Genomic DNA, 133,647 nt, shown 5'->3' with positions numbered 1-133,647 from the left:
CAAGAGGCACACAAGTCTACCATAGGACAGAAAATGACTGTGCTAGTGTCCCACACAGTGTCCACAGTATTGGAAGTAACAGGTGGCCACTGGCTTTCACCACAGAGGTTTCTGAAATACCAGGCCATCATGGTAGAGCAAGATGATGTAGAGATAGTGGTGACTAATATTGTCAACCCAGCTTCTTTTCTCAGTGGAATCAAGGAGAAGCAGTACACGATGATTACCTGGAGACCATTGAAGCTACCTACTCCAGCTGCCCAGACTTAAAGGACACTCCTTTAGATGATGCAGAGACCTGGTTCACTGACGGGAGCAGCTACATTGCCAGTTGAAAGCGACATTGCAAAGTACGCAGTGACTACCTGCAGAGAGGTAATACAGTCTGGACCCTTACCAACAGGTACCTCTGCACAGAATGCTGAGATAAATGCATTGACCCATGCCTTAGAAACAGCAAAAGGCATTCAGAGTTGTGCATGCACATGGAGCCATCTGGAAGGAGAGGGGACTGCTGACCTCACAGGGAAAGAAGAGACAATCCGGCTGCTGGATGCAGTTCAGCTACCTGAAAACGCATATTAAGGCACACCAGAGAGTGAGCTTAAAATTGGAGGAAAGGAATGAGCTGGCGAATGGAGAGGCAAAGAAAGCAGCAAAGGGTGAGGTACAGATTTTCCTCGAAGGTAAGCCATAATACAATAATACTAATCAAAAGAGACATACAACTACAAGGGGTGGGCTACCATTGAAAGAGAGCTAGTAATCCCTTCCCATTTTCATGGTTACTAGTGAAGGAAGGGCACTAGAAAACACACTAGGGCCTAACTACTTAAAAGCTTTTTATAGTGTGGCTCCTTTCTCGAAATGACCAAGGCTGCGAGTGATACAGAGTGCATTGAAATGAAGTGTTGACTTTGAAGTTTTAATTTCCTCAAGCTTTCTAAAACGCACATCTGATTGAAAGAATCGTTGTATCGTTGTCAGGAATTTATATGCCACTATCACTCAGGTGAGCTGATAATGTGATCCTTGCCTCCAGACTAACCCCAAAATACCCCCCCGGGCCAAAACTCAGTCAGACTGAGAGAAGCCATGAGCCTATACAGCAGTGGCAAATCAACTTTTCAGAACTCCCAAGGAAAGGGGGGTATCAGTATTTACTGGTATTGATAGATACATTTTCAGGGGGGCCAGATACATTCCCCACCTGAACTGTCAAAGCTCAAGAGGTGACCAGAGTATTATTACAAGAAATACTACCACGCTTCAGAGTTCCAGCCACAATATCCTTAGAGAATCATATTTCATTTCCAGAGCAGTGCAACAGAACAGTAGCCACCTGGGCATAGATTAGGAACTTCGCACTCCATACCGCCCCAATCAAACAGCCAGGTAGAGAATATGAATAATTTGATTAAGCAGCAGATTGTAAGACTGGGGCAAGAAGTTAATCTACCCTAGCCCCAAGCTCTTCCACTAGCATTATTGCAAATTCGAACTAAACCTTGAGCTAACGGAATGCTGAATCCTTTTGAAATGCCTTATAGAAGACCATATGGAATACAAAGGGAATGTCCACCCACATTAGGGTGATAACAGTGGCCACCTACATGGTGGCTTTAAGCAAACAGCTCAGAGAAATTGAGAAACATGTGGCTGGAACTCAGAGCAGGGAGTTAGATAGCCTGGGGATGATGTATATATTAAGTCTCTTACAGAAAAGTCTTTGGAACCACAGTGGGAGACACCACTGCAAGTACTTACCACCTTCACTGCAATCAAAATCAAGGAGCAGAATGCCTGGATCCATCACTCTCGAGTGAACAAAGCCCTAGAAGTGCTATACCCAGGGAGGTGGTAGAGTCACCATCCCTCGAAGAGTTTAAAAAAAGACTGGATGTGGCACTTGGTGCCATGATCTAGTTGAGGTGTTAGAACATGGGTTGGACTCGATGATCTTAAAGGTCTCTTCCAACCTAGAATTTCTGTGATTCTGTGAAGTCCCTTGGAGAGTGACACCAGAAGACAATGAACTGAGACTGAAACTTACTCGGGCAAAATGAGTATATTGCCGTCGGGGGTGGTTCATACTTTAGTTTACAGAATTGTTTTGCATGTAATAATAACTGAAGTTTCAGAACTAAAGAGTACCTCTATCCAAAGCAATGCTGAATGGCCTTGGTCCCAGGCTTTCAATCAGTATACTGGATCCATGGGAGAACCTTCTGAGATACAAGATTTAATCGTATCTACTGTTGTAATCCACGAGAATCAGGTATGTGAGGAGCAGGAATGGCAGGAACGGGAACTGTGGACACTTCAAGGAAGCAGAGGGGAAGAAATCAAAGTAGAGTGCCAGGTCATCAATAGGGTGCCAGGTCATCAATAGGACGGCTTATGAGAGACCAGATCTAATTAGTATCTCAACCTCCCCTGGTGTATATGAACACCAGGAAGTCTGTGATAGCCTAAGTGATTCAGACTGTTGGTGTAATTTCACCTTGATACAGCCTGTAGAAGTGACCTGCCTTTGAGCTCGAGTTGCTATCAGACTTTCATTTAAATTCAAAGTAGACACTGCAGTTTTTACAACAGCAGGGCCTTATACAACTGTCGTGGTTTGACCGGAAATGGGACATCTGGGATATGTTGTTTTTGCTGTAGTCACCAATGGGTGGTCGGATTTTAAGATAAGCACCTGGTTTGACCAGTGGGGTATTGTATCTGCCTTTGAGACTACAAACCCAAGGAGTTAAAAGCAGGGCTCTTGTCCTTCAGAGCCCTCTTGGGATTTCCGGCGTGAAGGAGTTGGGTCTCTCTCCCCCGGCCCAGTTGCTGGCTGGGCTGGGGGAGGGGAAAGCCACGTGGCCCATCTACGGTAGGCCCGGATTCGGTGGAAGGGAGGGGGAGCATCGAGTGACCTGTTTATCCCCATCCCCCCCCCCCTTTTTGGAGACGAAGAGAATGCAGCCTGTGCTGTTACCTTGAAACTTGATATCATGTGCGGCAGCACGGCTGAGAGGAGAAGGGGGGGGCAGCGAGCAGCCCAGTCACCTGGGAGAGCTTTTAATCCTTGCAGATAATGAGAACTTCACGGAACATTACCTTTCCTAGGAAAGGATAAGAGTGGAAGATGAAGGAAGAAATAGGCCAGTAAGGGGGTCTGGCAGAGAGAAAGAGAGATGTTGAAGGAATGGAGGAAGATGGAGTGGCAATTTTGCTGGACTCTTTTGTGTAGCCATGGACTGTTTCCTGGTGATACAGAGGCTGCATTGCAGGGGGAAGCGGAGGCTCGGAGCCAGGAGAGTTTGGTGTTTAGACCCCTCGGCCCCAGGGGGTATAGAAGAAATGGGGGGGGACAAAGGTCCCAGAGGTGAAACTGTGCTCTGCTTGGAACGAGACGAGGCATCCTTAAAAAGGTCCACCCTGAAAGCAGGCCTCTGCCCCATCCCATGCCTGGTGGTGAGAGCACCTTGGCATGGAAAGGAGATGTCACAAGATAGCAGAACCCCAGGCGGCACTAATTGTGGCAAGAAGTCCGTGGTACAAGGAAGGACTCCGTCTACTCTTCATGAGCTGAAGATTTGATTTTCTAAAGGGTGGTGCCAGACCGAGTGTGGATAATTTTGGGAAATGAATTGTACTGGGATCTGGAGGAGGAGGGGGAAGTGTTTCTGTGTAGTTTTCATTTTCCTTGTGTTTTTTTTTCCTTTTTCTTTTGTAGTTTAGTCTTCTGTAGTTTAGTTAATAAAGTTTTTTTTTCCTTTTTCCTTAAGCAGGAGCCTGCTTTGCTTATTTCCTGGTCACATCTCACAGCAGACCTCAGGGAGTAGGTATACTCATGGGGACTCTGGCTTTGCCAGGCCCAAACCATAACAACAACCCATACTAGTTCAGACTCTACCCAAATTTGAACTTAAAGTGTATGAAATAGGCCCCTACGTAGCAAAGAATGTGGGTGAACAACAACTATTATTCAATCCAGAATGGTCTCTCAAACGCGTGGAGTTGATAATGCAAATTAACATCTCAAAAATCCAACCAGCCTGCTCCTCCTTCCTAAAAACATCCTTTGAGGGCTGGACAACGTGGTTACAAAGAAAAGCATATCTCAGGAGCAGAATAAGAAAGGATCTAACTGGCATATTAGAGACAGGATTGGGAGTTTTAAATGGAATTGATTCAGAAATACTGATGAATAAACTGGCCATTGCAGCAGGTAGCCTAACAAAATTGAAGCAGCCTTTACAGTCATCTCTATTGGCATTAGGAACTAGCCAGTGGCAGATTTCAAAAGTACTGCCAAAGTAAAGAAGCATGAAAAGGCCAGGGACCAAAACCACAAGTTAATAGTAGAAGCACTTAGTACAGTTCAAGATAATGTGTCTTTAGCTTTTAGTTGTATACAAGCACAGTTATGGATGAAAGCAACAGCAGCTCTGATCATATAGGAAAGGGGTGAAAGTAATTTTCCAGCTGAAATTCAGAGAATTGTTTGGGATAATGCAATTGATTTTGAAAGGAAGTTTCAATCCTGGTGGACTATGGTGAATTTCACCTATGATCCTGCTTCTAATGTGGCCACTGCCTTTGTGCTTACCATACGTAATGCCACTGTTTACGTTATCCATCCCATCCTTGCCCTAGGATTAAACCATGAAAAAGCAATACTCTGTCCTTCAGAACATAGAGTGTGGGCACGAAAGATGAATGAAAGGTGGCAAACAGTAAACTTAGAATCCTGCATTAGTAGAGAACATATGGGATTCATTTGTGAAAGCAATACTATTAATGCCCAGGATGTGTGTTTAGACACTGAACAGAGTATTTGCCACTTTGAAATTCATCCAGTCACTGACCAGAAAACTGTGCTCGTATATACTGGAAAAGGGTGTGTATGCCTGAGAACTGCCTGTGCTGCTGTAAAAATTGATAGCGATGATGTTATTCCGACTAGTAGAAATCATTCTAATTTCTGTATTTGTAATTTTGTTAAGATTATTGGGTGTGATTTTTCGTACTCGGCACCAGTGACATCCCACCAGCTGATTAAAACCAATTACACAATGTATTACAGACTATCACCTACCCCTGTTGGGATGAACCTTACATTAGTAAAACAATTAATTAAGCACCAAGACCTACTAAAGATCTTGAAGAAAAACTCAAGGAAGCAGAGAGAACTGTCCAGTGTGATACAAAAAGAAATAACTAGAATTCTGAAAAGAATAGAACAAAATGCAGATCATCACTGGAGGGATGTGATCTTTGGGTGGTCACCAACTGCAAATGGAATCTTTAGTAAGTTGTGTCATCCCATTGTAGTTTTGTTAATATTAGTTGGGATAAGCTTAGGATTATTTATTATATTGCTAATTTGGAATTGGAGAATACTACAACAAATAGCTGTATTAACCTCTTTATCAAACGTACATGGTAAAGCACTAAGAGACTTATTGTTGTAAGGGTATGCATTAAGTAAAAGAATTTACTTATTTCCTAGGAAAGGGGGGAATGAGACAGAGTAAAAATCCATTTTGAATAAGGTGAAGTGTCTAGGAGAGGTAAAAAGTCTGTAAGGCCAAAGCTGAAGGGAAAATCTGCAGGGCAGAGATAGTGAGGAGACAGAGAAAAAAACCGGAAAGGGCCACAAGGCCGATCTGCCCTGATCTAGGAATTCTTTTGATAAAGAGGAACTGGCGATAAATGTCACGTAGAATGAATATGTATGAACCTATCGTGAAACTGTATGCATATGTATTTGGAAGGGGACATAAAAGGAGATCTGAAGTCCTCAGAGGTACGCATGCCTTTTTTGAGTAGAGCAATCTCCGCATGCGTCCAGCGCTGTAATAAACATACCAAGCTTTACAACTTTTACAAAGTTGTGAGGTTTCTTCTTTTCTCCGCAAAACAATATAGCCAAGATTCCTACAGGCAGTCAGACATGGGTCAAAAGCAGTATTACCTCGGAATCAGGATTTCTGTAGTTGAAATTACAGGCAATTCCTTTCCTCTTAATTTTCTTAATTCCTTGTTTTAACCTTAAAGAAACGAATCCTCCCCCATTCTGGGCTCTTACTTAGTTTCCAGCATTCGCTTAGTCCCTTCACTGGCCATTCCCCTTGCGGGGAGATGAAAACGCGGCTTATCAGGACCCCACCATCACCTTGCAGATCAGGGACTTTCCCATCTGCGTCTCACACACACACTCACGCATTTTTCGGGATATACTCACTTGTCTAAGTTTTTCGTGCACAGATTTAGGAGTTGCCGCTGTTTCTAAGGGAGTTTTCCTTCCCTTTCTCTTTTTGTCCCTTTTTATCCTACCGACCCAGGGTTAAACCTGCGGTCTCTCATAGCAGCAGGGAAAGCCCAGGAGAACCACTGTCATTAAGCAGGGCGCCTCCCGCCCGGTACCCTCCTAGCCACTGAGACTAGAGGTCCCGATCTTGGTTGGACATCCAAATTTGTGAAAAACAGAGTTAACTCTTTAGAATTTTTGAAAGTTTAATAAAGGATAAAAGGGCAAACAATTAATCCAGCGCTGGGGTGCTTTTGGCGAACGGCCAAAGAGCACACTGGTTGTTTAAAATCATATTGTCTATATACAGTTCCATTGCTGGGGTTACATGCATATTCATTAGCTTATACACTATTCTAACATTCCTTTAAGCTTTTGATGTTCTAGGAACTCTTTTGTTTGTTTTCAACCTCTGACTTGCCTGCATAACATTTTGTAGATTAGGTCCATATATTTTATTTCTTCCTGAAGTTCCACCCTGTTGTTTCACACTCCCTGATAACAAGTAGATAATAAATCCTCTCTAGGGCTCTGGTTTCTCTCACCATTATCTTATCTCTTGCAGAGGCCGGTCTGTGGATGTGAGAAACAGCATAATTGTTTTACACCATTCTTTGAGTTTGTTATATAAAAGCATTTTTAACATTACATAGTCTCGATTTTAACATTTTGCTAAAGTCTAGAATATAGTATTATCACACTACTATTTATATAAACAATATGGTGCATACATAAACTAACAGATTATACTATACACAAAAGCAGTTAAAATGTAAGTATAAATTGTACTATATCAAAAATACTTGTGATTAATAAACACCATGCAAAAGCTAGTACATGAATGCGAAAGCCAATATTGTCATTTTTCACATAACGGCTGCCCTCTCCCTTGGTTTCTCACCTGTCTTCTTTGCCTGCGCGCCTGAAATGGCATCTGCTCCCCCGGTGGCTCTTCCCCACTTTCTGTGCTTGCTGGGTGTTCCAGCAGGTCGGTGCTCATGGCATCTTTACTGTCATCCCTGCATCCTGCTCGGCTTTCAACCATGCCAGTTTGAGACTAGATTCCAGGGCTCTATAATGTTCATAGCATCCATGGCGGCATCTAAAGCCTGTTTTACAAGCCTCTGGGGTTTTATAATGTCCATAGCCGCTTCTAGAGTCTGTTGCTTATACTTTATCTCCTGTTGAAGTAAAAAGGTTCATACCTTAACTGCTGGGTTTTTCTCGGCTGAAATCCATCTTGCCATGCTTCCAGTGGGGTTTTTCTTCTATTTACAAGGGGTATTTACAAAGGAACCCAGATTTGGGCGGCTTTCCACTGCAAACAGCTCTCCATGCTGCACTGTTGCAGCTTTTTGCTGCTGGTTTGGCGGCTCTCCACACTCGCTTTGATTTTTTTCAGTGCTTTGCTGGTTTGCCGCTCTTTACGCACACTTTGTCTTTCTCCCCCCGTTCTACTCACAGAATGGCTGCTGTCTTCACGTCGGGAATCACCAGATATTACACTGGGGGGTTGTTGGTTGGAGACAGAGACGACACGGACTCACTGAGGGTCCTCAACAAACAGCCCAGAGGTTATTATGTCTGCCTTTCTTATAGGGGGTTTGAATTTCCCAGGTTCAGATAGCCGATTGGTTGAGATTTCTCACCGCCCAGATCTCTGGCCAGTGGTGTATCTGCATCTAGGCTTGAACAGGGTTGGCTGAGGTCTCTGAATCCAGCCTATCCCCGCCTTATCTGGGGACCTGGTTTTGTTTCTAGTTTGGTCGAGTTTAAGGGGGCAGCTTCAGACTAGCTGCCCTGGGACTGCACACCATCCTGGTGGAGCAAGCAGGAACTTCATTACTGTGCAATGCTACTGGTTTAAAAATTAGCTACCTTCTGCAGAGGCAGGCATTTTACAGAATAGCCCTCTAGTGGTGGCTTTTTAGGAAGAGGGGAACCAAAAATCACCTAATAGGAATAGATATAACTTAACTACATCACAGAGGTACATAGTATTTACAAAACAAAATCAAAAATATAGAATTTGTAAGAAAATATGACCTGGGGTGAGGTGGGAATTTATGTGCTTGATGGATTTGTTTTTGTTAGTTTGCCTTTTTTATAAAAAAAACCCAAAACTTTTTGTAAGTGAACCATTAATTCACATATAACAATGTGCTACATATTGACTTACACATGTGATGCATTAGCTAGTAAGGCTTCCATCCTTAACTAATAATTTTCAAAGGCATGTTTCTTTGCTAACTGTACACAATCCTTTGCATATTCTGTAACTGCTATATAATAGAGCTATGCCATTTCAGGATAACAAAACTCAGGAAATCCAACTAATCTCAGCGGAAATGTGATACACTGCCAGAATTCTAATTTCTCCCAAAGGAGAAACTTAGCTTTTCAAAGATATTATTTTAATTTTTATGCCCATTTCAAATCAAAGAAGCTGCCTGAATGTAGTGGCCAAGTGTGAGGACGACGGGTGGTTTCTGTGACAGGTTGCCAGAAGCTTCCTCCATGTCCAACAGAGGCAATCCTTGGTAGCTCCGAAGACAGATGTGACGCTGGCCGAGGCTGGGCCAATTAGAAATGGCAGTAACGCTTCTGTGATAACATATTTAAAAAGAAGAAAAAAACCAAAACATTGTGGTGCAGTTCTAATTGTGGCTAGAGAAGAGTGGGGTGAGAATATGTGAAAGGAACAACTGCAGGCACCAAGGTCAGTGAACAAGGACAGGGAGGAGGTGCTCCAGGCACCAGAGCTGAGACTCTGCAGCCTGTGGTGAAGACCATGGTGAAGCAGGCTGTTCCCCTGCAGCCCATGGAGATCCATGGGGATGCCTAGATCTACCTGCAGCCTGTGGAGGATACCCACACTGGAACAGGTGGATGCCTGGGAAGAGGCTGTGACCTTGCAGGAGGCCTGTGGAGAGAGGACCCCATGCCTGAGCAGCCTGTTCTTGAAGGACTGCACCTCGTGGAAAAGTGACCGACATTGCAGCAGTATGGGGAGGATCGCTGCCCATGGAATGGACTCACATTGCAGCGGTTCACAGAGATCTGTTGCTTATGAGATGGACTTATGTTGGACAAATTAATGAACTGTCTCCCATTGGAAGGACCCCACGCTGGAGCAGGGGAAGGACTCTTCTCCCTGAGCAGTGGGAAAAACAATGTGTGATGGACTGACCATAACCCCCATTCCCTATCTCTCTGCACCATTGTGGTAGGAGGTAGAACTGGAAGGAGAGAGAGGTGGGGGGAAGGTGTTTTTAAGGTTTTCTTTTACTTCTCATTATCCTTCTCTGATTTTGTAAGCAATAGATTCAATATCTCTAATTTGAGGCTATTTTCCCCATGATGGCATTTGATGAGTGATCTCTCCTAGTCCTTATGTCAACCCATGAACCCTTCATTATATTTTCTCTCCCCTGTCCAGCTGTGGAGGGGAAGCATCCAGCCAGCATCAGATCAACTGAAAGCATGTAAAAGCAAACTTCCCTCTAAAATATTTAATTTTATTAGTGAAATGGTAGCAAGGACAAGTATGCAAAGAATTTCTTTGCTCTGTGCTACTTACACATCATAAATAAGACAGTTGTTGTAAGACAGTCCTTCACAGTCTTTCTATAAGCATACAAATTTGTCATTCTTTGATCAAAATAAGCTGCTTACCAATCAACAGCATGTGGCTTAAACATCACAAAAATGAGTATCTATACTTTACATGGTAAAGCATTTTCTATAGTCTTAAATGTACACAGTCTCAAGAACATGAAGTCCTATTAAAAAAGTGATTACCATCTTACAATCAAACTGGGTTATTTTACATTCCCTGTAATATGCTTTTCTTTTTCATTTTTGTGATAAGAATTACTTATGCAAAGGAAAATGAAAACAAACTGAAAGCAAATAGTCAATATGTTATTATTTTGCTTTAATTGAAGGAAATAACTTCCCATGAAGTAAGGCAAGTAATTTGATTGTATAAAGTTGTTGTAAAAATAATCTACTTGATTTTAGGTATAAATTTTAAAGGTATGACTCTTAAGAAATCTCACAATGATGAAACTGATTAAATTAATTCAGAGGGTACAAGCCATGTTACAGAATCATAGAATGCACTAGGTTGGAAAAGACCTTTGAGATCATCAAGTCTAACCTATGACCTAACCCAACAGCTCCTCATCAACAAAACCATGGCAGTGAGTGCCATGTCCTGTCTTTTTTTAAACATGTCCAGGGATAGTGACTCCACCACCTCCCCGGGCAGATGACTCCAGTGTGCAATCACTCTTTCAGTGAAGAATTTTTTTCTAATGTCTAACTTAAACTTCCCTTGGCACAGCTTAAGACTGTGTCCTCTTGTTCTGTCACTGGTTGCCTGGGAGAAGAGACTGACTTCCACCTGACTACAGCCACCTTTCAGGTACTTGTAGAGTGTGATAAGGTCTCCCCTGAGCCTCCTTTTTTGACAGGCTAAACAACCCCAGCTCCCTTAGCCGTTCTTCATAGGGCTTGTGTTCCAAGCCCTTCACCAGCCTCATTGCCCTCCTCTGGATGTGTTCAAGAGTCTCAGCATCCTTCCTAAGCTGAGGGGCCCAGAACTGGACACAATACTCAAAGTACTCAAGTACTCAGTGTGTTAGTTGACAAAAATATTTGGTTTGTCATTCTCTTCTTACATGCTTTTTCTTTCAAGAATTAAAAAAAGAATCTCTACTGTATAACTCCTGTGTAAGTTAGAACATTTTCCAAAATTATTTATCCCCTCAGCTTTGCATATGATTTCTTGTTGATCACTCAACAGGTATCAGAGATGACGATGGAGAGGTAACAATTAAGGCCATCCAAATGTGCATTAAATGTCTAAAGGACTGTCTTTGATGCAGGTGATCAGAAATGGCTTTGTATTCAGCTACTGCTTTTGTACAGCGGTGGTACCCAAAATGCATCTTTGCTTTCACCTATAAATCTCTTCTAGTAATTAAAAAAAAAAATGGAGTTTTAGTACTTTAACAAGTGAATCAAAAAGTCCTTCTGAGAAATTACTTGCTTTCTTGTCTACAGTATTGTGGTGGCAAATAGCAATAGAAATAATGTAAGATTTAGATGAAAATAAGTAATAGCACAAACATTTCTTGAAAATACCACATTATTTTTTAAGAAGGCACTAAAGCTTCTGAGTGTGATCCCATAGTTTTTTAAACAAGTAAGAAAAAAAATATTTCATAATGGCACCAGTACTATTTGCAGCTGAACAGACACACTGCCGTACAACTCAAAACAAAGCTGTAAGTTATCATAATATCATATAAATGTGCTTACATCTGGAAGGACAAAAATAAACAAAAAACCAAAACAACCCCAAAATAACCCAGTAAGCTAACTTATTATCTATAACATAGCCATGTTCCTTTTTGGAACAGAAATTATCATGCATTGTTCAAGTACTTTAAAAGAAGTAATTATTTTAAGCATAACAGTAAGAAATTGTTTTAAATAAAATCCAAGAATCGCAAGAAGTAAGCAAATGAAAAACAAACTAGTCAGTGGGCATTTAACATAAGAACCATAAAACTGTGTTTATGTTTAAAAATAATTTTCATTTATAACAGAAGAAAATGTGTACATTTATGCACCATTTAGAAGCACATCAAACAGTACACATTGAAGGTTTTGTAGATTTTTAACCTGAAAAGCAAGTCAATACAAAATTCATGAACAATCAGAACTTTAAACAATCTTCGATGCATATATTCAGCTTTTTTTTGATAGTACAGGTTTACATCTTTCAGTTTCTACTTATTTGTAACAGAAAATGGCAAAACTTAATATACATCATTTTACAAGTAAGTACAGCCATCATGGAGACCCATGGATTTTCAGACGTGAATAGTTCTGATGTCATCTGCCTTTTCAGGGTATAACTACTGGTCTGTGCTCTCTTGCTTTACAGCAAGAAATAGACAAAACTGTCACTAGAATTGGAAGAGCTACTAGTACTATCACCATGTTCAGGTTGATTATGTTGATATTTTCTTCCTTGTTCTGGGAAATAAAAAGTTTCAGCTTTCATCCCTTAGTTGAGTCAGTGGTCCATTTTTTGCTTTAAACCTCTTCCATTTTAATTGAATGGTTTTCGTCATTTGGTTGATAGTTCCCATTCTGTTGCAGTTGGATTTCACCAATCCTTTCTGTATCTCTATTGCCTACTTCCTTGTCAGTTTCTGAATTCTGATCCTCTTCAGTGTGATCTTTATCCTACCAAAGATAAAATTATTAAAAAAACCAAATTGTCTTAACATTACAAGATATGACTTCCAACCAATTACTGATATTTTTAATGCCTGAATTTTTACACACCTTGTTTCAGCAATTTTCAGAATAGAGGTATCAGGGGTTTTAAAAACTTTTAAATTAAGCATTCTTTTAAAGTCTTTTTTTGTTTGTGTAATTGGATGAAGTTAGGCATTCGTAATAACCTGTCACCCAATAAATCATTGCCATAAAGTGATCTGTCATTATGATCAATATTCGAGTAATACCGAACAAGCAGTATCATGGCACCGATGAGAAAAAGCTCCCGAAATCAAAACTTTAACATGTGTTAAAACAGAATTGCAATTTTTCTTTTATATTTTTTGTCAGGTTAATTTTAAGAGAGTTCTTGGGTAAGGCAATTACTTAAGCATGTGGACAGAGTCATCTAAATCAGCTCTTTTATAACAGTTGAATAATTCTGAGTACCACAGATTACTCTTTAGAAGCATGCTGGGTTTTAAATTATAAATTAAACATTTGAAGACATTTCTTTTCTTAATCACATCACCTTCTATTTTGCAAGGGGAAAATCCCATACTACTCTTTTCTTAAATCTTCAGTTTTATTCCTGCAGAGTCAAATATGCAGTCCAGGACCAAAGCAACCAGGGAGAGGCTGAACTGCAGAATTGAAGTTTATTAAAAATCCTTTCAGATCAAAAGCCTGTGCTGGTTTTGGCATTAATGGAGCTCATTTTCTTCATAGGAATTAAAAGATGGGGGAAGGAGGGGGGGGGGCATTCTGAGCAATGGTGTTTGTCTTCCCAAGTAACTGCTACACGTGATGGGGCCCTGATCTCCTGGAGATGGCTGAATACCTACCTGCCCATGAGAAGGAGTGAATGAATTCCTTGTTTTGCTTTGCTTGTGAGAACAGCATTTGCTTTTCCTATTAAACTGCCTTAATCTCAACCCACAAGTTGTCTCCCTTTTAGTCTTCTGATTTTCTCTCCCATCCCTTCAAGGAGGAGTGGGTGAGAGCAACTGTGTGGTGCTTAGTTGTTGGTCAGGGTTAAACCACAACAGGCAAACTAACCCTGAACCCTGCTGCTTAGTTATGCAATCTCCTTTATGCCTGCCCATACAGATAGGCAGCCAGTCAACTCCTAACATATGGCACAGAACAGAAAGAGAAAGAAATCAAAACAAAGTGTTTCAGTAACCTATTCACACAAGCTCAATCAAGTGGCAATACTTTGATAAAGAAAATGGGGGAAAAGAAGGGTGGGGAAAAGAAGGGTGAGAGAAAGAAAGATGAAGAAGGGAGGAAATTCCAATAATTGTTCCACTTGCAGGACTCCACTGTTTATCACCTGGTCACACAGCTTACCTTCAAAGTAGTGGTGCTTTTGTCAGATTTCTCCTTTCCCTCTTTTACTTTACTAATTTTTTTCTTGAAGTGTTCCCTTTCTTTTCTTTCATTATTTCTATCTCTTTCTATTTTTTTCTCCTTCTTGTTTCTGTTTAGGAAAATTTTTACTCAAATCAGAATTTGATCCCACAGCAACAAATGTACTACCAATGCATACTCTGTAGTGTGCAGTAAATTGTACAATAACTATGAATGTTGGTATTCTGGTTTGCTTTCTTTCAGAAAGGTTCAGTCACTTACAAACATAACAAAAATGCCTTCACAAAGACAAGGGAAAAGAGCTAAAGGATGCACATGTTCAGTATACATGATATTTGCAAAGAGCTAACAGATTAAAAACTCTCCAGTTGAAAGCATACCAAAGATCAAATCGATATAGGGCTTTTTGGCCTGTTTTAACTTAGAACTGAATCATACTGACCAATTGAAATTATCTGAGATAACTAATGAAAAGGCAGTAAATCAATGAAAATACTTCCCAAATTGTTTTCAATATATTTATCTGCATCCACTTTTGAGTGTTCTGCTTATTGAAAAATAGACCTTTTCCTTAGAAATGAAAATTACTAAAGAGCTTTTTCCAAACTAAAAAACCAAAAGCCAGAAGAAACACAAATTGAGTTAGCTTATTTCATAACTATGATCTCTATATCGCATTTCAGTTTTAAAAAAATACTACAACTTTTTCCTCCTTTACTGCTCATTAACTTTTATGTTTATAGCAAACTAACCTTCTCGGAGAAGGAGTTTGTGAAGACTTCTTTTTGGTCATTTTAGGAGACTTGGAGAGACTTCTACTCTTCCTTTTATGTCTTTCTCTGGAGGACCAAGAAATTCAAGATCACCAAAGAAGAAAAATAATAAACTCAGCAACTGAATAAAACCAGAAAGCTCTTAAAATGATCTGACAGAACTAAATAAATATTCCTGAATATAACATTATCTATGACCAATAGTATATGAACCATATAAACAACAACAACAAAAAAAATCATATGTTTCAGTTTGATGGGAAAGGAGAGAAAGGAAGTGAGAAGTAGGAAAAAAAAGTTGTGTCCTTCCTTTCAGATTTTAGTTTTATGCTTATCCTTACATGCTTGTACTTACATGTGATAACAATGGAAACACACTGTATTCACTAATCCTGTACTAAGTTTCTTCAGTCAGGAAAATAATACAATTGAATGAAAAGACAAATTAAGACAAAAGGCATAAACTTGAGCAATATAGACTTCAAAAATTAACATTGCAAGATTAAGATCACTAGAATTCCAGTTTAGTATGACTGATATTTAATTCTTGAATACATAAGCTAGCATTCATATTGGTTTAGTAGCAAGCAGTGCAAAATGAATCTCAAGCTGTTGTCAAAATCAAAATGAAAATGCTAATATCAATTGTTTTCCTAGCAGTCCATGCTCAGCAAACCTATGCATTATTCTATAACACACTGAAGAGCTCTTAGTATTTTACAAAACAGCTGTTTTATACAGATGTATGAAATTTGATGAAGTTGCTGTTATGGAGTCTGATCTCAAATAGAGCAGAACATTAAATAACTGGTTGCAAAAATACTGAGGCACATGTTAAAATAAAGTAAAAATTGATCAAGTAAAAGCTTCATTTAACATAAACATACTACCTATCTGTCAAAGATGACTCTTTCCTATCACCTCTTCATAGGGCAGGAAAAGCAGACAGGAAGAACCAACAAAGACAACAGGGAAGTTAAAAACTAATTGTCAGGGCATTTTAAGACACAAGACAAAAGTTACACTTATGCATACCAGCTTTTGCAATTCCCACTTGTGAGAGTCTGTCCGAATTTTCCCTCATCTGCCTCACGATCATCATTTGGGGACAACTGAAGAGAAGACCCCCCCCTGTGTTCTCTGTAGGAGAAAGTTACACACGCCACAGGCCCGAGACCTGAGAGCACAGTGCTAAGCTATTGTTCACAGGTGTTGTTTGCTGTATGCTACACTGAGCCCAAAGAAGGGGGCACCGTGCCCTTTTTGCAACAATAGCCTTGGAAGCTGTCCTGCCTCTCGGCCTGACTGGACTTCTCTTGAGTTCTGGGTGGTCCCCTGCAGAAGACCCCTCTCATTTGTTTGCAACCACCGTGACAGACAAACTTGAGATGTAAGAAGCTTCTCCATCAAGGACTGAGACATGAAACCCCTATGTGAAAAGGCCCCCTCCTCCTTCCAAGGACTGGGACTGAAACCCCTAACCCGGGGAAGATGTGTGGGGGGAGGCAAGCTGACCAAAGCGAGATGTTTGCCTGCAGGTTGTGACCACTGGAGCAAGAAAACAATGGCTCTCCTTTACTGCTGAGAACATGGACTATCTGTTACATCTATTCCTTATTGTATCTGTTCCCCCTCTCCTCACAATTTCCAATAGAGTTATCATAATAAAAACCTCTGAGTTAGCTAGAGATTTCGAGATCTCCCTGACGTAACAGGTGGATCCTCGACTGGACTGGACCAAAGGACTTCGTCTCTACGTTTGGTAGCTATATCTCCCTCTTTCTCTTTCTCTTTCTCTTTCTCTTTCTCTCTTTCTCTATCTTTTTCTCTCCCTTAATCTCTCTATCGCATTTTGCTGTGATCATTCAATAAAGGTGCATTTGTTTTGATTATCACTGCAAATCCCCTTGTACCGTGTCGGTTCTTTTTGCACCCTGAGATCAATCCACGAACCATCACGAACCCCATTCATACAGACGGATTGTGACACCACTGATTTTCTTTAATATTTAGGAAGGTCAAGAAAACAACAGCTATTAGATAAATTACAAAAGCATAAACTAAGATATACCTAGTATCACTATTTGGATTCATACTCTGACAGTATCATCTAGCTTGATCTCCTGATGCTGCACAGGACAAAAGTTCATAACTATTTTTTTCAGCAAGTTCTTAAGTTTGATTAAATTTTTGGTAAACAAAGATATAAAGTGGCCTCAAAATCATGGAAAGAACCTCCACAATCATTGATCAGCTGTTCGCTGGTTAACATGCACCTCATTTTGAACATCCTTACATTTATCACCACCTGTTTTCAAATGGGGACATTGGAAATTAATATATTGTTCTGACAGTGTTCCCACTTGGTCTACAATGAGTACATACCCTTTATTTTGTTTTCCTGCATACATTTCTGTGAGCAACCAAGTAAGCACCCTAGTAATTATGTTTCAACTAGAAACTGTTTATTCATTGAATCTAATTTTCAGTTTCTGCTTTTCATATTTCAAGTTGAAGAACTACAGCTGTGTATGACGCCATTCCTACCTCTATGCTACATTTGTCTGTAAAAAGATTTTTGTGTGCCTGTTTTTATTCACACTCTTAAGGAACACTAATACAGCAAAATTTAAGGAAAAATAGTTTGAAAAATTTGATACTGATTTTGTGACTCTAAATCATACACAGAACTAACATTCTTGTCTCAAAGGAAAAATTCCACAGGGAAATGGCAGGAGCCAACTTCCTGTTGATTTAAATAAAGTTCACTAGAAATCACTCCAAGATTTGCCTTAGACCAACATTAGGTCTAGCGGTGCTAGAATTTTTTGAATTCTGAGACAGACAGAAGCTCTGAGACTGAGACATTTCACAACACCTGTCTCCAACTAGTAGTACTTGGAAGAATGATGGTAGTGTGGAATAAGACCCCCTCTACTCCACTCTCGTGAGCGTTGAGTAATACATTCTGTGCAGGTACCTCAGTGTGCAGATGCAGTGCGAGCTGCAGATTAAACTCTGGGTGGTGGGAAATAGCATGAGCCCCAGGAAGAGGCTGTGAACTGGCACTGACCTTTTGCACAACAAAGGGCACAGGGACCTGTAGCACCAGCCATGTGATCGGACACTGAGACACAGCAGGAGCTGAGGACTCAGGAGGAAGACCCCAGAATATTGTGCAGATAGACTGGAAGGATATAAAAGCCCAGGGATTCAGTTGTTCAGGGTCCCTCCTTGAAGGCACCAGCTTGAGCTGTTTGTGTGTTACTGCACCATGAATAAATTAAGGAATCAGATGTCTGAGACTGCTATGGGAAACCTGGGGTTGAGCTGGTAACAAAATCATATGAGAGTGGGGTGTGTAAAAAACACAAAAAACTTGCTTATCAGCAACCTGGACAAAGGGATAGAATGTACCCTCAGTAAGTTTGCTGATAATACTAAACTAAGGGGAGTGGCTGATACACCTGAAGGCTGTGTTGCCATTCATCAGGACCTTGACAGGCTGGAGAGTTGGGCAGACAGAAACCTAATGAGGTTCAACAAGAGTAAGTGTAGGGTCCTGCACCTGGGGAGGAATAACCCCAAGGACCAGTATAGGCTGGAGCTGACCTACTAGAGAGCAGCTCTGTGGAGAAGGACCTGGAAGTCTTGGTGCATGACAAGTTGACCATGAGCCAGCAGTGTACCCTTGAGGCCAGGAGGGCCAATGATATGCTGGGGTGCATTGGGAAGAGTGTGATCAGCAGGTTGAGGGAGGTGATCCTCCCCCTCTATTTGGCCCTACTGAGGCCACATCTGGAGTTGTGTGTCCAGTTCTGGGCTCTTCAGTACAAGAAAGACAAAGAGTTACTGGAGACGGTTCAGTGGAGGGACACTAAGATGATGGGGGGGTCTGAAGCATCTCTCTTATGTGGAAACACTGTGGGAGATGGGCCTCTTTAGTCTAGAGAAGGCTCAGAGAGGGTATCATCACTACATATAAATATCTCAAAGGTAGGTGCCAAGAGAATGGTGCCAGAGTCTTTTCAGTGGTGCCCAGTGACAGAACCAGGAGCAATGGCCATAAACTAAAACACAAATAGTTCCATCTCAACATGAGGAAGAACTTCTTTATGTTGTGGGTGACAGAGTACTGGAACAGGTTGCCCAGGGTGGTTGTGGATTCTCCCTCTCAGGAGACATTCAAAACTCACCTGGACACATTTCTGTGTAACCTGCTCTAGGTAACACTGTGTTCCAGTGCAGTCTATATCAATTCACAGGAGTTTGTGGGGCTGTGTTTCCACCCCTGGGGCAGTTGGTTCCAGGTGTATTGGATTCCCCTCCAAGTGAAAGCAAACTGTGGCCTGCACTCTGCTGCCAAAGGGATTGAGAAAAATGAATTAGTGATATCAGTTGTGGCACCATCTGGCTGCTTTTGATTCCAGATCATATTGAAGTTCAAACATGTCTGGAACGGCAGCACTCAGAGGTGGTGTGACTTCATTGAGGCCACAATACTCCACTATCAGCCTCCATTCCACATTAAACTTTCACACTGGCCAGATGGGGCTGTTAATGGGTGAGTGGGTCCTGCTGATCACTCCTTGGCTCTGGGTGAGAGTTTAAGAGTCTCGGTTGGTGCAATATTGCCGTCGATGCACTGTCCTGGTAGCAATTGGTATTTGCTCATCTTCAACCTGCAGCAATCCCATGATGAAGAGATCTTCAGAGAGGTCAGGCAGGGTGGATAACTGTTTGATTTTTCTGTATTCACAGCTATACCAAAAGCCCATTTATACTCTTTGGATCCTTGAAGTACCTTCTCCTGAGGTAGTCAATGCCAAAGATACAAGGAGCCTCTGGGCCAGTCACAATGGTATGCTTTTCCCATTTGTCCCATTAAACTCACCTCAGCCTCTAATGCAGACAACTCCTGGCCTCTCCCTGTCACTCCAGAGATGCAGATGGATTCTACACTGTTCTGCCTTGATGGCATCAGTGTGCACTGTGCACCGGTATCTACTCAAGCTTTATACTTCTGGGGATCTGATGTGCCAGGCCATTAAATACACACAGTACAGTATACCCGGTCATCCCTTTCCTCCTCCTGGCTGAAGGCAGGGACCCTCTGTTCCTGGTCAGAGTATTCACTGTCTGACCTTTGGGATGCCAGATCAGAAGTGTCCTCACCAGGGTTAATGGAAGTGATTTCAGTTCTTTTATGTCTGGGAGATTGCTGATTGCTTTCTTGTGTCTCTGCAGTAATGACATGGAGTCAATTTGGATGACCCTTTCTTAACAGCTCTCTTCCCTCTCTGTTCACAGACATGGCCTTCCAGCTCAAAGGTGGGCTCACCATTCCACTTCCTCATGCTGTCTCTCTGGTCACACAGAAAGAACCAGAGTTCACCACATCGCTTGAGCTTGGGACTTCCCTCTGACCAGAGCAGGAGAGGACCAATCTCTTGAGCTGCCCCTACAAGCTGGGGTGATGGCTTGTAGGGATGAGGAAGTATCCAGTGTTTCTTCTACATTTCAGAGCCAGGAAGATGCCATCTCTACAGCTGGTGTATCCATTTGTGGATAATACAATGATACCAAGCTGCTGGAATATGATGCATGGGGGCTTTGAACCACCTTCCTCCACATGGACATTGTGCAAGGGACATCCTCTGGATCTTTAGGGACTCTGTCACTTTTTAGATCACTAGAGATGATTTCCAGCACTGCTACTTCTCTTAAGTACTGGATACCTTTGTCTGTAGTGGTCCACTTGTCTGGGGAGATCACAAGATCTTCCTTAAATGGATATCTTGCCCTCATGCTTGAGACAAGCCATTTCCAGAGTCTGCAAATTGCTCCTTCCTTTCCAGTTCCTCTTTCAGTTTTCTGATCCTTAGGAAGGCATCTCAGCTATTGGGCTTCATGACCTTCTAACTACTGACTGTTGGCCCCATTATCTCAGCACAAAAGCAGCCAGGCAGAAATCCGCTCACCTTGCTGGCAACTGTAATCTTTTTGCAAGTCTCAAAGTTCTGATGAGGCCAGGGACCAAGTTGTGGAGACCCTGGGGGGCATCCCCTGGGTTGGAGGGACACAAGACGCTTCCCTCAAAGCTGTTCAGCCCCACTGGCTCCTTTCCCTGTTCCTATGTCCCTGAGCCACTCTCTCCCTATTCCCTGATTGGCCCTCATCTTTGTGCTGCCTCGAGACCAGGTTCACCCCCTACCCCCTGGGGATTGAGTAACCTAGACCATATACACGTGTGGGCTTTGGGAACTCGGAACATCTCACTGCGCGGCTGAATTAAACATCTGTGAATATTATGCAAAGGCCTTTTTACTTCTTTACCCTGGACTTAACTAGCAGCAATTCAGGCTGCAATACCAAGTAACTTCAGTTTCCCATTTGATTTGCCTCACTCCTTTCAATTTATTTGTTGAAGGGCCTGCCTCTTGATCTAATCCCTCCTTTCCTACTGTTACTTCCTCTTCTTCTTCCTCCCTTACTAATTGGTAGTATGGGCCTGCAACTTGCCTTGTCCATTTTTTTGTTTTCACTACAGGGGCAATTACTGTAGTTGCTGTAGTTTGAGTCCCTGTCTCAGCCATAGTGTCCTCAAATGCAGTTTGGATTCCTGTGTCAACTATAGTCCTGTGAGAGTATTGAGCAGTGGTTCAGTTGGCACAGGCCAGGCTCTAGTACAGGGCAAGAAGCTGCTGGTTTTCATGGGGGTAAACAAGGCACCCTTCTATCAGTTGACAGGTCAGTTTACTAGGGTTGTTTACCTGTTTGGGTGTAAAGTCCCAGGCAATGGGAGGTGATAACTACCCTAGGAACCTGACCAAATTTTTCCACAGGGCAGATTTTCAATAGCTCTTCACATAAAGGTTGTTTTCTCTTATACCAGGATGATGACAGATTGTATGAATTCCATAGTGAACCAACAGTATCAGCTAATATTATTAAGAGTATTAAACAGCTTACATAAGGATGAGCAAAGACCATGAAAGTCTGCAGTACAAAATCATTCACATCCACCCTGGGCAGGGAGAAGAAGCTGTATTCACTCATCATTGTTTGTCTTAACATGTTCCCAAACTCAGCAAAACAGAGTGATAAGCAGCACAGCTGACAAACACCATGTCCTGCATAGGAGCTTACTACTTGAAAACTGCTATTTACCATTTACTATAGCATGCAATATGTATATGTATAACTGCCTTTATCTTATCCCACATTTGGGCGCTGAAAGGACTGTAGTGGTTTGACCTTGGCCGGGTGTCAGGTGTCCAGTAAGCTGCTCTATCACTCCCCAGTGGAACAGGGGAGAGAATAAGATGGAAAACAACTAGTAAGTTAAGATAAGGCAGTTTACTAAAGCAAAGGAAAAAAAACAAGCAAAAGTTTGTGCATGCATAGGCAAAGGGGAAAGTTAATCTCTGCTTCTCATCAGCGAGTGATGTTCAGACACTTCCTGGGAAGCAGGGCTTCAGCATGTGTAGTGGTTGCTCTGGAAGGCAAATGTAGAATAATGAATCCCCCCTGTTCCTCCTCTCTCCCTTAGCTTTTATATCTGAGCTGACATCATATGGTATGTAATATCCCTTTGGTTAATTTGGGTCAGCTGGCCTGGTTGTGTCCCCTCCCAGGATCTTGCCTGCTCCCAGCCTCTTGATGGGGGGAAGGAATGTTAGAGGGACAGTGCTTCTCAGCAGTAGCCAAAACACTGGTGTGTTATCAATACACTTCCAGCTACCAATGCTAAGCACATCACTGTGAGGGCTGCTAAGGAAAAAGGAACTCTATCTCAGTCAGATCCAATACAACCTGCTTTGGCAGAAGGGTTGGACTACATAATCTCCAGAGATCCCTTCTAACCCTAACAAGTCAGTGATTTTGTGTAGGGAGTCAAGCGGGGCATCCACAAGCATTTGTTATATTAGATATGGAGCCACTGGTCACAATGTTGCTTGGTCTGTTCATGTGGTTGTGGTACCTCAGCTGTGGAAAGACTGTCCAAGATAGCAGACAAATTTGAAAGACTCGAGACAGCTAGAGAGGAAATGTCCCATGCCCCACCAGTATGGACCAGAGTCTGCTATTGGGAGCAAGCACCTCCCTGCTTGAGAGAGAGGGTACACACCACAAGGTAACCTGTGGTTTTATCTGTGTGCCCATGGAGAGGACATGAGGAAATGGGATGGAAAACCCACCTCTGTCCTAGCAACACATGTACGTGAGTTGAGAGGAAGGACAACCACTGCAGGAAATTCTTTAAGGATAAATGTCACTCTAGTTTCCAGTGAGCAAGTCCTCAGACAGAATAGAAGGGATAATGTTACTTCTGATACTCTTGAAGGGACCTCCAAGTCATCTTTGCCATAAGTGAGCAATGAGTACTATGACCAGAACTAGAGGGGCCTTGCCTCCAGCAAGGTGGAGGAAAGGGACAATCGGATCTATTAGACTGTGAACATCCAATGGCCTGGCACATCAGACCCACAGGAGTATAAGGCGTTAGTTGACATTGGTGCACAGTGTACCCTGATGCCATCAAAATATTTAAGGGCAGAAATCTCTATTTCTAGGGTGACAGGGGGATCCCAACAGCTGACTGTACTGGAAGCTAAAGTGAGCTTGACACAGAGCAAATGGCAAAAATACCCCATTGTGACTGGTCCAGAGGCCCCATGCATCCCTCACACAGATTACCTGAGGAGAGAGTATTTCAAGGACCCAAAAGGGCATCACTATGATTTTGGGATAGATGCTGTGGAGACAGTGGAAATTAAACAGCTGAATACCTTGCCTAGTCTCTCATAGAACCCTTCTGCTATGGAACTGATGAGGGTTGAAGAACAACAGGTACTGATCCCTACCACAACAGTGCACTGTCAGCAATACCGCACTAACTGGGACTCCATGGCCCCTGTCTGTGAGATGATTTGTGAACTGGAGACCCAGGGAGTTGTCAGCAAGACTCACTCACCCTTTAATAGTCCTCTATGGCCAGTGCATAAGTCCAGTGGAGAGTGAAGACTGACACACTATTGTGGCCTGAACGAAGTCACACCACCGCTGAGTGATGCTGTGCCGGGCATACTGGAACTTGAGTCTAAACTGGAGTCCAAGGCAGCAAAGTGGTGCCACCATCAACATTACTAATGTGCTTCTCTCCATTATTCTGGCAGCAGAGTGCAGGCCACAGTTTGCATTTACCTGGAAGGGTGTCCAGTACACCGGAAATCAATTGCCCTAGGGGTGGAAACACAGCCCTTCCATTTGCCATGGACTGATACAGACTGCACTGGAAAAGGGTGAGGCTCCAGAACACTTGTAACACATTGATATCATCATGTGGGGCAACACAGCAGAAGAAGTTTTTGAGAAAGGGGAGAAGATATTCCAGATTCTGCTGAAGTCCAGTTTTGCCATAAAGTAGAGTAAGGCCAAGGGACCTGCTCAGGAAATTCAGTTTTAAGGAATAAATTGGTAAGATGGACATCATCAGACTACAATGGATGTGGTCAACAAAATAGCAGCTATGTTCCCACCAACCAGCAAGAAGGAAACACAAGCTTTCCTAGTCACTGTGGGTTTTTGGAGGATGCATATTTCAGAATATGGTCAGACTGTAAGTCCTCTCTACCTTCTGATAAGTTGGGTGCTGAACAACAAGAAGCTTTTGAACAAATTAAACAGAAGATTGTTCATGCAGTAGCCCTTGGGCCAGTCAGGACAGGACAAGATGTGAAAAATGTGCTCTACACTGCATCTGGGGAGATTGGTCTTTCCTGAAGCCTCTATCAAAAAGTACCCAAGAAGATTTAAGGATGACTCCTAGGGTTCTGGAGTCAAGGACACAAAGGATCCAAGGCCTGTTACACCTCAACTGAAAAAGTGATACTGGCAGCTTATAAAGGGATTGGAGCTGCTTCAGAAGTTACTGACACTGAAGCACAGCTCCTCCTGGCACCCTGACTGCCAGTGCTAGGCTGGATGCTCAAAGGGAAAGTCTCTGCAACACATCATGCCACTGATACTACCTGGAGTAAGTGGATTCCTTTGATCACACAATGAGCTTGAATAGGAAACCCCAATCACCCAGGGACCTTGGAAGTCATCATGAACTGGCACAAAAGTTAAAATTTCAGACTATCATCAGAAAAGGAGGAGAAGGTAAAATGTGCAGAGGTGGCACCACCATATAATCAGCTGCCAGAAAATGAAAAGCAATACACTCTCTTTAATGATGATTCCTGCCATATTGCAGGGATACATTGAAAATGGAAAGCTGCCATATGGAGTCCTATGCATCAAGTCGTGGAAGTTATTGAGGGACAAGGTGGATCAAGTCAGGTTGCAGACGAGAAAGATGTTCAGCTGGCTTTAGATATCACTGAATAAGAGAAATGGCCAGCATTCTACCTCTGCACTGACTTGTGGATGGTAGGAAATGTTCTGTGGGGGTGGCTGGATCAATGGAAAAAGACCAATTGTCAGCAGAGAGGTAAACCTGTCTGGGCTGCAGAATTGTGGTAAGACACTGCTGCCTGGATAGAGCAGTAAATGTACATCATATAGATGCACACGTATTCAAGAGTAAGGCTACAGAAGAACATTGCAACAATGGACAGGTGGATCAGGCTGCCAAGATTAAAGCATCTCAGGTGGATCTGGACTGGCAGCATAAGGGTGAATTATTTCTGGCTGGATGGGTCCATGACACCTCAGGTCATCAGGGAAGAGATGCAACATACAGATGAGCTTGTGACCGAGGGGTGGACTTAACCATGGACACTATCTCCCAGGTTATCCATAACTGTGAAACATGAGCTATGATCAAGCAGGCCAAGCAGGTAAAGCCCCTGGTGGACAATGGTCAAAATATAAATATGGGGAGGCCTGGCAGATTGATCACATCACACTCCCACAGACCCATCAAGGCAAGCACTACGTACTTACTATGGTGGAAACAGCCATTGGATGGCTGGAGATGTACTCTGTGCCTTATGCCACTGCCCGGAACACTATCTTGGACCTTGAAAAGCAAGTCCTGTGGTGACATAGCACCTCAGATAGAATTGACTCAGATGATGGGACTCATTTGAAAAATAGCCTCATAGACACCTTAGCCAGAGAGTATGGTATTGAGTGGGTGTATCATATTCCCTATCGTGCACCAACTACTGGGAAAATTGAATAGTACAATGGACTGTTAAAAACCACTTTGAAAGCAATGGGTGGTGGGACCTTCAAACAGTGGGATCTATATCTAGTGAAGGCCACCTGGTTAGTTAACACCCAAGGCTCTACCAATCAAGTTGGCCCTGCCCAATCAAAACCTCCACATACTGTAGAAGGGGTTAAAGTTCCTGTGGTGCGTATGAGGAATGTGTTAGAGAAGACAGTTTGGATTAGTCTTGCCTCAAGCAAAGGCAAACCCATCCATGGGATTGTTTTTGCTCAAGGATCTGGGTGTACCTTGTGGATAATGCACATGGATGGAGAAACACGATGTGTGCCTCAAGGGGATTTGATTTTTGGATGAGAACAGTCGGTAATATTGAATTGTATAATACTGGTTGCTGAATGACACTTCAACTGTATGCTATAACTACCATGGACAATGAGGATGGACTGCTCCAGATACACCAGTCGTGAGTTCCTGATACAACTCGCAATCGGCCAACAGCACACCAGCCTTCCTGCCCTAGAAGACATCTAGGATGGACAGAACTCACAGTCATGGACTAAATTAACTTAACAGACATCTTGGAGGGATGGCCATTGACTATGGAAATTATATTTGTGTTTGTGTATATTTTATATATATATATATATATATATATATTTTATATATATGTATGTATGTATATAGTTAGAAGGTGTAGAATTTGGGCATGAGTATATGGTATAGATTAAGGGGTGGATAATATCCTGATTCCAGCCAGGATAGGGTTAATTTCTACAGTAGTCAGGAGGGCTGGTTAGTTTATAACACCTCATTGCCAAGGGTGGGGGAAGGAGATCTCTTTTGGGAGTATCATGGTGGAGGTTCCCCTATTACTGGGTTCCATGGTGAGTAATGGGTATGATTCAGTGAATCGTGTCCTCCTTCTCGTACATTGTTATTACTACTGTTGCTGTTACTGTTAGTTTTCTTATCTCACTGATGTTTACAGTAAACTGCTCTTATCTTGATGCATGATCTTTGCCTTTTGTGCCTTCAGTTCTCCTCTCAGCTTGCTGCAGGAGGGAGGGGGAGGGGGGAGTGAGAAAGTGGCATGTGGTTTGGAGCCTTTCAGTGGAAACACTAAATTGGGAAATACCATTCCTAAACCATGACAGAGGGGACACAACTAGGACAGCAGACCTGAATTGACCAAAGGGATATTCCATAACATATGACATCAGCTCAGATATAAAAGCTAAGAAAATGGGGAAGAAGGGGGAACATTCCTTATTTACAATGTTTGCCTTTGTGGAAAGATGGCTGGGGATAAAATTAGAGGAAACTGAGAAGCTATATTCACATCCTGAAATAAGTTATAAACAGTATGGAAATTATAGGCTAAAATACAGTTGCCACTTCCTGGATAGAATGCGGTTGGCATGCTCAAGGCCTATTCTATGATAATTCCCCACACCCACAATCCGCAACCATAGCACCTGCTAAAGGGGATGGAATGGAGGGTGGAACCGAGTGGACACACTGCAGCTAGGCTCTGTTGAAATCCTTAGAGGGAGGGGAACTCAATGGTACTTTGCAGCTGATAAACCAAGTAGCACCTGTCAACCAGGGGAGATAGGAAAAGATGTCCTGCTGCTGAGCCATCAACTGTGTTGAAATTGCTCTCCTCATATGAACTTGCTTCATTATAGCCTAATTGTAATATGAATGCATAGCACCATCCCACAGTTACCCACCTCCAAGGTGTCACCACACCTCACTGGGCATGTGCTCTATATTTTTTTTACTGTATCTTTAAAAGCAAAGCAACAGAATTTTATACCAAGCAGTAACAAAGGTATGTATGACTAGAGTCACTCAAGCTCCACCTAAACATAAAGAAATAATATAAAAGTAAGTGGAGAATGGGAGAAAAGTTAGGGAAGACTCCATTGTAACTGTTGGGATCAGTCAACAGGTTGAACCTGTCATTTTCCGGATAGGGATGCCTATTGGGTAAGAACCATACTCTGCATGCTGAATACTTTTAATGGGGAGGAGAGCTTGTCTGTGTATTGCTTTGAATACATTTTTGCAGTCAGATACCATCACTGACAATCCTTGAACCTTAACCTGTCACAATTTTATATTAATAGTGTTATTCCATTAACTGTTAGTGTTAGTCCTTCACAGGCACTGACAGTGGGTAACATAAATAAAGGGGAAGACTTGCTGAGGGGTCTCCCTTATGCTGTTGGTGTGTTTTCCTAAGTCAGTTGAGTCACCCTCCAATCCAGTTGGACTGTTCAGTGAAGGGTCTCCCTAACAGGAGGCTGACAGACTGGTTGGGCACTGGGGTCTCAGCTTTCCTGGGGTGCTTACAGACAAATTAAATACTAAGCATCCTCACACCAAGGGTTGAGGAAATCTCCCTTTTTAACGTGCCAGCCTTCCAGAGCAACTGCTACACATGCCTTGCTTCCCAGGAAGTGGCTGAATGGGAAGTAGAGAATTAATTTTTTTTTCTCTTTGCTTGTGCACACACCAACTTTCACTTTTGCTTTAGTAAACTGCCTTGTCTCAACCTATCAGTTGTTCTCTGTCGCAGTCGAGGCGGTCACGACATAAAGCAGAGACCACAAGCAGTCTCGGTAACACTTGGCAACAGTTTATTAGTGAAAATGGCTGATCTTTTATACACTTTCCAGTTGTTTACCCTTCTTCTACCTTAGCTATTGGCCACAATAATTCAATACCATGCCATTGGTGAAAAGTTACTCTGACTCCACCTAACTTTCTAAAAATGCTTCATCCAGCTGCAGAATGCTCTTATCTTCCTTCTCTCGATCTCCTTGGTTACGGCCTTGGAGAAAGCTCCTTATCAGCTTCTTCTTCTTCTTACTTCTTGCTCCTTTAGCTAACAGGCCCGCTGCTAGCCCCTTCCACAGTTCTCCATCTTATTCTCTCTCCCTGTCCAGCTGAGAAAGAGGAGTGACAGAGCACCTTGGTGGGCACATGGCATCCAGCCAAGGTCAACCTACCACACCCATAATGGTAATTGGTGAGTGATCTCTCCCCTTTCTTATGTCAACTCTTGGTATTTTTCTCCCCCATCCAGTTGAGGAGAAGGAGCAATAGAGTTGCTTAGTGAGCACCTGGCATTCAACCTAGGTCAGTCCAGCACAATTAATTATCTAATTCAAGACTCCTGATACATACATGCAGAAATCGTTTTCAAAGTTAACAGAACTACCTCTACTCTGTGCAAGTAGTCAACTGTCCTGGGGTGACGTTATGATGCTTGTATCCCCATTCATATGTTCTGTGCCTTTAAGACCGGCTCTGAAGAGTGGAAGTTTTGTTTGGATTTCTCTTATCAGGGACACAGAGACCGGCAGTACATAGGGCTGTTTTCGCTTCTTGCTTTCAGCTTGCTGCTTTGCTTGCTCCCTTTTCTGCTCTCGCTTCTGTTCTGCTTTGGCTTCTGCTTATTAGCTAGTTTAGCTAAACAGTCCAAATTCCTTCCTGGACTGTTTCTCCTCTCCTGTTTCTGTGACCATCTCGAACCTGCTCCGGACTGGGACCCAGGAACACCGAGGGTTTGCACCGTTTGGCCTGCAGCAGCTGCCCCAGCGCCAGAGGGACTGAGAACAGAGCAACCACACCCGAAAGAGACTTTCTGATTATGTCATCTTTCTCAGAGTGGTGTCATCTGGTATTGTTCATTTTGTGTGCTGGGGCTACTGTGCCAGTCAAATGAACAGGTTCTTTCCACTTGTCTCTGAGGAATTCTTCCCGAACCAGTTGGGGGGAGGGGCCGTGTGAGTTTGCTCTCTGGAGGGGCCCTCCTTTGCAGATTCTTTAACAAATTTGCCCTAAACCAGGACATCAACCCATAAAATAATGTTAATGTGTTAAAATAGGAAGCTGTATATGTTTAAAGAAGCCACAATATTTTGCCCATAAACCTCCAGAGCAGCATGGACATTTCATATAACCCAAACAATGTTCAGAAACCATTACAGCATTTTCTGCATTATATGAACCATAAACTCCTGAATTTTGAGGGGTATGAAAATTTTGCTTTTGTCTAGGGAAGTGATTATTATATGTAGAACTTCTCCCAATTCATCCAGCATTTCATTCTCTCAAGGTAACATAAAATTTTCTATCTGAATTTGTCACATGATGTTATTGAACTCCATAATTGCTGAAGTATTTGGAAAGGTTCTGAACTTAAATTAGCTGCTATGCTTTTGAAAATGTAGTATATGGTCGAGTTAATTCATGCTGTTTATGTATAAAATATTGTAAAATCCAAGCCATGTCTTTTGGCCACCTTGGCTGGGAGCAGAGTCTTATTTTTATTCAATTAGCTCCGGGAAAACATTAAGATAATATCAAGCCTGTTAAGGTATGAATGGAACCTTCCTGGGCCATGATCACTGACTTCCTTGGAATGTCTGGGCCACTCAAGAGTGATCTGCTCATGGAAGATTGCATCTACTACCGGCACCACCCTTTACATGTGAATACCGACTCCTGGAGAGTGCTCTGACATCATCTAGACACCTGGAACTCAACTTTTGCCTACCTCTGCACATGTATAGCCCCAGCTCTGTGTGTGAAGGGACACAAAGGAACATTTGGTCATTTCTGCCCCAGGCAGCATAAACTGTATATAAGCTCACTGCAAGAAGCAGTCGGTGTGAACCAAGGGGGAGATTCTGACACTTTGGAGGTCAGATCCAGGTTCACCCAGTGCTGATCCCAGGCTCGACGCTGCCCTTGGCTGTGGTGGATTTTTTTCCCTGATCGAAACTATTTTGCTGAAAATCTAATAAATTATTGCTGAAGTTTCTTATAAATTTGGCTCTTGATTTGATCATTTATAACAAATATGCTTGAGTTAGTCCAGTTACAGAGTTTAAAATCAATCTCACAGTCTCCTTTTGCTAGATTGAATTTACCCAGACTTCCACCCAGTTTACCCTCCCTCACAGGCAAAAACAACAGATAGATTAACCTTGACTGCTTTCCTGTTTACTGTCAGCATGGTTAAGAAGTGTTAATTTGTACTTGTATCTGGACATTTAACCAACGAAACAAGGCATACTTATTTTTCAACTGAGATACATACATTCACTTTGTGAATGGCTAGTCAGCCAAATAACATGCTTGCTTCCTGCTCTTCAGCCATCCAGCCAAGAGAATTCATTGCATGCCATCCTTTAGGTGGCCAAGTGGCAAATACTACCATCCAACTGTTCATAAGCCCAACAAATTCCGTTACAGACCAACACTGTACAGTATGTAAGTAAGGAAGAAACTATGTACCAGAGACTCCAACTTTCATTAGGACAAAGATGGTGTTTCATGTCCCTCTATCATAAGTTTTGGATGGCTCCAGCACAGTGAAATGGCATAAGAACCATCTACTTACTGTCCTCAAGGACTATACTATACAGTAATGTGAAAGGCAAGTATCAGTTGCCCAAAAATAAACTATTTTCCAACAAGCATCATATAGAGCTCTTTGGAATGGATTTTATTTTATAGGGAAATCTAAGAATCAGAAAGAATACAAATTGAATTGGTAAGTGGCATGGTGATACTGATAAATAAAAATTAGGATGTGCATTTTACATCGTGCATCACTGTACTGACAAGTCCAAAAAAGCATTTAAAAATTCTAAACAAACCTGCTGGAGCTACGAGATCTTGAAGAGCTATAGCTTCTTGGGGGTGTTCTGGATCTCTTCTCTTTCTTTTTTTTATCACCTCTCTCTTTTTCTCTTTCTTGCTCCTTCTTCTCTTTCTTCTCATCTTTCTCCTTTTCTTTGTCCCCTTTTTCCCTTCTGTCCTTCTCGCCCTCCTTGTCCTTAATCTTCTCTCTATCCTTTTCCCCCTCTTTCATAACATCATATTTTTCCTTGTTCTGGTCTACCTCTTCTCTGTCTTTTTCCTTCTCCTTCTCCTTGTTCTTTTCCTTGTCCTTGTCCCTGTCTATATCCCTTTCCTTGACTCTAACTCTCTCTCGATCTTTATGCCGTTCTTTCTCCTGGTCCTTCTCCTTGTCCTTATCCCTGTGTCTCTCTTTATCTCGCTCTCTTTCCTTTTCTTTGTCCCAGGTTCTCTCCTTCTCTTTGTCTTGGTCTCTCTCCTTTTCTTTGGCCTTTTCTTTTTCCTTGACCTTTTCGTTGTCTCTTTTTTTGTCCCTGTGAAAAGCCAAACACAAATCCATTAATTAATATTTGAACTTTCCAATAAAATTACAACTAACTCTTTAGCATACATTAATTGTTCAAGACAAAATATATGTTTCTGTTTAAAAATAGTAATTATTCAAAATTTTCATTTGTCATCCCTGTTCACCATGTGGGAGAGGCTATATAGATAGGAAAAACTTGGAAACCAAATTGGGGAAGAGGGGGCAAAAATCAAATCAAACTATGATCGTCAAAGTGACATCACTACACTTTGAAAGAATGTCTTCTCACCTCACAGCTATGTTACCATACATACATAAATTGTCTACATTTTATCAGGAGTGAGACAAACTCTACAAATTGTAAACCCATTCTTTACTAAATAGGTGTACATGTAAAATGGACTGCAGATTAACCACACCCATGTGAATAATGACAACTGGCTGGACTGAAGTCTTTATTCTGCAGTGTTCTCTCACATAAATATCTTTTAACTGCTTGGAAATCCAATATCAGTCAATACACAGAAACAAAAAACTGTGATAAAATTTCACCACATTCCCTCAAAAGGTAAATGTAAGGTAAAAACTCAACCAAGACGATTCAACTATCTGTAATGCCATTATGAATTAGAAAATTATTGAAAAATCAGTAAGACCATAAACACAGAAGCAAGGTAACAGAACAAGTCAGCTTCTTTGTGATAGGGAGAATGACACATGTTCATAAAAACAGTGAGAAAAAAATCCACTGGATGTTCTAGTACACAAGCCAAATAAAAATTAATCATAAAATTATAGATTATGCTGAGTTAGAAGAGATCCTCAAGGATTATCAAAATCCAGCTCCTGGCCCTGCACACCACCATCCCCAAGAACCACACCATGTGCCTGAGAGCATTGTCCAAATGCTTCTCTAACTCTGACAGGCTTAGTGCTGTGACCACTTCCCTGGGGACTCTGTTCCAGTGCCCAACCACCCTCTGGATGAAGAACCTTTTCCTAATATCTAACCTAAACCTTCCCTGACAGCTTCATGATGTTCACTTGGGTCCTGTCACTGGCCACCTGTTGAAGTGAAGGGGAGACGACCATCCTTTAATGCATCAAACTCCTATTTATTGATTGATCAGTCACTTTAAATAACAGTGCTAATTGACTTCATGCATATTCCAAAATCCAGATCCATGATAGGCTAACAGAGAAAACTCTAACCACTCCTTTTGTTTTACAATACCTATAGTTGTTTATTAAAAACAAAACCAGTGTTCCCACTGTGATATGAAAGGTTCCCAAAACTTCCATATCTGTTCCCAGGGTGCCATCTTTTCCCAGAGAGGGTGTTTCGCTTGTTATGGGAAGACTGTCTGAGAACCTTATTGTTTATAAAGTGATGCCTGAGAGAGTCTAATTGTTTATAGAAATCAGCCTGGGAACTGCTTTTGGAACTGCTTCGCAACTACCTTTTACTGTTCTCTCAACTGTATGCCTTCATGGCCTTTTTCTTTAAGCCATGCTTGAACTAAACTCTCCACAGCCACCAGAGAAAAAAAGATCAGTGCCTGCCCCTCCGCTTTGTGATCAAACTGTAGATCATGATGAAGTCTTCCATCAGTCTCCTCCCAGCTAAACAAGCCAAGTGACCTCAGCTGCTCCTTGTATGGCTTCCCCTCTAGACCCTTCATCATCTTCATAGCCCTCCTTTGGATGTTCTCCAATAGGTTTATATCTTTTTTACATTATGGAGCCCAAAAGTGCACACAGTTAGATCACAGCTTTGGCTGGATGTCTCGGGGATGGTTCTTTTGGTTTTGTTTTTTGTTTTGCATCCCGGGGTGGTCACTGCTGCCCCCCCCCCAGCTCTGGGAGTATCTCGATGAGTGAGAGCCAGCCCAGGATTTCCTGTGAAAGTTGGGGGGTGAGGGGTGGTTGCTTCCTCTTCTCGTGGGGCGATTTGGTCTCCACTGCCACGTGGTGGGACCTCTCTGAGACATACAGTTGCTGTTTGGCTTTTGCCCGTTTGTTTTTTTTTTCTTTCCCCTTTCTCTTTGGCACTGTGACTTGAGCTTACTGCCTTGCTTCTCTGCTTCTTTGCTGTTTGGGAGCCCAGAGCCAGTGTGTGCCACACTGGGACCCTGGACCACCCTGTTCCCCTCCGGGGGCTGCCCCCCCCCCCCTCTGCACAGCCTGAACCAGGGGACCCAGGGGCCAGCCATGGCCAGTGAGCTACCACGGGGAGTGATCCCCCACCCAGCCCTGCTGCTCTCTGCCACTGCTTCGGGACTTCTTGCTACACTGTAACCTGACACCTGAACACCCTACAGTTTTGGGCACAGCCCTGGACTCTCTGCTACATTTTACTTGCTACCCGCAAGTGAGGCAGGCCCTGCCATCCCAGCCACTGCTCCGAGGTTCCTGCTACAGTCCATTTCACCATCTGCACGCCTGCCATCACCACATGAGAGATGCGTCTGAACTTGTGCCACAGCGCCCCCTGCAGCTGCGAAGGAATCCTCACACCTGCCCTAGCCATCTGGGAGCCAGCAGCATCCCTGCTGGCTGTGACCATAACTACACTAAAGGGGAAAGTGCTTGACAGCTGAGAGAAGGCTGTTACTGGGTTTCTGGTTTTGTTTGTTGTTGCTGCCATAGTTATTGTTGTTAGTTTGCCTTGTTATACATATTAATACTAGTAAAGAACTGTTATTCCTTTTCCCATATCTTTGCCTGAAAGCCTCTTAATTTCAAAGTTACAATAATTTGGAGGGAAGGGGGTCAACTTTTCCATTCCAAGGGAGGTTCCCACGTTCCTTGGCAGACACCTGTCTTTCAAACCAAGACACTGAAAGACTACATTTTGGTAAAGGATTATTTGGAAGCACGAGACCCCAAACCATCTTTCTAACAAAGGAGACACATGACTCCTAGACCTGCCTCTAGGATATTTATACACACAGCCCTCACCTTTTTTTTATTGGAACAAGTGTTTGGCTACTAAGAAATGGTAGGCTTCTTTCATGGTCTGTGACCTGAAGGCTTTGGTTCCCATTAGGTTTTGGCAAATACCTCTTTATGTGTCTCACATACGAAATGTAAGATCATTAAGATGAAACAGCACACAGTCCCAGCAATAGCAAAGGGTTTCACAATGACCTAAGAAGCACCTTCTAGTAATTTATCACAGAGATTCCATTGGATTAGGCCCTTTCAGTGAGCAGCTATCTCAAGAAGCTCCAAACCGCAACAGAGTCAAAAGGATCCATCAATGAAACCCAGCTATGTAGCCTACCTCCTAACTCTTCCCACTGAGGTCCACAGGTCTGCAGTTTTATTTCCCACAAAACTTTTTTCCTCAGAAAACAATTGGACAATTTAAGTATGAAGCTCCCTTTAAATGAGTCAGAGGAATTAAAGAGATGAAACAGAAAGAAAAGTACCAAGGCTTCTATTCATTAAGCTACTTTTACAGTCACTTTTGCTTTGTGAATATTCACTATTTTACCCCTCAGAAAGTTACATTATCATCCAAGGAGATAAAGGAACTATTTTGTTGGATTTTCACAGTTCAATAATTAGATAATCAGACTTAAAAATTAATGGGCTAGGCAAAATACAGGTGTATTGGATGCTGAAATGTAAATATGTTACATAATAGACATATACATTTATGCTTACAGTAGTGTATGGCCAATATGAAATAGCCAAAGGCAAAAAAAATAATCTCACATTGGAATGGGTCTGGTTGGGATGGACAGCAGAATGGCCCCACCGGCTTACTCAGAAAGCATTAACCTTAGGCCATGGGAAACATCTTGGTAAGGCGAGCAGCATGGAATGAGCATGGAATGATGGGAATACTTATGCAAAGTAAGCCATTCCATATAAGGCCATGTCCTGAACCCTACCCTCTGATTGGTTTGCTACAGTTTCCTTATTTAGTCAAGTTTTGTTCTCTACCCTGGTTAGATCCTGTCCCCTCAGCCTTGCCCCTCAGATAAAGTTCTGTTTGCCCCATTGTTAGGTCTTTGGATCTTGCCCCTTGTACTGTGCACAGCTTCTCCACATTTGTTATTTACGCGCATTATTAAAGGTTCTTATTTTCCAGGCAAATCCATTGCACTCGTCCGGTTATTTATTACCACACTCCCGGCTGACCTGGTCCCGGGGTCACACATGCCGGCATGACAATCTTGTGCACAAAAGCTTTATACATGTTCTCAGAATGCAGGATCAAGTTCAGCTTGAATCCAGAGTATAACTGCTGACAAGGCTGAAGAAGCATCATCCCCATTTTTGTAGCACAGGCTACACAGAACATACCTAATTCATTGGTTCAAGTCTGACAAGTTACCTACTTTCAATCAGCTTGATGTTGGTATAAATGCAGACTAGACTGGTATCAAAGTTTACATACCTCAGGGTTGTGGTTTAACCCCTGAAGGCACCATATGAACTACTATGAAAAAAATTAACTATATCACAGACAAAACCTGTACACTGAGCACAAAACAACCTTACTTTCTATTATTTTGTTCCACAAACAAAGCCTTGGGACAGGCTAAAGCATTTAGATTCCTTCCTTTGCCATCACCTAAAAGGTTTGTTAGAATTTTTTCAAAAACTTTGTACTATGTACTAAGATGAACAGTATAATTTCTGAGGAATGGAACTCACCAAGAATGAGAGCAACTTCTTGATTCCCACCTTTCCCTAGATCTAAACCGTGTTTTCAGGGGACTTCTGGATCTTCGTCTGTCCTTTTGTCTTGAGAGTGATCTGTTGCCAGATCTACTATATGAATAATGCCAGAAGAAAAATGATATTGAAACTTCATAAAAATTAGGTCAACCAAGAAGGATAAAAACCCCACATAAATCTTGCCTCACTACATAAAATTATAGTTACACCTCAGTAGTATACTGCCAATCAACATTTTTGGTTTTTACTTTAAGCTTCACCAGGTGCATATGCTCTCCTTTGAAACAAAGCGCCATTTAAGTAATACTCATGTACTCCTGGTAACATTGGATGACAGCAGAGACAACACCTATGTGCTGTGTGACCAGGTGGATGATCTGCTCTGCCTGGTGGCAGAGCTTAAAGAGGAAGTGGAGGCGCTGAAGAGTATCAGGGAGTGTGAGAGAGAAATAGATTGGTGGAGTCACACCCTTCAATCCCTGAAAAAAATGCAGTGGATGGAAGCTCAGCAAGAGTTGGAGAAGCCCTGACCCTCTCACCATTAGGCAGAAGGAGACCTAAAAAATGGAGGGGAATGGAAACAGGTCTCTGCTCAGGAGGTGGGAGAATCCCCTTGCAGCCTCCCTTGCATTCCCAGGTGCCCTTACAGAATAGGTATGAAGCTCTTGAACTCGAGGATCAGGCAGATGATAGTGAAGATCTATCTAAGGGGTTGACCAGAACAAGTCAGTCAACCAGACGGATCCCAACTACGGCTGTTAAGAAAGAAAGAAGGGTAATTGTCTAGGTCACTCCCTTCTGAAGGGAACCGAGGACCTGGTATGCCAACTGGACCCATCCCACAGGGAAGTCTGCTGCCTCTCTGGGGCCTGGGTAAAGGATATTACCAGAAGACTCCTTGGACTGATTCAGCCCTCTGATTATTCCCCACTGCTGGCTGCCCAGGTTGGCAGCGATGAGGTTGCTGAGAAAAGTCCTAGGGCAATCAAAAAGGACTTCAAAGCATTGAGGCAACTGCTTGAAGGGACAGGAGCACAGGTGCTGTTTTCCTCAATTCCTTCAGTAGCAGGGAAGAATGCCAAAAAGAACAGGAAAACCCACCTGGTCAACATGTGTCTCAAAGATCAGTGCCATCGGTGGAATTTCATCTTTTTTGATCAAGAGGTGGTTTATACAACACCAGGCCTGCTGGAAACAGATGGAGTTCACCTGTCTAGCAAAGGCAAAAGGATTCTAGCCTGTGAGTTGGCAGGGCTGATTGAGAGGGCTTTAAACTAGGTTTGCAGGAGAGAGGGGAAAAGACCGGGATCAGCAGAGATGAATTAAGGGGCGGCATGACAGTATTGGGGGTGAAATCAATAGCCCAGCTGTAGTGCATCTAGACCTCACTGGCTCTGAAGTATGCTGGCCACACTGGAACACACTTGCAGTCTTACAGGGATGAGCCATGGACTCCTAAGCTAATAAAAGCCAACAGGGAAATAGCAGAAAATTATCTCGAATTAAGAGGTCTTCTAGAAGAAGGCAACACACCTAAAAGCCCAGCTGAGGTGCCTCTACAGCAATGTTCACAGCATGGGCAACAAACGGGAGGCTTTAGAAGCCACCGTGCTGCTACAAAGTTATGACCTTGTTGCCATTTCTCAAACTTGGTAAGATGAATCCCATGACTGGAGTGTGGCTATCTATGGCTAAAGGCTGTTCAGAAGAGATGGGGGAGGAAGGAGAGGCAGATGAGTTGCCTTCTACATCAAGAAGTAGATTGAGTGTGAAGAGTTGTCTCTGAAGAACAGCCATGAGCAGGTAAAACATCTTGAACAATGCCCTATTTTTCAAAGCTATCAATGGTGAACTAAGAGGGGGAATATCATGCTGCTTTTGGTGTTGAATTATGCTACAGTCAGTTTGACTCATCAATCCCAAAGTTAAGCATACTAATATGGAGGTGAAGATGCAGCAGATATGGTAAAGTATCCTTAGCTAAAAATGCTAAGCTGGCACAGTTGACCTGGAGACATATAACTGGCAGTCAATCACTTTATACTATAAAAGTTCAGTCCCACTTTCAAATGGCAGGTTCTTCTAACACACCCTTTCATGGAATGTGTATGAAGATTCCTCCCTTGGGTGAGGGTACCCCTCAAGGTTACTCCTTGAGGCTGAAAGAGACCAGAGTTGTTAGTATGGGTGAGTAACATCAATCTCTACTTAAAAATTGTGTGGGTTTGGTAGCTTTAATATAATTGCTTCAATATAGTACACTATATTATACTAGTAGTTTTGGCTTCTATACTCTGTAGTAAATAATTCTGATTAAGATCTTTTTGTCTAATAATTTATCATAATAAATAATTTATATCTATATCTATATCTATATCTATATCTATATCTATATCTATATCTATATCTATATCTATATCTGTATCTATATCTATATATCTGGTTTGCCATCCTTAATCCCACAGGACAAAGTTGTACATAGGTTCAATTACACCTTTATAATTCTTTAGACTTAAACTGTTGACAAAGTCTGGGGCTAAGATTGGATCTAGCCACACTCAGGCTCTTCTCTGAGAAGGAGTTTAGAAAGCAAGGCTGTCCTTTCTGCACCTTGTGACTCAATGGGAAGACTTCTCTAATAAACTTTGTCTGTAGCTCCCACTCTACCTGTGACACTAACATCTGCTGGGAAAGTAGCACAGCAAGCTGTAGGCAATCCAAGAGACTCCTGGAATGCATGGAGGATAACTTCTTGAGCCAGGTAATAGCCCTACCAGAGGGGATGCAATACTGGATCCCTTGGTCATCAACGTAACTGAGCTAATTGAGGACATCAACATTAGAGGTAGCCAGGGCTGCAGTGATCATGCACTGGTGGAGTTCATAGTCCTGAGGGATATGGGTCAGGTAAGGAGCAGTTAAGGCCCTGAACTTTAGGAAGGCAAACTTACAGCTCTTCAGGGAGAGAGTCAGTGGGATCTCCTGGGAGACTGTCCTCAGGCACAAGGGAGTGGAACAGACCTGGCAGACATTTTAAGAAGCCATCCATAGAGTGCAAGAGCTAGTGATCCCCAGGAAAAAGAAATCAGGCAAGGAAGGCAAGAGACCAGCATGGCTGAGTGGGGAACTGCTGGTCAAACTAAAGGGAAAGAAGCAAATGCATAGACAGTTGAAGCTAGGACGGGTGACCTGGGAAGAATATAGAGACAAAGTACAGTTGTGTAGGGATAGGGTGAGAAAGACCAAGGTGAAGCTGGAACTGAACCTGGCAAAGGACACAAAGAACAACAGAAAGGGCTTCTACAGTTATGTCAACCAGAAAGGGAAGGTCAAAGAATGTGTAACCCCCCCAATAAACAACACTGGTAAACAGGTAGCAATGGATGAAGAGAAGGCTGAGGTACTTGATGACTTCTTTGCCTCAGTCTTCAATGGCAACCACTCTTCCCACACCTCTTGAGTGGATGGACAGCAGAATGGGGACTGGGGGAGCAAAGTCCTTCCCACTGTAAGAGAAGATCAGGTTCATGACCACCTGAGGAACCTGAATGTACATAAGTCTTCCTCCCTACCACAGAAGAGCTTATCTGTTCTATCCATCAGTTGGTGCAATAGCTCCAGGCATTCTCCCCCTCATATGAATTGGTGAGATAAAGCAGGCTTGTCCAGTAAGGAGATACCTCTGACACCAGATGGGATACAATAAACATCTTGCCTTGAGAGCAGGATGTAGGGAGATAAGCTGGAATTTCTGACTGACAGACACTTCACTTTACAAACTATAAAAGCTACACAAACTTTCACAAAGTCAGAAGTCTCCTACACACACCCTGGAAACATGTAGGACTTCTCTCCGAAGTTTGGATGCAAACTTTGTGGTTACTTTCCCAGGAACTGAGTGAAAGGATTCTGTGGGTACTCCATCATCGATTCGGTGGTAAGCTACATTGACTCCTAACCTGTACTATTTCTTCACTAGCTGTAATATAGATACCTTTTATCGTGCACTGTATTTTATCTACTAGTAGTTCTTTTTGTTTTATCCTGTGTAGTAAGCAGTCAGTTTAAAGTCTTATGTCTTTTAATATTGTGTCTATTCAATAAATAATTCATTTTAAAATAGACTTAATTGGCTATTCTTAAGAACTTGGGAGCGAGAACCATTTGGGGTGCAGGCCACCTCAAAAAGAGCTACTACCAGAAATCTGAGTCAAAGGCAGGACTTGTCCAAACTCTCATCTCTAGTTGTAACAGGGACCTGGCATGACACAAATAGTGTGGAATAAAGGGTGGATACAGTTCTGGTTTCAGGTGAGACAGATTTCATTTGCTTCTCAGTAGCAGGTACAGTGCTGTGGTTTGGATTCAGTATGAGAATAATGTTGATAACACACTGATGTTTTGGTTGTCGCTAAGTAGTGCTTACCCGAAGAAAAGGGTGTTGTGGTGTGCTGTAATGTCCCATTTTGGACTTCCAGGTCACTTCCCCAGGTGTGCCTATACCTCTCTCCCTTCCCCCTTGCCCCCATGCTGAGTGAGTCCTGTCAATCAGGCTTAACATTCCAGCAAGGCGTCGTGTGGTTGGTCAAGTTCAAAGGATGCCACTCAGGCCCAGGGGTCATTGGCCTGTCTGGGTGTCATCTTCCCCTGAGACCCTGCCCCTCTCACCTGGTTGGTGGCTCACCTGTACCTCCCCTCCCCCTGTCCCTGAGCTTAAAAAGGTGATCAGACCATGTGGCCAGTGGTTCTGTTGGAGCAGGTCCTCACATTCAGACCTCTGTAACCATGGAATAAACCTCTGGACATTAAACTCTCCAGCAGAATCCTCTCCTTTTTCTCTTCACCATCACTTGAAGCCATTCCTCCTGAGGTAAATGGGGTTCCTAACAAGCCTGGACTTGTTCAGTGCCCAGCTGCAACCACCAGCAAGCCAAGGTGTCTCTGGGGTGATACACTGCAGTTGCTGCCTTTGGCCCAGCAGCGAGGGTCAGACTGGCCCAGGCACAATCTAACTGGTAATATTGGGAACCTTATTCCAATATTTGGCGTCCCTGAGGCGGGCAAAGCGACTCTGCAGGCCGAGACGGACTTGCAGTACCTCGGAGAAGCTTCTGGCAGCCGTGCATCCAGCTGAAAAGGGCTTTGGTTGCAACGCCCTCAGCTAGAGACTTTTGGAATATTCCCAGAGGAAATTTTGTGGACTGTTCGGCGCCTCTGGAAAGCCCGGCTCCTTTCTGATGAGCACATTTTCCAGAGGGAGGACAGGGTAGCCTCTCTCGCACATAGAGAGGTCCTGTTCCGGTGAGGAGACCTGCCTTATACCCCAGCCAGCTACAGCTTCCATTTCAGGTGAGTATCTCTGCTCTCGGTAGAGCAGGAGCTCAAAAACAGACTCTGCCGTGAGTTCTGTTCCTTTTTTGCCTTTGCATTTTTGGCTGCGCAGCCCCACAGACAGGAATTCATTGCGTTCTAGCTTTTAGCTTTCTGCTGCGTGTGTTACTCTCTTTTGGAATTCGCGCCGGTGTGGGAGTGCTCTCTGCCCTTCCCCCAGGCTCTGCAGCGCAGCGTGCTCGGCTCTCTCCACGTGGTCGGGGGATCCCTCTCTCTCTCTCTCTCTGTGCGGGGGAGGGGGGTTCTCTGCACACGCGGCGCGGGGGGGCCCCGGTTTCGGCTTGCTACGTGGCGTGGCTGTTCTCTCTGCTCCGCGGGGGGGCTGCATTCCACGGTGGGGTAGGCTTTGTTTCTGCCTCGGCTCGGCAGGGCGTGCCCTGCTGCTGCTGCCCGGGAATTTTAAAAGCAGTATATACAGCTGCATTGTGAAGCTTTTGTCGGCTCGTTATCGCTTTCCATCTGTGGTTTTCTTTAGAAATCGGTAGCTGATTTTAGCTTTGTTTTTGGTCAGGGGGGATTTAGTACTTTGCTTTTTTACATCTAACATGGGTTTGAAACTCAGCATTGTACAAAAAGGAGTGTTTTATAATATTGTTAGCATTTTAGACAGTGGTAATGTTAAGTTCTCTAAAGGAAAATTGAAACAGTTTATAAGATGGCTTTTCCTCCACTTCCCACAAATCTCCCCTGAAGAAATCCACAATATTCAATTCTGGGATAAAGTTGGGAATGAACCAACCTTAGTGTTGGAAAAGAAATGAAATTTAACAAAATGTTTAATTATAGTGAGTTGTGTGTGAACTGGTTTGTTAAAAAGTAGTTTTGTAGCCGTTGAAAGTGTGTGTTGGGTTTTGTGTGTAACCTAGCAGGTAGTCTTAGGGATTTAAAAAATAATTAAACTAGTGCAGGAAAGTAAGAATGCTAACCTGTCTGGAGGCAGCATACAATGCTCTTAGAATAAGATAAGCAGAGGATTAATGATCTTGTTTGTGAACCAAGGAATGTATCACAAGGGGTCTGTGACCAGGCAAGGGGAACGGGGAACTGTTTCTTAGAGACTAGGCAAGGGGAACGGGAAACTGTTTCTTGGAGACTTTGTTGTGAATCGCATGTATAAGAGGGAAGCACCCATACGTGAATTTGGGGGCTCAGATTTTGGGACGTGAGTCCCCCAGTTCCCCGGGCCCTTAATAAAGCACCCACAAAACTTATCCGAGTTTTGTGTCATTTATCAATCGGGCAACATTAGGACAATCTGGCAATGCACCCTCAGCTAAATTTGTATTTTGGAGTTTACAAATTCGAACAGCATTGCTCAAACAAAAGGAAATGGAGAAAAAGCCAAATGTAAAGCCACGTACCTCTGCTCTCCCTGTTTCTCCCTCTCCTAGCTCTAAAACCCCTAAACCTCTTTCCCCAAAACTTGGTATTTTAAACAGAGCAAACTCATTGGGAAGTCGACTCCCAGAGTCTGTTAAAATGTCTGAGTTGCCCTGTCCACAAGGCCCTGGCCAGGCTGCGTGGAACCTTCCCCAATCCCTTGTGCCCCATCCTCTGAAACCTACAGCATGTGTCAGCTTTCCAGAGAAAAGTGATGCCCAAAATGGCCCCCAGTCCCTAGGGGGTCCACAAGATGGTGGATGCCACGTGGCATCTTCCCAAACCTGGTCTTCTTCTTCCCAAAATCCTCTTAAGCATCCCGAAACTCCAGCCCCATCCCCCCTCTCCTCCTGTTCCTCATGATACCTTTCCCCCTCCCCCTCCCTTTCCTGCAATACCCTCAGATCCGCCCCTCTACTCCTCCCAGGGGGCGTCTGCTGACGTGATGTCACCAGGTGTCCCCGCCCCCTGCCTGCCCCCTGACCCCGCCCCCTGTTCCCACGGTTTATCCGCCCCTTGCCAGCCCCCTGTCCCCGCCCCCTCCCCGGGTTCCCACGGTGGGGACACACCCACTGCCTTTCCCCAAACCTGTGTCTGTGATCTCAATGCTTCCAATTCAAGGGATACAGAGCAGGGAACAGCAGATTCAATGCATAGTCCCATGTTGTCACTGGCTCCTGTTACCTTTCAGCCTGCTGCTCAGGGGGGAGCAGCTCCAACTGCTAATTGGAGTTCTTTTGGACGACAATTGATTAAAGAGATCTGTAAATCTCATAAAGAATATGGTCCACACAGTCCATATTTCCGTGGCCTTTTAAATTCTGAACTGAGTAGGACTGTGGTGATTCCACATGATTTAAAACAGCTTTTTTCCTGTCTCATGACCTCCACGGAATTTAAATTATTGGAAATAGCATGGAAACAAATGCTGAATGATGCTCTCCCAGGCTTGTATGCTGATCCAAACACAGCCAAAGACAACAGTGGTAACCCTATCACCATTGAGCACCTCTGTGGTGAGGGCCAATGGTCTTCTCCCTCAATCCAAGCTACTGCAATTCCTGCAGAAACACTCGAGAAAGTAAAAGAAGCAGCTGAAAAAGCGTTCTTTTCCCTACAATCTGAGGGGCCTTTTGAGCCCTATAGTAAAATTAAACAGCTACCATCAGAGCCTTTTTTGAAATTTGTAGAAAGGCTAACAAGAGCCATTGAAATACAAGTTAAAAAAGAGAATGCTAGAGAAGCAATTTTAGAGGAAATGGCATTTACAAATGCAAATAAACAGTGTCAAGCGGCAATCCTGAGCCTTCCTATAGAACCTACTCCTACGTTAAAAGATATGCTTCTAGGCTGTAACAGGAAAGTGCCTCTGATGAGTGTGGCTGAAGACACCAGACCAAGGCTGCTGCCAAGACCACTTCAGTATGTTGCCGTTGCCAGCCCTGCACCTTTTCCCTCAGCACATCAGCACCCTGGGCAGCAGCGGAGACCAGCAATGGCTGAGCCCACAAAACCATGCCTGCTTTGTAACAACCTAGGGCACTGGAGTAACCAGTGCCCCCTGAAAAGGGAATTTGATGAATTTAGAAATGGCAGGGGAGGAGAACTACAAGCCCTCCCTGGGGGTCAACAACAACAAAAAAACTGAAAAGGGAGCGCTGGCCTGCCAGGCGTGCAGACACAAAAAGAGCAGGCCAAGGGAATAAGGGTAGCAAAACAAACCAAGCGTGCAATAATATTAATATTTGTGTAAGTGAGGCAGGTGCTTCAAAGACTGTGTATGATTTAGGTGATCCTGTGTTAACCACATCTTCTGTCAATGAGCCTTAAAGGTTGCAGCTGACAGAGTCACTCCACCTGAAGGACACTGACTTGCATTTTGTCTCTGTCAATCCTGAACAGAAGGGTACTTGGAATCAAATTCCTTGTAAGTACATCGTCATTGGGGACACCAAACACACACCACAAGAGATCGAAATTGCTCCAGGAATGACAACATCAGATCCTGAGCAATTCGTTCTCGGCCTGCATTGTTTCCACCCACCCCTGTTTCTTCCCAAGGGACAAATTGTTGCACAAGCTATCCCTGTGCCGCCTTTACCTGAAAATATCGAAAAACAAGGGCCCACAGTCGCCCGAGTACAAGTTATTGGGAAAGACAAACCCAAATTATGGTGTAATGTCAGTGGGGGTGGGGAGTCAAAACGCATTGAGATGCTTGTAGACACAGGTGCAGACTGCACAGTGATTCCAGTACAAGACTGGCCAGCACATTGGCCTTTGCAAGATGTTGCAGATCATCTTCAAGGTGTAGGAAGTCTGCAATTGGCAAGACAATCCAAAAGCATTATTCAATTCGAGGGACCAAACGGACAATTGGCAAATATCTGTCCATTTGTGTTAGATTATTTGGAACCATTGTTAGGGAGAGATTTAATGGCCCAGTGGGGTGTCACAATTGATATTCCAGACTCTCCACAGCATATTTGTACAGCAGTCATTGAACAACAGCGCCCCACCCAAAAACTGAAGTGGAAAACAGACAAACCAGTTGATGTAAAACAGTGGCCGCTCAGTAAACAAAAAATAAAGGTGCTTGAAGAACTAGTGGAAGAGCAACTAAAAAAGGGCCACATTGTGGAGACCATGTCCCCATGGAACTCTCCAGTGTTTGTCATCCAAAAAGCTGACAAAAAGAGATGGCGACTTCTTCACGACCTCCGACAAATTAATAATGTAATTGAAGATATGGGTTCTCCCCAACCTGGTATGCCATCCCCAACAATGCTTCCCCAAGATTGGAAATTAGCTGTTATTGATATTAAAGATTGTTTTCTCCAAATCCCCTTGCACCCTGACGATGCACCGCGTTTTGCATTCTCTGTCCCTTCCATTAATTTAGAAGCCCCTATGAAAAGGTACCATTGGACTGTTCTTCCTCAGGGATTAAAGGTATCTCCAGCTATCTTCCAGTGGTATGTCTCTTCCCTGCTTTCCCCAGTATGTGCAGCTGCAGAGAAGGCCATCATCTATCATCATATAGATGATATCCTTGTGTGTGCCCCCAATGATGATTTACTCACACATGCGCTTGACCTAACGATCGATGCATTGATTGTTGCAGAGTTCGAGCTCCAGGAAAAGAAAATTCAAAAGATGCCACCCTGGAAGTATTTGGGCTTAGAAATTGGAAATAGGACCATTGTTCCTCAAAAACTAGAAATCAATCCAAGGATCAAGACCCTTGCGGATGTCCACAAGTTGTGTGGGTCCTTGAATTGGGTAAGACCATGGCCCGGTCTGACTAATGAAGACCTTGCCCCTCTTTTCAATTTATTGAAAGGGGGAGAGGACCCAGGTGCTCCTAGGTCTATTACCCCAGAGGCACGGAAAGCTCTAGAAAAGGTTCAGATTGCAATGTCCACAAGACAGGCCAACCGATGCTGGCCTGACCTGCCATTCAAATTTATCATCCTAGGTAAGTTGCCACACCTCCATGGAATTATTTTCCAGTGGGAGGAAAAACAAACACCTAAGGCAAAGGACACACCAAAAAAGGACCGGGACCAGAGGGACCCTCTCTTGATCATAGAATGGGTTTTCCTCAGTCACAAAAGGTCCAAGAGACTGACAAAGCCTCAGGAGCTGGTAGCGGAACTGATCCGGAAAGCAAGGACCCGGATCAGGGAGTTAGCAGGATGTGATTTTAAGTGCATTCACATTCCAGTTGAGTTAAAATCAGGTCAAAATACTATGAAAATACTGGAAAAATTGTTTCAAGAAAATGAAGTGTTGCAGTTTGCTCTGGATTCCTACTCAGGACAAATTTCGGTAGCACGGCTCACTCACAAATTGTTTGAACAAGATGTTCAATTCACCTTCAAACTGAGAAGTGCTCTAAGTAGGAGACCTTTAAAAAGGGCTCTAACTGTCTTCACAGATGCATCCGGGAGGTCCCACAAGTCCGTTATGACTTGGAAGGATCCTCAAACCCAGCAGTGGGAGACAGACATTGCTGAGGTGGAAGGTTCACCTCAGGTTGCTGAATTGGCTGCGGTTGTTAGAGCCTTTGAAAGGTTCTCAGAACCATTTAATCTGATTACAGACTCTGCATACGTGGCAGGAGTAGTATCCAGGGCAGATCAAGCAATACTGCAAGATGTGTCTAACATCGCACTTTTCGAATTGCTCTCAAAACTTGTAAAGTTAGTCACTCACCGAGAGCAACCTTTTTATGTGATGCATGTCAGGTCACACACTGACTTGCCAGGGTTTATCACTGAAGGCAACAGAAGGGCAGATGCTCTTGCTGCACCTGCAGTGATGGCCACTCTCCCAAATGTTTTTGAACAGGCAAAAATCAGCCACCAGCTTTTCCACCAAAATGCACCTGGCCTGGTTCGTCAGTTTAACATCACTCGAGAACAGGCCAAAGCGATTGTGGCCACGTGCCCAAATTGCCAACAACATGCACTCCCTACAGTGAGTACGGGAGCAAACCCAAGGGGACTGAACAGTTGTGAACTGTGGCAAACAGATGTAACACACATACAGTCTTTTGGACGGCAGAAATAAGTTCATGTTAGTGTAGATACCTTTTCTGGAGCGGTCTATGCTTCTGCCCACACAGGAGAATCATCTATCGATGCTATTAAGCACCTCTTACAGGCTTTTTCTTTCATGGGCATCCCCAAGGAGCTGAAAACTGATAATGGGCCTGCTTATAAATCCAAGGAATTCGGGAGCTTCCTGCAGCAATGGGGAGTAGAGCACAAAACTGGCATCCCCTACTCCCCTACAGGTCAAGCCATTGTAGAAAGAACTCACCATGATATTAAAAGGGTCCTGGACCAGCAACAACAGGTTCTGAAGGTGGAACCTCCCCACATCCGGTTATCCAGGGCGCTATTCACAATCAATTTTCTGAATTGTTCTTTTGACAGCCTGAACCCACCCATCCTACGCCACTTTGGGGGGAGCAATCATAGGTTAATGAAAGAAAAAACCTCCAGTTTTAGTAAAGGACCCTGAGACTTGGAAAATGGTGGGACCCTACAAATTGATTACTTGGGGATGTGGATACGCCTGTGTGTCCACCCCCTCTGGTTTAAGGTGGGTTCCTTCCAAATGGGTAAAGCTCTATGTTCCCAAGGTCTCAGAGAAATCTACAGAAGCACCCCAGGTTGCTCATGCTGCCTGGAGAAGAAAACGCTGCATGCGTTCTCTGGAGGAAATTCCATTTAAGCCTCCTATCTGGAATAGTTTATATGTTTGTTTCAAGTTTTTGTACCAGTTTAGATCCCACTGTTTGTGTGTAGCCTCAAGATGCCACGAGACTGAGCCTGCTTCTCGTCCTACTCGTGATCATCCCACCTGCGATCTCCTGCATAGTGCCTCCGCCCAAACCACATATGGACTTTCTTGACAAAGGCTCTCAGACATCAACAGAGAAACTGACAACTGGCTGAATGGACTGTTCAAAGGCTGGGGACTCTCGGGCTGGTTGGGATCTATTCTGAAAACTGTGTTTTTAGTGCTGTTTATTTTAGTTATAGTTATTGTAGTTTTTAGCATTGTTTTTGGACTAATCAAACGCATGGTGCTCAAGTTAATTTCAAGCTCATCTCCCCCTCCTGAAGTCTACCATTTAGAAGCCCTCAGTGCTCCAATGGATGACCTGGAAGCCTCAGTGGAAAACACTGACCCTCCTGTAGAGGAAGAACTGATTTACCAACCATGGTTTGGCAATTATTCTGCACCACAAACACAGTCCTCTTCTTTTTAAACAAAACTAGGGGGAGATGTTGTGGTGTGCTGTAATGTCCCATTTTGGACTTCCAGGTCACTTCCCCAGGTGTGCCTATACCTCTCTCCCTTCCCCCTTGCCCCCATGCTGAGTGAGTCCTGTCAATCAGGCTTAACATTCCAGCAAGGCGTCGTGTGGTTGGTCAAGTTCAAAGGATGCCCCTATGCCCAGAGGTCATTGGCCTATCTGGGTGTCATCTTCCCCTGAGACCCTGCCCCTCTCACCTAGTTGGTGGCTCACCTGTACCTCCCCTCCCCCTGTCCCTGAGCTTAAAAGGGGAATGAGACCATGCGGTCGGCATTCTGTTGGAGCAGTTGCTCACGTTCAGACCTCTGTAACCATGGAATAAACCTCTGGACATTAAACCCTCCAGCAGAATCCATCCTTTTTCTCTTCACCATCGCCTGAAGCCATTCCTCCTCAGGTAAACGGAGTTCCTAACAAGCCTGGACTTGTTCAGTGCCCAGCTGCAACCACCAGCAAGCCAAGGTATCTCTGGGGTGATGCACCGCAGTTGCTGCCTTTGGCCCAGCAGCGAGGGTCAGACTGGCCCAGGCACAATCTAACTGGTAATATTGGGAACCTTATTCCAATACAAGGGCTTCTTCAGTGTCTCATGCTCTGCCAGTGAGGAGGTGCACAATAAACCATGAGGGAGCATAGCCAGGACAGCTGACCTGAACTGGCCAAAGGGATTTTCCATACCATGGAACATCATGTTCTGTATACAAACTGGGGGGAGTTGGCCATTAGCCACCAATCAGTGCTTGGGGACAGGTTGGGCATAGGTCAGCAGAAGGTGAACAATTGTGTTGTGCATCACTTGTTTCACTTGGGTTTTATTCCTCTGTCTCCCTCTTATTGTAATTACATTTAAAATTTGTTGTTGGTTTTGTTAGTATTATTTTTACGTTTTACTTTTTTTTCTCTTAATCAACTGTTTTTATCTCAGCCATGGGTTTTACCTTTTACCGATTCTCCTCCCCATCCCACCAGGGAAGGAGGGGTGGAAGTGAACAAGTGGTTGCATGGTACTTCATTCCTGCCTGGAGTTAAACCACAACACAGCATGTTCTCAAAACTGACAATAGCAGTGGTAAAATCACTTAAAAAAAAAAAAATATATATATATATATATAATATATATATGCAATTGTTTAAAGCACAGATGTTCTGCAAGAAAAATAAATCCAAATTTATCTCCTAAAAATCAGTTAGGTTTGCATCAGTACAAAATAGCACTGATTACTGCAGTTGCACAAAACAAAGACTGTTTTTCAGTTATCTCCTGAGTTAGAGAAGATAAGCAATAAAAAACTGAACAAATTATTGTTCTTGCATTAAAAAGGTACCCAATGTTTTGATGTCATTATATAACACGTACTATGTAACATTATTACAAAACACAGGCACTGGAAAATAAGGAGATGATTGCTGACAACCAGAGCACATTGTGCTTGACAAATTTAGTGGCCTTCTACAATGGGGATACAGCAGTGGTGGATGAAAGAAGAGTGACTGATGTCATCTACTTGGACTTGTACAACGGTCCCTTGGGAAAATGTTTTTGTAGGTGATGAGGTCCATCAGTGCTGGTCACTTATTAAACATCACCTCCTAAGGTCACCAGGAGCAGGCAATTCCTAAATGTAAGAAGTCAAGCAGGCCAGGCAGAAGGCTGACTTGGCTGAACAGGAATCTTCTCTTGAAAATAAGGCAAAACTGGAAGGTGCATGCCAGGTGGAAGCAAGGTCAGGTGACATGGGAAGAATACAAAGATGTTGCTCAGCACTGTAGGGAGAAAATCTGTATGGTAACGCTCAACTGGAGTTGAAGCTGTCAGAACTGTGGGGGATGATAAAAGGAGTTTTTTCAAATATAATAATAGCAATAGGCAGTGTAAAAATAACATTGGCCTATTACAGGATGAGGATGGTCATCTCACAAACAGGGACATGGACAAGGCAGAGGTGTTTAACGCATTCTCTGCCTATGTCATCAACATGGATGATGGATCAAAGGGGTCTCTGTGTCCTGAGCTGGAGGACCATGACAGTGAGAATAATCTACTTCTAGTCAGCCCTGAAATTGTGTGGGATCTGCTGCTCCAGCTGGATCCCTACAAATCTATGGGGCCTGATGGGATTCATCCAAGAATCCTCAAGGAACTGGCTGATGTCATCACAAAACCTCTCTCGATGATTTTTGAGTGGTCTTGGGAATCTGGAGAGGTCCTAGCTGACTGAAAGCTGCCGAACATTGTCCCGATTATCAAGGGCAGGAAGAAGGACCACAGAAACTACAGGCCTGTTAGTCTCACTTCAGTGCCTGGTAAAGTGATTAAGATTATTCTGGGAGATATTGAAAAACATCCAAAAGACAATGCAGTCATCAGTCACAGCCAGCATGGCTTCATGACAGGAAAGTCCTGCTTATCAAACTTGATTTCCTTTTTTGACAAAGTAACCCACCTCATTGATCAAGGGAAGTCAGTTGATGTCATTTTTTTTTATTTCAGTAGAGCTTTTGATACTGTGTCTCACAGAATCCTTCTGGACAAAATGTCGAGCACACATCTGGATAAACACGTAATGTGATGGGTGAGCAACTGGCTCACAGGTCGGGCACAGAGAGTTATAATGAATAGAGTGACATCAGACTGGCAACCTGTCACTAGTTGGATTCCTCAGGGCTCCATCTTAGCCCTCCCTGTGCTCTTCAACACCTCCATAAATTACTTGAAAGCAGGACTCAAAGGGATACTAAGCAAGTTTGCAGATAATACAAAACTGGGAGGAGCCATTGACTCCCTCAAAGGTGGGGAGGGTTTGCAGAGAGACCATGACAAATTAGAGGACTGGGCAATCACCAAATGCATGAAGTTTAACAAGGGAAAGTGACAGATTCTGCACCTGGGATGGGGCAACCCGGGATTTATGTACAGACTGGAGAATGAGATGCTGGAAAGCAGTGCAAAGGACAGGGACTTGGGGGTCCTGGTCAACAGAAAGTTGAATATGAGTCAGCAGTGTGCCCTGGCAGCCAAGGAGGGCCAACCATGTCCTGGGGTGCATCAGGCACAGCATCACCAGCCAGTCAAGGGAGGTGATTGTCCCGCTCTGCTTAGTACTGGTGTGACCTCATCTTGAATATTGTATGCAGCTTTGGGCACCACAATACAAGAAAGATATTAAGCTATTAGAGAGCATCCAAAGGAGGGCAAAAAAAATGGTGAAGGGCCTTGAGGGGAAGCTCTGTGAGGAGTGGCTGAGATCACTTGGTCTGTTCAGCCTGGAGGAGACTGAGGGGAGATCTCATCACAGTCTACAACTTCCCTGTGAGGGGAAGAGGGGGGACAGACACTGATCTCTTCTCTGTGGTGACCAGTGACAGGACCCAAGGAAATAGCCTGAAGTTTTGTCAGGGGAGGTTTAGGTTGGATATTAAAGAAAAGGTTCTTCACCCAAAGGGTGGTGGGACACTGGAACAGGCTCCTCACAGCCTGTGCTCACAGCCCCAAGCCTGCCAGAGTTTGGACAAGAAGCTTTTCACAATACTCTCAGGCACATGGTGTGGTTCTTGGGGGTGGTGCTGTTCAGGGCCTGGAGCTGGACTCAGTGATCTTTGTGGGTCATTTCCAACTCAGCATATTCTGTGATTCTTTGATTCTCTGATTCTGTGATGTGACAATGGACCACTTGATGGATAAGGAATTGGCTGGATGATCACACTCAAAGAGTTGCAGTCAACAGCTCAATGTCCAAGTGGAGAGCAGTGACCAGTGGTGATCCTCAGGAGACAGTATTGGGACTGGCACTGTTTAACATCTTTGTTGGTGACATGGACAGTGAGATCGAGTGCACCCTTAGCAAGTTTGCTGATGACAGCAAACTGTGTAGTGCAGTCAACACATTGGATGCAAGGGATGCCAACCACAGGGGCCCTGACAGGCTTGAGAGGTGGGCCTGTAAAAACCTCATGAAGTTCAACAAGGCCAAGTGCAAGGTCCTGCACCTGGGTTGGGGCAATTCCAAGCACAGGTAAAGGCTGAGTGAAGAATGGATTGAGAGCAGCTCCAGGAAGAAGGACTTGGGGGTGTTGGTGGACAAGAAGCTTGATATGTATGTATTGGTTTCGCATGGCCTGGTTTTTGGCAGCAGGGGGGCCACAAAGATGGCTCCTGTGAGAAGCTGCTAGAAGCTCCCCACCATGTCCAACAGAGCCAATGGCTGATGGATCTGAAGATGGACATGCTGCTGGCCAAAACTCAGCCAATGAGAGAGGTTGGTAACACCTCTGTGATTACATATTTAGGAAGAAAATTAAAACAAAAGTCACAAGTTTTTGCTTGTAGTTAGAGAAGAGGAGGAGGTGAGAATATGTGAGGGAAAATAACATGGTGACACCAAGGTCAGCAGAGAAGGATGGGGAGGAGGTGCTCCAGGCGCTGGAGCCGAGATTCCTCTGCAGGCTATGGTGAAGACCATGGTGAAGAAGGCTGTCCCCCTGCAGCCCAGGGGTCCACAGGGGATGCAGAGATCCACCTGCAGCCCATGGGGGAGGTGCCCATGCCAGAGCAGGTGGATGCCTGGAGGAGGCTGTGATCCAGTGGGAGACCCGGTGGAGAGAAGGGGCCCCTGCTTTCAGGCTGGAGCAGCCTGTCCTTGGAGGACTGCACCCCTTGAAAAGAGAGCCACGTCACAGCAGTTTTGGGAGGACTGTGTTCCCGTGGGGGGAGTTCACATTGCAGCAGGTGGGGTATGGCTGCTGCTCGTGAGAGTGGACCCATGCCAGAGAGAAGTTCACGGAGAACTGTCTCCCGTGGGAGGGACCCCATAGTCTCACAGGGGAAGGACTCCTCTCCTAGAGCAGCAGAAGAAAATCTCAGTGATGAACTTACCAAAATCCCCATGCCCTGTCTCCCTGCTCTGTCAGTGGGAAGGAGGGAGGAACTGAGGGGCAAAAAGGTGGTTTAAGGGCTTATTTTACTTCTCATTATCCTCCTCTGATTCTGTTAGTAATAAAATTCACTTTGCAACCTTAAGTTGAGCCTGTTTTGCCCTTGAAATATTTCTCCCGGTCCTTATTTCCCTCATGAAGTGTTAGATATTTTTTTCCCCTCTGCCCAGCTGTGGCAGGGGAGGGTGATAGAGCGACTCTCATAGATGCCTGGCATTGGGCCACTATCAAACCACGACAATGTCTCAGCAATGCGTGCTTGCAGCACAGACAGCCAACCATATAAAAATATTCTGCTTCAAAGGCTGCATCAAAAGGAGCATGGCCAGCAGGTCGAGGGAGGTAATTCTTCCCCTCTACTCTGCTCTTGTAAGACCTCACCTGGAGTACTGCATCCAGCTCTGGGGTCCCCAGCACAGGAAGGTCATAGGCCTGTTGGAGAGAGTCCAGAGGAGGACCATGAAGGTGATTAGAGAGCTGGAACACCTACCCTATGAAGACAGGCTGAGAGAGTTGAGGCTGGGATGTTCCGCCTGGAAAAGAGAAGTCTCCAGGGTGACCTTATAGCAGCCTTCTGGTACCTAAAGGGGGCCTACAAGAAAGCTGGGGAGGAATTTTTTACAAGCACATGTGGTGATAGAACAAGGGGGAATGGCTTTAAAATGAAAGAAGGTAGGTTTAGATTAGATATTAGGAAGAAATTCTTTACTGTGTGGGTGGTGAGGCACTGAAACAGGCTGCCCAGAGAAGCTGTGGATGCCCCATCCCTGGAAGTGTTCAAGGCCAGGTTGGATGGGGCTTTGAGGAACCTGGTCTAATGTAAGGTGTCCCTGCCCATGGCAGGAGGGTTTGAACTAGATGATCTCTAAGGTCCCTTCCAACCCAAACTATTCTATGATTTTATGAAATCTGAAGCATTCACACTAAAATCTTGTTTGGTAGTATAACTGATGTGATATATTCCCTCTGGACAGCTTTTCTGTATATGAAAGAACTCTAGCTGCCCTGTTGAAAAAACAGTGGATGAAAGAATGGGATAGTGCTGTTGCTGCAGCACTGAAAACACTCACCATTTTAAAGTGCAAGCTATCAAATACACTGAGGTTTTTTTGGGGTTTTTTATACTTAATGGAGTCAAATATCTTCAGATTGATTATGTAAATGATCAAAAGACATTTCTGACATTGTACCATTTCAGGAAGTGTTTACAAGTCTTACATAGAAAGACTGTCTCATTCTTGGAAAAAAAAAACGGGTAAACTTTATGGACGATCTAGTAATTTTATTTGTCCTATATTTCAAAGCCAGTTTTACAACTTAAGAAATTAGCAAAGCAAAAAAAAAAAAATCTGAAGAATGAAAAACTACCCTTAAAGCCTTTTTTCTTCTGACTTTTAAAAAATACAGCTTTACATTTACAGTTCAATTAATAAAAATACAGCATTTGTTAACTAGATATTTAGAAGTTCAGGACAGCAGCAACTTTCTACTAGCAAAACCAGCCAGCCTGTATGTTTAAGGCATTAACAGTAAACTAAATGTTTCATCCCCAAAACAGAGATAACTATTTATTTTTAAAAGACAAAGGTTACAAAATGAAATTATGCTACATGGCACAAAATGTACCATGAAACCATAAAAGTAGTTATGCTACATGGCACAAAAAGTACCTTCTAGTGAGTTATACCTGAAAGTAATACAGGAAACAGGCAGCATTTAGAGGGAAAGAGTATTTGGTCAGAGACAAACTTCCTAGTTACTCTATCTAGGTCAGTTAAAGTTACTAATTTTCTCTACACGGAAACTTGTCTCACAACTCAGTAAGAAATTTCAGTAACCATCAGCACTCAAAAAAACTCCAGTATGGATTCTTAGTCCAAAATAATAAATATACTTACCTGTGTTTTGAGTGAGATCTTTTCCTTCTAGATTGGGATTTTGAGCTAGACCTGGATTCTGAACGAGAATGGGAACGAGATTGACCACCTTTTCTTTCACTGCTCTTTCCAGACTCTGAGAGGAAGAAAACACTGCAATGTAAGCTCAGAATATTAAAAGATCCCAGTTAACAATCTGGCACAAGTTTAATGTATCACACATATAGTGCAAGGGGCCCATGCTTTGCACATCTTCCTTCTTTGTTAATATCCTTGAGAAAAATCCAATAAAGTCATTGCATATACTCGTTGAGTGCAGCCACCCTGCAACGGTACACATAAACCAGATAATTATAAACAGCTAGCTCTGTTAGAAATGAGATTTATGTTGCTGCCACAATGCAGAAGATTACAACAGGTTCTCCTCTGGTATATTATTTAATTAAATTAATTTTAAAAATAATCTCAGAAGAATAAATTTAGAGGGCAGAGTTTTGAAAGCAAGCATAAAATGCAAATAATAATTAGTACTTTTTATACTTTTAAATATTCCAACCACTGTAAAAATATTGAAGTTCTATTCCTCAAATGCTGTTTTGGAGGAGGAAGGGATGGAGAGAAGGGAGTAAAAAGTTTGATCCAAAGGCCAGGAAGTCAGCAGAAAACTTACTAGTGACCTCTGCAGACTTTGGTTCAGATTCTAAAAGATTATCATTCTGCTGCTGAAAACTGAGAAAATGTTAAAACTATTTTTCTCACAACTCTCAAAAAGACAGAAAGTACTCCATCTCCCCCCCGCCAAAAAAAAAAACCTCAAGACACTCCACCATCTAACCTACATAAGCTAATGTTTGAATGTCTGTGTCTTTTTGTAAGAACAAAGACAAAATCTTGCTGATGAAAAAATGTCTCAGTTTGGAAAGACAGCTGTCTGCTAAGGAAGGCAAAAGCCTCCCCTGAAATGGAAAATGTAAACCCCCTCCCTCCAAATTGCTATAAATTTGAAATTATGGGGGACTCTCAGGCAAAGATATGGGAGCAGGAATAACAGTTCTTTATAAGGGAAGAATATAAAAATAAAATAAACAATGCAGTAAATCAAAACAACACTGACAGAGTCAGACTATAACCTGACACCCTGTGGGTCAGGGTGTTGGTAGCAGTCCAATTGGAAATGTGGCTGCAGTCCTCCTGGAGTAGCAGGTGGGGGTTCTGTTAGAGCAGTGATCCTGTAGAAGGGTGTAGTCTTCCTGTGGGAATCCAGTGGAAAGGCTGTTCTGCTGTCCCAGTATCTCACATTATAGCCAGTTAGGAATGCTTGGCTCCTCCCTCTGGGCAGAGCATCTCACAATGGGATGCTGTAATTCTATTAGTCATGCAGTGACCGTCAATGGCCCATTAACAGATGGTATCTCCCTTGGAGGGAGAATGGGTTGTGGAAGAGATAAGGAAAACTGCCTAATTAACATAAGATAACTGCCACACCTCTAACAGATGGCAAATAGAATAGAATACACATTTGTGAGAGTCTGTCCAAATTTTCCCTCATCTGCCTCACGATCTTCCTTGGGAGACCACCGAAGAGAAGACCCCCCCCCTTCATCTAGAATATCTGGCTCTGAAGGAGAAGAGTCACATGCCATGGGCCCTGAGACCTGAAAGCTCAGTGTTAAGCTACTGTTTTCATAGGAGTGTTTGCTGTATGCCAAGAAAGGGGCACCGTGCCCCATTTGCAAAAATAGCAGCTTTGGAAGCTGTCCCACCTCTTGGCCTGGCTGGACTTCTCCTGAGTTTCAGGTGGTCTCCCACAGAAGACCCACACCTGTTTTACAACCACCGTGACAGACAGACTGGGATGTAAGAAGCTTCTCCACCAAGGACTGAGACATGAAACTCCTAAAAGGCCCTTCTGCTCCTTCCAAGGACTGGGACTGAAACCCCCAGCCCAGGGGAGGTGTGTGGGGGAGGCAAGCTGACCAAAGCAAGATGTTTGCCTGCAGGTTGTGACCACTGGAGCAAGAAAACAATAGCTCTCATTTACTGCTGAGAACATAGACTACCTGTTACATCTGTTCCCTATTGTATCTGTTTCCCCCTCCCCTCACAATTTTCAGTAATAAAAACCTCTGAGTTAGCTAGAGCCTTTGAGATCTCCCCAGCGTAGCAGGCTGGACTGGACCAAAGGACTTTGTCACTGCGTGACTGCGTTGGTAGCTATATCCCCTCTCCCTCTCTCTCTCTCTCTTCTCTCTCTTTCTCTCTCTTATTTTTCTTTCTCTTAATCCCTCTATCACATTTTTGCTGTGGTTATTTCAATAAAACTGCATTTGTTTTGATTATCACTGCAAACCCCCTTGTACCGTGTTGGTTTTTGCACTCTGAGAGCATTCCTACGAACCATCAGGTCATCTGTCCACTAGGACGGATCCTGAAAACATTGCTTGGCAGTCTAGGGCAAAAAAAAAAGAGGATTTCAACTGTAAGTTTAACAAGTGGAGAATTTTTTACATAGAGGTGTTGTAATCACTTTAAGTCACCATAAATCAGCACTGAAGTGTCTGCTTAACCACTTGAGCCTCTGACACCTTCCTCCTTGACTTGGCATTTCCCTGTTAACAGGGATCAGGAAACCAATCTGAATGAAAAAAAGTCTGATACAATATGTTAAGATTTATCCCAGATTCATTCTCTGATCCCATTTGCTTTGAGGGTCCATATAGTCTTGAGACAGTATGAAAAAGAGCATAGCACAGTGTAGTATATGGTAGAGATAATTCATGCTATATATGTATATAAAATATTGTAGAATCTAAGGTATGTCTGTGATCACCCTGGCTGGGAGCAGAGTCTCATGGTTATTCAATTAGTTCCCGGAAAACGTTAAGATAATATCAAGTCTGTTAATGAATGAAAGAAACCTTCCTGGCCCACGATGGATAGTTTCCGTGGAATGTCTAAATCACTCACGGGACTTGCACCTGGGAAGATTACATCTACCGTACTCAAGAACTGGCGTCACTCTACTACATACAAATGCAGACTCCGCGGAGGTGCTCAGACATTCATCTGGACCCCTGGACCTACCTTTGTCTATTCCTGTACATGTGTGGATCCAGTTCTACATGTGAAGAGACACAAAGAAACGTTCGGTCATCCCTGCCTCAGGCAGAATAAACTGTATATAAGCTAGCTGCTCGAAGCATTCGGGGTGAACCACTGGGAAATGCTGTCACTTTGTCAGTCGGATCCTGGTTCACCCAGCGCCTGCACCCGGGGCTGATGATGTCTTGGCTGTGGTGGTTTTTGGAAATTCTATTTTTGTTAACGATCTAATAAAGCTTTGTTAAATTTTTATTATAAAATTGGCTGCCGATTTGATAATTTAAAACAATTTGGTGACTGGCCCTGCGTAAACTGAGACTGGGGTTCGGGAACCCCTTTTCCACTCGGGGGGTGCGTCGCTGAGTTCAGCAGCCCGAGCGGAACAGGTTCCCGAAAACCAATCAGATCCACAAAAGAGCCGCAACTGGAGTCACGGACCCTAATAGGATCCATGTGTGGCAACCGGAACCATAGCCAAGGGAGACAGAGGGCCCAATTCTCGGCAAAGCTCGGAAAAGCTCTAGAGAGATTTCCCAGACCCAAGGTTTTTTTTCACCCGTAAAATTCAACGTGCACGAAGAAGAAAAAGAAAAAGAACCGTATTGTGCGGTTGGGTGGAACGTGATTGGACGCGTGTGTGAGAAGTGACTTTGTCACAGAGCGAGAGTGGACCCCACGACTGCAGTTCCACTTTCCCACGAGGGACGTGGTCAGTCAAGGGGGAAGTGCAAAGTTTTTGTTCGAAACACATGAGACCCAGGACTCGGGAGGAAGTCTAGGGGGAAAACAGGTCACGGTCAGGATCAGGAGGAGAGAGACGAGCCTGGAAACTTCCAGGAATTCGTCCACCTTCTGAGACCGGAGGAAACAGGTAAGAAAACTGCCCAAAAGTAAGCAGAGCAGTTCACTGCTCGACTTGGCCAAGTTGGCGGCTTTTCGCAAGCTGGAAAACTCGACATCGGAGAGAGAGAGGGGACTCGCAACGGACGTCCCGGCGAAATGAGAAAAGGTAAGAAAAATCGCAACATTCCTTGAGAAAATGGGTTTGGGAAAGAGCAGACACCAGAAGAAAGCTCAGGAAAAACCCTCCCAAGTCCCTGGAAAAATCTTACCAGAAATCCCCAGAGATAGTTCCCTGGGGTGGATGCTGGAATACTGGGACCAAAACCTGCTGGAGGGTGGGGAAGTCCAAGGAGAAAATTATCCATTTTTGTATGGAAAAATGGGGAGGGAGGGAGGTTGGAAGATACCTGGTCTGGCTGATATTCGGCACATTTGAAACATGGACTTGTGAGTCTTTGTTTGACCACATGGCTGGTCGCAGCCCACGGGATCCTGAGGAAATCGAATACGCTGACATGCGGAGGCATGCTTGCTCGGGTCTGTACCCGGTACGAGCTCTCCGGTGTGTGGCAAAAGTGGGGAGGGAATGGGAACTGCTGGAAAATCTTCCACCCCCTTACCTTGCGGCCCCACAGCAGCCAGGTCCGGTGCAGGCACAAGCGGCGCAAGGAATGGCTCCCTAGGCAGGGGCTTCACAGGCACAGGCGACAGCACCACTGCCGCCACCGGAGCAGGCGGCGGCATCCGCTTTCCCACATGGCCATGTGGCAGCGGCGCAGCCGTGTCCACAGGCATCTCCGAAAATCGAGGAGAAAAAGGTAGACATCTCTAGGGATGTCTCTCCCCAGACACGTCGAACAAGGTGGAGAACAAGGTGGGCAACAGTGGGGGACAGTGGGGACGAGGAGGAAAAACCCGGCATCTATCCTTTACAGAAGGTGCTGACAGCTCCGGGGGTGATTGGATACGTGCACACCCCGATTGACACCAGTGATGTGAGGGTGTTCAAAAAGGAAATGGGAAAATTAATGGACGATCCTTTGGGGGTGGCGGAGAGGTTGGATGAGCTTTTGGGAACCAGCATATACAACTATGAGGATCTCCAAGCAATACTGAGGTCATTGTTTAACAATGAGGAGAGGGACATGATCCGGTTAGCCGCGATCAAGGATTGGGAAAAGCGGAACCTGAATGGGGGAGCTGAGGAGGAGCATTGGCCAAATCAGAAGCCGTCTTGGGAAGCCCAGACGGAAGAAGGGAGGAAAAAGATGATAAATTTAGGGATATGGTTATTTCAGGTATCAGGGAGGCGATACCAAAAGGGCAGAACATGAGCAAGGTGCTCTGGGAATGTCAGGGGAGGGATGAGACCTCCACGGAGTGATTAGAAAGCTCTGAAAGGGTCTGAGGATGTACTCAGGAATGGATCCTGACTCCCCAGTGGGGATGGTATTGCTAAAAATGCAATTCGTAGCAAAATCCTGGGAGGATATCCGGAAAAAACTAGAGATAATGGACGGGTGGCAGGAGCTGGGATTGCAAGAACTGTTGCTAGAAGCCCAGAAAGTATACATGCGCCAGGACGAGGAAAAGCAAAAGATTCAAGCCAAGGTTCTCGTGGCAGCGGTAAGGGAACCTCAAAAGCAGGAACAGGGGAAGGACACGGCGAAAAAGGTGCTGGCAAAGAAACCGAGTCAGTCTCGAGGAGGGGCTCGGGCGAACAGAAGTGGGATTTTGAGTGTTTTTACTGCAAACAGAAGGGGCACATCAAACGGAATTGTCCCAACAGAGCCAAGGATCAGGCAATTTTCCAGGAAGATTAAGGATATCAGGGGCTTTTCAGCTTGGGGTCCAGAACATCTAGGGAGCCCTTGATAAAACTAAGAGTGGGACTCTATAAAGAAGAGATGTGGTTTATGGTGGACTCAGGGGCGGAATGGACAACGGTGTTGCAGTTACCAAAGTGGTGCGCTCTGAGCGATGACTCCAGGATGGTAACTGGGGCAAAGGGAGATCCCTTTGAGGTTCCAATCATAAAAAATGTAGAAATAAATATGGGAAACAGAAAACACAGTGGTAATATATTATTGTCAAAAGGAGCAGACTTCAGCTTGCTGGGGCGAGACATGATGGTTGCTCTGGGAGTGGGGTTAGCTGTGGAAAAAGCACGACTCAAAGTGAGGCTTTAATAGCCTCACTGCTCCAGACAAAGAAAAGAAAGACCCGAGGGTGTGGTATGTTCCAGGGGAAGCTGGGAGACTGGATATAGAACCAATTCGGGTTGAAATTGAAAGACCAGAAGACCCCATACGGGTCAAACAATATCCCCTCTCCATGGAAGGGAGGAGGGATTTGAAACCAGTGATTGATGAATTAATAAAAAAGGCACACCAGAGCCTTGTATGTCAAGGCACAACACCCCAATTCTGGCGATGAGGAAAACCGATGGCAGCTTTAGACTGGTGCAGGATTTACGGGCTGTGAATCAGAGGACTAAGACCCTGTTCCCCACAGTTTCAAGCCCTTACATATTGTTGAATAGTCTCTCTCCTGAGGACACTTGGTACAGTGTAATTGACTTAAAGGACACTTTCTAAACCTGCCCTCTCGCCAAGGACAGTTGTGATTATTTTGTGTTTCAGTGGGAAGACCCGGAGACGAATAGAAAGCAGCAACTCAGGTGGACTTCATTGCCTCAGGGCTTCGTGGACTCCCCAAACTTATTTGGACAGGCACTTGAACAGGTTTTAAGTCATTTTGTACCAACCCGATGCACAAAGCTTCTGCAGTATGTAGATGATTTGTTGGTTGCAGGTCAGGGGGAGGGGGAGGTAAGGGAAAGCACAATTGAGCTTTTGAACTTTTTGGGGGAAAGGGGGTTGAAGGTTTCAAAGTCAAAGTTGCAGTTTACAGAGCCTGAGGTCAGGTACTTGGGACATTGGCTAACCAAGGGCAAAAAGAAACTGGACCCAGAAAGGGTGGCAGGGATTATTGCCTTGCCACCCCCGCAGACAAAAAGGGAGGTCCGGCAGCTTTTGGGGTTGTTGGGATACTGCCGGCAGTGGATTGAAAGTTACAGTGAAAAGGTGAAATTTCTCTATGAGAAACTCACCACAGAACGGATCAAATGGACACAAAAAGATACCCGGTCAGCAGGGGCTGGCCCACATGCTTGCAAGCGATTGTGGCTGTGGCTTTGCTAGAAGGAAGCGATAAAGGTGACCTTCGGGGCACCACTGGTAGCGTTTGCACCGCAGAACATGCGGGGTATACTACAGCAAAAAGTGGACAAATGGCTCACTGATGCAAGGTTGCTAAAATACGAAGCCATTTTGATTCATTCACAGGACTTGGAGTTGCAGACAACGACTGCACAGAATCCGGTGCAGTTGTTGTTTGGGGAAGCTGCAGAAAAGTTGGTTCACGACTGCGTGGAGGTGGTCGAACTGCAGACCAAGATCAGGGGGGATTTGGAGGAAGAAGAATTGGACGAGGGGGAGAAGTGGTTTGTGGATGGTTCAAGCAGGGTGATAGAAGGGAAAAGAAAATTGGGATAGGCAGCTGTGGATGGGAAAACGGGAAAGGTGATAGAAGCAGGTCCCCTGAATGCGAGCTGGTCTGCACAGGCGTGCGAACTTTACGCCGTTTTGAGGGCATTGAAGGGACTGAAAGGGAAAAAGGGAATGATTTTCACAGATTCAAGGTATGCCTTTGGGGTGGTTCACACGTTTGGGAAGATTTGGGAAGAAAGGGGGCTGATCAGCACGAGAGGAAAGGGACTGATGCACGGGGAATTAATCTGGCAAATCTTAGAAGCTCTAAGGGGGCCGGAGGAAATTGCGGTGGTTCATGTGAAGGGACATCAGACAGGGATTCAGTTCCGGACCAGGGGGAACAATTTGGCAGACCAGGAGGCCAAAACTGTGGCGTTGATGGTGGTAAGTACCCCAGAAATTGAAGGGGAAGAGACCCCGGACGACCTCCCCTCAGCTGTCCCAAAAGGAGATGGAATGCTATGAAAAGATTGGAGCAAATTTGAAGGAAGTTAAGTGGAAGTTACCTGATGGGAGGGAATTAGTTTCCAGAGGTTTTACCAGAAGGATTTTGCGGAGATTGCACCAGAAAACGCACTGGGGGGCACAAGCCCTGGCAGAGCAATTCCTAAAATTTTTCGGGTGCAAGGGATTTTATGAATTGGTGAGAAAAGAGGCACAAGGGTGTTTGATTTGTCAAAAAGTAAACAAATCAAGGGCCAGAAAGGCTGCCCTGGGTAGTCGCCCCATTGCGTACCGACCATTTGAAAGAATTCAGGTTGATTTCACGGAATTGCCAGTGGTGGGAAGGTTCAAATTTGTATTGATAATTGTAGATAAATTGATCTATTGGGTAGAAGCCTTCCCCAGCTCACGGGCAACGGCCCAGACTGTGGCCAGAAAATTGTTAGAGGAAATTGTACCCTGATATGGGGTGGTGAATGGCATTGATTCAGATCAAGGAACACATTTCACATCAAAGGTTATTATGCAGATGGCTGGTGCACTGGGCATCCGATGGGAGTACCACACCCCGTGGGACCCCCAGAGTTCAGGACAAGTGGAAAGAATGAATCAGATTTTAAAGGCACAGTTATCTAAATTAATTTTGGAAACAAAAATGTCCTGGCTGAAGTGTCTGCCTTTGGCACTGCTTAACATCCGAACCATGCCTCACTCAGAGACGGGGCTTTCACCGTTCGAATTGCTATATGGAATGCCATATAAACATGGAATGCCGGTGGGACACCCCAGGTTTGAGAATGGTCAGATTCAACCATACCTGGTTGCAATCAACAGGAATTTACAGGAACTCCGAAAGCAGGAAATAGTGACACAGACTGCTCCTCTGGGGATCGCTATTCACAAAATCCAACCAGGGGACAAGGTGTTTGCTAAAGTGTGGAAAGAGATGCTGCTCTCTCCTCACTGGGAAGGTCCTTTTCTTGTACTCCTGACAACAGACACGGCCATTCAGATGGCAGAGAAAGGCTGGACGCACATGTCTAGAGTGAAAAAGGTTGAACAGCAGGAGGAAGAACCTGAGTGGAAATTACTTCTTCCCCCAGCGACTTGAAGATCAGACTCCAGCGTCCTCATAAATGACCAACAGCGAGCGGATAAATTGTATACTGTCAGATGGTGTATGCTATCCGTTTGTACACTTTAAGTGTGAATATTGTCAAGGGGTTTTTGACATTCATTGTAGAAGGGGACAGAGCCCGAAAGGACTGTGTACTCAGTGTTTAGAGGAGGAGCTTGAATTGACTGACCGTATCCTGACCTTAGCCACCAATTTGGGGATCATTGAATTAGACTCTGAGGAGTGGTTTCGCATTTTTCAAAACGGGGTGCGTGGGAAGCTTAGATCTCAGGCAGAAATCTTGGATGTGGAGTGATGGAAATACATCAGGGTCCCATGCAGTTCCGATGTAATCAGACTGTCACGGTGGGGTGCCTTTAGGAGGAGGTATGCGGCTAGGTCCGAGGGCGTCTTCCCCGAAGAGTTCTGCTGCCGCGAAGATGGTCTTCCTTGCCGCTGGAGGCACCCCAGGGGGTGGAGGCAAAGGCAGAGGATCACGCCTAGTGGGAATCCTGATTGGCCTGAGTCTAGTTGTGTGCGGGACGCAGAGTCTGGGCACTGAGGTCCCGAGGAAAAGTGGAAGTTGCAGCTCCGCGGACAAGTGCGAAACGTGCACTCAGGTGGTCCCGGTCGCAAGGGACGGGGGACACTCAGCATACCAAGCCCCAAATGAATGTCTCAGGAGAACTGGCAGGTACTGTTGGAAAAATGGCACTTGGGTTAAATTATGTGAATTGGAAATTGGGACTTGGTGTATCAATCCTAAGGCAGGGCTAGGGCACAGGCAGTCAAGTGATCACAATCATCAAATGAGAAAACAAAGTGAGGAACCAATCTCAATCCCCCTTTGTAATCAATGTAACCGAACCATGTAGGGCGGAGGGAAGACAGAATCTATCTTTATTGCATACTACCAGGTGAATCCGTTGTGCTATGACAACATAAGGCTGGGAATATGCACGATGAATGGGAAAATGTACTGGATGGCGAGGAATACGAAATTTGACAGTAAATTTACCCTGAACAAGGACCCTCTCATATTGGACCTGGCACCGGCTAATGATGACAGGGTGTGCCTTCAATATGATAGGGTTGTTTGCTTTGCGAAAAATAAAAACAATGAGGATCCTGAGGGAAGAATGAAGGAGATAACTCAGGAACTGAAATGGAGGGAGTCAGAATTGAGGAAACAAAGAGTTGAACAAGAACAATTGAAAACATTGGGCGAGCAGTATGAAATGCTGGAGAGACAATACTCTGAGAGAGAATTACCTTCCCCAGATAGAAACTTGTTCATTGATTTGATGCAAGAAATCGCAACAGAATTGGGTTTGTGGAATTGCTGGATTTGTGGGGGGCTGAAATCTGCGGAGAAATGGCCTTGGAGAGGGGAAGGTTTGGCTGTGGAACAGCTCTTAAAGTGGGACAATCCGAGGGTCTCAAAATTGGCACAGAGACCTGAGAGGTGGATTTTGGATCAAAGGGTAATTGGCACAATCTGTGTCAGTCAGGAAGGGAGTACACCGACATGGTGGGTTCACTCCATGTACATCTACCCTGACGGTGAACTCAGACATGAAGAGCAGGGTCTGGCACCCAGCCCCTCCCTTGGGGTACTGGAGCCGGAAGAATGAAACAAATTGTGAATGGGACAAAAGAATAGGATTGTGCTGGGTCAAAAATCCAGGAGCCAACCCTTTCCAATGCTTGGAAGGTATGAGGGAATACTGGGGAGACCCAGGGAGAATAAACTTGAAATGGAAATCCCCTGATGGAATTTACTGGATATGTGGGAAAAAGGCATACGGTGAGTTACCCTCCAGGGGGAAGGGATCATGCACTTTACACATGATCCGACCAGTTTTCTTTACTCTCCTGAGGACAAAAAGTAATCTGCTGGGGGCTCAGTTATACGAGACCCTGAGGAGGGAGAGGAGTCTGAAAAAGATAATACCAGTGATAAGCGATAAACAAGCCTGGGGAGAGGAAGAGTGACCAGCGGCATAAATAATTGATTATTATGGGCTGGCCATGTGGGCCCAGGATGGAAGCTACGGGTATAGGACTCCGATTTATCTACTGAACAGATTGATTAGGCTGCAAGCAGTTATGGAAATTGTTTCATATCACACCTCTGAAGCCCTGGATTTACTGAGCTGGCAGCACACACAGGTACGGGCCTTTGTGTACCAGAATCGAATAGCTCTAGACTATTTGCTGGCCAAGGAAGGGGGAGTGTGTGGAAAATTCAATGAGTCAGAATGTTGTATTGAGATCGAAGATTATGGGGAAACCATAAGAGGTTTGGCAGCCGAAATCAAAAAGGTGGCCCATGTCCCTGTCCAAAAATGGAAATCAATTTTACAGTCTTCCTGGTGGGACAAATTATTTGATGAGGGATGGTGGAACAAAGTAATGTTTCTTGTGCTCTGTTCAGTAGCTGGAATCCTATTCCTCCCTTGTCTGATCCCATGTTTTATCAGACCGATCCACTCTGTGGTCCAGGGAATGCAAATTGCTATAGTTCCCATGGACTCGGAAGGAGCTTCCGGAGGCAACGCATCTAAGATCATGCGGTTGGGAGAAAGAAAGTATGCCAGCAATGCTGCAGAGGCATTGGCAAAATTCGAAACTCAGACAACTGTGAAAATGAATAATGTGGTGTATCAGGGCATCCCACCAGGGGAGTACCGAATAGTGTAAAGGAGTACTCTGTGGGGAATCCTTACCGGTGAAGGGTAGATATAGGTAATTAAAAATTTAATAATTGTGAGCATGAATTAATTTGGTGAAATAAATTGGGAGAGATTGTAGTATATGGTAGAGATAATTCATTTATATAAAATATTGTAGAATCTAAGGTATGTCTGTGATCACCCTGGCTGAGAGCAGAGTCTCATGGTTATTCAATTAGTTCCCGGACAACGTTAAGATAATATCAAGTCTGTTAACGAATGAAAGAAACCTTCCTGGCCCATGACTGATAATTTCCATGGAATGTCTAAATCACTCACGGGACTTGCACCTGGGAAGATTACATCTACCGTACTCAAGAACTGGCGTCACTCTACTACATACAAATGCAGACTCCGCTGAGGTGCTCAGACATTCATCTGGACCTCTGGACCTACCTTTGTCTATTCCTGTACATGTGTGGATCCAGTTCTACATGTGAAGAGACACAAAGAAATGTTCGGTCATCCCTGCCTCAGGCAGAATAAACTGTATATAAGCTAGCTGCTTGAAGCATTCGGGGTGAACCACTGGGGAAATGCTGTCACTTTGTCAGTCGGATCCTGGTTCACCCAGCGCCTGCACCCGGGGCTGATGATGTCTTGGCTGTGGTGGTTTTTCGAAATTCTATTTTTGTTAACGATCTAATAAATCTTTGTTAAATTTTTATTATAAAATTGGCTGCCGATTTGATCATTTAAAACAACAGTGATAAAATTAACCCATCAAAGAAAAGCATAATATTACTGCTTTCAGCAGCACACTAGCTCGCTCTGATCATGAAACTATGGTATTAATGGGTGCTAAAAGAGAAAACAAAATATAAAGTATTTTTAAAGTTTGTAAGTACTTTGAACTTTAAAAGCATCAACATTAAATAATAATTTAGCAACATTAAATATTAATTTAGTATTGACTTCGCATTTTTGAAAACATTCAGTGAGCATGTATCTGAAAATAAGACATGATGAAATAAAGTCATCTTCATTCCGCTGCTTTGTTGCATGAAAACAATTTTGATTGTTTTCTTTTGTTTTCCCACATACATCTTGCTCACCTTTTGTTGCAGTGTGTTGCAATTTCCTGTTTTAAACTTCCCAGCCCCTTCCCAGGTATGGCAATACCTCTCTTCCCCTTCCCCCTCGCCCCCTTGCTGAGTGCCTTCTGTCAATGAGGCTTAACATTCCTGCAAGGCCTCGTGTGGTAGGTCAAGTTCAAAGGATGCTCTTCAGGCCTGGGGGTCATTGGCCTGTCTGGGTGTCATCGTCCCCTGAGACCCTGCCCCTCCCACCTGGTTAGTGGCTCACCTGTCCCTTCCCTCCCCCCGGAGCTTAAGAAGTCACTCAGGCCATGTGGTCAGGATTCTGTTGGATCTGTTACCTAAGATTCAGACGTCTGTGACCATAGAATAAACTCTGGATATTAACCCTCCAGCAGAATCCATCTCCTTTTCCTCCTCACCTTAGCCTGAAGCCTTCCCACCTCAGGTAAACTGAGTTTCTACAAGCCTCGACTTGTTTCAGTGCCCAGCTGCAACATCCAGCCAGCCAAAAGTGTCTCTGAGGTGAAATACCACAGTCGCCGCCTTTGGCCGAGCAGCAAGAGTCAGACCAGCCCAGGCACAATCTACCTGGTAATATTGGGATCATATTCCAATAACCTTTGAGTACCCTTTTCCTGTGTTTGAAAGTGCTCTTAAAAGCATGTGTCAAGGTATACACAGAACACGTCTGTTAGATAATGAACATAATATACCTACCTGGCTCAATAGCAGCAGATATGAATGATTGGGCTTCCCTTACTCTCTTCATCACTTCTTCCAGTTCCTTGGCAGCAGCTTGAGGTGTCATTTCAGGAGGCTTCACTATTGCATTATTGGAGTGATTTATTCTAAATTAAGACAAAAATAAAACCTTTAACTTCCAAACTTTTGAAAAGGAAAAACGAAAAAAAATGAAAACACCTCAACTTCCATGTATGACTAAAAACCACAAAGTTCAGCAAAACTACAATTTTATCCTCTAACATTCATCTTTTCTAAGTATATGAAATGCCTGGTTTTTATTGCTTTCAAATCCTATGACTTTTAAATAATTTTGGCACAATATTTCTGTTAAATTTTTTTCTAGTACAAGTCTATAAATCTATTTCAGATAAAATTTCTACATTAATACCTACTAATTACATACACATCATATATAAAGCTTAATTAGTACAAAGGACTTTGCAGATTCTCTCACTGTTATGGCTTTCACCAATTCAAGATTGGATGTAGAAATATCTTATTCAATGCCAACCATATTCTTCTTGGAAAAAAAGTTATGTCCAACCTTGAAATTTGAGTTCATAAAGCACTCCAGTTTACTAACAATAGGTCTTTACATTGATACTATACTAATATTATAAATAATATAATAATAAAAAATAAATATTAATCACAGCAGTTTCCTGCATGAGTCATAAATGTATAAGGATACTAAGACATCTCTCATTCAATATTCATATAGATAATTAGTTTCTTACTTCAGTGGCCTGTCTCCAAACATAACTCCATTAAAGGCGAGAGCTCGAGGTACAGAATTTTGGTCTGCAAATTCCACAAAAGCAAATCGTGTTGGTTGTGTCTCATCACCTGCCATTCGCACAAATTTGACTTCTCCAACTTGCTTAAAAAATTCAAGCAGCTGATCTGCTGTTGTAGTCTAGAAAGAGTCAAAGATCTCAGCTGAAGTAAAATATATAATGAAAACCACTTATTCAACATATCAGATAATCTAACAGCTACAGATTTTGGAAAGACATCTCATCATCATTACACAGGTGACATGAATTTGGTGATGTTACACTTGAAGAGAGAAAGGTATTTTTTTTCTTCCATTAATTTAAAAAATATATTACAATTTAAAATAGTGCAACCATGAGCCCTGAAGTCCTACATCTAGGTTAAAAAAGCACTTGTACAGGATTTTGTAGTTTTCAGACAACTTATTTGAAATAACTGATGATACACCTATGTCCAAGATACTGATGGTGAATTTTGATCAACTAAAAAAAAAATCCAAGCAGTATTACAAGACTTCACTTTTCTCTGTTTTTCTACTAGTTCCAAGCTTGTTTTATTTTATTGCAATCAATAGTAGTTTTATACTTTAGTAGCTACTTTAGCAGTCAAAAAACAAAAACTCAAATACTTATATTTCCATCAGTCAAAATCAAATTGTTTTTCAATCAGTTGCTGAAAAACAAATTTCTGACAGACCCAACTTTCCTGTCAGAGTAACTCAAATATATTTATGCTAATTTTTCAACTTCTACTGGGACAAATAATTTCTTCTTACTGTACTTAAGCAACTGCAGAGTGTTGTGGGGGACAGCTACCATTCTCTCACAAATTCTGAGGCATTGCTCCGCTAATATAGTCAAGCTGGACATTTGATCAACACCCACAATCATAAATGCTTCTTGAATTCAGTTAGAGTGTGATTTCTTTGTTTTCCTGCTAGAATGAATTCCAACAGTCTGGTCTAATCTGATTGGCAAAAGAGAATTCAAGAATTTGAAATATCTCTAGTAAACTTCTATTGGCATCAACTAATGAAAACTCTTAAAATGTAAGATTGTAATTCACAAATTAACAATTCTGTATCTTCCATTATTATTACCAACAAAACCAAAAAAAGCTACCTGTGAATTCAAGTTTCCAACATAGACTGTTCTTCTAATTTCATCAATCTTTGATGGGTCCACATTCCCTATAATTGGTGGCTGTGGTATTTCTCCCAGTGTTGTAATGTTAGGGTCCAATGCTGCTGCTGGTATAGCCCCCAAAGTGCCAAGTGAAACACCAAGCTGGAAAATATAAAAATAGGATATGCTTTGCAACCAAGCACAGGAAGGAGACACTTCACCTTTTATTACTTGCCTTCCTTGTGCATTTCTGTAAAAATAAACCTAATTAATATAGGTATGACTTTAAACCGTAAGGTCCCAGAATTGAGAATTGAAATTTCTCTTGGGGAATGTTATAAAAAAGTCACTTTAAAATTATTACTAAATTGGTCTGCTGAGTTCCTGGTTTGAATTTTTTCTCCATTCAAAAATCAACTTCCTTTTCAGCAAAGTTTCTAACCACCAGTAGTTTTTTATGTAACAAAACTACTCTCTTTATTTGAAATAATCCTTTTATTATTAAACAGAGGGTTATTGTGCTGGGTGTGGCTGAGCTGGAGTTCATGTTCCTATAGCAGTCCTCCGAGTGTTGGGCTTTGCATTGGTAGCTAGAAAAGTGTTGATAACATACCAGTGTTTTGGCTACTGCTGAGCAGCACTGGCAGAGCATCAACGCTGTCTCTCAACATTCCCCCCATTAAGGGGCTAGGAGTGGGCAAGATCGTGTGAGAGGACACAACCAGGCTAGTTGACCCAAATTAACCAAAAGGATATTCCATACCATATGATGTCAGGTCAGATATAAAGCTAAGAAAAGGAGGAAGGGGATGCATTCAATATTTACAATGTTTGCCTTCCAGAGCAACCACTACACATGCTGGAGCCCTGCTTTCTGGGAAGCAGCTGAACATCGCTCACTGATGGGAAGTAGAGAATAAACTTTTTTTTTTCTCTTTGTTTATGCACATGCAAACTTTCACTTTTGCTTTAGTAAACTGCCTTATCTCAACCTACTAGTTCTTATTTTTTCTCCCCTGTCCAGCTGGGAAGGGTAGAGCAGCTCGGTGGGCACCTGGTGCCCAGCCAAGGTCAACCCATTAAAGTTATACAGCTTGACTTCCTCTTTGATATTCTAAAATTCACAGATAATTTATTAAATATGTATATTAAAAACAAAGTGAATTTACCTTAGATGGTGTCATGGTTTTGCAAAACCACTACATATGGTTAGTTTAGAAACAAATGTCTCTAAACACCATTATTACACCAGTCCTGTTTAACATATCAATCTTCATCAATGCTCTGGATGAGGGGATCAAGTGCATCCTTAGCAAATTTGACGACACCAAGATGGGTGGGAGTGTTGATCTGCTGGAGGGTAGGAATGTACTACAGAGGGATATGGATATGCTGGATTGATGGCCCAAGGCCAACTGTATGAGATTCATCAAGGCGAAGTGCTGAGTACTGCACTTGGGTCACAACAACCACATGAAACACTACTGCCTTGAGGAAGGGTAACTGGAAAGCTGCCTGGCAAAAAAGGACCTGGGGATGTTGGTCAACAGCTGGCTGAACATGAGCCAGTCCATGCCCAGGTGGCCAAGAAAGCCACTGGCATCCTGGCTTGTATCAGCAATAGTGTGACCAGCAGGACTAGGAAGCGATTCTTCCTCTGTACTCGGCACTGGTGAGGCCACATCTCTAATACTGCGTTCAGGTTCGGCACCCTCATGACAAGATGCTGGAGTACATCCAAAGAAGAGCAACAGACCTGGTGAAGGGGCTGGAGCACAAGTCTTTATGAGGAGCTGCTGAGGGAACTGGGTTTATTAAGCCTGGAGAAAGGAGACTCAGGGGAGCCCTTATCACTGTCTACAACTACTTGAAGGGAGGTTGTAGTGAAGTGGGTGTCAGTCACTTCTCTCAAGTAACAAGTGATAGGATGAGAGGAAATAGCCTCAAGTTGTACCAGGGGAGGTTTAGATTGGATATTACAAAACATTTCTTCACCAAATGCTTGTCAAGCAATGGAACAGGCTGCCCAGGGAAGCAGTTGAGTCACCATCTGTGGAACTATTTAAAAGATGTGTAAACATGGCACTTGGGAACATGGTTTAGTGGTGGACTTGGCAGTGTTAAGATTACAGTTGAACTTGATGATCTTAGAGGTCTTTTCTAACCTAAATTATTCCATGATTATTTAGGGATCATTGCCAACAATTATGCAGTGGAAACTTGAGTAAGCACAGTTTTAAATGAAATACCTAAAATATTTCTTCACATATTTTGAGACAAAAAAGCACCAGCATTCTTGTGAAAAATTCTTTTCAAAGTCATCCAATGTCTCTCATACAATGACAGTTATGAACCATAAACAGAAGTAGCCTAAACCTCTAACTCGCAACATTGGATACACTGTTTCATTATATAAGTTGCACACTTGAAAACAGCTCTTGGACCACAACGGAAGGAAGGAAGGAAGGAAGGAAGGAAGGAAGGAAGGAAGGAAGGAAGGAAGGAAGGAAGGAAGGAAGGAAGGAAGGAAGGAAGGAAGGAAGGAAGGAAGGAAGGAAGGAAGGAAGGAAGGAAGGAAGGAAGGAAGGAAGGAAGGAAGGAAGGAAGGAAGGAAGGAAGGAAGGAAGGAAGGAAGGAAGGAAGGAAGGAAGGAAGGGATTTCTTTTACGATGCTGATCAGTATCAGCTAAGAATATGAGAGTGAGAATAATGTTTCTGGTCATGGAGACAGATGAGGAATCATTTAAGTACAATGTCTTGATTTAGGACAATCCAAAAGGCGGACACTTCAAAATGAGTTACCTCCTCTTAAGTATTTTAGCCAATCCCTTTCCACCAATAAGAAAAGAATATGTGTAGATACAAGTGAAAAAATAACATTTACTAAAAAAACCCAAAATAGCAACAGGCAGAAAATAACAGTAATAGTCACTAGTTACAAACTTGCTGAAATCTCACAGACTGCCCAGGAACAAAGAGAAACTCAAAATGGAGGAGTAACACCACCCCCATCCCCCTCCCAAGATGATGCCCTCTGCAAATGACCGCATGTGGAGAGACAAAGATGGCAGTAGCTCATCCCCTCTATGTCTCCACCAGTAGTGGCAGCTCCATTGGCAAAAAGCAGATGGCACACTCCCATGGCTGGAGTTCGGTCAATATCTAGAACTTGTGGAGGGACTTTGCTGCTTTCTTGGCAGAAGATGCTAAGCAGTCGGCTGGGGTAACTCAGACTCCGTGCCTTCCCATTTTGACCGGGCACTGCTGGTGTGCTGGGGCGACCATATGAAGCAGGACTGTTATGTTCTTTTCGGTGTGATGCTGCAGCTGTAGTCAGGCACTCGCAGAATTTACCTTGGGGCAGTCCAGGACTGAAAAACACAGCCTTTCGAAAAAAAACAAAACACCCAAAGCACCCCCCTCAAAGAAAAAAGACCAAAAGAAACCCAAAGGGGAGCCTCCACCCATGCTGCCTCAGCTCTATGGCAAAATCCAAGAGGCAAGAGAGGCAAGAGACAAGAGAGAGCTCTGCCTGAGTGCTCTGACTTCTAAAACTCCTGGGGCATCCCCTAGCTCCTGCCCTACCATTCAATTTTTCAGCTGCCAGGTCTTAAAGAGACAGTAACAATTTTGGGCACAGATAGCTGTGTAATACAATAACATTTTGGGTTACCCAGGACATTATCCAACCCTTATTCCATATCATCTACTCCTGCCCAAATGAATACCTTTCACCTGTACACATATATACATATAAATATTTACAAATACAATTATTATTTCAGTAGCCACTGGCTATCCTCCAGGATATGGATTGAATTCATTTGGTCCATGACTGATATAACCAGAGCAGTCCATTCTCATTGTCCATGGTAGTTACAACATGCAGTGACAATGACATTCAGCAACCAGTGTTACATATGCAATTCAACATTACAGGCTGTTCTCACCCAAAGTCAAAACCCCCTGAGGTATACAATGTGTTTCCCCATCCCTCTGCATTGCCCGCCAAGTGTAACCAGGTCATTGAGGAAAAATAATCCCATGGATGGGTTTGCTTTTCCTCAAGGCAGGATTAATCCAAACTGTCTTTCCTCGCATACCTCTCATATGCACCACAAGGACTTTATCTCCATCTGCTGTATGCAGGGATCCTGATTGTGCAGGGCCGTCTCAGTAAGTGGAACATCTTGTGTTGACTAGCCATGTAGCCTTTGCTAAGTGCAGATCCCACTGCTTGAGGGTCCAACAACCCAGTGCCTTCAATGTTGTTTTTATCAGTCCATTATACCAGTTGACATTCCCAGTGCCTGGTGCATGACAGGGTATATAATACACCCACTCAATATTGTGTTGTCTAGCCCAGATTTTTATAAGGCTATTTGTGAAATGAGTCACATTGTCTTCCTCAATTCTTTCAGGGGTGCCATGTCACCACAGGACTTGCTTTTCAAAGCCCAAAAAAATGTTCTGGGCAGTGGCATGAGACATGGGGTTGTCTCCAGCCATCCAGTGGTTGCTTCTACCACTGTAAGCATGTAACTCTTGCCTTGGCGTCTCAGAATCTCTGCTGGTCAGAGTGACTCTGAGATATGTACAAGCTTCTTTTTTCCAGTTTGGCCCTCGAAGAAGGAGTCAGGATTTTTCTGTTCTCGTTCTCAAGGTTGTTTATTATTTCTTATCTATAACATTCTTTCTCTGACCTGCCTCAGGTCTGTCTGGCAGGTCGGGTTGAGGCACACTGCCCACCTCAGAGGCGGTGTTGTCTTTTTAAACTAAAAACAATGTGTACATTATTTACAATAACTTCCCAATACCTATCATCTATGTTAGACAGTGAGCTTCTACTCTAAACCAATCTAAAAGTGCCAGCATCACCCAGAACATGGAGGCCAAGAAGAAGAAGGAGAAAGACTGGACACACCCGGATTCCTCCATCTTGCCTCCTGAACCCCCATTCTAAAAAACCCAAAAATCTATTTTTCACCCTGTGACCAACTAACTATTATTCGACTTAAAGTCTCTTGACTTTTAATTCTTCATATAAAGGTTGGCAATTGTTTTTTCCAAGGGCTAAATCAAAGGCACGGGGGTGTTGGGCTCTGTGCCAAGGTCTCTGAGCCCGCCAGGCAGGGGCTCAAGCCCTCCAGGGCAGCCAGAGGAATTTATTGGGTTCCGACATTGGCAGGTTTGCAGCAGTGTGATGTAACTGATCTGCCAGGCCTAACCCATACTTATATTTAGACCACCGCTCCAAATACCACAGGAGCTGTACCGGCTTGGCCTGCTTGATCACAGCACATGTTTCACAGTCATGGATAACCTGGGATATAGTGTCTGTGTTTAAGTCTACCCCTCAGTCACAAGCCCACCTGTATGTTGCATCTCTTCTCTGATGACATTAGGCATCATGGACCCACTGAGCTAGAAATAACTCACCCTTATGTTGCCGGTCCAGATCTACCTGTGACACCTTGATTTTGGCAGCCTGATCCACCTGTTCATTGTTGCAGTGCTCCTCATGAGCCTGACTCTTAGGTACATGTGCATCCACATGACAGACTTTCATGGTCACCTGGGTAGCAATGTCTTGCCACACTTTGGCAGACAAAGGGGTTTCCCTCTGTGCTGTCAGTTGGCCTTTTTCCATCTTTCCAGCCACTCCCATAAAGTATTTGCTACCATCCACAAGTCAATGCAGAGGTAGAGTGTTGGACACTTCTCTCATTCAGCAATGTCCAAAGCCAACTGGACAGCTTTCAGTTCTGCAATATGACTCCATCTACCTTGGTGGCTTCCGCAACTCACCGTGTAGGGCTCCATACAGCTGCTTTCCATTTCCTACTGGTCCCTATGGCAAGGTATGGCAAGATCCATCAGTGAAAAGAGAGTATCTCCTCTCACTCTCCAGTAGCTGGTTATATGGTGGGGCCTCCTCTGCACATGTCACCTGCTTTTCTTCCTCTTCAGATGATAATCCAAAATTCTCACATGTAGGACAGTTCATGATGACTTCCAAGATCCCAAAGTGATTCAGATTTCCTATACGAGCTTGCTGTGGGATGAGAGCAATCCACTTACTCCACGTCATATAAGAGGCATGATGTTTTGCAGGGATTTTCCCTGTAAACATCCTAGCACTGGTAGCTGGGGTGCCAGAAGAAGCTGTGCTTTGGTGCCAATCACTTCTGAGGCAGCTTGAACTCCTTCATAGGCTACAAGAACCTCTTTTTCAATTGGGGTGTAGCTGGGCTCAGATCCTTTGAATCCCCAACTCCAGAACCTGACAGATCATCCTCAAGTCTCTCCAGGTACATTCTGCCAGAGTCTTCAGGAAGGACCATTCTCCCTGACTGCAGTGTAGAGCTCATTTTTCACATCCTGTCCTGTCCTGATTGGCCCAAAGACAAATGCATGAGGAATCTCCTATTCAATTTGTTCAAAGGTTTACTGTTGTTCAGGGTCCCACTTGAAATATTTTTTCTTTCATGTCACAAGGTAGAGAGAGCTTAAAATCTTGTTGAACTCTGGGACATGCATACTCAAAAAACCCATGATGCCTAGGAAAGCCTGTGTTTGCTTCTTGCTGGTCAGTGGAGACATCACAGCTATCTTATTGATCACCTCTGTTGGAATCTGTCTGCGCCTGTCTTCCCATTTTACCCCCAGGAACTTAATTTCCTGGGCAGGTCCCTTGACCTTACTGTGCTTTATGGCAAAACTGGACTTCAGGAAGATTTGGATTATTTTCTCCCCTTTCTCAAAAAATTCCTCTGCTGTGTTGCCCCAATGCTCAGGAGTCTTACCACAGAAGGGTCCTCTGAGAGACCAGACAAGGTGTTCAATTGTCTAATGTCGTCTGTCTCTACAGTAATCCCAAAAGTTCACCTGAGGGACAGCTGAACAGCTTTGAGTCCAGCAAGTTGGCTCAATCCACCTTCTCCTTCAGTAACTTCTGCAACCTGTTGTGTGGGGCTCCATACGGCAGCTTTCCACCTTTGTTTCATCCCTACAACGTGACAGGAACTGTCAGTGAAAAGAGCGCAGCATGTTTCTTCTCCTGGCAGTTGGTTGTATGGTGGAGCTTCCTCAGCATGTGTCAGTTGTTTTTTCTCCTCTTCGTCAGAGATACTATTACAGCGACCTGAGTGGGCGCGGCTGGTGATAGAGAGACGGTGAATCTTGTATCTTGATCAGAAGGCTGATTTATTAAGATATGATATATAATACATTATGACTATACTAAATAGAATATAGAGAGAGGTTTGCAGAGCTGCTGGCTAAGCTAAGAATAGATAGAAAAGAATCCCAAACAAAGTTGTGTCCAGGGACTCAGTCCCCTGGCTTGCACTGGTGATTGGCCCTTAATTATAAACATAGGAAATGAACCAATCAAGGTGTCCCTGTTGCATTCCACAGCAGCTGATAATAATTGTTTACCTTCTCTTCGGGGGCCTCTGGCCTCCCGAAGACGCAGAAATCCAAAAGAAAGGATTTCTGTGGAGAAATGTCTGCGACAAGATACCAAAGTTTTCACCTTCAGGCCAATTTGTAATTATCTTCAAGATTCCAGGGTGCTTCAGTTTTCCAGTATGGGTGCACTGTGTGATGAGAGCAATCCACTTGCTCCATGTGTCATTGGTGGAGTGGTGGGTAGAGGGAACCTTTGCTTTGAACATCCACCCCAGCACCAGTAGTCGGGGTGCCAGGAGGAGTTGTGCTTCTGTGCCAATCACCTCTGAGGCAGCTTGGACTCTTTCATAGGTGGCCAAGATTTCCTTCTCTGTTGGAATGTAGTTGGCTTTGGCCCCTCTGTAACTTCGGCTCCAGAATCCCAGTGGTCAACTCCAAGTGTCACTCACTAGGCACCTCTGCCAAAGGCTCCAGGACAAACCATGGCTCCTGGCTGTGGAGTAGAGCATGTTCTTCACTTCTGGTCCTGCTCTGACTGGGCCAAGGGCTACCACATGAGCGATTTCTTACTTGATCTGGGTGAAGGCTTGTTGCCGTTCAGGGCCCCAGTGGATATTGTTCTTTTTGCAGGTGACTAGGTAGAGAGGGCTCACAGTCTGACTGTACTCAGGAATATACATTTTTCAAAAGCCAATGGCACCTAAAAAGCTTGTATTTCCTTCTTGTTGGGCAGTGGAGACATTGCTGTGATCTAATTGATGACATTGGTGGGAATCTGATGCCATCCATCTTGCCACTTTACTCCCAGGAACTGGATCTCTCAAGCAGGTCCCATGACTTTGCTCTTTTTGATGGCGAAACTGGCTTTCAGGAGAATCTGGATGATCTTCTCTCCCTTCTCAAACACCTCTGCTGCCATGTTCCCCCACACAATGATGTCATCAATGTACTGCAGATGTTCTGGAGCCTCACCCTTTTCTAGAGTAGTATGGGATCAGTCCATGGCAGATGGTGGGGCTGTGCTTCCACTCCTAGGACAGTTGGTTCCAGGTGTATTGCATGCCCCTCCAGGTGAAGGGAAACTGAGGCCTGCACTCTGTTGCCAGAGGAATGGAGAAAAACACACTGGCAATGTCAATAGTGGCATACCACTTCACTGCCTTGGACTCCAGCTCATACTGGAGCTCCAACATGTCCGGCACAGCAGCGCTCAATGGTGGAGTCACTTCATTCAAGGCATGATAGTCCACAGTAAATCTCCATTCTCCAAATTTGTGTACAGACCAAATGGGACTGTTCAAGGGTGAGTAGGCCTTGCTGACCACCCCTTGGCTCTCCAGGTCACAGATCATCTTGTGGATGGGAATCACAGCATCTTGAGTTGTCCAGTACTGCTGGCGGTGCACTGTCGACGTGGCAATTGGTACTTGTCGCTCTTCCCCCTTCAGAAGATCTACTGCAGATGGGTTCTCTGATAGTCCAGGCAAGGTGTTCAATGGCTTAATGCCCTCTGTCTCCACAGCAGCTATCCCAAATGCCCACCTGAGTCCTTCTGGGTCTTTGAAATACCCACTTAGAAGGAAGTCTATGCCCAAAATGCACGGGGCCTCTGGGCCAGTCACAACGGAATGTTTCTTCCACTCATTTTCAGTCAGGCTCACCTCAGCTTCCACCAGGGTCAAAGTATCCTATTGCAAAAACATCCTATTGCAGCATTTTAATATTATGAAGAACTCTTTCAATTTAACTATGATCTTTTAGTAATTTATTAAGAGGTGGATAGCATTGCTACTGCATCAAATTAATGGGTATAGTGAAGGAACAACAACTAAAATGAACACAACCAAATCCAGTATTTAGCCACTATTTTGCAATCCGAGAACCTGAAAGAAACACCCAAGAAAGGTAGTGCATGGACATCTTGTGATCTACCCTCTCCGCACCACAGCTAAATCCTCACTGATTTAGCATATGAGAAGACAACATCCACAGATCAGATAGTTCTTGTTCTCTGAACACAGAGAGGTTACTGAGTATAAAGGAAAACCAGAAATCAGAGACTGAATTTTACTTACTGCAGTTAAAGGAGTTGGTGTAGGTATAGGAAGCAACCCTGCACCGGGCATCAGACTTGTCATAGTAGGAGCAGGTGCCAATAGAGAAAGGGCTTTGGCTTCATCTGGGATTTTACCTGAAGAAGCAAAGAAAAGCATTACACAGAGTTGGAACACTACACAGATGTTACTCTTTCTATGATTTTACAATTACTCTTGCATTTAAAAAAGTCATAAATAAGAATGAATCTATTTACCAGATCCTTACAAAGAGATATGGACTTAAGTATTTCCTTTTACCCTGTGTCTACTAGGAAAAACAAAAGTGAGCAGAACTTCAAAGACTAGCAATGTCATTAATGGATTATTATTTTAAAAACTGAATAATGTACACAATTATTTAACACTTGGAGCTATGGGTCACCTGTACTGGAAACTTAATGTTCATGAGCCAAACGATATCAAGCATGGACGCTTTCCTGGGGCAGTGTTTTCACGGTGATTGAAAGCTGTTTTACACATGACAACCATTCATGTTGGCTGCATCACTAATAGCACACAGAACATCAGATATAGAAAAGAAGAACTTTTTTTTAAAGTTTAATCCCCAGAAATGGCAAATAAGCAAATCAGTGTAAAAAAGAAAGAAACAAAGTATGTGTTAACTGAAAATCATGAGCTTTTTCACCCTCTGCAGTTACCTACTTTTGATGTACAAATAAATAAAAATAAAAAAAGCCCTACTGTGACTCCACACAAGACATACTACAAATGAAGTTGGGAGTGGAGGAAGGGCTGAAAAATTCATATTTGTACTGTCTTACATTCTAGGTCACCTCAGTTTATCTAAATTTTTGATAAATTAGCTTTAAGTTTACTGAAATTAAAGAGAATCATAACTTATCAGCTAAGCAAGCTATATTTACCTATATTTCCTACTATTTCAACCATATTTTCCCTGTCACGCAAAAAGTTTAAGCAATATCTAATCTGAACTAAACACAGGTTTGATTGAAAGTTAGTTACAATGAGACTGCTAAAGAAATAATAAAAATCTTCAAAAATCAAAAGATGCAATAGTTAATTGTAAATGCAATAAACGTATGTTTTAAATTTGAAATGCAAAGGCATTTAAACTGGTACAAATATTAAACACTGAACTGAAAAAATAAAGAAAAGAAGTGCTAATTACATTAGTTATCTATGATTTATTCAAAATTACTGGAGTAACTGTATATATGCTACCAATTTGAGCCCTGTGATACTACCCCATGCACTTTAATAATGTAAATGCTTTTATTTAAAAATTGTTTTAAAAGTCAAGGTATATACAAATACTGTGCCAGTGACTTTTACTGCTTTGGTTCAAACTTTATGTGTTTTAACTATAAAGCCCTTAACTTCAGAATTTTAAAATTATTATAAATATTGTTCTCAAAACCCAAATTATTATATTATTTTCAAAACACTGTGCAATTTTAGCTATATTTGTGAAAATAAACCCCACAGGAATCATACTACTTAAAAAAAAATAAAAAGACAAGTTGCAAACCTGTTCTACAGATCTGCATCAAGGACTTGGTTAGAGTTGGAGATACAAAGGACAAAACAAATATAAATGAAAATTAATTTTTATATAGCATGAGTGGATTAGAAAAGATAGAATAACAGTACTCTTCTTTTTTCTCACACCTTCTATTTAGCGTTATTTAAATTTGAGGCATCTTGCTCCTTAACATGTAACAAACCACTTTATTTTGCTATCTAAAGGAGAAAATTATTATCTTATTAACAAATAAGAATTAACTGTGTTATTATGTCTTCCAGGGCTTTTATAAAAACATGCATAAATCTGAGTCATCATCACAATGCTGAGCACTCCTAACAGGTCTCATTTTGAACTCAGGCATGCAATGAGAGGTGTACTTGATTTGCCAGACTGCTCATGAGAATCAGGTACCTTGTAGCTAACAGGCTTCCAAATATACAGTTCCAACAACTGTGTGTGCAAATTAGGCATACAATTATATGCCAGTTCTTCTGAAAAACAAAATACTTAAGCATTTTCAAATTATTGCTGAGCCAGCATCTTGCAATTAACTGGATACTCATAGAGGTTTCTACAGGATCAACAGACATGGCTCAAGTAAATTTAATGGCTCCTAAAGTGGTACATCTGAATTGCAATTTAGATCCTTGGTCAATAATATACATAAGCATATGCCTAATTTAAGTATGCACTTACATACAGCCAATTCAATATACACTTAAACCAGATAAACTTAAGAGATGCTTAAGACATTTAGCCCTTTTAGATAGGAAATGAGTTATGCATATGCATATAACTAAACTGACAGGGAGTCAAGTTCAGAAATGTACTTAAATACCATTCTAAACTTTAAGTATATGGTTCACCTTACTGAAATAATTGCAATTATTCATTATTCATTTGCTCAAACATTGCTTAAGGAATCAATTGAACAATTTCAGTTAAATAAACTATTATAGTTTAAAAAAATGAATTACATACACATATAAACTGCAAAGTTAGCAGCGTTTTTTCCAGAATACTTTGGTCCCTCAACAGCATAATGTTTAATGTTAAATACAAAATCTAGTTGATGAGGTGCATGCCACAAAGATATGTTTATTTATTTTATTCAAGAATGAAGAAAGGTCTACCTCTACAGACAGAACCCTGAAAATTTGTTTGTATTTTCAGATACTGTCTTTTTGAAAAGATACCCCTTTCGAAGTTTTAAGTTTTTAAGATCGGGGTAAACTTTTAAACAATTCTATAGAAAATAAACTGTTGAGGGCAAAAATAAAACCCAAAACCAAAACCCTGAAATATCCTGGAAATTTATTTCCCTGGTTTTTAGACAGTTTTGAAAAACAAATTAATATGTAAGGCCAAATAACCTCAGAAGTTACAGCCTCATTCATTTATTTTTAAAAGGGATACAAGCCCACAAAAATACAACAAAATATGTCAGTAATGACAACAAATTAGGACACTTTCATTTAAGAATAACTGCTTTGGTTTTTAAACTCATGGTATTTAAAAGCTGAATGGAAATGAGGCAAATATATTTATTTTTAATAAGGGAAACAAGCAAAAGAAATTTGCCACATCTGTACTGCATCCTTAGAAATATTTATTTGAATGCATGAGTGTTTAGTAAATTAGATTCTATGATCATTTATTTATTTATTTATCACTTTGCAAAGGAATCTGAAAGCAAATGTAGAATTAGCTCTGTATTACCTAGAGATACCTTATGCTTGTTCAGAAATGTAGTTTTCCTAAGTGCTTAAAAGCCCTAGTCAATCTCGTCTGTACTGAAATCCATTTTGTTAAATGCTAAACAGAAATACCTGTGTTAAGCAGGTACTAACCACAGTATTTTTATCACTGTCCATGTGCTCAGAAATTTTCTTACTCTTTATACTGAAACTACATGGTTAATCCTCCCATCACCCCAATACAGCTTTAAAAATAACTAAAGTACATTTCTTTTTTAAATACTTTATTTTTACATTTACTTGAAAGAATTTTAAAGGAATTGTTTTTTTTTTTTTTTTTACTATTTTAAATCAATGGAAAATGCCCACTTACAAATAAAATAATTTCCGTATGATTCACTTCATGATTCTTATTTGATTTAGCAGCAGAGATTAAAGACATTACAACTACTTGTAATTACCTCAACTGGCACAGCTAAATCCAACAGAGATCACAAAGCTCTTCCCAGCTACAGTTCTCAGCTTGGTGCATTATGAGAATCAAGCCAATTGGCCCCAATGCAGCTGGCTGGGAAGAGTAATGCTTGAGGACTAGACACATTACCTGGTCCAGCACTTCTGTTTTAGGGCTTCTGTTTCACAAGAACAAACATCATTTAGGGATAAGAACTTTCTCAATCACTCCAGCATGAACTGCCAGAGCTTCTGAGATTGTGAAATGATAATTTGGTTTTAACCTCTTCTTGAAATAATGACCACTGGAGCATGCAAAAGTGCAATACACACATACACACACACAAAACTTTTCAATCTTCCCATGAATAAGAGTGTTGAAAGACAATGTGCCTCACAACACATTCCAAAAAAAAAAATCTCAGGCTGCATTTGTACTTATGAGGGGTAAACAGTTTTTTCTAAACATTACAAAAACAAAAGAATGAAATCTTACTGCCACTGACCTCACTGGAGCAAGGTTTCATCAGAAGCAAACAAATATTTCATGACATTCAATACTCATGAAAGCTCAATATCAGAAATAATTAAACTCTTCTTATTAGATATAAATACAAACCCTTCTTTTAAACACATCATGCAGCCTAAAAGTACTCTGCTGAGAAAAGGAAAAATAGCAGAGAAAAAGAATGATTTTACTTTGTAAAGTTAATTTTTCCAGAAAGTTTTAACTTTTCTTTCAAGATAAGCTCACAAAGCATAACATATGAAAGAATGCATCTTAAAACTGATATAGTTTTCACTATTTCAGTCTGACACAATGTGTTCATCTGTTGAATTGAGATGCTTAAATGTATTCCAAACAAAACTTATCCATAGCTCACAGCATAAAACTTAAACATATCCTAAATTCTCTGTATACCATCCACAAGTAGCTTCAAGTCAACTTCAAAATAAAACACTATGAACCCTTTACAAAGCATAATTTTTTTCAGAGCTGAATTACCAGTTGACAAGTACAAGGGTAAGGGATTTAACAGAACAAAACAAAAAGGAAAAAAATTAAAAAGTGAAAATAAAAGAAACAAAGGAAGGAAAGCAAAATAAAATGAAAACAGAGACAGGGCGTCTATCTTCAGCAGGCCAGACTTCAATCTCATTTCCCCCATGAAGATTTCACTTGGCGGCAGGTTTAGTGGCATGGCAAACAATGCCTAACTCAGGCAAGTGCAACAGGTCTGCCTTGGCCAGTCTAGTCATCTAATAATGCACAAATGTCACACAGAAAAAACATACAAAACCAAATTAATAGTCAAAATCCATCTACTAGACAATGTGGACATAAAATTTAGAATTATTAGGGTGGTATCTTTGTTTATCTTTCAAATTTTGTGTTCTCAAACTAATGTTTAAAGCAAAACCTAATGATACACACAAAAGAAAGTTATATTTTGACAACTTGATAATGTTAATTAATTTACAATTATATTTTTGTTAAATTGCTTATTAAATGTCACAAAATGAGCAGTTTTCATTGTGTAGTGGTTCCTTCCTCATATTCTTAATTTACCACTGTCTAAATACACTACAAATTTCAGATCTTATTCTGTTTTCTAAAATCAAGTTTTCAGAGTTTCATTTTACCCCTTCTATATGTTTAATTCAGCACATGAAACATTTTATTGCTGGCACTGTTGGCTACTGATATAATTTAAACTTTTAGTAGAATATAGCCATTGTTATTTTTAAAGCCCATTGTACACTCCAGTGATTCCATTAACAATTATACATAGTGAATAAAAAATGTTGCACTATGGTCTCAGAAAGTTAAACCTATATAAATTCACATCTTTGCAAATTAAAATTAGTTATTCTATTAGAAAGTTACATGAAAACAGCATTCTGACTTGAAAATAGAAATTGACCTCACAACCCAATCACTTGTTCACCTAATTATATATAAATCTCTGTGGGGTCCAGAATGGTCTGAAACAGTGACAGTTTTTCTGTAACACATTTTCTGAGAAATACCTAATAAGTCATCTACAAACAGGGTTGGAACAAGATTTCTCAGAACTTTGATTTTATTCTCCTTCCCCTCATTGTCTGCCATAAAGACATAGGAAAACATAGCTCTACCTGCCTGTTGTCATATCACATCATGCAGCGATCTCAAGAAAAATACCAGGAAGTGTTGTTCATCCATTAGGTAGCAATCTTTCCTCTCTGGCAGTACTGAACCAGTGTTAAGATTCTGAAGAATTTGCAGTCAATTACTTAAGGGCAATTTTTCAATAAGGATGCTGTTCTGATACATTTTGCCTACCCAAAGCCTTTACAAAGCTTCAAGTGGATACAGCAATATCCTCTTTGTGGTTTAAGAATGAGTTCCAAAAATAAAACCCAAAAGTCCCCCAAATAAACCATAAAAGCAACTAAAAATCTAGGCTTCACAAAGACTAGTCAATATGTCCATGTTAACAGGCTACAAGAATAGACAGTGTACTGTAGGTCATCTAAGAGTCTATGAAATTTTTAAGACTTGTCAGAGTTTGCTAGGAAAACCCCAGACCATCACTGCAGCAGCACTAATCTCATACTATCTAGATCATGATGTGGCAAACATGCCAAAATATGGCACTCTGGGACCACTGTTAAACTCCAAAAAGTCAACAGTATTTTTTGAACCAAAACCTGACTACTGAAGTTATAAAAATCCTGTTAATAGCAGATATTTCTGAACTTGCTGCAGTTTATGGATCAATCTTTCTAAATATTTTTGTTCATGGCAAAACAGCTATCATGTGAAGTTATCTGTACTCCATCAACTGGAATACTCCACTCCAAAGAGGCAATCCAGATCCAAATGGGCAAATGCTCAATTCCCACAATTATCACAATGAAGTCAAGGAGGCTCTGCCTAACTCTGGTGATCTGCCTACAGTAAGTAGAGCCATGCTTCATAGAATTGCATTTAAATCTGGGATAGTATACTAACAATAAGAACTACCTTGTATTCAACACATGTAAAAGCAGGACCTCAAAGCTAGTTAAAGAAACACTTGTAAATTTAGTATTCACTTTATTTTACTGAGTTAGAAAAATATTTTACACTAGAAGCATTCTGTACAGTTGATTGCATTTTTAAAGATATCTAAAAGAAGAGTACCAGTATGCATAAGAAAGCCTTTTTATTGCACACAAAGTAATATTTTTCCACAGGAACAAGAAAGAAAATTTGAAACTTTTTTTTATTAAATTAGAAAGTAAATATTTATATTCAAACAGCAATTACCATCACAAATGCAAAATACATAAGATTAGATTAATCTAAAATAGTCAAATGCATATATAACATCTACAAGACAAAATTGGAATTTGGTCTAAAAAATTGAAAAATAATTACTATTAAAAAAAACCCCAAAACCAAAACACCACACCAAGGGCAACACATTAAGATCCAAACTGCCGTGTTATCACAGTGCCAGGAAACTGCTTTATCTTTGCAGTGCTCCATTGACTTAAGAGAGAACTTTGTGTGGGAATAAGCTTGCCAATACAAACTATAATGAAGTGTATTAGTTTACCTTATTTTCCCACAAAATATGTAATAACTGTGGAAAATTGAACTATCCTAATTTAAATCAACTATTTTTTTCTAATGCTGGATTTCAGTTTAATCTAGATAATTTGGTTTCTTCATTTGATTTGCAATTTTGTTTCAAGGCTTTTTTTTACAGAAAAAAAATCAAATAACAGAGCACTGCCTCTTTAGATAGAAAGCTTAAAAAAGTTAGCAGACAAGACAAAGACCAACATTACAGAAGAATGTCTAAAATACCAACCTTCTGCACAGGGCACAACTATCAAAGCTCTGTCAATAAAAACCGTGTTAGTTAGATGCTGGGCCACACCGACACTTGATGCTTCACGAAACTTAATATAACATACTTTGGAGGAAAAAGTAAGAGGTGTGTTGCTGCAAGATAAAAGGAAAAAAAAAACAACAATTAGCCATATTAAATAAATGTATGCATATATTTTCAGCTATTATTTCTTAATTAAAAAAAAAGTTGGATTTCCTGGAAAGTTACCCAAAAGACAAGTGCAGAAATTTACTAATTTGCCTACTTAAAAATTTACTAATATTTACAACATGTACAAATTTACTAATTTACCTTGTCACTTAAAAACTCATAATATAGCCCCTCCTTCTTTTTAATGGAAACTTACAGAAGCCAAAAGCCCAAATTAACAAGGCTGATTTTCTTTACAAATCTTGCTAAACAAAATTACACTGTTATTGTAAATAGCATATTTACAGGACACTTTTGTCAAGTAAATAATGTATAGTTTATCTTTTATCCTCCAGATAAAACTTGTTTAAAAACATCAGTGTCCAACGGAGGGCCAAGAGGATGGTGAAGGGTCTTGAGGGGAAGCCATCTAAGGAGCAGCTGAAATCACTTGGTCTGTTCAGCCTGAAGAAGACTGAGAGGGATCTCATCACAGTCCACAACTTCCTTGAGAGGAGGAGGAGCAGACATTGCTCTCTCCTCTGTGTGACCAGTGACAGGACCCAAGAGGAACATCATGAAGCTGTGTCAGGGGAGGTTTAGGTTAGATATTAGGAAAAGGTTCTTCACCCAGAGGGTGGTTTAGCATTGGAACAGGGTCCCCAGGTGTTGTAGTGTGTTCCTTAAGTTCATTTAATTCCTCCCCATTTTATATATCTGCTCCCCCCCCATTTTGTGTAAAATGGTTCTGCCTTCCTCAGTTTTCCCGCCACAGCCCTGCCAGTTCTATTGTCAATCTGTTAGGTTATATAATTCCTCCTCCCCTTTTTCCTTATATGTATGCTTTTTCTCCTCCCTGGGCCAAGTCAATCACCCCCACTCCGCCTAGTATTCCAGAAGCTTCTCCTCTTTGGGGGTTGTGGTTGGCTGTGGTCCCGGGACCCCTCCCATACCTGGTACCTATTGGGCTCTCCACTATGTCATTTGTATTAAGTTCATCCCCTCTTCTCCCCCCATTGGTCTTCTGTAAACCCCCTCCCGGGTCCACTCTTCCCTTTAAAACCCGTAAGCACCCTTTGTTCTTGGTCATTCGCTGGGACATCATGGGCTTCTCAATACACCAAGCTTAGCCTTTCCCCCCCCCCCCCCCCCCCCCCCCCTCCCGGCAAGTGTCCAGCTTCTTCCATCTCGTCGTTTAGCAGCGATCCAGTCCACAACCAGCACAGCCCGAGGCCTTACGACGCCGAGGGGTGCTGGCAGGTCATGCAGCGAGGTGTCAGCCTTAACCTCAGTTAGCCGGACTCTGACCTTCTCTGCTCTAGAAGGCTAGATACATGCCGCTGCAGTGTGACGCCCACGCGGGGCCTGGACTACGCCCGGACGCTTAGCCGTTGGGACTGCCGGACCCCACGAACGGATTATAAAATTCCTCTGGCCGTCAGACTACCTCCCGTGGCAACAGACCCGTTTTAGGGGTGGCGCTCCCGGGGGATTCGAAGCCGCAACTCCCCACACCCCGAGGAGGGCTTCGAGACGAGAAACCATCCGCCTGAACTTTTCATTTGCACCGCTGCTGGGTTAGGTGAGCCCCGGACTCGGTGGTTACCCCCTGCCTTTTTAATTTTCCCTGGGAGCCCTCCCTGCGCTGGGGAGCGCTCCCGATCCTTCTTCCCTTGGGGACTGGTTCCCGGCGCTGCTCGGGGCCGGGGGAAATTCTCTCTCTCTCGGGGTGGGGGGAGAGCTCTTCGCGGGTGGCCGCGGTCTGCCGCTTTTCGCGTGCCGCCGAAAGCTCCGGCAGGCGCCGCCCGCCGCGCCGCGCGTCGGAGCCCTCTGCCGCTTTCGCGCGCCCGGTGTCCCTGCTCGCCGCGGCGGGGCGAGCTCCGAGCTCTCGGCGCGGCGCAGAACGGCTGCCGCGGTTTTTTAAGCGCGGGGCGGTTTTTCCCGCGCGGTTCGCCGCGCCGGGGCCGCTCCCCCCCCCCCCTTCTCCGCCGCTTTTCGCGCGCCTTTTTGCCGCATGGCGCGGGGGGCCCCGATGCCTGCCACGTGGCGTGGCTCTCGGCTCTGCGGGGGGGCTGCATTCCACGGCGGGGGAGCCTTTGTGTCTGCCGCGGCTCGGCAGGGCGTGTCCCAGCCCCCTGATGCTGCTGCCCGGGAATTTTAAAAGCAGTATACACAGCTACATTGTCTCTCTCTGCGGCGTGTTTTGCTGTCTTTTGGAATTCGTGCCGGCGGGCGCGGGGAAGCTCTGCCTTCTCTCTGTCCCGCGGGGGGGGCTATTGGCGCGGGATGTTCTTCTGGGGACAGTCCTCACCCCTATCGATTTTTGTTTTCCCTTTCCTGTGGGGTCTGCTTCCCCAGACTTGGGGCCAGGTCCTACCACCTAAATTCCTTTCTTTCCCCTCAGTGAACCCTCAGACTTGAGGACAGTGGGGGAGCAGGGGCCGACAGCGTGTGCTTCATTGTTTTAGTTTGCATTTTTCTTTGGCGGGTGGAGTGTTCTATCGTGGGTGCTTGCTCCTCCTGAAGTCGCCTTGTCTAGGGTGCTTTAGGAGCAGGATCATGGGTGTGGGTCTGAGCAAAACCCAAAAATGAGTTTTTATTGTGGTTAAGGGTTTGTTACTTGGGGGAGGGTTTACTGCCCCCAAGAAAGAGTTGATAGTGTTGATTAGATGGGTATTCTCCCATTTCCCTGAAGTTTCCCCCGAAATTGTTAAGGAGACACGTTTTTGGGCAGCCGTTGTGGCCAAATTAGATAAAGAAGTTAATTCTGGGGAAACTCAGTTAACTAACGTGGCTTATTGGGCGGGCAAGGTGCTCACCTTGCTGCGCCCCTCTGGGGAATTAAGAAAAAGCCCTTCTCGTTCGAGTTTGCTCCCCAGTTCGCCTGGTTCTTGTGCTCCTACCCCTCGTTCCTCTCCCTCTTCCCACCGGCAGGAGCCCTTGAGAGGGCTTCTAAAGGCCAACAGCAAGCAGGGGGGTCACCTTGCCCCTGCTCCCTCTTGACCGGCTCGCCCCCCCCCCCCCCCTCCGAAGAGCCCTGGCCAAGCTCTCCGGAGTTCTCTTCCCGATCCCTTTATCCCTGTCCCCAAGTCCCCAGTTTCGGTCCCCAAAGTTGTCCGGTTTATTGAAAATTCCCAAGATGGCTGCCATGGAGCCCAGAATGGAGGCTGCCACATGGGTTTTCCCACCCTTACCCCTTCTTCTCCCCAGAATCCCTTTCTTTCCAATTCCAACCCTTTCCTCTCCCTTAACCCCTCCTGCTCCTCTGTTTCTCCACCCTCGGTTCCTCCCTCAGCTCCTCCCCTCGCTCTGCCCACAGCTCCACCCCCTATGGGCCCCTTCCAAGTTCCTCCTCCTTATTCCGCTCCGCCTCCTAACTCCACCTTGGAGGCGGAGAAAACAGTCACCACGCCCCTGCTGTTGCCCTGCCCAGAGACCAAGCCCCGCCTCAACCTCCTCCAATTCCGGTTCCCACGCTTCATGTTCCGGGGTGGGGGGGGGTGGATGACCTGAAGCCGGGACAAGTGCCTTTATTGGAAGCTGCCCCGGTTACATACCACCTTAGTGGGGAGGGGAGTGCTCAGGCCCAATGGGTGCCTATAGCCCATGCCCGGATTAAGGAACTGTGCAAGGCCCAGAGGGAGTACTCCCGGGAATCTGAGTATTTCCGGGGGCTCCTTCGCCCGGTACTTGCACAGGGAGATCTGGTGCCCGCGGACCTGAGGGCTCTCTTCTCCAGCCTTTTAGGGCCCATGGAATTCAGGGTCTGGGCGGGAGAATGGAGGAGGGAGATTGTGGAGGTTCTCCCAACACTTTGGGGGAAACCCCTCCACATCTCATGACACCGAGGGCTTGGTAATTTCTGAGGACCATCTTGTGGGCACCGGGCAGTGGGTGGGCGGGGCAGCTCAGGCAAAGGCGTTGTTCACAGAACAACTTGTGGAAAAAGGGAAGGCTGCAGAGCGTGCTTTTTATCAACTAGCTATTACCACCTCACAGCTAGAAGAAGAAGAAATAAGGCAGGGTGTGCAGGAACCTTACCTGGCATTTATGGAAAGGCTTTACCGGTTTGTGGAATCGCAGGTTCCGGGGGAGAGGGAGAGAGAGGAGATGCTTAGGCAGATGGCCTACTACAATGCCAACACAGCGTGCAGGCGGGCTATCCGATCTCTCCCTCGAAACCCCCGACCTACAGTAGAAATGATGATCGAAGTGTGTACCAGGGTGGCTCCTTTACAAGACCTGAAAGCGCGCCCCAAAAGAGCCTCCGTAGCCTTTGCAGAGTATCCGGCGCCGGAGGACACAGACGCCGAAGCTGCCGCCGCCACCGGACCAATGACACCGGGGTCCGGGAGAAGGACGGCGGTGACTCACCCCTGCCACCTCTGTGGCAAAGTGGGCCACTGGATGCCCCAGTGCCCTATGAGGCAAGATTACTTACAATATAGGAAGAGGAAAGAGGAGAAGGAAAAAGGGCAAAAAAACTAGATCAAGAGCGCAGCCCCTCCCTGCGCCAAGATAGAAATGTGGCGGGTGATGTAACATCTAGCAGGGAGGGCGGAGAAAAGGGAATCCCGTCATTCACGTTACCGGACTTGTCTTATTTCTTATCTATACCTGATGTGACATTTAACAACCGTGGTTTACAGCCTCAACCTGTGCTTAACACCTTGTCCTCTGCTTCCCCATACAGGCTGCAGCTCACTAGGGGCATACACCTCCCCAAATAGTGATTTACAGCTGGTGTCTGTCGACCTCCAACATCTGGGTCGATGGAGGAGTTTAGGACGTTGCAGGTGGACTGTCGTCGGAGATACTAAGTACACGCCGTGAGACCTTTACATCGTCCCAGGGTTGGTCACTACAGACCGGGACCGTTTTGCGGTAGGGCTGTACTGTGTCCGACCCCCACTCTTCCTCCCCAAGGGACAGATCATCGCCCAGGCCATTCAGTTTCCTGACAAGGACCATTGGAAGAAGACATTGGGAGACTCCTCACCTCCAACGGTGGCCTGGGCGCAGGTAGTGGAGAGGGAGAAGCCCCGCCTGACATGTCAACTCTCGTTGGGCGGGGACCACAAAATCGTCAGGGGTCTTTTGGACACAGGGGCAGATGTGACGCTCCTTCCCTCTCGGGAGTGGCCGTCACATTGGGGCTTGCAAAACGCAGCTGGCGCGATTCAAGGTATAGGAGGGCTCAAATTGGCTAAACAATCAAGGGGCATTGTACAAATTATGGGGCCAGACGGGCAATTGGCTTCGATGCGCCCGTTTGTTTTGGATTACACCGAGCTTCTCTGGGGGAGAGACCTTCTAGCCCAGTGGGGAGCCAAAATTGACCTTCCAAAGGCTCCCCAGGTTTTTCGGGCAGTGGCCACCGAAGAGTGCCGGACCTGGAAGCTGGATTGGCTGTCTGATGAACCAGTACAGGTCAAACAGTGGCCACTTAACAAACAAAAATTAAAGGCGCTCAATGAGCTCGTTCAGGAGCAGCTACTAAAGGGCAATATCGAGGAGACCATGTCTCTGTGGAGCTCCCCTATATTTGTCATCAAAAAGCCCAATGAGGACAAGTGGCGGCTCCTGACCGACCTCAGCCAAATTAATAAAAGAATCGTAGATATGGGGTCTCTCCAACCAGGGATGCCATCCCCTGCAATGCTCCCCCAAAATTGGAATTTGGCCGTGATTGACATAAAGGACTGCTTCTTCCTAATTCCTTTAAACCCAGATGATGCCCCGTGTTTCGCCTTCACGGTTCCTTCCATCAACCGTGAGTCCCCGGACAAGCGCTACCACTGGAGATGCCTTCCACAGGGAATGAAAAACTCCCCTGTGATTTGCCAGTGGTACGTGGCTTCTCTGCTGTCCCCAGTACGTACAGCCCTCAGGGATACCATCATTTTACATCATTATATGGACGACATCCTCGTGTGTGCAGCCGACGACAGTTTGCTTGCCCATGCGCTTGACCTGACAACCAAGGCATTGGTTGCTGCAGGGTTCGAGCTCCAGCAGGACAAGATTCAATGGATGCCACCTTGGAGGTACCTGGGCCTTGAAATTACAAAGTGGACCATTGTGCCGCAAAAATTGGCTATAAGGACTAATGTCCAGACCCTAGCGGATGTCCATCAACTGCGTGGGTCTTTAAATTGGGTGAGACCCTGGCTGGGCATTTCTACCAAGGACCTGGCCCCCCTTTTCGATTTGTTGAAAGGGGGAGAGGGGCTTAGTTCCCCTAGGGCTCTCACCCCAGAGGCTCAGGGGGGCGCTGGAAAGGATCCAAAAGGCTGTTTTGGCCAGGCAGGCCCACCGTTACCATCTGGGTCTGCCATTTAAATTCATAGTACTGGGAAAATTACCACACCTCCATGGCATAATCCACCAGTGGGACAAGACTCTGAAGGACCAAGGCTGGGGAGACAAGCTCTTAATCATAGAGTGGGTCTTTCTCAGCCACCATCGGTCCAAAAGAATGACAAGGCCACAGGAGCTGGTAGCCGAACTGATCCTCAAAGCAAGATCGAGGATCAGGGCGTTGGCAGGATGCGATTTTGAATGTATTTACGTACCAATTGAATTGGAGTCGGGCCAATTAAAAATGAAGACGTTCAATGAACTGCTGCAAACTAATGAGAACCTTTAGTTTGCGTTGAGTAGCTACACTGGGCGGATTGCAGTAAATCGGCCGGGCCACAAATTATTTAATGCAGAATTTAAATTATCACTAAAAAAGGTCCAAAGCAAGGAGCCTCTGGATGCAGTGACAGTTTTTACAGACGCGTCTGGAGCATCCCACAAGTCAGTGATGACTTGGAAGGATCCTCAGACTCAGCAGTGGGAGACAGATGTTGCTGTTGTGGAGGGTTCTCCAAAAATTGCTGAGTTAGATGCAGTAGTCAGGGCATTCCAGAGGTTCCCGGGACCTTTCAGTTTGGTAACAGATTCTGCATATGTTGCCGGTGTAGTGTCTAGAGCTCAATCAGCAGTTCTGCAGGAGGTCTCTAACCAAAAATTATTTGAATTACTTACTAGGCTCGTCGATTTCGTGTCCCACCGCGAGCATCCGTTTTTCGTCATGCGTGTGAGATCGCACACAGAGCTGCCTGAGTTCATTGCTGAGGGTAACCGCCGTGCCGATTCCCTGGCCGTGGCTGCTGTCACGGTGGGCCTGCTCCCAGATGTCTTCGGCCAGGCTAAGATCAGCCCCCAGCTGTTCCACCAGAACGCGCCTGGCCTGGTCCGGCAATTCCATCTGACCCAGGACCAGGCCAAGGCAATCATAGCCACATGTCCCCAATGCCAGCGCGACCAGATGCCCACCATTGCCTCAGGGGCTAATCCCAGGGGCTTGGTGAGCTGCAAGGTGTGGCAAATGGACGTAAGACACATCCCTTCTTTTGGTCGATTGTGTTACGTCCATGTCTCAGTGGATACCTTCTCCGGTGCTATCTATGCCTCTGCCCACACAGGTGAGAAGGCTGCGGATGTCCAGAAGCACCTGCTTCTGGCATTCGCTGTCTTGGGCATCCCTATGACCATCAAAACTGACAATGGCCCAGCGTACACGTCCAAGGAACTGCGGAGCTTCCTACAACAATGGGAAATGGTGCATAAGACAGGCATCCCCTATTCCCTGACAGGCCAAGCCATGGTGGAGAGGGCCCACCAGAGCCTGAAGAAGATCTTAGCTCGGCAGCAAGCTGCTGTGAAGGTGGAGACCCCCCACATCCGGTTGTCGAGAGCACTTTACACTCTCAACTTTCTTAATTGCTCTTTCGACAACCCTAACCCTCCAGTGGTCCAACACTTCGGCAGTCACCAGCAGCTGCAGCCTAAAGCCAGGCCACCGGTCCTCATCAAGGATCCGGAGACCTGGCGGACGGAGGGGCCCTTTGACCTGGTGACCTGGGGAAGGGGATATGTTTGTGTGTCCACACCCTCAGGCCCCCGCTGGATACCATCGAAATGGGTCAGGCCCTTTGTCCCGAAGCAGAGGACGCATAAGGAGGCTGTGTCACAGGTTCAGGTGGCGTGCTGGCGGCGGCGGAGACGGAGAAAACCCTCCCAAACACCATCAGTTTCCTCAGATATTCAGTTCCTCCCCAATGCTGAGACTCCTCCACCTACTCCTCTCCTCACTGAACTACCTCTGGTTTATGAATCCCGACCTTCCTCCCCCATTTCCTTTCCTTTTTCTGAACTTGATTTATTATTTGGGGCAGAACCATCTGTTTAAGTATTTTGTGTCTAACTGTTCCCTTTTTGTCTTTTAGTACATTTCCCCAACTCACTTTTGGTTTTCACCTCCCTGATCCGCGAGCTAGTCCGGAGAAAACTGACAGCGCCGGGTGCCACTGTCCCTTGCAATGAGCCCATGGAAAGGAGCGACCCCTCTCCTTCAACCTCTCTTTGGAGGCAAGCCACAGAGGAGATAGGGGCTACCGCTCCAACATCCAGCTACTCATGGGCCGATGGACTATGGTCAGAAGACAAAGGCACTTGTCATGACCAGCCGCGAGTCACAGACTTTTAAGTTATTTCACTTGGACTTTTCAGTTTTACATGGACTTTTCCGTTCTTTTATTTTTATTTGATAAAAAACAGGGAGATGTTGTAGTGTGTTCATTAAGTTCATTTAATTCCTTCCCCATTTTATGTATCTGCTCCCCCCCATTTTGTGTAAAATGGTTCTGCCCTCCTCAGTTTTCCCGCCACAGCCCTGCCAGTTCTATTGTCAATCTGTTAGGTTATAATTCCTCCTCCCCTTTTTCCCTTATATGTATGCTTTTTCTCCTCCCTGGGCCAAGTCAATCACCCCCCACTCCGCCTAGTATTCCAGAAGCTTCTCCTCTTTGGGGGTTGTGGTTGGCTGTGGTCCCGGGACCCCTCCCATACCTGGTACCTATTGAACTCTCCACTATGTCATTTGTATTAAGTTCATCCCCTCTTCTCCCCCCATTGGTCTTCTGTAAACCCCTCCCGGGTCCACTCCTTCCCTTTAAAACCCGTAAGCACCCTTTGTTCTTGGTCATTCGCTGGGACATCATGGGCTTCTCAATACACCAAGCTTAGCCTCCCCCCCCTCCCCCGGCAAGTGTCCAGCTCCTTCCATCTCGTCGTTTAGCAGCAATCCAGTCCGCAACCAGCACAGCCCGAGGCCTTACGATGCCGAGGAGTGCTGGCAGGTCATGCAGCGAGGTGTCAGCCTTAACCTCAGCTAGCCGGACTCTGACCTTCTCTGCTCTAGAAGGCTAGATACACGCCGCTGCACCCAGGGAGTTGGTCACAGCCCCAAGCCTGACTGAGTTCAAGAAGCATTTGAACAATACTCCCAGGTACATGGTGTGATTCTTGGGATGGTGCTGTGAAGAGCTGGGGGTTGGACTTTGATGAATCTTGTGGGTCCCTTTCAACTCAGGGTATTCCATAATTCTAAGACAATAAGCCCAGTCATTTTTAGTGTATTGTTTGGATATTATCCCAAATTAACTGATATTCTTTCTTAGACCTTCACAAAAGAAATTTTGTTAAATCATATTAAGATAAAAAACACATTCTTGAGAATTCTTAGAATTGTTACATCTTAGTTCACTAATTTAACAAATATCCTTTTTTATCATCTTATCTTAGTTTGACCTGGTGTGGTACAGGATAACACTGGAGGAAGTAGGAAGAATTCACTATTAGACTAGAATAAAGAAGGAAATGAAAAATACGTATGTTGGGTAACTTGCTTTTCCATTAAAAAGTACACCAACAGATTGACCAGAAAGCACAATATGCAAATTTTGTAATCTTGATCAAAAACAAAGTTTTCTTTAAAAGATGTATTCCCTGGTCAAGATTTACACTCTACACAATTAGTTTATTTCTTCATATGAAGTAAGTTCAGGTAAAACCTTCAAAGATAGAACACAAAAGGTTATTGCTGAAACATCAGTGAGTTCCATGTTAAAAAAAGCATCTATCTTCTACAAAAGTAGTAAATCATGGAAAATACACTACCTGAACTGTTTAATCTTGACCCTCTCAACTATAACACTTATCAGCTTTCAGAAGTACCAGGAGTTGAAGTTCAGTCCAATCCATCTTGTAGTCCCTCAAATTCCAAGCAGGTACTCCCAAAGTTTTTGGATGGAATTAATTAAGCTTTAGTATTTAAATAAAATCTCACAAGTTTTGGGCACATTATTTTATCATATTAATTGCATAAATAAACCCAGAACTTAATCTGAGGCAGGCAGATTGGTATGTTTCTGGTTACCAGAAAGGTAACATCTAGATAAAATATCTAGAGAGCTGGTCAACTTCAGAATGGCAGTCAAAAACATTTATGATGGAAAAAACATTTAGGGAGAAAAATAAGCATAGAGGGGGAGAAACATAAATATGAAAGTCAACCTTATGCAATTTATAAAAACATAGCAAGATTACTACATTTCTTCTATCCATTTGTCTGTAGTGGACAATGTTTTCCCAGTTTCATGTTTTCATATTCAGGAAAGAAATAAATGTATAAAAATGGCTTTTGAGCCATCTGTGAAGTATCCATTCAGGACACTTTCCATCAGAGCTGACAAAGAGCTATGACTACCTCAGTACTCAGCAGAAATGCTTGCATGCAACTTGTAATGTTACATATTCTGAAGAGCCAGACTTTGCTCATTGCAAAGATTTGTTTTTCTAATGGCCACAGGATTCTTTGTTTGTTTTGGGTTCGGGGGGACAGAGGCCTGTGTGGGTAAGTTTGAGGAGGAGGGTCTTTTGGGTTTTTTCTTGTTGTTTGGGGTTTGATTGTTAATTAATACATATGCCAGTGTTACAACCCAAATGATTGAAGCCTCCATTGAAGATTCTCTGGTTCAAACTTCTAACGTCACTTAGCTTTTTTTCTTTATTGTTTTCATTGGTAACTCAAAAACATAGTTCTATTCCAGGCAGTTACAGCCTACATAAATAAATCTTATAAATCCCAAAAACTACAGAGCCAGTTATGACAAGTGTCATTTCTATATTTCCCTCTCTGTATTTCCTGGATTTCAATCACAAAAGCTACCTCAGAAATAGGTTAAAAATATTAACATAAGAATATTACTGCAAAAAGCCTCTAAAAAAAAGCCTTGCTACAACGTGTTTTCTGAAAGTTAAGCTAATCATGAGATTCACTGGAGAAGTAATGAAAAGGAAAAATTCGCTGATAAGGAGACCACTTCTGCTGAAAACACATCAATGCTGCATCTACATCAAAGGATATGATTAAGATCCAAAAGTTCTGAAATTCTAAAAAGTTTCACAGTGACTGAGTGTCCTGGGGTGACATTATGATGCTTGTATTCCCATTCGTGTGTTCTGTTTATGCTGGATATTATGTTCTATGCCTTCAAGACTGGCTCTAAAGAGTGAAAGTTTTGTTTTTGTTTTGTTATCAGCCTGCTCCTCCACGGCTGGCGGCACACAGAGACAGGGCAGTACATAGTGCGGCTTTTGCTTTTTGCTTGACTTTTCACTTCGCTCTTGCTCTTGCTTTGCTCCTGCTTTGCTCTTGCTTTTTGCTTCTGCTCATTAGTTAGTTTAGCTAAGCAGTCCAAATTTCTTCCTGGACTGTTTCTCCTTTCCCTTTTTTTGGACCTACTCGAACCTGCTCCAGACTGGGACCTGAGAAACACTGAGAGTTTGCACCTTGTGGCTGCAGCAGCTACCCCAGTGCCCGAGGGACTGAGAACAGAGCGACCACCCCCAAGAGAGAGACTTTCTGAATTTGTCATCTTTTTTCAGAGTGGTGGAAGAGTGGTATCATCTGGTATTGTTCATTTTGTGTGCTGGGGGATGCTGTGCCTGTTAAATAAACAGGTTCTTTCCACTTCTCTCCAAGGAATCCTTCCTGAACCGGTTGGGGCGAGGGGCCGTGTGGTTTTGCTTTCTGGAGAGGCCCCCTTTTGGAGGTTTTCTCCCAAATTTGCCTTAAACCAGGGACACTGAGTCCTCTTTTTTTTGCAAAGTGGGCCTCCTAAACTTCCCCAGTAGGCTTTGTAAGAAGTCTTTCTTAAAGCAGAAAAGTCCTATTCTGTTTTAATCCCTTTTTTTTTTTTTTTGCCAATCCTTTTCAAGGCTGAATTGAGGTAGTCTCATAGCCTTCTTCCTACAGTTACAAAGCATCGTTGCAAAAAAGCAAGTCCTACATTTCTGATTTAAGGTTACTATAATCCAGTTTCTTCAAAAATGCAAGAAAACTCAAAAAGGAAATAAAGATATAAATAGTATTCATATGTTTCTACCATTTTTCTTTTCCTTTGTAGGGAGACAGCAACATCCATCCCCCAACAGAACAAAAACAACCAAAAACTTAAGAATTACCTATTCAGAAATCTACAGTGAAAAATCAAATAAGAAGCTATAAAATATCTCTCTAAGGGTCCAAATTTTCTCAGGGTGATGATGGTGGAGAAGACAACAGAAACTAATAACCTGTCAAAATAAGATGTTCTGGAATAATGGTGCAGATCACATTTAAATAAAGCTCTGTGTATTTCATCTCAAAGGCCTTATCTATACTGCAGCCACTGCTGGATATAACAATAACTAAGAAACACTTGTGTGTATTAGCTTCCAAGACAACTCCAGAACACCCATAAGCAAACAGTATTATAGCAAGGCTTTCAATACCTGATGCAGACATTTTGTGCCTCCCTGCTTTCGAACAATTCATTCTGCTAAAGTTCAATTTCCATCAAACTTTTCAATACTTAACTAATCAAAAATCCTCTTACAGCCACATTTGAAGGTGTATCACTACAAATATAATTTTAAAGGCTTCTCTGAAACAGATTTCAACTGGGTGACGAACCTAACGCAAAAGCATGGTTTTGCAAATGGCAAACTGAGGAGCACCTGTTAAACAATGACAGCAATTCTCCATTCTCGGCATGAGAATTTAGATCTCTACCCAAATCAGGACCATACACAGATATTCAAAATGTCAGGAGTTTTTCCTCAGACTTTGATGACAAAATATCACTGAAGATGACAGAAGCCCCACTAAAGCCACCCTCTTCTACACACAAGTGGCAAATCCACACCAAGGCCCTGATGTAGTAACAACTTGTAGGACATAAATTCTCTTACCAAGGTTGTGACTGTAATATTATCTTATGTTCTTGTTAACTGCTTATCTTCTTGTTAACTGCTTCTCCCTGTCTAACAACAATTTTCCAAGTAATTTTCATATACATCTTTAACTTTTCTTTATGATATTTAAGTCTTTATCTTCAAAAAAAAAACCAGATCTCATTTGGTAAAATTAGAAACCTGCAATTCAGTCCTCCTATTTTCCTCAAGATGTAAGCAAAATGGAAAAATATATGTACAAGTAAATAAAAAAAGTCAACAACATAAAAGTCCTATTTTCTGAAAGGATTTTACAAGCATCCCTTACTTTCATTTCTGAACAGTTAGAAAAAGGAAAAAAAAAATTCTCTGAATATACTTCTCAAGGCTAAAGCTCTGTTTATGGGACAGGGATGAAGAGGTGATCAAAATGCTTTGCAATAGTAATGAAATGGAATAAAAGAGGTCTTTGAGCACTGAAAGATACAATAGTCTATAAGAGAGGTCTTATGAGGAAATGGTTAAAAATCTCATGAAGTCAAAGTTTCTTGGGCAAGTTTATGACACCAATTTTAAAGCAATACAGCAGACAATTGTAACAAGATAAAATATAAACTCAGCTAGTCTCTTTGAGATTTGATAATCAAATACAAATTACTTAAGAGTAAAATGAGTGGATTAAAAAAAAAGAACCTCTTCCCACCTCCACATAAATTGTTTACTGATGTTATTCATCAAATAGGTGCTTTCAGTTTTAGATTAAAATTTCAATGGAAAGTCTTCCAGAGAGCAGAACAGTATATAGTTGTACAGTCAAGTCAAATTTAAACTTTCTTGTAAGAAAACAGGTAAATACAAACAGCCACCAGTAACAAGCATTATGACCTACTGAAATATGACACACGTTCATAGCTTTTCAATAAAAAGAAATATTGCTTTCAGTGTCAATTAAGTCTCACTGACAAGTAGCTAAAATCATAATGATGACCATATGGAAACTTCTTCAGTACCAGGGGTTTCCTATGCCCGCAATCCTGAATCTGAAAGCAGCTCATTCCCAGTTCACACAGACCTCTTCAGAAAATAACAATAATAATAAAATAGCATTTACTGGCAACTGCCTAAAGTGCAAAAACCTCTCATACACAAGAGAGACACTTCCTCACAGAGAACTAGGCTTTCAGGAAAATGACAGATATTAAATCCATCCTTCTTAATGGGATGTCTGCTTAACAATGACTGAAGAAACTGAAGGGCTTTGATTAATGAAGATAAAACATGAAGTGACAAACTACCAAAGAGCATAGTGTGATTTAGCTCAACATTCATAAAAGTCATCCCAATCATTTCAGTATAAAAAATATAGGACCTTGTCAGAAACTGTTACTTTAAAACCCCAGTCTTAAGATATTAATTGCCTGGAAAAGTCACTGGGTTCAGGAAGCTCACTAGAAATACTGAAGAGTCATCTTAAAGAACCTGCCTTTTATTTAATGCATGAAGAAACTGAGGTTGGTTCTCTCTCTTCTTCTCCACATTGTGCATCCTTACAAGAACTTTAAGTGAACTAATCCAACATTAATACTTTCTCTTTAAAGTAATTATATTTAACAATTGAGACTTTCTGATAGTTTTTTAAAGAAATTCTCTGTTGCACCCTATAAAACCAAGGGGTATGTTAATGACAGTGATGTCTTTGATGGGTTGCTTGTCAATAGAATCGCTTTGTTGGGGTATGGGGGCCACAGACCTAGGGGGAAGTCATGATAATGTACAAGAAGAATGCAGAATTTACAGACCAAAAGGACATTTGCCCAAGATAAGTAGAAACTAACAAAGCCAACTAATGAACTGTGCTGAAAGCAGGTCCAACTGGGTAAAAGGTCATTCCATCAGGGGGAGATCATGACCACCAAACAACCCCCAATTCAAATGAAAGAGCCCTGAGAATGCACAGTAGCTAATAATGAATTACAAAATACCTTATGCAATCAGCCCTTTTATGAGTAACCAATAATAGAGTAGTAAACATTGAATATGTAGTAGATAGGTGGAATAGATTAGATTAACATTGTATAAATGATGATCAAGTTCTCTGCTCTGTGTGCTAGCTTTTTGGGTTTACCACTCAGCACTGACCTTTGTGCAAATATGAACTAACCACATACCTTGTCACTGTGTGTGATTGTCTTACTGCACACCAGGTGACGAATCTCACTTTTAGAGACAAACAACAGGAGACTGGAAAAATGTAGAAAATTGATGAAAAGTAACTTCTCTCTCATGATGCTAGTTCATAGCACAGCCCTATACTTAGTTCTACAATCATTGAAGAGCCTATCGGTACATGATACGTCATCCTCACTCCCTAGTAAGTAATAAATCCTTTTTTTTTCATTCAAGTCAGCAGTAGGGTGCTGCACAACTAACTATAGTGGAACAGTGTTATCAAAGGAGTTTCCTATAAAGTTGAAATGATCACCTGATCAAATTCACCACTTCTATAAATCTCTTTGATTGCTCTGACAGAGCAAAATATCAGAGAATCAGGAAGAAAAAGATAATCCAAAGTTAAATATGTAATACTGCATCTTTCAAGAATGGGGAAAAATGATTCAAAAATAAATTCAATTACCAAGATCAATACTTCAAAATGGTTCATGTCCTTGACCAAGTTAATTGACAAATACCAGAATGAGATCTATTTCCTTTCAAACAAAAAAAAATTAATAACAACACTACTGAGTATTTAATATAAGATTTTATGTATTAGACTTCAACAGATAAAGGGAAAAAGTAGAAGGCTGACAAACATGACTGGTTTTGAAGAGGTGAAGAAAAATTTATACTTTTATTTGGAAAGATCATAATGCTGAATTAGAAAAAGGAGAGTTTATATTATTTATCAAGTGTATATACACATGTACATATACATATAATGTCTACATATTCTGTTTAATGTTGAGCATCAACAGAACTACAAGTTCATATCTATTAGAAAGAAACATGCCCAGAAAAGGCAATGGGATTACAAATATTGCAGTAAATCTTTAAACTTGAATGTCCTCTTTTTAATAAGCAAAATTGTGCATACAGAAGAGAACACAACTTCATTGTACTCTGCAAACTCATGCCTAAGTAAAAATATTTTGTGTGTATGCTGAATATTTGCAATATAGAATAAGAGAGAAAAGAGGCTACAATTGTACACAATGCAATGTACAACTTTGTTTCACCATATTGTTTACCTGACAATGTGTGCTTGCAGCCCAGAAAGCCAACTGTATCCTGGGCTGCATCAAAAGGAGCATGACCAGCAGGTCGAGGGAGGTGATTCTCCCCCTCTACTCTGCTCTTGTGAGATCCCACCTGGAGCACTGAATCCAGCTCTGGGGTCTCCAGCACAGGAAGGACATAGGCCTGTTGGAGAGTCCAGAGGAGGACCATGAAGGTGATCAGAGGGCTGGAACACCTCTCCTATGAAGACAGGCTGAGAGAGCTGGGGCTGTTAAGCCTGGAGAAAAGAAGACATTGTGGAGACCTTATAGCAACCTTTCAGTAACTTAAGAGGGCCTACAAGAAGGCTGGATGTTTTACAAGAGCATATAGTGAGAGAACAAGGGGGAATAGGTTCAAACTGAAAAAGTGTAGGTTTAGATTAGATATTAGGAAAACATTCTTTACTGTGAGGATGGTGAGGCACTGAAACAGGTTGCCCAGAGAAGTTGTGGATGACCCATCCCTGGAAGTGTTCAAGGCCAAATTCGATGTGACCCTGAGCAACCTGGTCCAGCACAAGGTGTCCCTGCCCATGGCAAGGGGGTTGGAACTAGATGATCTCCAAGGTCCTTTTCAATCCAAGCCATTCTATGATTCTATTGTCTGATAAGTGTATTAAGTGTATTGTGGAAGAAGTCCAAAATAAAACCCTAGAAAACTGTGCAAAAATCACTATAAATCTATTAAAATGTTTAAAACTTAGGTAGAGCTGTTTTATCTTGACATGAACGGATGCCTACTATACGTACTTTATATATGTTTAATCACATTTAGGTTTTCTGAATATTCCTCATCCAAATCTAGCTATGTATAATCTAGTAACACATTAAAATGGACAAATACCATCTTCTTTTGCTAGTATTTTTTATAATTAAACTTTATTCCTGTCTTCTTTGTATTAAAATTGAAGTCTGGATGTGAATGGCTCCCCCTGCCCCTTTCTGATATTCCTTTTTAATTTTCTTATATATATATATGTTGCTTGAAAGGGCCAGTCTGCCATGCACTTCCTAATACAACAAATGTGTTAAGAAAAATAATATTTATTTTCCTCTTCTGTTCCATCTGCTTTGAAGAAACATTGAGGTTTGCAAAATAACAATATTATCTCTCATTTGAGCAGATCCCTTGCATGCAGTTGATATGAGGATAGCTACAATTTAGAGAAACGTGTAAGGTCCGCTACTAATTTTCACTTACTGCAAACGTCCTATCGGAGATATTTCTAAGCACAGGCCAGATACCGTTCCTCTGTTAACAGCTATGCTGACTTCTGTTCGAGTGACCCCTTTCTCGCGGAAGAAAACAGCCGTTCGAACAAAAAGAGCTTGGTCTTGCCGGCCGCGCCACTCGGGCGATGCGTGCCGGCGAGACCAGGTAGCCAGGCCGAGGTCAGGCCTGGGGCGCTCCCGCCCGTCCTCCCCCTCTCCTCCTCCCCTTGGGATGAATCTGAGCGAAGAGAAAGGTGGGGCACAAAAAACAGGTTTTCAGGAAAACGGGGGAAACGAGACCTGCACCTAGGAAGCGCTTCGGGGCAGCCTACGAGCACGCGTCTTGTCAGACTGTGACTCAGTGCCGACAGCTGCAACCAGGTGACCGCGGCTCCGACTGCCACCACGAGAACAAAACTCGCCGTGTTTCTACAGGCCGCTCCAGAGATACCGCGACTGCTCCCCTCCTCCGGACCGAGGTAACCATCTTAGGTCCAGGCATATAGCCCCTTTCCCCTAACGTTCCTGCCCCATACAAAGGGGTGGGACCACATGACAGACACACACCCACGTGCGGGAGACTGATGCCCACACTCAAGATGGCACATAGGACCTTCTGCCTCTTCCTTTCCCTCCGTCCTCTAGACCCCTCTAAGCCTCTTCCTCATCCTAAATCTCTACTGTTCTGAGAGCCGACGCAGACCCTGCTTACTCCGGGGGATAGAGGCGCAGCTCCTCGATATCTCCCAGGAAGCTGAAGAGAGTCCGCATCTGCCCACTGGTCACAGCCGAGGAGAGGTTCGTGATCTGGATGACAGACGTGGGGGCCAAGGGGAAGCCTAGCGGCACCCCGATCCCTCCACTGCTCATCATGGCGGAGCCTGCACGACTGCTCCGCTCGCGACAGTGCCACACAGTCGGAGAGGCGGGCCGGACGACAGAGAAAGCGCGTGGCGCCTGCCAGAGCGTCCTAGCATGCGGGCGCTCTAGCGGCGGACTCGACTGCTCCCTGGAGGTGCTTCTGGGCGGACAGCCGTTCTTCCCGTGCTAGCTGGGGCTCACGGTAGAGCGGGCGCCCTCGCTCCGCGCCGACGGGACTCCGAGTTCCCCTGCAAGAAGGGAGGGGGAAAAAAGCCTCACTTCCCTCCGACTTCCCTCCGGTTTCCCAAAGGGCTACCCAGGCCGCCACTACCAGGACGTGACCGTGTCTCCCTCCTCCCCCGGCCTTCTTTCCCACGCACTACCCGCCCCAGGCTGCCACTGGATCATAGATCTTGCGATGAGGAGGTTGCATAGCGGAGGAAGCAAGCACAACGGCTCGGACGCCGCACGCAGAATGGTTAAATAGTTCCATCATAAGTGGGGAAGGCGCAGCTGCGAGCGCCTGACTAATTCTTGCACGAACAGGGCCTGAGTACCTTGTTAATTGGTTTCCTTGTCCTTTAGCAAAGCAAAAGGCTTATTATTTTAAAACCGGAATACCAAAGAGTCTAGGTACCAAACCTCACCTTTAATAGGTCATGTTTAGCTCTATTAATTGATTTGGCATGAAATTCACTGAATGGTCTGCCAGCAAATTAAAACATGCCCACAGCAAATGGAAGGAGAAATAGATTCCCCATTTAAATGCTCTTTTGGAAGCCAAGTTCAATAAGCAGCAGTTTAATTACCCTAGGGAGTAAACCCTTGAAAACTTGCTCTGTGTTAGACAAGAAGAGTTCTAATGGAATAAGTTGTTAATGGTTTTGATGTCCAGGTGTTAGAGAAATAAATTACTTGTCAGTAGAATTGCCTTCTTAAGGTTTGGACCTTGACATGCTTCAGTGATCTCAGACTTAAGGGGAGGTTAACAAAGCTTGATAAAAAGGATGTACCACTGAGAGTGGACACAAAGAACGCAGCATTTATGGGCCGTTAGGACATTTGGCAGAACTCCCAAGATAAAGAAGAAATTAATAAACCCAACTCAGCAACTGTGCTGAAATCAGCACAGACTGGGTAAAAGGTAATTGTTGCAGGGGGAGATCGCAACCACCAACTCATGGACCACCGACCCAAAAGAAGAGAGACTGAGCATCAGCATGGGAAGGGAGAGACTCATTAACCAATATAAGATAGAATACTAATTAATAAGAGAACTATGTAACTTGTAGAAAATTAACACTAATTCCTTTGTTTGCTGAAATGTATAAATAGTTAAAAATTTTGATAGTCATTGTGCTGGCTTTGTGCATTTGCCACCCAGCTCCCCTTTCTGCACAGGACTGTAAATAAATCAAATACTTTGACTCAGTGTGTGGATTGGCCTCTTGCACACTGGATGAAAGGATCCATTTTGGGACAAATTTTGTTGTAACTTGACTGGGAATTTATAACAATTAAATTGATTTTACCTGGAGTAACAGCAAGTTCTCTTTAAAAGTTAAATTGACTGGAGAAAATGAGACTGAGCACTATGCATATGAGTGATCAGTATTAAGGATCTAACTGCAGTTTTGCTCAGGTGTTAAAGAACTTTGTCTCTTGGCACTGAAAGACTTAAGGTTACAGACATTCATATTTTAGCTTTTAAAACCTTGCATACCCTACACTTGAACTGACAAAATGGATTTTGAAGGTTGCTTGTGTTCAGCCTCACCTCCAAATCCCTCCAAAATCCCCTGAGACTGTGCTCCCAAACTTCATCTCTGTTTTTTTGTTTTGCTCTGATCCTTTAAAGTTCTTTCATGGATTATGTAAACTTGCAGTACACCAGAACAGAGTGAAGCCTGTCCTAACAGCCCATAACAGGAATAGGGGAGAGAAGTAAAATCAGGGCAGGCTTCCCCAGAAGACATTGTCATGATTAAGTATCACTCATTGCTCTTCTCCTTGATAGAGCCCATCTATGCTGTCTGGTCCCCTGAGGAAGCAGAATTATTTCCAGATCAAATTTTGACTCAGTAGCTCTTATATAAAATAAAATAATTTAAAAAATATTTTTCCCTGTACTGAGTAAAATATTTTCCCTATTAGATTCCCTATATCCTTCTTGCAAAATACTAGTGTGTGGTTGTCCTGGTTTAGGTAGAGAATCTCCAAAGGAGGGCCTCTCCAGTAAGCAAACCCACACGCCCCCTCCCCCCCAACTGGTTTGGGAAGGATTCTTCAGAGAAGAGTGGAAGGAACCTGTTTATTTAACAGGCACAGCACCCCCCAGCACACAAAATGAACAATACTGGATGACACCACTCTGAAAAAAGATGACAAATTCAGAAAGTCTCTCTCTTGGGGGTGGTCGCTCTGTTCTCAGTCCTTCTGGCGCTGGGGCAGCTGCTGCAGGCCACAAGGTGCAAACTCTCGGTGTTCCCAGGTCCCAGTCTGGAGCAGGTTCAAGTTGGTCAAAAAAAAGGAAAGGAGAAACTGTCCAGGAAGAAATTTGGACTGTTTAGTTAAACTAGCCAATGAGCAGAAGCAAAAGAAAGCAGAAGCAAAGCAGAAGCAAGAGCGAGAGAGCAAAGCGAAAAGCAAAAGCAAAAAAAAAAAAAAGCAAAAGCAGCACTATGTACTGCCCCATCTCTGTCCCACTAGGCTGATAAGAAAACTCAAACAAAACTTTCACTCTTCAGACCCAGTCTCAAAGGCACAGAACATAATATCCAGCATAAACAGAACACATGAATGGGGATACAAGCATGATAACGTCACCCTAGGACTGTGATTCTCCACTGAAAAATCACAACCTAATAGGTGAGAAAAAGGTTGAAAATTGCAGATGATTGAAAAGAGAATTAAAATGGCAGAAAGCCAGAAATTTTTAAGATGCTGCCATAACTACCATTATTATGGATAATTCTTTTTACGTCTCTGGAAAAGTTGATAATGTTAACAAAACTATTAAAATCTGTCTTGGTTTGAAAAGACAGGTGTCTGCTAAGGAAGGCAGGCACCTCCCCTGAAATGGAAAATGTAAACCCTCTCCCTCTGAATTGTTATAATTTTGAAATTAAGGGTGCTCTCAGGCAAAAATATGGGAGCAGGAATAACAGTTCTTTATTACGGAAGAAAATAAAAAAAAATAAACAATGCAGTACTACAAAACAACACTGACAGAGTCAGGATATGACCTGACACCCTGTTGGTCAGGGTGTTGGTAGCAGTCCAATTGAAATGGTGGCTGCAGTCCTTCTGGAGTGACAGATGTGGTTCTGTTGAAGCAGTGACCCTGTAGAAGGGTGTAGTCTTCCTCTGAAGGTCCAGTGGTGGTGTAGATGGGCTTGGTCTTCCTCTGGAAATCCAGTGGGAAAGGGCTGCTCCTTTGGGAATCCAGTGGGAAAGGGCTGCCCTGGTGTCCCAAAATATCATATTATATCCAGGAATGAATGTTTGGCTCAACCCCATGGCGGAGCATCTCACAATGGGATGATGTAATTTTTATCAGTCATGCAGTGAGACTCGATGGCCCATTAACAGAAGATATTTACCAGAGGGAGGATTGGTTTGTGGAAGAGATAAAGAAAACTGCCCGGTTAACAGAAGATAACTGCCACACCTCTAACAGATGGCAAATAGAATATACATTTATCTTGCAATTCAGGACAGTATCACCACACACCACTATAAATATAATTCTTGTTGTCTCAGAGTAACTGCTTTCTAATGGCGCACAATGAGTTTTATTAATGTATAGATTAATTCTGCTGGTTTGTTGCTTTTATTTGTAAATTCAGTACCCTGGGAAAGAACTTACCTTAAGAAACATGCAACATGTTCCTATTTTTTTTCAGTGCTTGGTACCATGATAATGGTCTTGAAATCAGTATTCAACCCATCTGATTGCTATTTTTTAACCTGTCTTAGGTGAGGATTTTGTAAGGACGGGGCACTAAAATCTCTGCTGACTTTTTTTTCTGTGGCAGCGCAATCTGCCATTGAGATTTCTAATAGCTTTATTATAGATCAGAGGCACTAATTCTCTCAGGTTGTGAATCTTCTTAATTACTAATTTTGTTACGTGTCTCATGGAACAATTGTTCTGGGAGCAGCATAACCGATGAAGTCTGCTTTCTTATACACTTGCATCCCACAAGACTGTGCCTTGAGACCACAGTCACTTTCACTGGGGTCCTTTTCTGATCCCTTTTCCTACCCCAGGAGCCCCCAGCAGGTATAAATGCCATCAGCCTCACCACTTTTGATGCCCCTGAGTACCACTTACCAAGAGGCAGCTGAGAAAGGAGCATGTTTTTGGTACTAAGCCCATACATCAGGCTCAAGAGTCATAGAATCATAGAATGTTTGGGGTTGGGAGGAACATTAAAGATTATTCCATTCCCACCCCTTTGCCATGGCCAGGGAACCTTCCATTAGACCAGGTTGGTCAGAGCTCCATTTAACGTGGCCTTGAACACTTCCAGGGATGGGGCAGCCACAGCTTCTCTGGGTAACCTGTGCCAGTGTTTTACCACCCTTTGAGTAGTCATTAAGTTCCTGTTGAAGTCTTTTGATCAGTGAGGACACTGCACCCAAGAACTGATTTTCATTAAACTCATGATGACTTCCTTTATTTGAGATCCTTAATCTCTTGGCAAATTTGGTTAGAATTCACCAAAATGCAATAGCTGCCATAGAGGGTTTAAAAGACAGTCAGACAGGATGATCACTCAAAGTTAAAAATACAAAATGACATAAACTTCCATGAAAGATGAATTCATACTGGGATTTTGATTTAGGGCTTAAAATTGTTGGGTTTAAAGACTTCTACAATTTTTGGTGTCTGGCCATCCCAGTAGTCAATGAAACCTTTAATTCTGTATTTAGTTTCTCTTTAGGACTGTCTTGGTCATCCTAGGACAAGGACGAAGTAGGGTCAGCGCTTCAGTCTCCTGTAGTTTAGAAGCAGCTGTAATTTCACTTCTAAGAACCAATGGACCCAGGAGAGCAGATTACAAAAGAAACCCTTTGGTGTTTTGCATCTCTGGTGTCCATCAGTCTTTTGAGTTCTGGACCTGCTGGATGGGCAGCACATCCCCTCACTGGGATAGTGACTCTTTCCGTGGTTGTATTATATTTTGTATAACAGAGCTGAGACCTCTACAGTGCTGTACTGTCTCCTCCCTAGGCTTGGTGTGAACTTAAGGGAGAGAAATGCTGGATATTGTGGATCTGGTGCTATAGACATAGTGAGTAGGATTCTTTGGGAGCAGGTGTTAGTCAGGACCAGGGAGCAATACCATTTTCCCCCACTGTTTTAGGGAGACCGTTGTTTTGCTATATATTATAGTCTATGGAAATTGAATTGTTTTCTATGACTCTGAAGTACCAAGGCCTTAACAACAGGCCCTGAGCCAAATTTGACTTCTAGATGAACCCTCCAACCAAATGTTATATGTATCCACTCATTAACAAAGTACTATTAGCAATATGATATATGTATCCTCTCATTGGCAAAACATGTATTTACCTTTCCATATTTAGAAAATGGACAAGGCCACATCTTGCCTTGTTTGGGGATATAGGATCAAAGACAATTCCCTTGGTTCCTTCTTGACCCCTGGCCAGGCTTTGGGAGAAACCCAGTAGGAGAATGAAACCAGATGTTCCTGCTCTAGAAGTTATAGTAGCTTGTTTATTCAAGAGTATAAAAACAGTACCCTCTCACTGCAAAGTCAGAAAAGCCTCTTTGCCTGTAGGTGGATGCACCTGCTGGATTTCCCAGTTACTGGGACTGGTCCTCCAGTCTTTCCCTGTGACAGCTTCCTCCAGTTGATGTGCAGCCCTGGATGATAGTTAAGTACTAGGGTAACTGGTGATGTATCTTTCTTAATCACTTTAAGTAATCTTTTGTAGTAATAATTACTTGCATTGCTTAGCTTATCCTTTTGTAATTCTTTGAAGTTTTACATTAGAGTAAATTACACTTATTCCTTAGGTTGATGTCTGTGTCTTTTGTGCTGACCCTGCCCACCAGCAAAACACTCTCTTCCCCTCAGCACAGAAGAAAACATCCTTTCCATCTTACCTCTGCCCCACTTGTAGCTTAGGAAGTTGTAGGAAATTTCTACAAAAGAAGGAGAAATTAGTGCCTTGTAGCCCCAATCTCTTGGGTTTTAGCTCATTCAACCTGATGTGGAATAGGAGTGGCAGATTGGCAGCAGAGGTCTAAGTGTACCTGTCTTCCTAAAACTAGCATGTGCACAGGATAAGTCTAGTGAGTTTGTGTGGACTTTTACTGAGTTATATGTGAACAGAGCCCCAGATCTGTCTCAGCCGTAATAGATGTGCCTTTCATGAGCTCCCAAAGTGTGGCAGCAGCTCTCTGGCCACAGAGAGCAGACACAGACCTTCCCAGGCATTTTTCCCTGGGGAAGGCTGTGAGAAGCTGTGAGAAAGCTCAGAGAAAGAATTAAAACAATTCTTATCTCCACTTGCTGCACCTGTTGCTAGGCAAATGTGAAATGTGTTATGGAGATTTGTTTACCAAAGGGTGGTGGTGTTTTGATTGGTTGACCAATGAGGTAAAAGCTGTATGGGACAGGGTGGAAGGGGTTACGGGTTTCTTAAGAAAATAATATGAATATAGAAGAATAAAGCAATGGTTCAGCCTTCTGCATCATGGAGTCAGTGCTAATTAAACCCACGTCAGGGGGACCCCTGCATCGACACCAAAGGTTTATGCATGGTGGGATGCTGAGCCTGCCTGCTTATGTTGGAAGTAACGGCTGGGTCATCTGCTGATTGTGAGAAATTTACTGTTAAAAAATTACATCTCCACAAAATATTTATATGTTGGGCACAGTCATATGGCTTCTTATTGGAATATTTACCAATATAGCCAGATGGGATGTGCCTGAGCTTGTCTGGTCTTTGCTGCTGAACCAAATAGTGGCAACTGTGGTGTTTTACCCAAGAGACACTTGGCTAGCTGGATGTTGCAGCTGGGCGCTTGGAGACAAGTCCAGGCATGCTGGAGCTCTGGTGGTGGTGGGATGGAGCCTCCTCCCTTAAGAGGGTTCACTCCTCAGGTTTACCTCTGGCAGAGAAGCTTTAAGGCGATGGTGAAGGAAAAGAGTCAGTTCTGATGGAGGGTTTCGATCCAGAGCTTCATTCTGGCCCACAGGCCTCTGAATCCAGCAACAGCTCCAACAGAACTCTCTGAACAGCGTGGTTTCTGGCTCTTTTAACCCCGGGGAGAGGGGGAGGGAAGGGGTAGGAAGCCCACCAACCAGGTACATAGGAGGAGGTCTTAAGGGACAAAGGACACCTGTATGGCCCAATGACCCCCCAGGGGTAGAGGGCATCCTTTGAATCTGCCAATCACTCAATGCCCTTCTGGAATTCCAAGATTGACAGACAGTGCTCGGCAGGGGTCAGGGAGGGGAAAGGAGAGGTGATTGACACACCTGTGAGGGAATCTTCAGGGGAGGGACCGGGTTTCTGAGGTAAACCCTGAAATCACAACGCAACAGCTTATTTTTAAGTGCATGCAAGGTCAAAGCAGCTGCAAATCTTTCTCCTAAAAGTGCTGTCCTTGAGTTACCCTTGTTATAAATGATCAATCAAAAGCCAAATTATCAAAAATGCGAAAATATTTTATTTATCTTTTTCCGTGACCAAAATATGGTCCTCAAAACCACCACAGCCAAAGAGACAACGTCGAGCCCGGGGTCGGTGCTGGGTGAACCTAGATTGGACCTCTATCGCATCAGATCCCCCCCTATTCACAAGAGCGACTTCTTGCAGGGTTGTTTTATACAGTTTATTATGCCTGAAGCAGAGGAGTCCCAGTTTCTTTTGTAACTCTGCATATTCAAGACTGTTTATTTCACTGTGCATAGCTGGACAGTCACTGTTTCCTGGTTGATAGGCAGTGTTAATTGTGTCTGGGCAAGTCATGTATTCAGATGTATCTTTCTGGCGACTCTTGCTATCTTGATTGATGGTATCAACAGGGCGATGATTGCTCTTAGGCGCCTTCCAATTACTTGAGATAGCGGCGATCATCGCACTGGGCACATGTATTCATAAGCTAACTGCAGATTGTTCTCCTGCCGCCTCCAGGAATCTTGGAATTCAAGTAGATGTCTATCTTTGGGCTGCTTGTGGTCAGAGACTCGTTTGGATTTCACAATTTTATAAAATACATGCTCTCTATAGCATGAATTATTTCATAACATATATTACACCCTGATGTGCAGCATGCATCGCACACAGGGCACCTGAAGTTTTCCAGCTCCAGGATGACTTTGCTAACTCTGCTGCAGATTCACAGGCTTTATTAAACCATCTATCTCTATGAGACAGGAAGAGGAAACTAACACATATAAATCTCTTATCTTTTGTAGACATGGCCTTGCCTTTCTGTTAAACGCATCCTTACCTGTTTAAGCTTCTGCTCTTCCACAGCAGATTTTGTCATCTCACTCCTTAAAGACTTTGTTTGAGCTCTTAGTGCATTGATGAGCAGCAATGTAGATCCCAGCTGAGATTTGGGATGGCACTATGGGCTTGTTGATGCCCCGTCATGCCACAATTGCCACCCGTCTCTTTGTGCTGTCACATTGCATCACAGCTGGGCTGGACCTCAAAACTGTTTTCCACTGCTGGCTTGGTGTGACCGTGGTCACCAGGGTTTGCAGGTGAAGAGAGAGGCAAGAATGTTGATTCCATGATCAGAAGGCTTGATTTATTATTTTATGATATATATACTACATTATGACTATACTAAAAGAAATAGAAGGAAAAGTTCTCAGAAGGCTAGCTAAGCTAAGAATAGAAAAGAATGAATAACAAAGGAGCTCTCTCTGACTCTGTCCCAGAGAGAGCTCGGTCCTTGATTGGCCATTAATTATACACATCCAACATGGGCCAATCACAGGTGCACCTGTTGCATTCCACAGAAGCAGATAACCATTGTTTACATTCTTTTTCTGGGGCCTCAGCTTCCCAGAAGGGAAAATCCTAAAGAAAGGATTTTAATGAAAAGATGTCTGCGACAGCTTGGAGGTTGGTTTAGGCTGCCAAAGAAATAAAGTTTATGTGAGTTTTCCATCTGGCTGTCCATCTGTCACCTCTCACCTTCCTTCCTCTCCTTTTTAGTTATTTATCATTAAGTGAGCCATAAAATGCTTATACAAAGGGTGAAGAACAACGATTTTGAGTCCCTTTAAAACTGCCAGGTGGACAGAGAAGGGCCATCACTCAGTCCTGAAGCTGCAAGAGGGAAAGCTGAGCTGTTCTCATGTCTCAAAGTTGTGGACAGCTGCAGGAAAGGGAAGGGAATCCCTCTAGGACCCCCAATATAATTTTTCTGTCAAGCACTGCAAACATCTGGGCAATGCGGAACTTCTGGAGCTGCACATTGGTGAGTTGTTGGCCAATTTCACAGCTGACCTTTTTCCTCTGCTGTTCACTCCCTAAAGGTGGCACATGCCTTACAAAAAATGAAAGTGTTAGAGAGCTGTCCAGATTATTTAAAATCTCACTTTCCAGGAAATTTGGACTCAGATGTTTCTCTTTTTATTTTCAAACTGAATGGTAGCCCTTATTTCATGCAATTTTACACATTTTACAATAAAATGGTGGGCCGAATAGGAAAATCAAAGTGACTGAATTAATGGAGTTCCTGTGTCAGGAAAAATGTAATGGAAATAGCAAAGTAGCTGTGGCATCTGGGCAATTACAGATGGAAAAAACCTTCTTAGATCCTCATCAGTCTCTTGATATTTTTTATTTCTGTAAGATCTGAGCATTTCTCGTTATTGAATTTACTTACACTCCTGTCTCAAGCTGATTTGTGAACATTTTTATTGCCTTCCTGAGGAACAATGTATTTTGTAGGTCATGCCATAAAAAGCAATTAAAAATAAGCATTATTATTTTATTACGTAGATGAGAAGAGATAGGAGCAGCATAAAAGAGATGCTCTATGTTATGCTGAAAATCTTGCAGAGGTAGCAGTTGAATCCAGGACATCTACAGTCCAGGCAAAATGCCTTTTATTGCACAACCATCTTTCTCCTCCTTCCATCTCTGGGCTAACTGTAGTCCTTTACAGATAAATATTGTTTGCAATAAAGCAGCTCATACCTGAAAGGAGGTTGTAGCAAGGTGGGGGTTGGTCTCTTCTCCCAGGTAACAAGTGACAAGACAAAACGACCTCAAGTTGTGCCAGAGGAGGTTTAGATTAGACATTAGGAAAATTTTCTTCACTTGAAAGGGTGGTCAGGCATTGGAACAGGCTGCCCAGGAAAGTGGTGGAGCCATCATCCCTGAAAGTGTTCGGGGGTATGTAGATGTGGCACTTGGACATGATTTAGTGGTGAACATGGCAGTGTGGGTTAACAGTTGGACTTGATGATCTTAGAAAACTGTGCCCTGGCCCCATCCATCCAGATTGTGGTTTGGAGCTGTCACTTCAGCACTGTGGCTCGGTGTGGCATTCACATTCTCTGAACAGAGAGAGACATGATTCTCTCTCTCATTTTTTTTTCCTGGAGAAGCACAGAGGGAAAACAATTTTCATCTCTGCTTGATGCTCCTGGTGTTTTGCATATGTGGAATGTGTTGGGAAGATTGTTTACCTGAAGGAATTTGGTAATTGGATTCTGGTGGAGATTGTTCATGTTAATTAGCCTATCAGGTCCAAGCTGTGTGGACTGTCCGTCTGCAGACAGTCACAAGTTTTTTCAGTTAGTAGTAAGTATGATTAGTATGGTATGGTATGGTATGGTATGGTATGGTATGGTATGGTATGGTATGGTATAGTATAGTATAGTATAGTATAGTATAGTATAGTATAGTATAGTATAGTATAGTATAGTATCGTATCTCTTTTTAATATAGTTGTAATGTAACATAATATAGTTTTAATAAAGTGAGTGTTCAGCATTCCAAAGCCTTGGAGTCAGATGCAAATCATTCCCTGGTCAGGGGCACCTTGTTATACTATAGCTCAGGAGCAGCTCTGCTGCCTCTTCTCAACCCCCTTGCTCTGCAGAAGCATCCTAGAGGCATGGGAAATGGGAGGAGACCCGCCAGGCATGCAGTGCCAAGGTCTGCTGATACCTTCACTGGAGTGACCCAGACAAAATGAACTCCCTTCTGGTTCCAGCCGTAGAATCTCCCTTGCCAAAACCATGGCCATGACTATGACATAAATGATATTTGAATAAACAGCACTGAAAACTCCACTCCCTTGCCTCTGTACCCAAGACACTACCCCAGTCTTCAGGAAAAATAGAATTACTAGAACATTCAAAGAAAATGCTACCAGATTACCCTTATTGCTGCTTTGTAATGAAGGAATGGGACCATCGTTGGGCTAAGAATGATTTATTGCTCAGATAAACATCAGTTTTAGAGACTGTGAGATTTTAAAGGAGCAAGCAGTCAGCCATAGCTCAAAGTAGTCACAAGTTCTTTATTATAGGACAATATATAGCTTTCTAATTCAATGGACAGTCGCGACAAGGTTTATTTTGCTTTTCTAACCTATCACCTTTACTCACTTCTACTGCGCGGCGGATACTTTTACTCAATGGACTATTATCACACTTATACACATATGCTTCTATTATAACTCTTAAACTCTTAACTTACTCTATACCAATAAATTACTATACTATAGACCCTTCACCATCTTACCCAATACAGTTTCTTACTTACTTAAGGTATATTCTTACTTACAACTATTAGAAACATAAGTTTATGATATTTCTACTTAATGTCTGTGTACTTTATTTTTACATCAATCCATGCTCCTTCCAAGGCTGCAGATCAAACCCACCTGGCTCTGTGGAAGTTTCTATCTTTCCATTTCCCACACCAGATGATAAATTGTCTATACCTGGTGAGCTAATACAATGTTTGTTCTTCTGAAACCACTGGCCTATGGAACTGCACAATGCCCATTGTGTAAGGAGAACTGGAAGTTCACCGACCCCAGTGCCCTCCCAAGTCAATTATGTCAGCTGTAACATTGGGGTCCATGACTACTAAGAACCACCAGAGAGATACCCAGGACAGAAGAACGCATGCATAAAGGGAAGGGAAAATATATTAATGATTTCAGGGAAATTATTATCACATGTATGTTTATTCTGGGACAATCAATGAATATGTTTGTAAAATACAGTACATAAACAGAAACTTTCCTGTACTCAGCATGCACAGCTTTAGGAGGAGCTATCTCTCTGTGCGTCCGGCCGATTAAAGAATGCCTGCTTCTTAATGATACGTTGGTGCTAAGGAGTTGTTTTTATTTTACCAAATTTTTGGTAACAGTTTTGGCAACCCAGGTGGAACCTACTCCTGAATTTCAACAGATCCAAGGGATCACAGGACCTCCAGCTGGCTCCAAGGGACTCTCAGGGAAAACCTTTGATCACTGGTCTGAAGGAAATCAGAGTAAGACCCCTGAGAAAATAAAGGAAGTCTTTACTTTACTTTAAAGGTGTTAACTATTAACCTCCCTGTAAGGTACAGCAAAAGCTACGCAGGGATTGGTTTAATGGTACCTAAAGTAGGAAAAGGCAAGGGTTAGAGTCCCTTCTAAGGAGCTCCTAAACGGTAATTGGTTATAATGGGAAACAAAACCTCAGAAGAGGTATCACAGGTGTCACTGCTGGAATGTATCTTGAAACACTGGAAAGAAAATGGGGGTTATCCCCTTACATGAGAAAAATCTATAAAATATTGTAATCAGTGATGGCCACATTACACAATGGAAAATCAAGAGAAGTGGCCTAAGGATAGAACCTTACAGTATAACACCATATTGCTATTAATGTTGTTAGAAGGGAAAATAAGTGGGATGAAGTTCCTTATGTTGACTTGGTTTTCACCCTAAGAAATCATCCATATGGGCAAAAGGAATGTGGGAAGACCACCAAGATCCATTAATTTTATCACTTGAAAAGGAAAAGAAAGGCAAAGTGTTGAATAGATGTTGTTCTACATGCATCATAGGACAGAGGCATTTAAAGTGCAGGCAAGAGGAGAAGGATTCAGAGCTGATGATTGCTCTGCAGCAAAGAATGGGGGGGGGGAGGGAAAGTTGTGATGGCTCCCCTCCAGCAGATGGCCAGGAATCATGGTCCAGTGTTACAGTGGCTTGCAAGGGTTGCAGGATGAAGAGAGAGACGAGAATGTTGACCTCATGTTCAGAAGGCTTGATTTATCATACTATGATATATATTACATTATGACTATACTAAAAGAAATAGAAAGAAAGTTCTCAGAAGGCTAGCTAAGCTAAGAATAGAAAAGGAATGAAAAAAAAAGGGCTGTGTCTCAGCAGAGACTGAGACCCAGCTCTGTCGTGAGTGGTCAGTAAATCCAAACATCCACCCGAGACCAATCACGGATCCACCTGTTACATTCCACAGCAGCAGATAACCATTGTTTACATTTGGTTGCTGAAACTTCTCAGCTTCAGCAGGAAAAATCCTAACGAAAGGATTTTAATGAAAAGATGTCTGTGACAGTCCAGTAAGAGTAAAACCCCCATTTTTAATAGAGGATTCAATGTCATGGAGAAAGGTGGGAGGAGTTTATAGGGAAGATCTGGATAGAGCTGCTAAAGAATTTGAAACCACAATTAGAACTCAGGACCCCCCTCACTTGGAAACAATTGATTGGATATTATAATAATTGGTGGCTAAAGTATACTTTGGTAATATGTATTAATTAGTGGATGAAAGTATATTTGGCAGTATGTGTTGTGATAGTTGGTGACTGAAGTGTTGTTGTGGTTTCACATTGACAGGAAGTAGTTTTATTTGGGATATGCTGTGGTTACCAATAGGTGCTCAGATTTTAATATTGGCACCTGATGTAGCCACTGAAGTTTGGACATGCCTCTGAGAACACACAGGGGTTAAAAGCAAAGCTGCTCCCCCTGGGAGGCTCTCTTGGGACTTCTGCGAGAAAGAGGTCAGATCTCCCTCCCTCGTCCAGCTGCTGCTGCTGGGCGAGGGAGGGGTAGCCCTGCAGTAGGCCTGGGCCTGGACAGAGATGGGACGTGAAGAGGCCTTTGAGGTTGGAAGGGTGGAGGAGCACCAAGAGACATCGGGCAGCCACCACCCCCCAGAGGAGAGAGAGAGGGGGAGCTGGCGTCTGAATTTGATAGCAGCTAGCTCAGGAGGAGAAGGGGGGAGAGTGTGGCAAGAAGGTGCCCGGCAGGGCAGCGTGGGAGTTCTGGAGCTCCGGACAGGCATGAGACTGAGATATTTAACCCTTTTCTCGCATGATAGAAACCTTGCAAATGCTGATCCTCCTTCCTGGAGCTGAATGAGAAGAGAGATAAGAGATGAGATAAGAAGGGATGGGCCACGAGGGAAGTGCAGAAGACTCTTGAGTGGGGGGAGAAATGACGGAGTGGCCTTTTGGCTGGACTTTTCTTGTGTGGCCATAGACGGAACCATTTATTTTTCCTGTGACACTGAGACTATATTTAGGGGGAGGCAGTGCCTCAGAACCAGGAGGGTTCAGTGTGGGTACCCCTCGGCCCCAGGGGGTGAAAAAATTTGGGGGGGGGACAGATGTCCCGAAGGAGAGACTGTGTCTTTTTTGGAGTGAGACAAGGCATCCTTAAAAGACAACCCTAGAAGCAGCTCTGGTCCATGCACAGTGGTGAGAGCACTGGGCATGGAAGGAAGATGTCACGATGGCAAAAGGACTTTCCGGGCGGTGCTGAGTGACATGGAAACACACGAGGTTTCAACGGTGTTTCCAGGGGAAGCCTATGGTGCAAGAAGGACTCCTCTCCTCTTGATGAACTGAAGACTGAGTATTCTTAAGGGTGGTGCCAGACTGAGAGTTGATGATTTGGGGGAATGTATTGCATTGGGAAATTTGGTGGGGGGGAGGAGGAAAATACTTTTGTAAGGTTTTCATTTTCCTTGTGGCTTTTTTTTCTTTTCTTGTAGTTTAGTTAATAAAGTTTTCTTTATTTCTAAGTAGGAGCCTGCTTTGCTTATTCCTGGTCACATCTCACAGCAGACACCAGGGAGAGGGTATTCTCATGGGGGCACTGGCATTGTGCCAGTGTCGAACCATGACAAGCGTATTTGGCAATTTGTAAAGAAAGGGGACATTGGAAAAGGGAGTGTCTCCAAACCAGGGGAAATCAGACAGAAAACCTAAACCTGGATCTTCGAGTCATCAAGCTTAAGACCTTAAGTGAAGGTTAAGAATTCCCCTGAAGGGGACCAGGGGAATAATCTTCAGCTGAGCCCCTGGTTACATTATTACTGGGAAATTAAAAGGTAATTTTTTAAAATTGATACAAGAACAACTTAGTACTGAATACATGCAGACGAAAACTTAGCTCAGAACCTGTAAGTGTTGTGGGTGCAACAGGGAGGAAAGAGAACAGGCCTTTTTTTGCAACTATTACTATTTAAATTTTAAAAAAAGTGTGGGAAACACTAATCTCTATATGCCTGAATGCCCAACACCCTTGCTGGGGAGAGATTTATTGGGAAAATTGGATGTGCAAATAACTTTCCAGGATGGGAAAAACCAAATTCAAACACCACAATCAAAAGTTGTCAAGGCAAAGATTTAATGCTACAGGAATCAGAAGAGTTGGAAGAAATCCCAGAGGAGGCAGAGAATGCTGTAACCCTGTTGGTATGGGCAACTGAGATGCCTGGACAATCAAAGGTGGCCAAACCAGTGAAGATTACTCTCAAACCTGAAGGCAAACGAGTAAAGCAAAAACAATATCCTATTAATTGGGAGGCAAAGAAAAAGTTGGAGAAGCTTACAGAAAAATTTCTAGAATATGGGTTATTTAAAGAGTGTAAATCAGAGTATAACACACCCATATTACCAGTTATAGATTAGTACAAGATTTAAGGGTCATTAATAAAATGCTACCTGATATTCATTCAGTAGTAGCTAATCTGCACACACTCTTGACAACACTGAAAGGGGAAGACAAATGGTTCATGGTGCTCAATCTTAGGGATGCTTTTTTCCGTAATACCTTGACTCAGGTAGTTAGAAATTGTTTGCCTTTCAGTGGGGGAATGTCACAGACATCTTTTGTGAAAAATCCTTTCTTTAGGATTTTTCCCTCTTCTGGGAAGCTGAGGCCCCAGAGAAAGAATGTAAACAATGGTTATCTGCTGCTGTGGAATGCAACAGGTGCACCTGTGATTGGCCCATGTTGCATGTTTACAATTAAGTGCCAAAGACCAAGCTCTCTCTGGGACAGTATCAGAGAGAGCTCCTTTGTGGATTCATTCCTTTTCTATTCTTAGCATAGCAAGCTTCTGAACTTTTCTCTCTATTCCTATTAGCATAGTCATAATGTATTATATACAAAAAAATAATAAATCCAGCCTTCTGATCATGAAGTCAAGATTCTTGTCTCTCTCTTCACCCTGCAACCCTTGCAAGCCCGGCAACAGGGGAATCCAAACACTGGGTAGAAGGCACAACTAACATGAATTGTGCTAAAAAAAAAATAATTGGAAAGTATTCTGCCAGCAATCATAACTGAAGCTTAGTGCCTCAGTGCCACTGTAAGTCTATTAAATTTCTTGGGACAACCTGGATCCAGGGTGTCAAAAAAAAAGGCACAAATATGCAAAGAAGCAGTAATATATTTTAGTTTTGAGATCTTGCAGGGAAAAAGAAGCTTGGGAAGCAGCTGAAAAGCAGTTGTTTGTCAGACATTGGAGCCAAGAACTACAACCTTTCTTAGGTATGGCCAGATGGTGTCAGTTATGGATTGCCAATTATGGGGTACTGGCAAAACCCTTGTATGGTCCTCCACTGAAAATACTTGGTAGGGACTCTTGAGAGTCAGAGGGCCTGGAAAGCCCTGAAAGAACCTTAATGCCAACCCCTACATTGGAACTCCTACACTTAAACCAAACCATTTGAGTTGTGTATGAAGGGATGCACCTGACACTGAGGGTACTGGTGCAGCATTTGGGGTCATGTAAGCAGCCTGTCTAAACAATTGGACAATGCAAGTAAAGGATGACCTGGATACCTGAGAGCAGTGGTAGCTGCAGACAAGCGCAAAAGCTGATATGTACCCCACGTGGTAATAAATGGTTTGGAACAAAAAGGAGGACATTAGATATCACCAGCAAAATGCTGACATACCAGGTCACCCTACTGGAGCAGGACAACGTTGGGCTTAAGGTAATGACTACTTTAAACTCAGACATGTTTCTCCAAGCTTCAGAAGAAGCTTAGAGACCTTTGTACTGTGACTGCCTGGTAACCATTGAACAAGTGTTTTCTGGCAGAGCAGATCTGAAGAGCAATCCCATCCAGTGATGCCTTATCAAACCTAGAAATAAAACAACACAATTTCAAGATAATATTAGTATAGGAGGTAACATAAAGACTGGTCTTTATTAGACGCCTCCAGGGGCTTTCCATAGTGTGATTTTCCACACAATATGTTTACTCCCTTTCCTGGTGCCAATTCCAGGGCTCTTCGTAACTGAGGTGTACATGGGCAGCAGTGCAGCTTCTATTATCTTCATTGACTTGACTACTGCATAGTCAGCGTTTTGTTTTCCATCTTTCACAAAGCTACTTCTGTCTGTAAAGAATGCTATCTCTGGATCTTCAGTGGGTGCATCTTGTAGGTCTGGTTGGCTTGCATAAACTTGCTCAACTGTCTGTCAGCAATCATGGGTTAGATGCTCTTCTCCTTCCGTTGGGGTATTCAGAAATTGGGCTGGATTTACCAATATGGTTACTTTCAACTCCACATCTTCTTGCTCCAGTAGAACAGACTGATATTTCAGCATGCAGCTCAGGGAAAGCCAATGCCCACCTTTTTGGCCTAATACAGTAGTTATGGTGTGCAAAGTGTACACTACTACCGTTTGTCCCAAAGTCAATTTCCTGGCTTCTTGTATGAGGAAAACAGTCGCTGCTATGGCTTGCAGCCATCTGAGTCATCCTTGGCTGATCTTGTCAAGTTGTTTTGAAAAGTACCCCACAGGCCTCTTGAAGTCTTCTACCTTCTGAGCTAAAACTCTGAGGGCTAGGTGCTGTTGTTCATGCATAAAAAGCTCAAAGGGCTTTGTTAAGTCTGGGAGTCCTAAGGCAGGTGGGGACATCAGGGCTATCTTTAAGTTACGGAATGCATGTTCACTCTCAGGAGTCCAAATCAAAGGTTGGACCACGGCCTCCTTTAAAAGCTCATAGAATGATTTGACCAAAAATCCATAATTCGAGACCCAAAATCTGCATCATCCAGCCATACCCAAGAATGCTCTTAAATCTCAGGCAGTCACAGGTTGGGGTGATGCCTTAAAGAACCTAAAAATGAAACAACACACTTTTGAGATAACATTACTGTATGAGGTAATTTAAAGGTTGGTTTTATTGGAGGCCTCCAGGGGCAGATATAGAAAATGCATGCAAAATGCCCACCCCTACATGGGGTGAACACAGTTTTGGTTTTTTTTGACGGTTCCATTCACATGTTCAGCCTTACCACTTGTCTGGGGTATGTAGAGAATTTGCAGATCCCAAGCAATTCCCAACATCTGACTAACATCCCCGATCACCGGGGGACCAACCCCAAAGGAACCCCAAACCTTGGAATTATATGACTGAACAAAACTCACCACCTCTTTTGTTGTGTTAGTGCAACAAGGATAAGCCTCAGATCATCCACAAAAGATGTCAGCCAGCACCAATACATACCCGTATCTATTTGCTAATAACCTCCAGGAACATCCCCTGCTTCTGTTATTTCTAACACAATTCTTTTGCTCATGTTTGGGTTGTTTCTATAGCAGATTTCACATTTGCTTGTAATAGACTGTACAGTATCTGTCATTTCTCTTTCTATTACTACCGCCTACAGGTGTTTCAAAAGGTTCTTTGTTCCCCTATGAGTGCTTTTATGTTGTCGCTGCAGTGGGACTACAATCTGTCCCTCTGGTGTAATAGTCCATTCACTTTCATGCTGATGCCTATATAACTTAGGTCAAAGTTAGAAGGTGCTTATATAGCTTGAGTTATAAGGTATTAATATAACCTGATATATCTATATAATCTGATATCAATATAACCTAAATTATGACTTTTTATATATCTATATAACCTGATACCTATATAACCTGAATCATAGCTTTTTATACCTGTATAACCTGATATAAATAACTTTCTATACAATGTAATGGCTAGTATATGGTTAACTAGTTGCTTATTGCTGAATAGACAAAAAAGAAGAAAAAACTCACCAGGTGGATAGCTTTAGAGATAGATAAGTATAGTACTACTGAGAAATTGGCAAATGTAAAGCCAATTAACCACAAAATAAAGAATTTAGACCAGTTAGGACCAGACAGACCCAGAAACACCATAACTGCACATGTTCTGAAGACAAAGTTGAAAAGCTCAGATGCAAAGAAGACCTTGGAAGCCTTCATCATCAAAGACCCCCAATGACCCCTAAATTGGAGAGGTGCAAGCGCAGTACAAGAGAACTGTCTAATAACCATGAGATCATACTATGTAAATTAGTTCCGGCACCTATTTGATGATGTTGTAGTGACATAGTGACACTGAGCAATACTTACTGTATAAATATACCACAGCACTTGACAAAGGTGGGTGAATTAGTTGGAGATATCCCCCTCACCATCAGCGCTGAAATAAACAAATACCTGCTGTATAGACATCGGTCTATGAGGATTTATTTCCAACCTATCTTTCGGGCATCAGTGCTTTGGGGCAAACCTTGAAAGATCAATTTCCTTCTATGGCACCACTGTTAAGATGCCCTTTTTTGCCTGCCTCCCCCCCCCCCCCCCCCCTTACTATTTCATCAGCAAAATTATTCTCTAGTTTGGGAATTGTTTCCCCATTTGGATGAACTTTGCAATGCATAAAAGCTGCTTCTCTAGACATCCAAATATTCTGTAGCAGTGCATGGATGTGTTCAGTATGTTTCATCCCATTACCTTGAACAGTTGGCAGTCCTCTTTCCCTCCAGATGACTTCATGGACATACACAACATTAAATGCATATTCAGAATTAGTCCATATTTTTACCTTCTTTCCGTCACTCAGTTCTAGATTTTTCATTGATGCAATCTGTTCAGTTCTCTGCAATGACATATCTGATGGCAAGTCCTTTGCCTTTCTTTACCTTATCTGTGGTTGTCACTGTATAAACTGTCATTTGTTTGCCATCTCACACGAAGCATACAGCTCCCAATCTGGATCTTCTGGAGGCACATCCTTCAGGTCTGGTCTTCTGGAATAGGCCTCTTTGATGGTCTGTAAACAGTCATACTCAGATACATTATCAGTTAGTGTCGGAAACAGAGACATACCAGGATTGTCATCAAATGTTTTCAAAATAACATTCCCCCGTTCCAGTAACATGGCATGGAATACCTGTCGTCAATGTTCGCAAGACAAACTTACAGTGAGTTGTATGCAACTGTTAGATGAAGCCATTCTTGGCTGCTGGTTGAATGCAGCAATTCTCAGCTGCTGCCTTCTCTAGTTCCTTTGCCAGCTGATTTCTGAATATAGTTGGGCTCTTCTTTAAATCCTCAGGTAGGACTGTCTCAGTGAGCTGGATCCTTTTCCCTGTTTCAGGATTCTTCCACTAAACAGCAGACTCCTTGGCCTTTCTTATTTATGGGGATGCAGGAGAAGGTATTTTTAAAATTAAATATAGAACACCCTCTTAAGTTATCTGCTATTCTCCCCACTCTGCAAAATTGCAATTGACTCTTCTGAGGAGAATTTGGCAAATAGAGAAACTGATGAACCACAGTGTTTTCCCAATTCATATTTCAAAGGCTGGAAGAAAGATCTCATCTCACTTACCCCTGTGGCACTATCTACTCACAGTATCCTGACTTGGTTTCCCCTCTAAGGTGTTCATTAAAACAGGACTCTGCTTATAGTCTGTCTTAAGGGAGCCTGAAATGTGGCTTCTTCCTCTTCCTTTCCAATGTTTCTTCTAAGAGGCACACTGGTTTGGCCAGACCAGTGTTATAAATTATCAATCAAAATCTAAATTACCAAAAATGTGAAAAGATTTATTTATTTTTTTCCACAACCAAAATACGGTCCTCAAAACCATCACAGCCAAAGAGACAGCATCGAGCCTGGGATCGGGGCTGCGTGAACCTGGATCTGACCTCTATCGCATCGAATCCTCCCCCGCTCCCCGTTCACAAGAGTCACTTCTAGCGGAGATGTTTTATACAGTTTATTGTGCTTGAGGGGAAGGAGTCCTACTTTCTTTTGTAACTCTTCACATTCATAGTTGGTTCTTTCACTGTGCAGAGCTGGACAATGACCATCTCCTGGTTGATAGCCAGTGTTGATCGAATCCCAAGAAGTCACATATTCACATGTATCTTTCTGGCGACTTTGGCTATCTTGATTGATGTTATCTGCAGGCCGATGATCGCTCTTAGGTGGTTTCCCATGACTCTGGATACGGGTGATCATTGCGTTGGGTCTATTATTGGGCTAAATGCTGATTGTTATCTGGCCAACTCCAGGAATTTTGGAGTTTGAATAGACATCCCCCTCTCAGGCTGCTTGTGGTCAGAGACTCGTTTGGATTTCACAATCTTTATAAAATACATTCCTTTATAGCATGAATTATTTCTAACACATAGTACAATCCCTCCCCTTTAATATCACCACATTAATTCATGCTCCCTCTATCTCCAAAATGACTATTATCTATTTATTTCCTACTTCTACATTTTCCTTCCTTCCTTCCTTCCTTCCTTCCTTCCTTCCTTCCTTCCTTCCTTCCTTCCTTCCTTCCTTCCTTCCTTCCTTCCTTCCTTCCTTCCTTCCTTCCTCCCTCCCTCCCTCTTTCTCTCTTTCTTTTACCTTTTCTTTTTCTTTTTGCTATTGGGAGGGGGGGCTTTTGTTTTGAGAGGCTGTTAAAAAGATGGGTCTAAGAGGAAGTATAAAATCCCCAAAGGGAGGGAGAAATGAAAAGATATCCCTAAACAACCCCCTAAGAAGAAGACTAACCCAGTGGAGATGTGACCCCAACACCAAAAGTGAAAATAAGGTTATGCAGTATTGTGTAATAGAGTGGACTGAGAGGGAGATTGGGTCCAACCAGGTCTACTGGCTGTGGTGTGAGTTGAAGGAAGAGTGGGTGTGCCAAGTTTTAAACATCCATATAACAACTGAAGAACAACCTCAGTTGTCCAGGTTTAGAGCAAATTTGGGGAAGAACCCCCCAAAGGACCTCCGGTGGGAAAAGCAGATCCAATCGGCCCCTCCCCCCAGCTGGTCCGGGAGGAAAAAATACCTCCTTGGAGAAAGGTGGAAAAAACTGTTTATTAAACAATAAAACCAAATATCAAACAATGAGACCCCTTGCCACTCTAAAAGAGATGACAAACTGAGAAAACCCCGTCCCCGGGTTGCAGCTCACTGAGTCTCTGATCAGTCCCTCCGGTGCTGGAATTGTCGCAGGCCAGGCTCGGCCCGGTGGGCCAGAGAGGTGAGCTGACAGTACTCTCCTTGGTGTTCAGTCCAGAGCAGGTTTCAAGAGGTCCGAAGAAGAAGAAGAAAAAAAAAAAACACAGTCCAGGGAACTTCTTTGCCTCAGCTAGCTAACACTAACTAAAAAGCAAAAGAAGAACTCTGTCCCACTGTCTGTTCATCCACAGACAACACAGTCAGGAGCAGGAATGTGGAGGAGTGGAGTACAGTGTCTGAAAACAAACTGCGTGCTTCTTCTCTCCCCCCCTTCACTCTCTGGAACACTCTTAAAGGTGCAAAACTTATTATTCAACATAAACAGAATGAGATTATTTGGGATAAAAGCATCATATAGTCAACCCAGGACACCAGTACAGATCAGGGAGAAGGGACTTCTCACTGAACAACCCATCTAGCTCTAGCCTCTCAGACCTGAATCTCAAAAGAAAGCTACTCTATACCCCATTCTGTCCAAACAAAAAATCCTGAATTTGAGAAAAACACTGGCTTGGGGTAAGCTTTGTTTTCCTCTTTTCTTTTGCCACCTCCTGTAAAAAGTGGGATTTGGATGGTGGGTGCTGCTACCTATTGTCTGTTCCCAACAAGCATCTCCTGTGGAAAAGCCGGTTGGATTAGCATTCAGGCAATGCAGTCAGATCCACACACCACACTCACCTCAGCTGGTTCAGCAGAGAGGCAGAAGGCTCTTTTGTAAGGGTTACTTCCAGCAAAGTTCATTTGGTGCACACACTGAAGGGAAACCCAGATGAAAAGAGAGCTAGCACATGCTGTGGACAGCTTAAGAGAGGGCAGGGCAAAGGGGATTGGTCTCCAGGGGAGAGGGGGCAGTCACTAGGGGTACCCAGCCAATGAGGAAACAGCGAAAGGAGAAACCAGGGAAAGTTGCAAAATATGGGAATCAGTGAGACAGAGGTCTATGAGGGAGACTTGTCTGTCCCACAGGAGGAATGAACTCTATGTTAAGTCTTTCCAAGGCAATGCCCTTGGGAATTGGCTGGGGGGAGAAAGTTCATGGGCTACTACAACAACCGCCTACCTTTTCCTCTTTCTCTGCGAACACTAATTTTTTTAATTAAGTGTAACACAAAACAATCATTCTCCACTCAAATTTCACACTAGCAGGGTGTCAGTGCAATGGGTCCCCGGCCAAGTAATAATTGACATAGACTCCATGTATTTCACAGAAGGCTGATAATTTTTAAGAAACCCATACTTTTATACCCTAGTTTGCTACAGGTGGACCTAATTGGTCCTTTACTTAAAACACCATCACCATTGGCTAATTAAGAAACCATTCTTTGGTGAACAAATCTCCATAACACATTCCACATGTTCACAATACCAGGTGCAGCAAGCTAAGATTTGTTTCTCATTCTATTCTCTGCTCTTCTTACAGCCTTTCCCAGAACGATGCCTGGGAAAGTTGTCTGTTTCTCTCTGTGGCCAGAGAGCTGCTGCCACAGCAGAGTGCTACTATTCTCTTTCCAGGACCCTACTGGGAGTGCTGGAGCATGGGTCTGTGAAGCTAAACAGTTAAATATTGCCCAGAAGGTAACAGGCAATAGATGTGATCCATCTCATGTCAAGATTGTCCTAGCCTTTCTTGTTTGTACTTATGGCAGCATCTTTTAACTAATTGTGAGCATAATTAACTGATTAAGTGGTATGAGGAAAACCAAAAAAAGTGAAGAAGACTGTGCCACAATGTCCCACCCATACTCCCCTCTCCTGTCCCCATCCCCACCGTGTTGTAATCCCACAGGGAGAGACCTGCAGAAAGGTCAGGGCCAGGAGAGCTCTAGGGGAGTGCTGTGCACGTCTGCCAGTGTCCACGGCTCTGTGTGCAGGCACAGGTGCTGAGGTGCACACGTGTGACAGTGTATATGGCTGTGCGCATGTGTGTTGAATTGCACACTCTCAAGTGTGAGTAGGTTTGTACACAGCTCTGTAGTTGTGAGTGTGCACAGGCCCTGCAGATGTGAGCATGGCCCTGTGTGGGATATGCGTGTGTTGATGTGTATGACACTGCACACATTAGTGTGCACAGCTCTGTATGCACATGTGCTGGTGTGCACAGGTTAGACTTGCACAGCTCCGTGTGCGTGCAAGGGCTATAAGCAAGTATGGCATGACAACACCTGACCTCCAATCAAGTTGCAGGATAGCGGTCTCCACCAATAAACAGCAGAGAAGAGCTGACTGACAGACTTTGGGAGGGGCCAGGGCTGGCTGATGTGACCCCCAGGAGTATAAAAGACTGAACATCAATCTTGAAGTCAAACTGGCAATGTGGTATGCACGTGGGCAGTTCCCAGTGCTGTAGCTTTTTCCTTATGTAGTCCTTTTGTTGTATTTTTGCCAAGGTTTAATAAACCTTTTAAATTTTCAAAGTGAGCAGTTTTTTTCTCACAGTGACGGCAATAACCAGATCAGTGACAGCTGCTGCTTGTGCCTTTCACTTGCCAGCACAAAACCACAACATTTTCTCTTGTCCCGGGAGAAGCCCATGCCACTAGCACATCTCCACAGCCTAGAGTGGCAGACACCCAGGTCTTGCCAGAGCAGATAAGCTTGGAACATCCTAGAGACCCTGAGAACCAAAAATTGGAGGGGGAGGGAGGGGGGGAAGGTGGGGGGAGTGTAAGCTAGTAAGCATTGATGCTACAAGAAATCAGAGCCTAGATAAATCCACCTGTTTATTGGAGAAAAAAAAACCTCGTGCTTTTGGGTTTTTAATGCTGATGGCTTTCTTTTTCCATGTAAGCTCAACTAAGATAACTGCAGTGTCTGTGCCAGATGTGAGGGCCAAGAGACACCTGCCTGCAATGGTTCATAAGCCAGCATTGCAGTTCTGGCCAGGCTGGCAAGAAGATTGCCTGACTTCTGCTGGTTCTCCTCTTCAAAATACTCTCTAAGACAGAATTAAGAAGCCTGGTGAAAGAATCCAAAGAATGGACCATAACATCCATAACGGGTGAGACAAGATTGACTCTTAACCAGAAAACTGAGAAGTAACCAGAAAAGCCCTGAAGACGTCTGAAAAATAGAGTCAAGCTTCCACTGGCCAGCTCAAAAACTGCTTAAGTAACACTTTAAACAAAGAATTTGAATTGTATTAGTCATTAATGTAATTGTCCTATTTTAAATGGATGAGAATAATGAGTGCCTGTTGAGGAGAGGAACAGTGAGAAATGTTGAAGTAATTCACTTGGAAACTGAGAAGTGGAATGAATATAATGGGAACCAGGGGGCAAGACCAGGTTGGCCCCTGTACTCTCCACGGAAAAGATTATAACCCTGCTGCAGGCAGCAACTCCATAGGCATGGTAGGTGGGGGTAAAAGCCATACTGGACCTCTGTTACTACCTTTTGTCTGTTCAGACCAATTCATGTCACAAACTCCACAAATCATTTTGCTTAGAGAAAACCCAAGGTTTCTTTTCCTTTTTCCTCTGTCCTCACCCACTTCAACAGGCGCTATTATGACTCATCCAAAATCGTATTTGACTTAAGAGAAGAATGAGTGGTTCATCAAAATTGAACGTAAGAGTTAATTCCTCAAGCCAAATGACTTATAAAAAAAGGGGGTTTGTAATAGATGAGTAATGGGATGATTGGCTCTCGCAATTAAGGGAGGAATATTGTGCGTATGCTAAGATGTGAAAAATGCCAATCA

The 133,647-nt window shown here is 43.3% G+C and overlaps 1 protein-coding gene across 1 annotated transcript; it reads right to left on the bottom strand.

Moving 5' to 3' along the window:
• Window positions 1-12,418: 12,418 nt before the first annotated feature.
• Window positions 12,419-107,369, bottom strand: LOC134431515 (splicing regulatory glutamine/lysine-rich protein 1-like). Its single transcript, XM_063179513.1, has 13 exons — window positions 107,209-107,369; window positions 88,726-88,859; window positions 81,203-81,318; window positions 71,712-71,876; window positions 70,551-70,729; window positions 69,787-69,917; window positions 56,256-56,370; window positions 56,028-56,030; window positions 36,798-36,914; window positions 31,618-32,133; window positions 14,734-14,820; window positions 13,961-14,090; window positions 12,419-12,571 (listed from the first exon to the last, which is right to left on the bottom strand). Exons 1-13 carry the CDS (start codon window positions 107,367-107,369, stop codon window positions 12,419-12,421), a joined length of 2,007 nt encoding a protein of 668 aa, XP_063035583.1.
• Window positions 107,370-133,647: the final 26,278 nt, after the last annotated feature.

The sequence above is a fragment of the Melospiza melodia genome, chromosome W (assembly GCF_035770615.1).
Source record: "Melospiza melodia melodia isolate bMelMel2 chromosome W, bMelMel2.pri, whole genome shotgun sequence".
NCBI classification, from domain to species: domain Eukaryota; kingdom Metazoa; phylum Chordata; class Aves; order Passeriformes; family Passerellidae; genus Melospiza; species Melospiza melodia.
The sequence above is the reverse complement of the archived record's forward strand: the minus strand, read 5'-3'. Positions and strand labels throughout refer to the sequence as shown.

Bases quoted from the DNA above. Each gene is read 5' to 3' on its own strand.
- LOC134431515 (XM_063179513.1), bottom strand. From the start codon at position 107,369: ATGATGAGCAGTGGAGGGATCGGGGTGCCGCTAGGCTTCCCCTTGGCC. The intron at 14,091-14,733 runs GTTAGTTTGCTA...TTTCCTAAACAG, and splicing joins CAAACTCCTTCTCCGAGAAG to AAACAAGAAGGAGAAAAAAA. The intron at 12,572-13,960 runs GTAAGCTGTGTG...TATCTTTGGTAG, and splicing joins AAAGCACCACTACTTTGAAG to GATAAAGATCACACTGAAGA.